The 144,179-nt window shown below is 44.9% G+C and overlaps 1 protein-coding gene across 1 annotated transcript; it reads right to left on the reverse strand.

Moving 5' to 3' along the window:
- Positions 1–31,540: 31,540 nt before the first annotated feature.
- Positions 31,541–100,017, reverse strand: LMBR1L (limb development membrane protein 1 like). The gene is made up of 17 exons (XM_069758351.1): positions 99,781–100,017; positions 66,319–66,403; positions 62,541–62,574; positions 48,767–48,906; positions 46,640–46,743; positions 46,340–46,466; positions 45,162–45,230; positions 44,902–44,966; positions 44,719–44,791; positions 44,542–44,625; positions 40,327–40,403; positions 39,618–39,695; positions 39,170–39,243; positions 38,910–39,000; positions 37,786–37,852; positions 34,388–34,549; positions 31,541–32,614 (listed from the first exon to the last, which is right to left on the reverse strand). The coding sequence occupies exons 1-17, from the start codon at positions 99,844–99,846 to the stop codon at positions 32,559–32,561; spliced, it is 1,452 nt and encodes a 483-aa protein (XP_069614452.1). The 5' UTR covers positions 99,847–100,017; the 3' UTR covers positions 31,541–32,558.
- Positions 100,018–144,179: the final 44,162 nt, after the last annotated feature.

Consider the following 144,179-nt stretch of genomic DNA (forward strand, 5'->3'; position numbering starts at 1 on the left):
CTATGCATCTAGATAAGTTCCTTGGGGGGTATAGTTTCGAAAATGGGGTCAATTGTGGGGGAGCTCCAATGTTTATGTACACAGGGGCTCTCCAAACGCGACAAGGTGTCCGCTAACGATTGGAGCTAATTTTTCATTCAAAAGTCAAATGGCGCTCCTTACCTTCCGAGCCTTGCCGTGTGCACAAACAGTGGTTTGTGACCACATATGAGGTGTCAGTGTACTCAGGAGAAATTGTCCAACACATTTTAGGATCCATTTTATCCTGTTGCCCATGTGAAAATGAAAAAATTGAGGCTAAATAAATTTTTTGTGAAAAAAAAAGTACTTTTTCATTTTTACGGATCAATTTGTGAAGCACCTGGGGGTCAAAGTGCTCACTATGCATCTAGATAAGCTCCTTGGGGGGTCTAGTTTCCAAAATGGGGTCACTTGTGGGGGAGCTCAAATGTTTAGGCATACATGGGCTCTCCAAACGCGACATGGTGTCCGCTAAAGATTGGAGCCAATTTTTCATTGAAAAAGTCAAATGGTGCTCCTTCCCTTCCGAGCCCTTTCGTGTGCCCAGACAGTGGTTTCCCCCCACATATGAGGTATCGACATACTTAGGACAAATTGTACAATGACTTTTGGGGTCCAGTTTCTCTTTTTACCCTTGGGAAAATAAAAAAATTGTTGCTAAAACAATGTGACTAAAAAGTAAAATGTTCATTTTTTCCTTCCATGTTGCTTCTACTGCTGTGAAGCACCTGAAGGGTGAATGTGGTGTTGAGTACATTGAGGGGTGCAGTTTTTAGAATGGTGTCACTTTTGGGTATTTTCAGCCATACAGACCCCTCAAACTAATTTCAAATGTGAGGTGGTCCCTAAAAAAAATGGTTTTGTAAATTTCGTTGTAAAAATGAGAAATCGTTGGTCAAATTTTAACCCTTATAACTTCGTAGCAAAAAAAAAATTTTGTTTCCAAAATTGTGCTGATGTAAAGTAGACATGTGGGAAATGTTATTTATTAACTATTTTGTGTCTCATAACTCTCTGGTTTAACAGAATAAAAATTCAAAATTTGAAAATTGCAAAATTTTCAAAATTTTAGCCAAATTTCCTTTTTTTTCACAAATAAATGCAAAAATTATTGACCTAAATTTACCACTATCTTGAAGCCCAATATGGCACGAAAAAACAATCCCAGAACCGTTAGGATTTGTTGAAGCGTTCCCGAGTTATTACCTTCTAAAGGGACACTGGTCAGAATTGCTAAAAACGGCCAGGTCATTAAGGTCAAAATAGGCTGGATCATGAAGGGGTTAATAACCAGCTAGGCTGCAACCCTCAGCTGCCGGCTTTAGCAAGGCTGGTTGTGAAGAATATGCAATGCCCCAGGGTCCTGGGTCCTGTTCCTAGCCAGAACACCGAGGGAGCAACAGTCTCTATGCCTTGCTCCAGAGACCGGCAGGACAGTTAATTCCACGTTACCTGCCCGACCTATCCCCAGGAGGCACGGTGGCAACTTGTGGGGGCTGGGACGTGCTAGAGTCCCTGTAAAAAGCCTCAGGCCACCCGTCATATGGGTTGTTCCTATTCATCTGGGGGACAGAGAGAAAGACATAACATCTAGAACACCAACAACAGTTGTGAGGACCTTATGAGAGGCTCAGCAGTAAGGTCCTACAACATCCAGGCACTAGAGAAAGGCTACTGATTTCCACCTGGATAAGGGGACTCTGGATTTGCCTCCAAACCGGCCAGACTCTGCCTGCCCTGTGATCTGGTGCTCTGGACTGTAGATGCTGAATCCTTCAGTAAAGGTAAAGAGACTGCAACCTTGTGTCCTCGTTCTTCACTGCACCTTTCACCATCCACCATCTTACACACTGGGAAGCCCTGGGGACACACTTCACCTGTGGGAAGGTATACCATCTAGCTACCATAACATCACCCCAGCGGACCCCTAAGTAGCGTCGGTCACCCTGACCGAATACCACAGGTGGCGTCACAAACATTCCCCCTTTAAGGACCTTTTCCCCTTTTACACGGACGTCCCTAGGCCCAGGGACCGGGTCAGCCACCGTGACATCCCCATTGAAAACCAAAGGACCCTGTACTGAGTTCCCCTAGCCCTTGGGGGCGCTCCAAATCGAGGTGTCCCAACAGTTTATTTGAATTATTTAAATAAATAATTTTAAAAAATGGTGTGGGGTCCTCCCAATTTTTGACAACCAGGCAAGCTAAATCTGACAGCTGAGTGCTTGTTTTCTCTGACTGGTAAGGGGCCATGGATATTTGCCCCCACCCAACCTAAAAATATCAGCCTGCAGCCACCCCAGGAAAGGTGCATCTATATTGCGTTTATTTACAATATAACTATAAGATTAGTAATGTCTAGGCATCTTATAGACAATCCTCCATTACTATGCCGTCACTGGACAATACAAAAGTGACATCAACCCCACAAATATGAATCCCATTTGCCACCGCCACAGGGCAAGTGGGAAGATCAGGGCAAAGCGCCAGACCAGGCACATCTAATAGATGCTGGGGGGAAATATCCATGGCCCCTTACCGGCCTGAGAATGCCATCCCCCACCTGCTCTCGCTGTTAACAGTTGAATACAACTCTCAACATGGTTCCGTGCTAATGCTGATCGTGGTCTGAGATGGTGACAGTGATGTGAGCAGTCTTCTTCAGCACCCTGCAGCGGGGAACAGCGTGAACAGTACCGTTGACTTCCAGGCGCCGATGCATGTCACACTGATGACACAGGGATGTCATCCGTGTGTCATCAGCGTGCACGTGTGCGGGACGTTTTGCGGTCCTTGCTGCTGCCGGAAACACTGATGTCTGAAAGAGCCCTTAGTGAACTCGGTCATTTACCAAACATTGGCTGACTTTTACTGATTCTTAGGAAAAAAGCTTGGGAAACTGAACATGAATCTGAATGTACTACATTTGTGCTGATTTGAGATTGGCAAACATTTTCCGAACAAGTTCGTTAATCTCTAGTGCGGAGCTGCAGCGGCTATGTGCCAGTACGACTTCCTCACTGATATGTTATCAAAGCCTACGGAATAATAACAGGGGATTTAACAGGTAAGACATCCGTGAGTTGCATGTGTTTTCTGTGGATAGAACATACTGTATACCCATTATAGTTTATGGGGCTGTTCACATGTCTGTGAAAATCACAAGAGGACAGCACATGGATGGCATCAGTCTGCAGTTGTAATTGCTGTAAGGCTATGTGCACACGTTGTGGATTGGTGTGCGGATTTTTCTGCATTTTTTTTGCAAATTCCGCAGGTAAACCGCACAGCGGATTACCCGCGGATTTGCTGTGGTTTTTGTGCGGATTCCACCTGCGGTTTTACTCCTGTGGATTTCTATTAAGGAGCAGGTATAAACCGCTGCGGAATCCGCACAAAGAATTGACATGCTGCGGAAAAAACACCGCTGCGTTTCCGCCGCATGTGCACTGTGGATTTTGTTTTCCATACGTTTACATGGTACTGTACAACGCATGCAAAACAAAACTGCTGCAGATCCGCAGCGTCAAATTCGCAAAATCCGCAACGTGTGCACATAGCCTAACACGGACGACAAAAACTGACGCTGACCAAACTGTGCTGAAATTAAAATCAGACCATGTTTTTACCTCCAAAAAAAAATTACAGATCTTTTCAGCCTTCCCATGGAAGCTTGTAGGCAAAAAAAAAAGCCCCCCAAAAAGCACAGCTCAGCAATATTTTTTAAACGCACATTTTCAGAACATTACATCCACTTTGCTTCAGCTACTAAACACAACATTTAATCGTACAAATTCCTCAAGAATTCACGTTGCTTTTTTCCATGCTGAAAACCCCCCACGATGTGCACTATTGTTGTGTATTCTCGCAGACTCAATAGTAACTAATTAACAAGTATTCAAAGAGACTGTCCATGTGCATTTTGGAAAGGAATCGGCTCAAAAATCCAGATTTCAAAAAAATGTGAACCTGCCCTTGATGGAAGGTGACGCTTAGCTGCTTTTTTTTTCTTTAGTAAGTTGCTCCAATGAACTGGATACGGACAATGGTCAAACACAGTGATACAAAGACCTTGTCCGTATGTCACTATGGCTGCGAGTCCCGGGTACGCAGGGACACACACATAGTAGAAAGTTCCGTATGTTTCCATTTATCCACTTCTGGCACCTCCCATGTATAGAGAAGGGCAATTGCAGGTCTGCTATTTCCTCACATATAACTTGGCTTCCTGCTTTTCATGATGACAGGAGGCTGCCTGGGAGTAAGGGGGTTTTATTAGTTTAGTGGGATGGAGCAGCCACAGTGAATAATCGAAGCATCAAACCCTAACGTTGTTTAACTCCTCTCTGACTTTCATTCTAACTTTTCCTGTAAGGAATCCAGGACATGTCCTCACTATCCCGGGTCACCTGCTCGTGTCTATCCACCTGCTGAAGCTCTAAGGCTATGTTCACACTTTGCAGATTCCACTGCGGATTTTTCCGCAGCAGAATTCCAAAATCCGCAGTGAAAACCCGTTGCGGTTTTTACTGCGGATTTATCGCGGTTTTTACTGCGGTTTCTTCTGCGGATTTTCATCTGCAGTTTTCTATTGGAGCAGGTGAAAATCCGCAGAAAAGAAGTGACATGCTGCGGAATGTAATCCGCAGCGTTTCCGTGCGTTTTTTTCCGCAGCATGTGCACTGCGTTTTTTGTTTCCCATAGGTTTACATTGTTCTGTAAACTCATGGGAAACTGCTGCAGATCCGCAGCGGTCAAATCCGCTGCGGATCCGCAGCAAAATCCGCAAAGTGTGAATATAGCCTAACTGTGACAGATCCCCTAAGACGATGAATCCAACTGGTCTACGATTGACAACTTCACTTTTCACTTGTAAAACACTGTAATTACAGTCACAATAATCTGCACAAGATCGGACAATGTAAAAAAAAACCATAGCTGTATATTTTTAACCTAGAAAAAAGTTTTCTATTTTTACAGCTATCCAGGAATAATAATAATAATAATTTTTATTTATATAGCGCCAACATATTCCGCAGCGCTTTACAAATTATAGACGGGAATTGTACAGACAATAGACATTACAGCATAACAGAAATATAGTTCAATACAGATACCAGGAGGAGTGAGGGCCCTGCTCGCAAGCTTACAAACTATGAGGAAAAGGGGAGACACGAGAGGTGGATGGTAACAATTGCTGTCGTTGTTCGGACCAGCTATAGTGTAAGGCTCAGGTGTTCATGTAAAGCTGCATGAACCAGTTATCTGCCTAAGTATGTAGCAGTACAGACACAGAGGGTTATTAACTGCATAAAGTGTTTGAGAACATGATGCGAGGAACCTTTTTTTTTTATAAATAGGCCACACAGGGATCGTTAGGTTAATGCATTGAGGCGGTAGGCCAGTCTGAACAAATGAGTTTTTAGGGTACGCTTAAAACTGTGGGGATTGGGGATTAATCGTATTAACCTAGGTAGTGAATTCCAAAGAATCGGCGCAGCACGTGTAAAGTCTTGGAGACGGGAGTGGAAGGTTCTGATTATTGAGGATGCTAACCTGAGGTCATTAGCGGAGCGGAGGGCACGGGTAGGGTGGTAGACTGATACCAGGGAGGAGATGTAGGGTGGTGCTGAGCCATGGAGTGCTTTGTGGATAAGGGTAGTAGTTTTGTACTGGATTCTGGAGTGGATGGATAGCCAGTGTAATGACTGGCACAGGGTAGAGGCATCGGTGTATCGGTTGGTGAGGAATATGATCCTGGCTGCAGCATTCAGGACAGATTGGAGTGGGGAGAGTTTGGTAAGAGGGAGGCCGATTAGTAGAGAGTTACAATAGTCCAGACGAGAATGAATAAGTGAAACAGTAAGAGTTTTTGCAGAGTCGAAAGTAAGAAAAGGGCGAATTCTAGAAATGTTTTTGAGATGCAGGTAAGAAGAGCGAGCCAATGATCGGATGTAGGGGGTGAATGAAAGGTCAGAATCAAGGATGACCCCAAGGCAGCGGGCATGTTGCTTTGGAGTAATGGTGGAACCGCACACGGAGATGGCAATGTCAGGCAAAGGTAGGTTAGTAGAGGGAGAGAACACGAGGAGTTCAGGAATGGTTATTAATAGAGATGAGCGAGTGTACTTGTTGATGCTCGAGTGGTCTCCGAGTATTTATGACTGCTCAGAGATTAAGTTTTCATCGCCACAGCTGCATGATTTACATCTGTTAGCCAGCTTAATTATATGTGGGGATTCCCTAGCAACCTGGCAACCCCCACATGCACTCAGCCTGGCTAAGGCTGCCGTCACACTAGCAGTATTTGGTCAGTATTTTACATCAGTATTTGTAAGCCAAAACCAGGAGTGGAACTAATATAGAGGAAAACTATAATAGAAACATATGCACCACTTCTGCATTTATCACCCACTCCTGGTTTTGGCTTACAAATACTGATGTAAAATACTGACCAAATACTGATAGTGTGATGGCAGCCTAAGGCTTCTTTCACACTAGCGTCGGTACATCGGCCCGTCGCAGTGCGTCGGGCCGACGTACGTACGCATGCTGTGAAGTAAAATCACAACGGGCGCAGCGGATGCAGTTTTACAACACATCCGCTGCCCCATTGTAAGGTCCGGGGAGGAGGGGGCGGAGTTCCGGCCACGCATGCGCGGTCGGAAAAAGCGGACCCGACGGACAAAAAAACGTTGCAAGCAACTTTTTTTGTCCCGACGGACTGCAAAAACACGTTGCATCCGTCGCAAGACGGATGCAACGTGTGGCAATCCGTCGCAATGCGTCGCTAATGAAAGTCTATGGCGAGAAAATGCATCCTGCAGGCAACTTTGCAGGATGCGTTTTTTCTTCAAAACGACGCATTGTGACGTGCGTCGAACGACGCTAGTGTGAAAGTAGCCTAATAGCTGTAAATCATTCAGCTGCCCTGATGAAAGCTAAATCTCTGAACACTAACAAATACTCGGAGGTCACCCGAGCAACGAGTACACTCGCTCATCACTAGAACTTATTAACTATAAAATCAACAGGCCCCATTGACCTTAATGCTGTCTGATAAGGTCCCATAGGGCTGATCACTAGTGATGGGTGAACATGTGATCCGAGCATGCTCGGGTGTTATCTGAGTATCTTGGGTGTGCTCGGATAATATATTCGTGTGCTCGGATAATATATTCGAGACCCTGCGGCCGCACGTTTTGGGGAGGTAGACAGCTGCAACAAATGCAGGGATGGCCTGTTTGTTAGGCCTACATGTTCCATTTTCATCTGAGTGTCGGATTAAAATTGACTATGCAAGTCTATGGGTCCATGAAAAGAAACTTCTATGTGTATCGAATTTCCCGGATAATTTCAAGTGATTTGCTGAATCTGCTCATCTCTAGTCCTAGTAGTGAAGTTCATAATGGCTAAAGGGACTAGTCTGGGACTTTTACATTGATGGCCCTCGATTAGGGGCAGATGCGCAGTACACGGCCACAACCATTATGCAGTTGACGGAGCTGTGTAGCGCCACTCGACAATTGAACAACTGATCGGCGGACTGTCGGGTGTCGCACCCCACAGATCAGATATGGAGAACCTATCCTAAGGATAGACCATTTACAGTGGGGCAAAAAAGTATTTAGTCAGTCAGCAATAGTGCAAGTTCCACCACTTAAAAAGATGAGAGGCGTCTGTAATTTACATCATAGGTAGACCTCAACTATGGGAGACAAACTGAGAAAAAAAAATCCAGAAAATCACATTGTCTGTTTTTTTAACATTTTATTTGCATATTATGGTGGAAAATAAGTATTTGGTCAGAAACAAAATTTCATCTCAATACTTTGCAATATATCCTTTGTTGGCAATGACAGAGGTCAAACGTTTTCTGTAAGTCTTCACAAGGTTGCCACACACTGTTGTTGGTATGTTGGCCCATTCCTCCATGCAGATCTCCTCTAGAGCAGTGATGTTTTTGGCTTTTCGCTTAGCAACACGGACTTTCAACTCCCTCCAAAGGTTTTCTATAGGGTTGAGATCTGGAGACTGGCTAGGCCACTCCAGGACCTTGAAATGCTTCTTACGAAGCCACTCCTTCGTTGCCCTGGTGGTGTGCTTTGGATCATTGTCATGTTGAAAGACCCAGCCACATTTCATCTTCAATGCCCTTGCTGATGGAAGGAGGTTTGCACTCAAAATCTCACGATACATGGCCCCATTCATTCTTTCATGTACCCGGATCAGTCGTCCTGGCCCCTTTGCAGAGAAACAGCCCCAAAACATGATGTTTCCACCACCATGCTTTACAGTAGGTATGGTGTTTGATGGATGCAACTCAGTATTCTTTTTCCTCCAAACACGACAAGTTGTGTTTCTACCAAACAATTCCAGTTTGGTTTCATCAGACCATAGGACATTCTCCCAAAACTCCTCTGGATCATCCAAATGCTCTCTAGCAAACTTCAGACGGGCCTGGACATGTACTGGCTTAAGCAGTGGGACACGTCTGGCACTGCAGGATCTGAGTCCATGGTGGCGTAGTGTGTTACTTATGGTAGGCCTTGTTACATTGGTCCCAGCTCTCTGCAGTTCATTCACTAGGTCCCCCCGCGTGGTTCTGGGATTTTTGCTCACCGTTCTTGTGATTATTCTGACCCCACGGGGTGGGATTTTGCCTGGAGCCCCAGATTGAGGGAGATTATCAGTGGTCTTGTATGTCTTCCATTTTCTAATTATTGCTCCTACTGTTGATTTCTTCACTCCAAGCTGGTTGGCTATTGCAGATTCAGTCTTCCCAGCCTGGTGCAGGGCTACAATTTTGTTTCTGGTGTCCTTTGACAGCTCTTTGGTCTTCACCATAGTGGAGTTTGGAGTCAGACTGTTTGAGGGTGTGCACAGGTGTCTTTTTATACTGATAACAAGTTTAAACAGGTGCCATTACTACAGGTAATGAGTGGAGGAAAGAGGAGACTCTTAAAGAAGAAGTTACAGGTCTGTGAGAGCCAGAAATCTTGATTGTTTGTTTCTGACCAAATACTTATTTTCCACCATAATATGCAAATAAAATGTTAAAAAAAACAGACAATGTGATTTTCTGGATTTTTTTTTCTCAGTTTGTCTCCCATAGTTGAGGTCTACCTATGATGTAAATTACAGACGCCTCTCATCTTTTTAAGTGGTGGAACTTGCACTATTGCTGACTGACTAAATACTTTTTTGCCCCACTGTATGTAAAAGTCCCAGACAGCCCCTTTAAGTATTGCAAAATTTGCAAAATGTGACACATAAGATTGAAGTAGGAAAGTAACCAGTTTCTTACGGTCAATTCGAAGGAGAAACTGCTGAAGGATTAGCTGGAAACTACAGAGGTGGCAGGTGGGGCAGATAAAATGGCGTAAGAAGATTGCAGGAAAAGACTACACGCTGGGTTTGTTTGTAGTCTGTAACTATAGTGACACATAGATCAGCTTAGGAGCTGCATACCCAAAACAGTAGGACATTATTAATGGCGACTAACTGAAACAATATTTATTTTCAATGAATTGGGACAATAAACTAAATTGGCAGCAAAGATGTATCTACTGTATTGATTATTTCATTTTGTACTTTTCTACCACCATTATGTACTGTATATGAGATGGCTTTATGAGTGATAAAGTCTTCTTCCCACACATGCTACATTTCCAGGCTGATGGTAGGGGTGCCAGTCAGATGCTGGAGGACAGCGGCAGAGGTGTAACACAGCTTTCAGGGTTTCCTGACTCGTGCCAGGGCCTGCCAGGCGGACGGACAAAGCTGTCAGTGCTGCTTACCGCACCCTCCCGAGACAATGTAATCAGTGGCAGGAAATACATGAGTACCCCCATCGCTGAGGCTGTGTGACATAAAGGACAAGGAAACAATCACTTATGGATTTCCACTTCAGAGTAACTTCAGTGGCATAAAGACACATGTACAAATGCCGAGCTTGAAATAAGGAATCTTAAAGGTAAAAATAAGAATAAATAGTTTAAGGCAAGGTTATTATCGTTTAGTAGATGACTTGCCGCGGGGCATCGCCCTCAGTCGCCTCACAATTGTATTTAGTGAGGTTCTCTAGAATTCTGCAGGAAATGCCTACATGACCGCACACTACCCATTTCATCTTCCATTTTAAAATGTGAAAATGAGATGTAAATCAGAAGTATAGAGCGGTACAGGATAGGTCCATAGTAAGCTGGAAGTGCAGCACTAGGGGTTTGTACAACGCCAGTGTGACCCTAAAGTTTGTATGCAGTTTGCACAGTGTTCCATAAAAGGGGAATCTGGCACTCGGTTTTTGTCACCTAATCTGAGAGCAGCATAATGCAGAGATCCTGATTCCAGCGATGTGTCACTTACAGGGCTGCTTGCTGTTTTCATAAAATCCCTGATTCATCAGCAGGAGATTATCACATCATAAAACCATAGGGTTGGAAGGGGCCTTCCGGGGTCAACGTGTCCAACCATCTGCTCAATGCAGGATTCACTAACTGATCTCAGATAGATGTCTGTCCAGCCTCTGTTTGAAGACTTCTATTGAAGGAGAACTCACACCTCTCGTGGCAAACTGTTCCACTTATTGATGAGCCTCACTATCAAAGTTTTTTTTTAATATCTAATCTGTATCTTCTCCCTTTCAGTTTCATTCCATTGCTTCTTGTGCTTCCATGTGCAAATGAGAATAAGTATGATCCCTCTTGAGGACTAATAAACCTGCTTCCATGTAGTCCTTCATGTTAATGAGCTCTTTATTACCTTGCTTACTGATTCACAGCTTTCTGCCTATGCACACCGTACACAGAAAGCTACCAGAGGTGTAGTTATGTAGAACTTGGCATTCAAAGAACTGAAAGATCTGCAGCAAAGAAAATTGTGATGTTGTAAAAAAAAAATACAACAAGCAGCCCATTAAAGCTTCGATAACATGGCAACTTTAAATGTCGAGCAACTACACTTTGCTAGGTGTTGTTGCATTGCGACCCTGAGGGTACTGCAGCAAGCAAGTGGTAAGAAGTCCAACATGGTATTTTTTGCTACTTGATGTCACAGTACCCTCAGGGTTACAATGCAATTTTATTCACTTGTATTGCACTGCAATGTAGCAGCGACACCTAGCACAATGAGGTCGTATGACAGCTTTTGGGGCCAAAGTAGCCGTAGTCCTAGTGATATATAGCTGGAATCAGGGTCTCTGCCGCTTGATTTCAGATCAGAAAAAACCTGATTGCAGATTCCCTTATTCTGCATTTCTTCTAAATAAACTGCTGAAACCTTCAGCATGACCTTAAGGTGTCCATACACTTTAGATAGCTGTCGGCCAATAGTAGAATACAACATAGTGGATGTGAACTACACCCGTAAAGGCTTCCAGGATATCATAATTTTGTGCATATTCTGTATATTTTGGGAAGACAACTCTTTGAGCTGATTAATCTAAGAAGGAAAGGGTTACACTGACTAGAGTAACTTTCTATACAAAAAGAATCCACTATCTTAATCCAGATCTAGAAAACAATTACAACAAGGTTATTATGACCACTGATCAAAGTCTTGTTAGATAAGTGTTGGTTCTGTGTCCTGACTGAAGAAAAAGCCCAGTTCTTTCTGAAGGCAAGCAGGTCACAATGCCACAGGTCACTAAAACCAGCTGCTATGTACAAAGAGGTCACTGAAGCTGCTGCTGTGTACAAAGAGGTCACTAAAGCTGCTGCTGTGTACTAGGAGGTCACTGAAGCTGCTGCTGTGTACAAAGAGGTCACTAAAGCTGCTGCTGTGTACAAAGAGGTCACTAAAGCTGCTACTGTGTACAAAGAGGTCACTAAAGCTGCTACTGTGTACAAAGAGGTCACTGAAGCTGCTGCTGTGTACAAAGAGGTCACTAAAGCTGCTGCTGTGTACAAAGAGGTCACTAAAGCTGCTGCTGTGTACTAGGAGGTCACTAAAGCTGCTGCTGTGTACAAGGAGGTCACTAAAGATGCTGCTGTCTACAAAGAGGTCACTGAAGCTGCTGCTGTGTACAAAGAGGTCACTAAAGCTGCTGCTGTGTACTAGGAGGTCACTGAAGCTGCAGCTGTGTACAAAGAGGTCACTGAAGCTGCTGCTGTGTACAAGGAGGTCACTAAAGATGCTGCTGTCTACAAAGAGGTCATTGAAGCTGCTGCTGTGTACAAAGAGGTCACTAAAGCTGCTGCTGTGTACTAGGAGGTCACTGAAGCTGCAGCTGTGTACAAAGAGGTCACTGAAGCTGCTGCTGTGTACAAAGAGGTCACTAAAGCTGCTGCTGTGAACAAAGAGGTCACTAAAGCTGCTGCTGTGTACAAAGAGGTCACAAGCTGCTGTGTACTAGGAGGTCACTAAAGCTGCTGCTGTGTACTAGGAGGTCACTAAAGCTGCTGCTGTGTACTAGGAGGTCACTAAAGCTGCTGCTGTGTACTAGGAGGTCACTAAAGCTGCTGCTGTGTACAAAGGGGTCACTAAAGCTGCTGCTGTGTACAAAGAGGTCACAAGCTGCTGCTGTGTACTAGGAGGTCACTAAAGCTGCTGCTGTGTACTAGGAGGTCACTGAAGCTGCTGCTGTGTACAAAGAGGTCACAAGCTGCTGCTGTGTACTAGGAGGTCACTAAAGCTGCTGCTGTGTACTAGGAGGTCACTGAAGCTGCAGCTGTGTACAAAGAGGTCACAAGCTGCTGCTGTGTACTAGGAGGTCACTAAAGCTGCTGCTGTGTACTAGGAGGTCACTAAAGCTGCTGCTGTGTACTAGGAGGTCACTGAAGCTGCTGCTGTGTACTAGGAGGTCACTGAAGCTGCTGCTGTGTACTAGGAGGTCACTGAAGCTGCTGCTGTGTACAAAGAGGTCACTAAAGCTGCTGCTGTGTACTAGGAGGTCACTAAAGCTGCTGCGGTGTACAAAGGGGTCACTAAAGCTGCTGCTGTGTACAAAGAGGTCACAAGCTGCTGCTGTGTACTAGGAGGTCACTAAAGCTGCTGCTGTGTACTAGGAGGTCACTGAAGCTGCTGCTGTGTACAAAGAGGTCACAAGCTGCTGCTGTGTACTAGGAGGTCACTAAAGCTGCTGCTGTGTACTAGGAGGTCACTGAAGCTGCAGCTGTGTACAAAGAGGTCACAAGCTGCTGCTGTGTACTAGGAGGTCACTACAGCTGCTGCTGTGTACTAGGAGGTCACTAAAGCTGCTGCTGTGTACTAGGAGGTCACTAAAGCTGCTGCTGTGTACTAGGAGGTCACTAAAGCTGCTGCTGTGTACAAAGGAGTCACTAAAGCTGCTGTGTACAAAGAGGTTACAAGCTGCTGCTGTGTACTAGGAGGTCACTAAAGCTGCTGCTGTGTACTAGGAGGTCACTGAAGCTGCTGCTGTGTACAAAGAGGTCACAAGCTGCTGCTGTGTACTAGGAGGTCACTAAAGCTGCTGCTGTGTACTAGGAGGTCACTGAAGCTGCAGCTGTGTACAAAGAGGTCACAAGCTGCTGCTGTGTACTAGGAGGTCACTAAAGCTGCTGCTGTGTACTAGGAGGTCACTAAAGCTGCTGCTGTGTACTATGAGGTCACTAAAGCTGCTGATGTGTACTAGGAGGTCGCTGAAGCTGCTGCTGTGTACTAGGAGGTCACTGAAGCTGCTGCTGTGTACAAAGAGGTCACTAAAGCTGCTGCTGTGTACTAGGAGGTCACTGAAGCTGCTGCTGTGTACTAGGAGGTCACTAAAGCTGCTGCTGTGTACAAAGGGGTCACTAAAGCTGCTGCTGTGTACAAAGAGGTCACAAGCTGCTGCTGTGTACTAGGAGGTCACTAAAGCTGCTGCTGTGTACTAGGAGGTCACTGAAGCTGCTGCTGTGTACAAAGAGGTCACAAGCTGCTGCTGTGTACTAGGAGGTCACTAAAGCTGCTGCTGTGTACTAGGAGGTCACTGAAGCTGCAGCTGTGTACAAAGAGGTCACAAGCTGCTGCTGTGTACTAGGAGGTCACTACAGCTGCTGCTGTGTACTAGGAGGTCACTAAAGCTGCTGCTGTGTACTAGGAGGTCACTGAAGCTGCTGCTGTGTACTAGGAGGTCACTGAAGCTGCTGCTGTGTACAAAGAGGTCACTAAAGCTGCTACTGTGTACTAGGAGGTCACTGAAGCTGCTGCTGTGTACTAGGAGGTCACTAAAGCTGCTGCTGTGTACTAGGTCACTAAAGCTGCTGCAAAGTACTAAGCGCTCTGCTCACTTATTCAGCTCATTATAAAGCGTGAACAATTATGAATATTATTTATTTATATAGCACCATTGATTTTATGGTGCTGTACATGAGAAGGGGTTACATACAAATTACAGATATCACTTACAGTAAGCAAACTAACAAATACAGACTGATACAGAGGGGCGAGGACCCTGCCCTTGCGGGCTTACATGCTACAGGATTATGGGGAAGGAGACAATAGGTTGAGGGTTGCTGGAGCTCCGGTGTTGGTGAGGCGGTAGCTCCAGTAGTGGTGAGGAGGCAGCAGGGTCAGTGCAAGCTGTAGGCTTTCCTGAAGAGGTGGGTTTTCAGGATCCGTCTGAAGGATCCGAATGTGGTTGATAGTCGGACGTGTTGGGGCAAAGAATTCCAGAGAATGGGGGATATTTGGGAGAAGTCCTGGAGGTGGTTGGGTGAGGACCGAATAAGTGTGGAGAAGGATAGAATAGAACATAGGGTATGGCAGAAAAAAAGAAAACTATTTGAAGTTACAATAAAAGCCACAAGTTGACGGATCAGAACTATGCTGATTATTTCCAGTTTCTCGTTGGCTGTACTGCTGCAGCCTAAATTTATCCAAGCAAGGATCTCGGTTACAGGAAAAGTGAACAAACGATGGTGCCAGTCAGTGAGGGGGATGCGGCTGGCATTTACAATTATTACGGCTGGTGAACAAACGAGGAGACCCTGCCAGGAGATTTCCACCAGAGGGAGGAATAAGACGCAAGGTCTGAGAGCGAGGCAAGATATTTTTCCCATTACATATGGTGTATACAGGAAGGGGTGTAAATGATGCAAAGTATAGCAGTATAATTCGCGGGGAGCCGGATAATTCACGTATTCTTTTGTCCTGAGCTCTGCCAAGTAACCAGTTATGTAATTTGGATTTCTCAAAAGCGAACACAGTAACTTATAAATGGGGAGGTCAAACTCGAATACACAGAGGGTCGAAATTAAAAACTTGGACAAAGTTGGGGGTAAACATTGATATTAAAAAATATATATCTTTACCATTAAGAACATTTTTCCCTTATCAAATATAACAATTAACTTTTTCATAAGGAAACAAACTTAAAGGTTTTGTCCCACAAACAAAGTACCGTATTTTTCAGACTATAACACCCAGTTTTTCCCCCCAAAAAATGTGAGGAAAATGGGGGGGTGCGTCTTATAGTCGTAATGCAGGATTTCCGGCAATAGTGTGGTGGTGGCGGCATAGGTGCGGGGATGATGATCGGTATGACGTGAGCAGGGTCCCTTCCACAGGTGAAGTGATGCAGCGGCCCGGTATCCAATGTGAGCAGCAGAGACGGGTTAATCACCGGTTTCTCGGTAGCGGCGGCCATCTTCCTGAGGCCGCGCGTGCGCAGATGGAGTGCTCTGCTTCCCGGGGCTTCAGGAAAATGGCCGTGAGAGGCCGCGTGTGTGCAGATGGAGATCGCGGCAGCCATTTTCCTGAAGCCGAGTTCACTTCCCGAGCATGCTCGGCTGGTCTCCAAGTATTTGTGACTGCTCGGAGATTTAGTTTTTGTTGACACAGCTGCATGATTTACAACAGCTAGCCAGTCTGAGTACATAGTTGCTAGGTAATCCCCACATGTAATCAAGCTGTCTAATAGCCGTAAATCATGCAGCTGTGGCAAGTAAAACTAAATCTCCGAGCAGTTACAAATACTCGGAGGTCACCCGAGTGTGCTCTGGAAAACCCGAGCAACGAGTATACTCGTTCATCACTACTGACAATGTCACTGAGGATTTTATCCTAATACCTAACAGCTGGCAGAGTACCGTGGGCCAACACTTGGAGATTTAATTGACCATCCAAGTATATGCTTCCCACCAAACTAGTCATGTTGGATGATTTTGCTGGCAGCATAAAGTGTACCATGGTGTTACCAGACTTTTTTTTCACATGTGCTCTCATCTGTGAAAAGAAGTAGGAAATCTGGAAAGCAAAAAAAGCGCAAACAGGGTCTTAACTGGTAACCTACAGACAGTGTCAGGTCGGCGCCGTTAGGCCGGCTTCACATTCAGCGTATGAAAATACGGTCCGTATATTACGGCTGTAATACGCTGAAAAGTCTCGAAAATAGTGGTCTGTAGCTCCTCCGTAGGCAGGGTGTTTCAGCGTTTTTTGCGCATGGCATCCTCCGTATGTAATCCGTATGGCATCCGTACTGCGTGTTTTTATCGCAGGCTTGCAAAACCGACATACGGCTATACAAGGGATCCATGTGTAAAAAAAACAAAAACACATATATACTGTCTATATATATATATATGTATATATATATATATATATATGTATATATATATATATATATATATATATAGTCAGTAGACACATATATGTATATAAAAACTAAATATAAAAGCGGCCAGGGGCGCTGCATATAATATATATTAATAATAGTGGTGCTATATTGATAATAGTGGTATTCCTGCTGCGAATATATGGACACAACTACCTGAATTGTCCAATGTAAAGTGCAAAAACACCAAATGCCATATATATATCTCTATATCCGCGCTGGAAATGCCACACAAAAAAATATATTTTTTTCTAGATGAAATATTATCCTTACTGAGATAAGCAATGACTTAATCAGGCACTGATATAGCATTCAAGATAAGATAAAAATGGTTACCGAATGATGACAAGCAATTTCCTCCTGGTCCGGATTCCCGAATGTGTGCCCGATAATGAAGGAATCTTTATGCGGTTTTGAAGGTAAGTATGTGAGGGGAGGGTGTAAAAAAGCCTGTCCCGGCCGGTGACAGACACCCTCTGCCTCACGAACGCGGTTACCTGGTCTTCAGCGCTGTACAGCGCTTCCACACGCTGATTGCCGGCGAGGCGCAGGAAGTTTGCAGGACCTCGCGTGACGTCACTCACACGTGATGCTTCACGTGAGCGGCTACGGAATACGCACTTTGCCAAAAAGGTTCTTGTCCTATCCAACGCGTTTCAGGGATGGGTCAGTGCCTGTCAATGATGCTATTTATATTTTATAGCGAGTGGAAGCGCTGGATTTGATTGGTAGAAAGAAAGGAGTTAATAAACTGCTATACACATGTGAAGAGTGAAAGCATTGGGTGCTAATTGTTAAAAGCGAAAAGTTCTATCTCGCTATTAAGTCCATTCGGGATTAATGTATTTAGTTCAAAAATCCATTTACTTTTTTCACGTGACATCTGGTAAATGAAGTTACCTCTCCGCCAGTTCTTTTTCACAATTTTAATTCCAATGATTGTCATGTCTTTTATAGAGCCCTCATGGTATTCTTCAAAGTGTTTAGATAGTGGATGACCCACAAATTTTTTATTGATGTTACGTAAATGTTCCGCTATGCGTATGCTCATGGGACGGATGGTACGCCCTATATACAATTTTCCACACGGGCATTTTATGCCGTAGATCACTCCTCGAGTTGAACAAGTTATAAAGTCCTTAATCTCTACCTCATGGTCTTTGTAGATAATACTCCGTTGTTTTTCCGTCTTCAATTTTCTGCACGGAAGACACTTTTTGCATGGGAAAAAGCCAGACACAGTTTGTGATATAGATGATGATATAGGAAACATAGGTTTACGCACTGATGGAGCTAATATGTTGCCCAAATTACTAGCCCTCCTATAGATAAATCGTGGGTACTCCGTTAGTATGTTACCGATTACCCTATCCTCCTTTAGTAAATTCCAATGTTTATTAACGGGAATGTTTATTAACTTTGCTAATGCAGCAGCTCATGTCTGCAAAACCCTGGAGAATGTAGGTAAAGTAGGTCATTGACCTATATTTACCTGCATTTGCGGTGAGGTGACCTCTGCTGGCTGTTCCTAGATCGTGGAAACTTTCCTAGAAAGCTCCCTGGCTCGAGTTCATATGAGGACAACCAGCAGAGGGCGCCCTCTTATGATCTCGAGCCTGGGAGCTTTCTAGGAAAGTTCCCACGATCTAGGAACAGCCAGCAGAGGGCGCCTCACCGCAAATGCAGGTAAATATAGGTCAATGACCTACTTTACCTACATTCTCCGGGGTTTTGCAGACATGAGCAACGTTGCATTAGCAAAGCTCATGGCTGCAAAATATTTTAACCCCTTCAGATGGATTTACATCGTTGGACTTTACAGATCTGCGGAAGGTAAGGATATTGTTGGTTTATTATGTTTTTTTTGTTACAGAACGAGGGTCTTCAGTCATTGGATTGGGCGTTCAATAAAATATTACAACAACCTTTGTTTTTATTTCATTAAAATAATTTTTAATAATGTGTTTGTGTATTTTTTTAACCCTTTACTAGTATTGGATTAATAATGGATAGGTGTCATAATTGACGCCTCTCCATTATTAATTTGGCTTAATGTCACCTTACAATAGCAAGGTGGCATTAACCCTTCATTACCCCATATCCCACCGCTACACGGGAATGGGAAGAGAGTGGCCAAGTGCCAGAATAGGCGCATCTTCCAGATGTGCCTTTTCTGGGGTGGCTGGGGGCAGATGTTGTTAGCCAGGGGGGGGCAATAACTGTGGACCCTCTCCAGGCTATTAATATCTGCCCTCAGTCACTGGCTTTACTACTCTGGCGGAGAAAATTGTGCGGGAGCCCACGCCAATTTTTTCCGCCATTTAACCCTTTAATTTAGTAGATAGAACGGCCAAATTTTGCATAGACACACTACTAACATTAGTAGTGTGGAATATGCAAAAAAAATGGTGATATGAGATGGTTTACTGTATGTAAACCAGGTCTCATATCATGTCGGGTTTTAGGAAGGAGAAAGCAAAAGCCGGTAATTGAATTACCGGCTTTAAAGCTGTCTAGCGCTGGAAGAAATATTAATATATATATATATATATATATATATATGTGTCTCACTGACATATATATATATACCTATTCTATGTGTACACATTTATTATACCTATTCTAATGTAAGCTGTCAGTGTGATTTTACTGTACACCGCAATGAATTACCGGCTTTACTCGCTAACACCACTGCGTATTTCTCGCAAGTCACACTGCTGGTCCGTGTGTGATCCGTATTTTTGGGGCTTCCATAGACTTTCATTGACGTTTTATTTGCGCAATACGGTGACAAACGCAGCATGCTGCGATTTTCTACGGCCGTAGAAAGCCGTATAATACTGATCAGTTTAATACGGCAGATAGGAGCAGGGGCATAGAGAATAATTGTGCCGTTTGTTTTGCGAGTTTTACGGACGTAGTTTATGCGCTCTTACGTCCGTAAAACTCGCAAGTGTGAAGCCGGCCTTATACTGATTACAATGATACCTTGGGTGATGAAATCCATCTTGTGGTGATTGTTTTATCTTTATTTTCAGTTTTGAGTTAATGATATGCTCGTGCCCTGGGGCGGCTCTGATTAGGTTTTCATCTGTATGGCTTCTCACAGGTCACTGATCCCTCACTGACCTGCCCCCTATTTTACACTAGCTTTTTCCAGCCAGCTAACACTCGGCACCCTCATTGCTATCTAATTAATGCTGCTGGTGATTAAAGTAAAGTAAATAATGACAACATTCAATAGCGCTTACGCAGGTGGTAAATTAACTTAAAATGAAGTTAATAACAGTGTGGGGATGGAGCCTCATGTGGTAATGTGTGGGGAGGGAGCCTCGTGTGGTAATGTGTGGGGACGGAGCCGCATGTGGTGATGTGTGGGGAGGGAGCCTCGTGTGGTAATGTGTGGGGATGGAGCCTCGTGTGGTAATGTGTGTGGGCGGAGCCTCGTGTGGTAATGTGTGGGGGGACGGAGCCTCGTGTGGTAATGTGTGGGGACGGAGCCCCGTGTGGTAATGTGTGGGGGGACGGAGCCTCGTGTGGTAATGTGTGGGGACGGAGCCCCGTGTGGTAATGTGTGGGGACGGAGCCTCGTGTGGTAATGTGGTGGGGGGTGGGATTATCTGTGGTAATGTGGTAGGGGGCGGGATTGTGTGTGGTGATGTGGTGGGGGGTGGGATTATGTGTGGCAGTGTGGTGGGGGGGCGGGATTGTGTGGTAATGTGGTGGGGGGTGGGATTAACTGTGGTGATGTGGTTGGGGGCGGGATTGTGTGGTGATGTGGTGGGGGGAGGGGTTGTGTGTGGTGATGTGGTGGGTGGGCAGGATTGTGTGTGTTAATGGGGTGGGGGGGCTGATTATGTGTGGTGATGTGTTGGGGGTGGGATTATGTGTGGTGATGTGGTGGGGGGTGGGATTGTGTGTGGTGATGTGGTGGGGGCGGGATTATATGTGGTGATGTGGTGGAGGGCGGGATTGTGTGTGGTAATGTGGTGGGGGGGCGGAATTATGTGTGGTAATGTGGGGGTGGGATTATGTGTGGTGTTGGGGGGGCGGGATGATGTGTGGTAATGTGGTGGGGGAGTATGTGTGGTAATGTAGTGGGGGCGGGATTATGTGTGGTGATATGGTGGGGGCGGGATTATGTGTGGTGATATGGTGGGGGTGAGATTATGTGTGGTAATGTGGTGGGGGATTATGTGTGGTAATGTAGTGGGGGCGAGATTATGTGTGGTCATATGGTGGGGGCGGGATTATGTGTGGTGATATGGTGGGGGTGAGCTTATGTGTGGTAATGTGGTGGGGGCAGGATTATGTGTGATAATGGGGGCGGGATTGTGTGGTGTTGGAGGGCAGGATTGTGTGTGGTAATGTGGGGGCGGGATTATGTGTGGTGTTGGAGGGCGGGATTGTGTGGTGATGGGGGCAGGATTATGTGTGGTGATGTGTTGTGGGGCGGGATTGTGTGTGATGTGTTGGGGGCGGGATTGTGTGTGATGTGTTGGGGGCGGGATTATGTGTGGTGATGTGGTGGGGGGTGGGATTGTGTGTGGTGATGTGGTGTGGGGGCGGAATTGTGTGCGGTAATGTGGGGGGGCGGAAGTATGTGTGGTAATGGGGGGGTGGGATTGTGTGGTGTTGGTGGGCGGGATTGTGTGTGGTGATGTGTTGGGGGGCGGGATTGTGTGTGGTAATGTGGTGGGGGATTATGTGTGGTAATGTGGTGGGGGGCGGGATTATGTGTGGTGATATGGTGGGGGCGGGATTATGTGTGGTAATGTGGGGGGGTGGGATTATGTGTGATAATGGGGGGCGGGATTGTGTGTGGTGTTGGGGGGCGGGATTGTGTGGTGGTGGGGGGCGGGATTATGTGTGATGATGTGTTGGGGGCGGAATTATGTGTGGTAATGGGGGGGCGGGATTATGTGTGGTGTTGGGGGCGAGATTATGTGCGGTGATGTGTTTGGTGGCGGGGTTGTGTGTGGTGATGTGGTGGGGGGCGGGATTTTGTGTGGTAATGCAGTGGGGGGGCTGGATTATGTGTGGTGATGTGTTGAGGGGCGGGATTATGTGTGATGTGTTGGGGGGGTGGGATTGTGTGTGGTGATGTGGTGTGGGGGCGGGATTGTGTGGTGATGTGGTGTGAGGGCGGGATTATGTGTGATAATGGGGGGCGGGATTGTGTGGTGATGGGGGGCGGGATTATGTGTGGTGATGTGTTGGGGGCGGGATTGTGTGTGGTAATGTGGTGGGGGGGCGGAATTATGTGTGGTAACGGGGGGGGCGGGATTGTGTGGTGATGTGTTGGGGGGCGTGATTAAGTGTGGTGGTGTGTTGGGGACGGGATTATGTGTGGTGATGTGGTGTAGGGGCGGGATTGTGTGGTAATATGGTGGGGGGGCGGGATTATGTGTGGTAATGTGGTGGGGGGGGCGGAATTATGTGTGGTAATGGGGGGCAGAATTATGTGTGATGAGGGGCGGGATTGTGTGGTGAGGGGCGGGATTATGTGTGGTGATGTGGTCGGCGGGTGTGATTGTGTGGTAATGGGGGGCGGAATTATGTGTCGTGATGTGTTGGGGGTGGGATTATGTGTGGTGATGTGGTGGGCGGGCGTGATTGTGTGTGGTAATGTGGGGGGCGGGATTGTGTGTGGTAATGTGGCGGGGGGCGGGATTGTGTGTTGTGATGTGGGGGCAGAGCTACGGTGCAGGGGGCGGGCTTAGCGAGTAATCACGATGCTATATATATATATATATATATATATATATATATATATATATATATATATATATATATATATATATATATATATATATATTGAACATCTGTACATAATGAAGAAAAAAAATAGGTAAATGATGCCCGCGGCTCCTGCACAGTAGCAGCTATCAGTGTACATAGGTGATCCGAGAGAGAGGTACGCTCACCTTGTTTAGTTGCAAGTAAGCAACATGTAAATAGCATGGATCAGCTGCTGCAGGACACAGGTCCAAAGACTGAGAATAATGGTGTAACCGGGTGTATGTGTCCAAATCTGGGCTGCTGATAATGATGGATGGCGGATGACATTCTTCAAAGCTTCATTTAAAATAAATTAATAGCAACGTGTTTCGAGGTTATGCAGGACCTTTTCCTGAGGACAAAACCTTACAAAAAAGTTTTGTAAGGTTTTGTCCTCAGGAAGAGGTTCTGCATGACCTCGAAACACATCGAGTATTAATGTTTGAAATAATGCTCTGAAGAATATTGTCCGCCATCCATCTTTATCAACAGCGCAGATTTAGACACATACACCCGGTTTCTCCCTCATCTGTGAAAAGAATAGGGAGCCAATGGCGGAGCTGACAATTCTGAGGTTATCTGGAAAATGCCCAGTGCGGGGCTGTGAGCACAGTTCGCAATACAGAACATTCGGCTCTCATGGTGGGTTTTTTTTAAACTAGTCAGAAACACGCACATAATAAGCCCACTGGTAGTCACTTTGTAGGAATTTGCCAGTGCTCAAAAGAACAAATAGCAATCTGTGGCTTTTCCTCATGTAACGGCTGAGTTCTGGTATCTGCTCCATGTTCTTGGGACTGTGCTGGGAGACACCGCAAACCTTGTGACGCCATGTGAGCCATCCTGGAGGGGCAGAGCTGCCCATGCAACCTGATGCTACCAAGAATGACAAGGACACCAGCAAAACTAGAGAAGAATCAGAAAGGATAAGGAGAATTAGTCTTTGGCTAGAATCTGCAAAACCATTCCATTGTGGGGATTGTCCTGCTGTTACCTCGCCATACACCTGTTGTCACTTTACATTGCACCAAACAGGTGACATGACATTGAATCACAATCGCTTATGTTTCCTAACTTGACAGACTGATATCCCTGAAGATTACTTGATGTAGGACAAATTCACACGTGTTTCATGGTCTGATACCCGACAGGCCACTGGTCTCCTGACCCAAACTCAACAACCTTATATATGCCTATAAGGCTGCTGAGGTCAAGTCAGGGGGCAGCAGGTGGTCTGTACTTGGCAGTGCCATTCCGACTTTCACATTAGTAACATAGTAACATAGTTAGTAAGGCCGAAAAAAGACATTTGTCCATCCAGTTCAGCCTATATTCCATCATAATAAATCCCCAGATCTACATCCTTCTACAGAACCTAATAATTGTATGATACAATATTGTTCTGCTCCAGGAAGACATCCAGGCCTCTCTTGAACCCCTCGACTGAGTTCGCCATCACCACCTCCTCAGGCAAGCAATTCCAGATTCTCTCTGCCCTAACAGTAAAGAATCCTCTTCTCATCACATTAAACTGTGATGTTTAAGTGTTCCCTTAAGTTAGAGCAGTATGTTTAGGGGCACGTCTTCTAACATCTCTATGTGCAACACAAGTAGTAGTAACCCAAAAGCAAACAAGCGCCAATACAGCGATGGCATAAATCACGGAAATTAGGATTTCACAGTCCAATTTTTGGAGAGAAGCTGTTGTCAGAATTCTCTGGAAGGCGAATACGGTATATTGTGTTGTTTTTTTCTTCCTTTAAACATGCTGTCCTGCAGCAGCAAATGTTTAAGAAAATCTGCATGATTTTGTACAGATTTGAAGTTGAAGAATTGACTAGCCGTTTCATTATTTGCGGCACAGATTTTCTGTGAATGTAGCCTAATGGTTTGGCACTAGTGCTTGCCTCGTGCATACACCATATTATGTCCAACCAAGTTATACAGAGCTGTAACATGGCGCTGATACAACTTTATCTCCATATGGCATAGATTTAATCTGTAGGTGTATGAAAGGTTTTATTACCAGCAGATCCCATTAAAAAGAAAATGGATTGTGCCTTAGACCTACTGGACTACGTCCATATGCGGCAATGCTTCTAGGTGAGACTACCGCTGTACATACAGCGGCACACAGAGGCCATCAGGCTTCATGCGGCCAGAACTGCTCTCATTAGATGGATCGGTCGAAGATTGTTTAGCACAAACTTCAGATCATCTTCTCATAATGACAGACTGGTATGATACAGGCTCATGAATAAAGTCTGTGACCGGACGACATAATTAACTGATGGCTTGGACGTATCCATGTTATCATTCCTTATTCATTATTTATCCAGACCACATTTCATTTCATCTATGGAATACTTATTTTAAGTAAGAGGTTTGGCAGCAGCTGGGGCATACTATATATTAGACTTAAACTTAATGAAAAGAAACTTGTGGACAGACAAGAGAAATCTAAATCAATTATTCATCATGTAATATCATCAGGGAGGCGTCTGATTAGCTCCAATGTTATTCTGCAGCAGGACGACCCTAAACATACAGCCAACGTCATTACGAACTATCTTCAATGTAAGAACAAAAGTCATGGACGTGACCATAAGGCCCCACAGAGCCCTGATCTCATCATAAAGTCTGCCTGGGATGACAGGAAGAACAGGAAGGATTTGCACAGATCTGTGGTTGGTTCTCCAAGATGTTTGGAGCAACCTCTGTGTTGAGTTCATTTGAAAAATTTGTGTAAGTGTGTGAGAAGAAGTGATGCTGTTCTGATAGCAAAGGGCGGTCCCACCAAATACTGACTGGAATTGGATTTTGCTTTTGTTCACTCGGTTTGCATTTTGTGAAATAAAAAAAAATTAAAACCATTTATTTTGATTTTTGTAAAGCATTCTTACTTTTTGCAGCATTTTTTCCCCCTCAAGTTTGCCCAGTATTGTACATCTCATTGACCACTTTGACACTTCAGACGTAAAAAAAAAAAATGAGCAACACCGCCATGTACAAAACAGGTGATTTAATTGGTTGAAAATAGTGTTTTATGCTTTTTACCAAAACAAAACATACATGAATGAATACACACCCATACTATTTGCAGTATTCACTACCTTAGGCATTTTCCAGCATGTTTAGCTCCTGGTGACTACAAATCCCAGCATGCTTTTCACATCACGTCTCTGTATAACAATTCTATCGGTGTTAACATGTTTTGCGTTTCAGTTGTCTTTAATGCAATTTATTGCATCATAAAGGGAATCCTCAATGACTTTGCTTCTGGCCGTGCACCGCCCTGCAAGGATTGGGTATCCTGAGGACATCTCTAACCCTGGATATGAAGTAGAGTAACGCGACTACAATATTCAGGTTTGGATATTAACCTGTGACTGATTTTGGGAAAACCCGATAGTACAGCATAGGTGCACAGCAGAAGGAAGTCCTAACAGAAACCCATTTAAGGTCTGGTACTATGCAATAAATACACTGCAGCTAAGAAAGGATAGACCCCAAGAGCCGGATAGTCTGCGGACAGAGCTTTGGATATATCCAGATGGCCAATCACCTATTTAAATATCCCATAGGCAGACATTGATACGTTGAGGACTACATACGCTTTTTTTTTTAAATCGGAAATTGGCGCATAAAGGATCTAAATCTGAATATATCCAAAGTCAGCAGAGGAGTCATTTCTCATACAGCAATTTACAAGCAAACATTCTTCACATTTCACTGTACAGGAATATACATTCACATTCATCGCTACCTTATATCATCCAGACCTAACAGACTGGTCACGGAAGATCGTTCAGAGAATGGTAATACCAAGTTCATCCTTTCTGATTTTAGATTCTTTCTATTAAAAATAACAATTCTGTATAACTAAAAGATTTTTAAAAAATAGTTAATATGATTGTTTGACAACTCTTATTGCCAAAGGTGAATACACAGCCCTGCAGTGTATGCCAGGCAGAAGTGAGGAATACACAGAGCACTGGTGGCAGGAAAACATTACATGGACAGAAGATAAGCCAGGAAATGGATAGAGTGGTCGACCACATATGATTGGTAGGTAGAAGGACAGTAATATGGAATTATGGGACGCTATTGGTAAGGGATAACATTTCTGACACGAATACAGGTGGAGCATTTAGTAACGTTTTGCACTCAAATCAAGATTTATCACAGTAGTGACGGGATCTGATAGTGAATTTTGTAGTTTACGCAAGAGATTGCAGTTAGCTAAAATCTCCACTAGAGGGCAGTAGGTAATCTTAAATTCCTGCTTGGATTCATGCAATATGATATACGGTATATATTTCCACTGCTAATCAGCGCTGTCCACTACTGGACAATCCCTTATTAAATCAGGATCCCAATTAAAATAATTGCCACTCGCCTCAGCTAGCAGCGCCATTCCAGTGTTGTGAGAGCCACTATTCTGGACAGGTGACGTGATATTGTTGTGTCATGTGGCCATTGTAGCCAATGAGCGGCCACTGATGGTCTGCAGCCTTTATTACTTTGCTGATGATGACGTCCGCCCTGATGGTATATTGATGAGCTGCGGCAAAAAGGCATCCGCTCACTGGCTGCAGTAGGCACAATGTCACGTCACCTGCCTGTTAAAGATTTACTCATTATATATATATATATATATATATATATATATATATATATATATATACGTATACATATATATATATACATATACACACACACATTATATATATATATATATATATATATATATATATATATATATATATATATATATATATATATATATATATATATATATATATATACATATACACACACACTTTTGTCCAGCATGGAAACATACTAAACTTTGCAAGACACTTTATTATGGAATCTTTTTTCACTTCTGTTAAAAAGAAAGACTGCGTAAGAGGCGTCCACACACCAGCTTCTCCCCGATCTCTCCGCCTTGGAGCTGCGATGATGCCAGAACGTGCTCATTTAGAGCACAGATTATGGAAGTGAAAGCGTCAGCTCAGCACGTGTCTCACTAACTCTGGAAGATTGCACTGATGAGGTCAAAGGTCCTGATCCTTTCACTGCCATCATCTGTACTCCAAATGAGTACGTTCTGTTATCACTACAGCTAAACACAGGACAATAGACGGAGGAAATGCAGCGGTTCTATACCACTTCTATGCAACATATTTTTTCCTTTTACAAGAAAAAAGAAATAAAAAATAAAAAATAAGCAAGAAATAAATGGATTCCGCATTGGATAGATAACAGTAAGATACATACAGGGGATGTAATCGGTTTTGTATATAGGAAGTAGTTTTTTTCTGCAGCACAATTTCCATGCGCCCCATTGTGATGAACGGAGCAAAGGCAAACTATTCGGCAATGATCAGTGTGTAAACCTGCGGAAGCAGGAGTCGGACTCCATAGATGCCGCTTACCAAATACAACATTGTAAAAAGGACTATAGCAATGTAAAAGATGCCCTGCTAAAGGGAAGCTAGTGGGTATCCCCGCACTAGTGCGTGGGCACAGCTGGTAGAGGGATCACACTGCTCCTCAGCAGTTAAAACCACTTCCCTTCCCCTCTACGGACAGGTTTTGTATTCGTTGAGAGATAATCTTGTTCCTGTTATTCCTCCTAGAAATGTATCTTCCCATTTGCAAAGAGGAGATAAATTGCTTAATAAAGTTATACTTGAAAAAAAAAAAAAATGATCGAATAGTGTGGTAAACTGCTTTGTAGCAAAAGAAAAGACTCAGTGGCTTGAAAGAATATTAAAAAAAGTTAAATATTAAACTCATCCTGACTTCTGCCACCTTGTGGTGGAATGTGCAATGGTCTGATGGAAATTTTTTTTTTCTTTTTACAGGGATTAGTTGAAAGGGGACCTGACAGCTGATACAGGCTGCCCAATCCATGGGGAAAAAAACAGTTTAAAATTAGTCTGTGACCAATCCGTACAGGATACTAATGGGACAGGCAGGTTCCCAAAGGCTTCTCCCCGCCCGCTGCCTTAGAGTGACAGTTCTCTCCCTGCGTGTGTGTGTAGCGAGTGATCTGCCACTCCAGGGCAGCGGGCAGGTAGAACACGGCTGTGGACCCGCCTGTCCGACTAGTATCCGTTGCGGATGGGTCCCCGGTGGGTTTTTTATGCGACACCGCAGTGTATCAGAATTAAATCTATATGGCTGAAATCATACAGCCAGTATCTGACACATGCTGCTCGTAGATCGGGCAGCATGTATCAGCTGCCAGGTTCCCTTTAAGCATTACCTTTCACTTCAACGTTCTGCTTGAAAAATTAATAGATGCAATAAGAAGAAAAAATACTACGTTGTTTGCGAAAAAAGTTGCTTTCTAACATTGTCTACATAGAAGTCTCATCTCATAATGGCTTTTAGTTTATACATCTCCTATCGTCCTAACACTTATGTTTTATGCATAGGGAAACTTTTATTTAAGCTTTGTTTTTCCAGTAAACATTCATATATTGTAAACTCAGAATCTGACCTGAAAAGACAGACTAAACTTATACAATAAAATGAGAACAGTGGATTTACTAGAGCCCATAAAGAACAAATATGGTGACAAGTGATGGCTACAGATGCCAGAGTGTGAACTACAGTCACAGACGGACTGCGACCCATGAAAACCTGTGTACGGCTACAGAAAGTGGACATCATGACCTCCAGAAGTAGGATCTTCTGTAGGGTGATCAACGGGCTGTCCGGTCTGAGAAGAAGAATCTGCAGTCACTTTGTGTGACACCGTGACAGTGTGCGATCGCATAGTGACACGATGCCCCTGTGTGCCCAGTGCGAGGGGCAGTCACGTGTCCACAGCATTTGTGCTGCTCTTAATTCTCTTTCTATTGGGGAAAGCTGGATAAGAGAAGTAAATACATGTCTGCAACTATACAAATCACATACATGAGGTCTGAGTGTAAAAGGAGACCTTATGCAGAAAATGAGGAATACAGTGGTTCAGAGTCCTCGCTGCCCAAGGTTCAAAGGTGTAGTCACACACAAGGTTAAAGAATTAATGCGGTTTTTTTATATCAATGCGTTTCAATAGTTGTTATCATTGTGGTTTGGTCCTGATGAAGAGGTTTGGAAACTTTGAAACGCGTGGACAAAAAAACCCAAAACGCATTGATGCTTTAACCTTGTGTGTGACTACGCCTTTAAACCTTTGCCAGCGTGGACTCAACCACCGAATTCCTTATTTTCAGCGTGGCATTGTATCGCTGGTCCGGCTGCTGCCTTTACATGCTTTTATAGGAGTTTAACAAACAGCCATTCCTGCATGTATTGTGGCTGTCGATCAGCGGTGAGACATGCAGCCGCGGGGACTTGAACATATTATTCAAGCACGCCCAAGACACCCGGTTAGCACCCGAGAGTGCCTGAATAACGCCTTATCAGAGCACGTTCGCCCATCACTATTTATCAGATGAGACTGTATTCGCGCTGTCTCTTCAGCTTTATTATTTGATTTAAAAGGGAATCTTGGCAGTGTGTGATCACAGTCAGGATTCAGCATTCTTGTCTTTTGACACCGGACAGCCCACATACAGTGGGGCAAAAAAGTATTTAGTCAGTCAGCAATAGTGCAAGTTCCACCACTTAAAAAGATGAGAGGCGTCTGTAATTTACATCATAGGTAGACCTCAACTATGGGAGACAAACTGAGAAAAAAAATCCAGAAAATCACATTGTATGTTTTTTTATCATTTTTTTTGCATTTTATGGTGGAAAATAAGTATTTGGTCAGAAACAAACAATCAAGATTTCTGGCTCTCACAGACCTGTAACTTCATCTTTAAGAGTCTCCTCTTTCCTCCACTCATTACCTGTAGTAATGGCACCTGTTTAAACTTGTTATCAGTATAAAAAGACACCTGTGCACACCCTCAAACAGTCTGACTCCAAACTCCACTATGGTGAAGACCAAAGAGCTGTCAAAGGACACCAGAAACAAAATTGTAGCCCTGCACCAGGCTGGGAAGACTGAATCTGCAATAGCCAACCAGCTTGGAGTGAAGAAATCAACAGTGGGAGCAATAATTAGAAAATGGAAGACATACAAGACCACTGATAATCTCCCTCGATCTGGGGCTCCACGCAAAATCCCACCCCGTGGGGTCAGAATGATCACAAGAACGGTGAGCAAAAATCCCAGAACCACGCGGGGGGACCTAGTGAATGAACTGCAGAGAGCTGGGACCAATGTAACAAGGCCTACCATAAGTAACACACTACGCCACCATGGACTCAGATCCTGCAGTGCCAGACGTGTCCCACTGCTTAAGCCAGTACATGTCCGGGCCCATCTGAAGTTTGCTAGAGAGCATTTGGATGATCCAGAGGAGTTTTGGGAGAATGTCCTATGGTCTGATGAAACCAAACTGGAACTGTTTGGTAGAAACACAACTTGTCGTGTTTGGAGGAAAAAGAATACTGAGTTGCATCCATCAAACACCATACCTACTGTAAAGCATGGTGGTGGAAACATCATGCTTTGGGGCTGTTTCTCTGCAAAGGGGCCAGGACGACTGATCCGGGTACATGAAAGAATGAATGGGGCCATGTATCGTGAGATTTTGAGTGCAAACCTCCTTCCATCAGCAAGGGCATTGAAGATGAAACGTGGCTGGGTCTTTCAACATGACAATGATCCAAAGCACACCGCCAGGGCAATGAAGAAGTGGCTTCGTAAGAAGCATTTCAAGGTCCTGGAGTGGCCTAGCCAGTCTCCAGATCTCAACCCTATAGAAAACCTTTGGAGGGAGTTGAAAGTCTGTGTTGCCAAGCGAAAAGCCAAAAACATCACTGCTCTAGAGGAGATCTGCATGGAGGAATGGGCCAACATACCAACAATAGTGTGTGGCAACCTTGTGAAGACTTACAGAAAACGTTTGACCTCTGTCATTGCCAACAAAGGATATATTACAAAGTATTGAGATGAAATTTTGTTTCTGACCAAATACTTATTTTCCACCATAATATGCAAATAAAATGTTAAAAAAACAGACAATGTGATTTTCTGGATTTTTTTTTCTCAGTTTGTCTCCCATAGTTGAGGTCTACCTATGATGTAAATTACAGACGCCTCTCATCTTTTTAAGTGGTGGAACTTGCACTATTGCTGACTGACTAAATACTTTTTTGCCCCACTGTAAGCATCTAAATGAGGGTAAGGGGTGGAAGGCAGCGATTTTAGGCATTTTTTATGATAGTTACTGTGCACCAAGTGTTTAATAGGTTCCTACTTAACAAACATGGAGCACAGCCAGAAAATACTGCAAGTCCTGAACATCCTAAGAGAGGGATTGTGGCGCTAATAAATAGAGAAGGACGCAGCATGGGAAACTTTCACAGGTTCACACTAACACAGCTATAGACAGAAGACGCGGGCTCCCTGGTATATTACACACATTCAGAACGGACGAGACCCAGGAACAAACACATAAAAATCTCAATGAAATGAGTAGAAAAGACACAGAAGACAATAAAGGAGCTGATCCCTCTTCACATGAGGGACAAGAGTTTCTTGGTTTATGGGCTTCATAAAAAGCTGGTGAACTCTTATTAGTGAGTGGCACCAGCATCTGATGAGATGGCAGGAGTGGCGTCCATGTAAACAAGCACAAGTAGAACGAAGGAGACTTCCGGAAGTTTCCTCCATCTGAGATGATATCATTGGTGTGCAAAACATTCCAGCGATTATTCATCTTACAGAATAAACCCTCCAAGTCTCTTATTACAACCAAACAGAGGGGGCCCATGGCGTAATGCTGGGGCTGCATGTATCTCATCAATGAACATACCCTGATAAGAACATTAGATCTGTAAAAAATAAAAAAAAAGGAAAACCAACACAAAGTCTATCTGTACTCCTTTCCTACTGTTTAGCAGCAGAAATCATATTCAAGCAACGTAAAGGGGCAGACTTCACCCCTGCAAGAACTGGCTCAGATTACTGTGGAACATTAGTTCCTCATCCTGATCAGGAGCCGGCGAGAAACTGCTAACAATCTCCTCCTGATAAATCCATTGCTCCTGTCCCATGAAGTCCATTCACGAGACGTCATCCATCAAAGCTAGAATCGCCATCTGAGCGGACTGTCCGACCATCCATGATGCAAGGACCTGGATACCAGGTGCTCGGCACACTGTAAGACAATTCCTTGGAGGTAAATCACGCCTTTCCTTGACTGCGAATTCTGGTCACAGGCAGAGATAATCTGTCTAGTCCTAAAAGGAGAACAAATAGGGGAATCAGACAAGAGCGTATATAGCAGAGCTATCTTCCATATTATATATAAATAAGTCAGGTATTTTTCCTACAGGTTTGCATATAATGTTAAATGGCTGCCGTTTACAAAGGGTCTTTATATCTGTGTGATCTCTGCTTTTATGGAAGGTGTATGTTAGTGGGAATCAGTCAGGCTGCACATGCGCTCCGATCTGTGGATAGCACGATATAGAGAAGCGGAGCAGGAGGATATACGGTAGGTTTGTGGGAAATGATTCAGTATTAGGCTACGTTCAGACTAGCGTTGTGCGCCGCTGCGTCGGCGACGCAACGCACGACGCACGCAAAAACGCAGCAAACGCATGCAAAAACGCTGCGTTTTGCGACGCGTGCGTCGTTTTTTGCAGAAAATCGGATGCAAGAAAAATGCAACTTGTTGCGTTTTCTTGGTCCGACGCTTGCGGCAAAAAAGACGCATGCGTCGCACAACGCAACAAACAAAAACGCATGCGTCCCCCATGTTAAACATAGGGGCGCATGACGCGTGCGTCGCCGCTGCGTCGCCCGACGCTAACCCGACGCACACTAGCACAACGCTAGTCTGAACGTAGCCTAACTTGCATTTCAGTCATTGAAATCCAGTGGCTGAGCTATATCTGCATGCAGGGAAGGCTGTCAATCACTGGACTCATACAAACACTGGGGACTTCACTGCACAAAATGCAAGGTCTATAGAAACTAAGCTGCTTGTAGAGACCTCTGGAGGAGGATCATCTGCCATGAGAACAAATAATAGGGCATATGCTCTCCTCCTGCGCTCCGATAGTGCTGCTATGGACAAGTCTGGAAGTCCTTATACACATCAGATGAAGGGCTCATCATGATAACATTTCAAATTTAACTTTATTGTGATTTGTCCAATTTGAGTTTCCCTGTGGTTGTTATTTAATTGCTAAAAACACAATGTATAATGATATAGTAGTTTATGATTGAAACAAGTGGCTACAAAATAATATTGGAGCAGTAAAGAACTTCAGCAGTTACATGGAGATTAGGCTGGACAAGGCACAAGGACAAGGCACATAATATACAGTTGCCCTTCAACTTATGAGGTAGCGCCAGAGATAAATACAATTAACAAAATGCCTTTAAGAAATGCCTGATATCCTTACAGAATATAAACGTTAATAAGCAATACTGACTAAAGGATTATTCGCATCTTCATAGCTGGACAATTTACTACACATTAGAATTTGCAGACGTTCTTGAGATAACTTATTTTATGTAAATAGACTTGCTGTCTATGAGAACGTTCACTGCTGATGTCTAGCTAGTAATCGTTGCGCTGCAGCTGGCCGGGATCTAGCGGTAACCGTGTGCTTCAGCGATCCTGGCCAGCTTCACAACGGTTACAAGCTCAATACAAAAGAGCATATTCCTTTGTCTCGTGGCAGTGGTCGGTCTCCAAGACAACAGGTGGTAAAACAAAAAAGGAAACTATTAATATCTCAACAACGGGTGAAAATTTTAATAAGCAGTAAACTGCAAAATTGCTTGTATTTACAAACCCTACGCAACATTCCCATCTATAAAGATGGGAATAACCCTTTTCAGGGAAAGGGCAGGCACAAAAAATAAATTCTGGGTAATTTCCCGATGTACGCAATTGGCCATAAAAATGCTAATGCTTACTCTAAGTTACTTTAAGCATTTCTAACGGCTATAAAATGGACATATTTGAAATCCAGTTCTTTTCCAGACATCACCCTTACCGAATGCACGGATAAGCTCAGCTTGCATGGCCCAGGTGAACTTCTTTACTAGGCAAAGTGTGGTGAGACCGGCAAACAAGATGTTGTACAGGAAGATCAGGTAAAAATTTCCCAGCCAGTTGGAACGCCCAAAGTCTCCCAGAAGGTCAAATCTAGTAATCCCTAAATGTTACATGGCACAAAAAAATCATAGACATAAATAATCTAGTAATAATGACAGAAGAATGTTACATATCAAACACTGATTAGCATCCAATATCCTCTATAATCTCTTCTCTCCAGCTAGATGTCCATGTTTGAGTTTTTCACCAGTGATTTTGACATCAGTTCCCATGAATAAAACACATCCCAGGTCAATCCGCAAAACATACAGTAATATGTGTATACGTATACATACACACATACATACATAATTATTAGGCAAGTTGTATTTTAGAGGATTATTTTTATTATTGATCAACAACTATATTCTCAATCAACCAAAAAGACTCAAATATCAAAGCTTAATATTTTTTGGAAGTTGGAGTGTTTTTTTTTTTTTTTTTTTAGATGTGGCCATCTTAGAAGGATATCTGTTTGTGCAGGTAACTATTACTGTGCAGATTTATTAGGCAACTTAATAAAAACCAAATATATTCCCATCTCACTTGTTTATTTTCACCACGTAAACCAATATCACTGCACAAAATTTAGAAAAACATTTCTGATATGCAAAAACAAAACCCCCAAAAATTAGTGACCAATATAGCCACCTTTCTTTATGATGACACTCAGCAGCCTTCCACCCATAGATTCTGTCAGTTGCTTGATCTGTTTACGACCAACATTGCGTGCAGCAGTCACCACAGCCTCCCAGACACTGTTCCGAGAGGTGGACTGTTTTCCCTCCCTGTAGATCTCACATTTTATGAGGGACCACAGGTTCTCTATGGGGTTCAGATCAGGTGAACAAGGGGGCCATGTCATTTTTTCTTCTTTGAGACTTTTACTGGCCATTGTTGAAAGTGGTCAGAAGAAGGGTACAAAAAAAAACCCCAAGCCATTATATAGACTATGGAACAGTGTCATCAAGTGGCCTAAATTTGGCACAAAAGTTACATTACCTAAAACTGAACATCCTCAAAAATTGATGAAAAGACCAGATGAAAGTACGTTCAGGAGCCTGTAAATAGGTCTACAGCAACATTAAAGGAGCTGCAGGAATTTTTGACAAGTACTGGTTGTGTGCTGCATGTGACAATCTCCCATGTTCTTCATATGTGTGGCCTGTGGGGTAGTGTGGCACCACAGAAGTCTTTTGTTACAAAGAAAAACATTCAAGTCCAGCTATGTTTTGTCAAAACCTACATCAAGTCTGCCAAAATCATGTAGAAGAAGATAACCATTTTGGAATAGTCTAGCCAGAGCCTAGACCTGCATCCAAGTGATAATTCATGGCCCTGATTCATCAAGACTGGCATTGTTCACGCTGGTCTTGACGAGGGAGCATGCTAGAGTCAGACGCTCCTGACTCATGAAGAGCGGTATGCCCCTTTGATGAATCAGGCCCTATGTGTGGACCTGGGGGGGGGGGGGGATGTACAGTACAGACCAAAAGTTTGGACACACCTTCTCTTTTTAAAGATTTTTCTTTATTTTCAGGACTATGAAAATTGTACATTCACACTGAAGGCATCAAAACAATGAATTAACACATGTGGAATTATATACTTAATAAAAAAGTGTGAAACAACTGAAATTATGGAATGGTCTTCCAACAATCTTGAAGGAGTTCCCAGAGATGCTTAGCACTTGTTGGCCCTTTTGCTTTCACTCTGTGTTCCAGCTCACACCAAACCATCTCAATTGGGTTCAGGTCTGGTGACTGTGGAGGCCAGGTCATCTGGCATAGCACCCCATCACTCTCCTTCTTGGTCAAATAGCCCTTACGCACCCTGGAGGTGTGTTTGGGGTCATTGTCCTGTTGAAAAATAAATGATGGTCCAACTAAAGGCAAACCGGAAGGAATAGCATGTCGCTGCAAAATGCTGTGGTAGCCATGCTGGTTCAGTATGCCTTCAATTTTGAATAAATCCCCAACAGTGTCACCAGCAAAACACCCCCACACCATCACACCTCCTCCTCCATGCTTCACGGTGGGAACCAGGCATGTAGAGTCCATCCGTTCACCTTTTCTGCGTCACACAAAAACACGGTTGGAACCAAAGATCTCAAATTTGGACTTATCAGACCAAAGCACAGATTTCCACTGTTCTAATGTCCATTCCTTGTGTTCTTTAGCCCAAACAAGTCTCTTCTGCTTGTTGCCTGTCCATAGCAGTGGTTTCCTAGCAGCTATTTTACCATGAAGGCCTGCTGCACAAAGTCTCCTCTTAACAGTTGTTGTAGAGATGTGTCTGCTGCTAGAACTCTGTGTGGCATTGACCTGGTCTCTAATCTGAGCTGCTGTTAACCTGCGATTTCTGAGGCTGGTGACTCGGATAAACTTATCCTCAGAAGCAGAGGTGATTCTTGGTCTTCCTTTCCTGGGGCGGTCCTCATGTGAGCCAGTTTCTTTGTAGCGATTGATGGTTTTTGCCACTGCACTTGGGGACACTTTCAAAGTTTTCCCAATTTTTCAGGCTGACTGACCTTCATTTCTTAAAGTAATGATGGCCACTCTGTTTTTTCTTCCCATAATACAAATTCTAACAGTCTATTCTGTAGGACAATCCGCTGTGTAGTATCCACCAGACTTCTGCACAACACAACTGCTGGTCCCAACCCCATTTATAAGGCAAGAAATCCCACTTAATAAACCTGACAGGACACACCTGTGAAGAGAAAACCATTCCCGGTGACTAAAATAGCAAAAGGTGGCTACTTTGAAGAACCTAGAATATAAGACATAATTTCAGCTGTTTCACACTTTTTTTGTTAAATATATATAATTCCACGTGTTAATTCATAGTTTTGATGCCTTCAGTGTGAATGTACAATTTTCATAGTCCTGAAAATACAGAAAAATCTTTAAATGAGAAGGTGTGGCCAAACTTTTGGTCTGTACCATACACTGGAGATGCCCTCGCAATCTGACAGATTTGGAGCACTACTGCAAGGAAGAGTGGGCAAAGAAAGGCAATTCTAGATGTGCCATGCTGATAGACTGCTACCCAAAATGACTGAATGCTGTCAAATGCAAAGGTTACCTCAAAAAAGTATTAGATGTAAGAGCGTGCATATTTATGCAACCACATTATTAAAACGACTTGTATCCTATTGAGGTAACCCTTTTATAGCAGAATTTATCTTCAATTGTTAAATTATAATTGTCTAATCTATGATTCTGTGAAAAAAAGATTGTCCTACAAGGTCGAACGATACTTTAGATAAAATCCATTTGCAGCTATAAGTCTTACCCAACGTTCTTGAGAAGACAGGGAGGGCAGAGCTGAGAACAAGCAAGGACACACAGTTTCCAATGATCTAGGAGAGAAAGCAAATGTCATTTGCGATGTAAATAATGGTCTCCCTTTTTCTGTTACAATGCTATATCAATTGTTAGCAATTATATCAGAGGTAACCATGAAATGTTAAATGATCCTATCGTGTCACAGCTGGAGGCAGAAAACATTACAAAAGTAATAAATCAATAAGATCGCCCTATGTAGGGGAAACCCTCCTCTGCCAACTCAAAAAAATGGTGTTTCTGGACTAATGAACCCTTTTAAGCACTAGATGAGTCCAGTACTATAATCAAGATTTTATCAGAACTTGAAAAAGCTGAACTTATTTTTTTAGTGGATGACATGATGTACACACAAAGGCCCCGATTCATCACCACCAGCGTTGTTCTCCACAGTCTTGATGAGGCGGAGGGATGTAGTGCGAGGCACATGCCTCTTAATGAATCAAGCTCGGCGTGAAGTGACGTGTGCCTCAGTGAACGTCTCACCACAATTCTTACTCCAGTCATGGACTGGCGCAAGGAACACAACCGCTCGCAATTAATTTGATGAGCAGGAATCACCATACCCCAACATGACCCCGTCCCACGCACTCAGAGAAGAGCGCAAATGGCAAAAAAAAGGCCAAGGCTCATGAAATATACTCAGCTTGACATAGTGCTAAAAATATGCAACCTACCAAAGCTTTCACCTAGTTTTATGGTGTAAAAGCTTGGATGAATCAGGGACTAAATGAAGGACAGCATTCATCCTTTCCCCCTCCGATGTCAACAAATATATTACCATCAACTAGGGACATGTTACACAACCCGAGCACCCATAGGTGATAAGAGAAAATGATCACTGTAAAACCTGGCAGACTAACTCTGCGTTCACAACATTTCTACCCCGCCAAGTAATAATCATCCTTTTTTGTATACAAAGGGCCCACACTGATCTCAGCTTGCATTGTGTGATGCTTTATTAACCCCAGTGCTAATAACGGCTGATCAGAATGGGTTTCCAGCTTTTGGCCAAGCCATTTTCTACAGACTGCAGTTACCGGAGGGATATGGCTACTTTATAAAACGTCATACTTTGGTCATGGTTGTGTTATGTTTCTGGGGCAGGAGGCGTATGAAGAACGGAGAGCTGTAAAACCCAACGACCGACGCGGCCATCAGGTAGCTGGTGAGAAGTTAAGGATTCATATCCATCAACATTGCAATTTTATACTAAAACCCCAGGAGCTGAGAATATTCATATTCAGCTTTTCCCTAGTTGGTATCTTACAATGTCACAGATACATGTAACCATCTATACATCTTCACATATTTTACTTTCAAGCAAAGGATACAATATGAGGACGACTTGCACGGCTGCGCCAAAGGGCCCGAAGACCGAGAAAGAAACCTTCCCAAGGCGCGAGTCCTGTGAAACAATGCCAATTACTTCAGTTAATAAGGGTATGTGCACACATAGAAATGGTCCACTGCTGATTTCTCCGCAGCGGATATGATAAATCCGCAGGGCAAAAACACTGCGTTCTTCCTGCGGATTTACCGCGGTTTTACACCTGCGGTTTTCTATTATGGAGCAGGTGTTAAAGCGCTGCGGATTCCGCACAAAGAATTGACATGCTGCGGAATGTAAACCGCAGCATGGGCACAGCGTTTTCGGTTTCCCATAGGTTTACATTGTACTGTAAACGCATGGAAAGCTGCTGCGGACCTGCATCGTGTGCACAGAGCCTAAGACCCAGGGAAAGAATAGTAACATTCTAGCTGGACTTTATATACTAGTACCTGCATTCCTTTTGGCATGGCGGCATCATCGATGAGAAGTTCCAAGATGTGGAAGCAGACGATCAGCACAGAGATGCCCTTGAAGAAAATGAATAGTCAATGTCACAGCAAGACGGCATTTGTGTTGATATGTATCTTACTGTAGTTGAAATAATGGCAATTTATTGTTCAGCTTTGACTTGTAAAAATAAAACTTGTACAATAGGAAAAAAAAAACCTTAACAAAATCTATTGTTCCAGGTACATCACCATCAACATTTAAGAGGGCTGTCCAGACCACTGCACATTGCTGCATCCTAACAATGCGTAATATTGCACTGGACAGGACAACCAACTTTATCCCCTTTCCTGCCAGGACAATTTGCAGACTTTTGACATATACCAGAAAAAAATCTGAATTTCACGTTAAAACAAAGTCATATTATATTCCCATAACCATATATTTTTTAGCACATTGTGAAAATGCCACCCCACAATTTATTGTCCTATATTTAACAGATATCTGAACTATATCTTCGCCCTAACCCTTATATATTATATTCTCATTGTTTTATAATTATGGTGTAATTTGCCAGTAAAACAACTTCAAGGTGACGGCACATTACAAGGGCATGCATTTTGCCAGTAACTAATATAAGCTAACCAGGTCAGTCATTTTACTGTATATAATGTCTGATTTGCAGTATCTTCCGATTTACCGGTCACCTACCGTGAGTGCGAGCAGCAGCAACATGGCCAGGGGGTAGACCAAATTACGCTGCCATGGTGAGGCTTTCCTTCTCATCTCTAAAAAAAAAAATAAAATTGAGATTTAAAGAAATAAAGTTATTTTAGTTAGTCTTGTGAAAAGCAGATTAAGAGATCATAACTACTTCGTAAAAAAAAGCTTATAGTAATTTCCTTAGCCATTTTTTACCACTTCAGACATATCAAGGCTTGCCACTAGATGGCGACGTTTCATTGTAACTCTTGGACTACTTGGCTTTATTCTTGTCTTTTGATGGGTTTCTGCTGGTTTTAGGAGTAAAATGATATTAATGAGGATGCGGTCATTAACCCCTTTACCCCCATGGGTGGTTCGCACATTAATGACCGGGCCAATTTTTACAATTCTGACCACTGTCTCTTCATGAGGTAATAACTCTAGAACGCTTCTATGGATCTATGGTTTTCTCATGACATATTCATGTTAGTGGTAAAATTTATTTGCTATGACTTGCGTTTATTTGTAAAAAAAACAAAACAAACAAACCGAAATTTGGTGAAAATTTTATTTTTATATGCCCTTAAACCACAGAGATATGTCACACAAAACACATAATAAATAACATTTCCCACATGTCTACTTTACATCAGCACAAGAAGATTATAATGTAGAGCCATCAAAATAAAAAATCATTTTTTTCACAAAAAAAATGATCTTTCGCCCCCAGTTTTATTATTTTTTTCACAAGGGTAACAGGAGAAAAAGGACAACAAAAATTGGACCCCAAAAGTTGTTGTCCAATTTGTCCCGAGTATGCCGATAACCTATATGTGGGGGTAAATCACTGTTTGGGCGCACAGCAGAGCTCGGGAGGGAGCACCATTTGACTTTTTGAACGTAAAATTGGCTGGAATGGAGATCGGACGCCATGTCGCATTTGCAGAGCCCCTGATGTGCCTAAACAGTGGAAACCCCCAATTCTAACTCCAGCCCCAACCCCAACATACCCCTAACCCTAATCCCAGCCCTAACCACAAACCTAACTCTAACACACTCCTAACCCTAATCCAAACCCTAACTTTAGCCCCAACCCTAACTTTAGTTATTGCGGGCTTTTTTTGCGGATCGCCGTTTTTCGGGTTTCCAATACTATGGAAGAAGTATTGGGAAAAAAAACCGGCGTTCCGCAAAACCGGAAGTCACGGTGCACCGCAAAAGCAAGCTTCCGTTTTTGCGGCCCCAATGATTTTCAACGGGGGTCGTGTCTGTAAGTCGTGAAAAAAAGATCGAGTAGCCGTAAATACAGCCCTCGCAGCCATACGGCGCACCATGGAATTATTGCGGCCCGTTTTTGCTGCCCCATAGAAATCTATTGGGGCCGCAAAAAATGTGGCCACAAAATTACGGTTCGTGTAAAAAAAAGCCTAGGGGGGTTTAATTTACTATTTATAGCGGGTTTTTAGGTTTGGCAGCTGTCACACGCTAAAAAACGCTTTTTATTGCAAAAGTTTTTGCGTCTCCACATTTTGAGAGCTATAATTTTTCCATATTTTGTCCCACAGAGTCATGTGAGGTCTTGTTTTTTGCGGGACGAGTTGACGTTTTATTGGCACCATTTTCGGGCACATGACATTTTTTGATCGCTTTTTATTACGACTTTTGGGAGGCAGAATAAACAAAAACCAGCAATTCATGAATTTCCTTTTTTTTTTGAGGGGGGGGGGGGGTTATACTGTTCTGCGTGTGGTAAAATTGATAAAGCAGTTTTATTGTTCGGGTCAGTACGGTTACAGCGATACCTCATTTATTTTTTTTATGTTTTTGCGCTTTTATACGATAAAAACTTTTATATAAAAAATTGTTATTTTTGCATCGCTTTATTCTGAGGGCTATAACTTATTTTTTTGCTGATGATGCTGTGTGGCGGCTCGTTTTTTTGCGGGACAAGATAACGTTTTCAGCAGTACCATGGTTATTTATATCCGTCTTTTTGATCACGTGTTATTCCACTTTTTGTTCAGCGGTATGATAATAAAACGTTTTTTTTTTTTGCCTCGCTTTTTATTTTTTTACGGTGTTCACTGAAGGGGTTAACTAGTGGGACAGTTTTATAGGTCGGGTCGTTACGGACGCAGCGACACTAAATATGTGTACTTTTATTGCTTTTTATTTACATAAAGAAATGTATTTATTGGAACAATATCTTTTTTTCTTAATTTAGGAATTTAAAAAAAAAAGTTTTTACACAGTATTTTTTTTTTTTTTTACATTGTCCCAGGATGGGACATCACTGTATAAAGTCAGATCGCTGATCTGACACTTTGCAGAGCACTGTGTCAGATCAGCGATCTGACAGGCAGTGCAGGAGGCTTGCGGGCGGCTGTTCTCAGCAGGCACTGAGAAGCCACCTCCCTGCAGGTTCCGTAAGGACCCCGCCGCCATCTCGGATCCAGGGGTCTGCAGGCAGGGAGAACCTCAGAACAACACGATCACATTGCCTTATTCTGAGGGTCTAAGGGAAGCAAACAGGGAGCCCTCTCCATGCACGATGCACCCTCTATGCCACCGAACTGCTGCGATCATGTTTGATCGCAGTGTTCCGGGGTTAAAGTGTCGGGAGCGGTCCGTGGCACTTAGTGCCGGGTGTCACCTGATTCTCACGGCTGACACCCGGCACTAGGTGCCACGGACCGGTCCGTGGCACTTAGTGCCGGGTGTCAGCCGTGAGAATCAGCTGACACCCGGCCGCACTTTCCCCATGAGCACGGCTGATTGCCTATGACATACTATTCCGTCCATGGGAATTAAGTCCCAGGTCACATGGATGGAACAGTACGTCGGATGGCAGAGAGGGGTTAATGAGTAATGTTTGTTTTTTTTTCTTGAGTCAACAGTACACATGAAAATAAACTTTGTAACATAGGTTAATCTGCTTTTCTCTCCTCCTTGGAGGACTTTCATTCACAAAATTGCCAATTCATGGGTAAAATCTGCATTCAGTGAAGACCGAATGTTACATTACTGAGATAGGAGATGACAGCTGCTGCCCATAGAGTTCTATGTAGAAGGGAAGGAGGAGGAGGCAGCAGCTCTATCTTATCAGTAGTAGCTGCCATCTCCTATGTCAGAAATGAAAATCTGTCATTGCTGAATACAGTGTTTACCCATAAAATGACAATTTTGAGACTGAAACATCAGTATGAGTAGAAAGAAGCAGATTTCCATGATAAGATATATTACAAGGTTGCTTATTTTCATCTGTACCATTTATGAAATAAAAATTAAAACAATGATTACGATTTAAGTGAACAAACCCCAGCTCACATCGCCTTTACAGGTAGTATAAATGCAATTCCCCTTATCCTTAATTTTGTGCCAATTACTACACAATGATACATGAAAATATTTACTCTAAAGAAAGTGCGTGCAGCCTTTCCAGTGATACAATAAAAATCTATTTTAGAAATTGCATCCTTAGGCTGTGTGCACACGATGCAGATTTGGTGCAGAAAAATCTGCTGCAGTTCTGCACTAAATCTGCATCTCCTGGCAGAATCTGCAGGTGCGTTTTTTATGCGTTTTTGATGCGTTTTTTTTGTGCACAAATCTGCACAAAAAACGCATCACAAACGCATCAAAAACGCACCTGCAGATTTCTATTATGGAGGGGTGCAGAAACGCTGCAGAACTGCACAAAAGAAGTGACATGCACTTCTTTAAAATCTGCAGCGTTTCTGCACAGATTTTTCTGCACCATGTGCACAGCTTTTTTTTTTCACATCGATTTACATTGTACTGTAAATCACAGTGCGGATCTGCAGCGTTTCTGCTGCAGAAAAATCTGCTGCAGTTCTGCACTAAATCTGCATCGTGTGCACATACCCTAAAGCTGAACATGTGAATGAGATAACTGTCAGACAAACTGTCAGCTAAACAGACCGCTAATCATCCAAACTTTCTCCATACACAGCCAGGTGTTCAAGTGTTTTCCTTGGCCAAGGTGGAGAAAGACGCTGCCAGACATATCTGGCAGTAACTTCGCGCCCCTAAAAGCACAAGAATCAGATGGAAAATTTTCAACTGCCTAATGTTTCTCTTTCCCGACCATCATCTGTCAGGGAAGAGTCAGGCGACCCCATTGAAATAGGTGGGTTTAAAGGACGTGCATATGTGAAGGAAGGTCTTTGGACAATTCATACAAACTTGGAAAAATCTCACCTAATGTAATCCTGTGGCTCTTTATAGCCAATAGTCTTTTCTGTAGAGCCTCCATGTTTAGGTTCAGCCAACAAGATGCCTTAGCTGTAAAGTAAAAGCACAAAAATAAGAGGAGACAAAAAAAAAACCCAAGTGTCTGTAAACCAGAAAACCTAACTTCACAGATCAGGAACCTACTTGAGATTTTACGGGATATAGCGGCTTCTTCAAATGCCGTACAGCTCAGGTGTTCCTCCAAGTTCTCCAAGAGCTGTGAAGACAAAAGACACGTGGCGTTAAGACAGATAAATTGTGAATGTGAATATAAACACACCCAAAAATGTACAAAAAAAATAACATATGATCTGGATTTAAACCCACCCGAGGTTTGACAAGCAGCTTTCCAGTAACTGAGAACATCCGTGACAGTCCTAATGGAGTGCAAACTGTATAGAAAAAAAAATTAGTGACCGAAACACAATAACGCCATTCAATAGATAACCGGGAGGAAGACCGTAAATACAGCACAATACAAAGTTTTCATGTGACACCGATCCAGCAATTATAAAAGGACATGGTTGTCCTGAACTATGGCTGCTATGGAGCTGAAAAGTACAACCAACTAGAGGAATCATACGTACATAATAGGAGCAGGACACCAAACAGAGAGATGCCAGAGTACAGGTACGGGAGGTAGTATTCCCACAGGTCTGAAAGAGAAGAGGAAACCTGTCACCTGTCCATTAGGTCAGAGCTTACATCAGGGTATTGGACAGCTGGGTCCAAACCACGGAAAAACCTTACAGCCGCCCGTGGCTTTCCCATCATTGCCGCGGTTTTGTGGTGCAGCTATTACCTCTGGGGTTTTACTGGTCACACAGTGATTACTAGAACTTAAGGCCAGCGTATAGAGGGTCTCTACCTGAAAAGGTTACGTTTCTGCTTAGCTGCAGGCGGGCTACCTCCAAAGGAGCCTTTTATCGGTTTGTCTGTGTAAAAGACAATACACGGACCACAGATGACCCAGGTGCTAGTTCACAGGATAACCCAGGTGCTAGTTCACAGGAACGCTTATTTCGCAAGGATCTAGTGATGAAATCAGCAGCTTGCATAAATCTCATTCGTTTTCCAACATAGATTCAGTGGTTAAATAATGCCGATATCATACTGACACCATTGCTATGGGATCGGTTTCGAATCGATACATTGAAAAAGTTTACAATGACAACCAATTGGGTCCTTTATAATCTTTATTTACATTAAAAAAAAAGCTACAAATGTCAAAAAACAAACAGACATGAAAAAAATAGACATGAAATACAATACAGATGAAAAATAGCCTATTTTTTATGGATAAAAAAAAAAAATTTCAGATGCTTGTCTGTACCCATCCTAAATTAGATATATTTCAAGCTTTGGTGATCATTCTAGCTTCTAATATACTATTTCAGACCAATTTAGTGTTATTTGTAGAAATGGAAATCCTCTATAGAGAAAGCCACAGTAATGTTATGCGGCACATTCACAGTCCGTGGTTTACAGATTAGCCGCGGGTCTCCCAACCAGGAGCCAACAGCCGCACGGCGGGTGTGTGGATATCTAATATTTACACCATATGACGAAACATGGAAAATAAGGCTGAGCCAAGAGAACAACCACAAAGCGACTGTTTGGCAACAAACTAACACTCATGTACAAGCATCTATTGTAGGGAGGGATGAAAGGTATAATCCCATTATCAGACTGGAATCATAGGTGTGGCCATAATAAAATCCTAACCGTCCAGCTACCATCTAACTAAAAAGACAAAAACACATACCATAGAGAGATTCCCTCCCAGCAGCGTCGTCGTCTACAATTGCAGATGCCACCCACAGAATGCCGAAGACCAGGAGGGTGAGAAGCAGAAGAACTACAGAGGTCTCATATACTCTGGACATCACTCCCTGGGAGCAAGAAAGAAAAACACTTATAAGAAAAAATTATCCCATATTGTGTAGAATTCCGAACAAAACGGCCGACATCCACATCACATTACTACATTTTATTAGATGACTACTCCTCACTGTTTCGCATTTATTGTAGGGGACGCAGATGACCAACAAAACTACAGTTTTACCTTTTTTGATCCCGCAAATCCTTCTGCCTCAGTGAAGAAATAAGCAAATGGCATCAGAAATATTAGAGAGAGATTTGAAAACAGAAACACCAAGTTCCAAAGGCCTGTAAGTAGAGAATAAAGAGTTAATCGGGGACGGACAGCGCACATGATTTATGAACAAACAACTCAGCATCTATTTCTTACAGGGGTGTTCGCTCACATATTTCTCAGTATATCTACAATCATGACATGTAGCCAGTTATGGGTTTATGTGCAATGACAGGAACGAGTTTCCTTGGAAGGCGACCTGTACCTGCAGACACAGGAATAACCTGCGACTGTGGGAGCAGACATGCAGGGCGAGGTGCATGATTTAGGCCAAACACAAGGGATCTCAACCTTGGCATTAATATTATTAATTAATAGTTAACACCCGCAGCACAGCAGTGAGGTTGTATAAAGGCTGGAGAAGAAAAATTCCTACAGTACTCTATTACACCCGGTATTAAAGGGGTCGTCTGGTCACAAGAGATCCTGATGACACATCCTTAAAGGGGATATCCACTACTAGAACAACCCCATCTCATTCCCCATGCTTGGCTCCAACAAACTATAACAAAGCTTATACACACCTCCCGTGCTGGCGCCATTCCTGCGGTGTCAGCACTCGCAGTCCCAGGGTTCTCATGAGGTTGTGATGACGTGAGTCCGGTGCCCAATCAGCTCTGGGGTCACTGTCTCCACCTTTGGGGAACGCCACTGGCACAGGAGTGGAGAATATATATATTTTTTTTTTTAATTTATTTTAAATCGAGGCCAAGTATGGGGAATAAGAAGGGGTTGTCCTAGTAGTGGAGAACTCCTTTAAAATAGGTCATAAAAATCAGCTTGGTGGGAGTCCAAAACCCTGTACCGCCCACCGATCAGCTGTTAGAAGCTCTGGCAATGGAATGATATAAACATTGAGCAGAATTTACATCCATCTGTGACCAGAATTGCCAGCAGCCCCGCTTGCTGTCGGACCCCCATTATTCTGATATTGATGATCTATCTTAACGATAAGTCATCAATATTATATCCAAAGAACCCTTGTAAGTGATTTCCACCTATAGAGGCATGTACTGTATCTAACCCAATTAGGCTGCATGACTTGTAGTAAATAAATAAAGGACTACAACATACATATACATGTTCATCCCAGGCAGCTAGCCAGGACCTGCAGCATTTGTGGAGCTTTAGAGAGGAGCAGATTTTGGTGGCCTTCTCACCTGCCCTACACTGCTCGGATACATCAGTGTCGGGCAACAGAAGAGAGCGCATTTCTCTCAGCGACCAATAAGGATGAATCGTCAGTGTGGTCCTTAAAGGAAACTGCCTCCAAACTGGTAGACACATACTTTTTAGCATGATTTTTTTTCTTGCTGATAAGTGCTTCCTATAGTTTACCAAAAGGGTGGCATGTACTTGCTCTTCCATTGTTAATATCTGATACATCAGTGTAGGTCATCACAACAAGGCTGCAAAACTGAAAGACTAGATATAAGAAGTGAAATTAATTTTTACCACAACTACCATTAAGGCTAGTGTACTATTACCACCCAAAAGTGCTCCTCCAACAACTCTGAACCAGTGATTAGAAGAAACAGTCATTACATAAGCTGGAAAATGGCTGGTCTCACATGGCCTTTCACTTGGAATCCTATGTCAGCCATTCATAAACACTGAATGGACGAGTCATGCGTACTTTCCATATTTTCTCTTATGACAAGGAAGTTTGGAATTTTTTTGGCTCGCTGACAGTTTTGTTGGTCCATATTTGCAGTTTACTTTAGAAGGGGCACTGTATAGACGCTCCAATCTACCAAGTGTCTGCATTGGTGACTGGTTGTCTTTAAAGGTTGTACATAATAAATGATACAAGAAAAATGGAACATTAAAACCAAGACCCATAGAACAGGTTGTGTTGTAGAAAGGTGCTGCTGGATATCTCATTACACACATTCCTAGGGGGATGGCATTCTGATTATTTCAGGTATGGAAATAGAGAAGAAGACTGCAAGCAACTCATTAAAGTATTTCGCTCCAAGCCATATGCGTCATTTACATTCCTCCGGCCAGAGTGTGGAAGTTGTTGCTTGTACTCACCATGGATGAGGGATCCATTCAGCCACTGGATGTAGTAGTTGTGTGGCAGAGAGAGTAGCACCTCATTACTGATGATGGAGAAGGGCAGCAGGAGGACGGCCCCCACAGACACCGCCAGCGTAAATGTGCACATCCATAGCCTGCACAGAAACACAGCAATATCCATTACTAAGGAGTACAGTTACTGTAGAAATGTGTGTTATTCAGAGGAAAATCCGCTATGAAACGTCCACACTTCAGCGGTGTCAGAGGTGGCGCCAAGTGCGATCCCGTCATCAGCGTTCTGTTCCAGGGACAAGAATTACAACCACAGTCTGGTGACAATAAATGTTCCTTTAAAGCTTTGAAAACTTTCCAACCAGTTGTGACGATCACTCATATAAAGTGCACGCTTGCTACCAATGGGCCAGCACGCGGCCATGTCTCCAGTCTCCGACATAAAACAGGGACAGACGGAGGTCGTGACAAACAAACATCTGAATGAGGCATCACCGAGTCTTCCGTTACCCATTATGTCTATGGGGCTATTTACAAGGCCGTGTTTCTGAGGACAGCGTGCCTGCAATGAAATCAACTCTGATCAGAGTCACAGAACAAAACCTCCCATACAAACGGACAGGTCTGGGAAAATCACAGACAGCCCCTGGATGGCAGCAGTCTGTGTGCTGACCGTCATTAACACTGGAATGGATAGGAGAAGCTTTGCAAATTAGTTTTGCCTATTTTTCATACAAGAAAAATCATAGATGAAATGGATTGTAAAAACGGGTATGCTGACCAAAGACAATCAGATTTGATCGAGGCTTAGAGATAATTTAAAAGTAAGACCTTAGATTCCATGTTTTTCTCTTTATCAGCACATATTACGCCACATTATTAGGATAGCTTTTCCCATGGGAGATTTACAGTATGCGGTGACTGCTCCATACACGTGAATGGGTCTTGCAGAAATTCAAGGACATAATGCAGAAACAACTGCAGTCACACATATGGAACAAAATGACTGCAACAAACCTGTTGTGTGTGAACATCACATACAGAAATGCCACTGTATACAGGTCTGCACCATGAACACGGCTCTTCATGTCTATAAAAAATACGGCGTTCATTCTCTACCAGTAAAGCAGGGATTGTGGATTAGAGGATGAGCGTCCGACTCAGATCTAATCCTTCTTTCAGCCTCTGACAATACAGGGTGCAGCCATTTTCAGATCACCATGGTCGTTTACCATAATTACTATTAAAGCCTTCACACCATTGTACAGACGATTAATATGGATAACACTGGAGTAAATCACAAACATTGGATACGCACCCAATAGGTGCCTTTCCTCCTCGCATAGCTCAGATTGGCTTTATAATAGGCGTATTCCTAGAATTGTGATAATCACTATAGAGCAAAACAAACAACTACAGTGACCAATACAATGTCTGACGTAAAGGCTGAGAACAAGGACGTGAGTAAAGGCGACAAGCACAGGCATGAGCATTCAGACAACTGGGAAACCAAATAGGTTATTAATTTCATGGGTAAACATCAAAATTGTGCTTGAACTAAACATAGGGCACAATAGTGCACGCGTCATGCCCACATCACATATCCAGCATCGCCACTGTGGGACGTAGTGTATTATGATTACATTTATGCTTGTGAAAATATCACTGTATAGTTATTACTTCATTCATTTGCCAGCCTTGTGGCCATTCCGAGAGGAATATTGGGCATCTCATGGAAAGACATCCTGGATATTACGGAGTATGGCTCATGGTATGTGACAAGGGAGCACGTGTCACATAGGAGAGTGATGATGTATGACCAATGCAGGCGCCAAACATAACCGGAAATGGCGCCACGCTGCAGGTTCACGCTGGGTGTCATCTGTGGCCCCGGGGACATCAGGAATCAGGATATTTTCAGTGTGACGTAGGCAGTGCAAGTTCAAGTTAAACTAGTAAAAGCAGTTCTGGCAATGTGTAATAACCCAACAAAATATTCAGAGAGAGCACACTCCTACATTTCTAACAATAAAGACCTGTTAAAACCTAAAATGCTAAAATGCTACCAGTTAGTCATGACTATATGCAATGTTTGGACTCCTATTTACTGGTCAGTGGGGAGGGCCCGACGCTGCTCTTCTGCAGTGGGATTAAAGGGGCTCGGTCAGCACTAACCAAGCACAGGCACTTAAGGCATCCTTGGCATGGCTGAGCAATTCAGTGCCCCTTCACACCTACTTTGTTCGTACCAATCTCTTCCCCCTATTTCTTGATTGACAGCCAAAACTTTAAAAGGAGCCAGAGGAGGGAAAGAACATAGGAAAAAAAGTAGGCGAATAGGTTCTCTGAACGGCTCGGTCTCATCAAGGGGGCACTGAGCGCCTGCGCTTTATTTAACAAGTCCACCACTTCACCTTCCAGATATCCGGTTCTACAAAGTTCAGGGACAATCTTCAGTACACTGTGGGGCTATGTGGTCAGCCTTGCATTAAAGACATTCTTATGTGTCATTCATTAGCAGCATTCCTTTGACTCCAAAAATAATTGTTTGAATTAAAAAAAACAAATACATTTCTTATATCCATCGGTTGTTCTTCAGTAGATATTACCTTTATTGGTGGCGTTTTACTTATGGTAATATTTCCATAAGGCACAGCTGTCACTAGAGTAGTCATTAAACTATGGCGGCTCCTTTACCAAAATTTCAGCGACAGCAGTTTTCAGGAAAACGGTGTGTAAATGTTGTGTTCAGCGACAATTTGGGGGACTTCCAGAGAATATGGGATTAGGAACATGATTCTTTTCAATGCAACTTCATGTTAACATGGACATAAGGTCACAGTCACATGAGTTGGATGAGCCACAGATATTGGTCTGGATTCTGCACAAAAATCCACATCAAATACAACAATAATCCGCAGCTTAAGCATGCGAATAGGGTTTCCGCAACCTCATCCACATATAGTGGAATATTTTTTGCCAACATAGGAACACCTACACCACTTCAGGTCACCACACATCCGCAGATCAACAATGGAAAAACACGGCGGCTTGTGGGTGAAAGTGGTCAGGTACATAAGATGTCATTAGGCAAAAATAGCCGATAATCAGTGGAAAAAAATAATTGGTTTGGAATTTTTTTAAAGCGCAATCAGACAAAAAAGTACAAGTGGAGGACATGAATGAGACCTGTGACACTGTGTGTTAAGTTGCCGTATCTATTCACACAACCAGTCAGTACTTGAGACTTTAAATGCCCCCAATATGCAACATAACTTTTTTCTTTTTTTTTTAATTACTCATTTGGCACTCTGAGCGCTCTCTCCCTACGCCATACTGTGACTTTATGTCATAAGTGCTGCTGATGCGTGGCAGCCTCCACAGCTCAGTCACAGGTGACCCAGTGACCTAATAGTTAGCCCTTATTTGACAGATAGGGAATAACTTATATAATCAGTATAACCTCATTAAAATGAGCAGGACTATAGCTGCACTCATAATATGCTCATTTTAATATCAGGTTGGAAAATTTTCGAAAAAGTATTATAAGCCTGTCAAGGAATTTCATTGCAAGTACTCTAGTCTTATCAGGTCCAAGATCTATTTATTAAACTATGCGGTTTATATTGTGAAATCTAGGGACAGATCTGCTTTAAATTGGTGGCCATTTACCTCCCAGACGGTCGCAGCTCCTCCACCGAGCCCTGTATCCCCCCAGTGTTCACGTGACATTATGTCACAATGCCACCAATTGCTGGAGGCCACAGAGCACAGTGTGGAGGAGCGGTGTTCACACAGTGTATGTACCACATCAGGGACACTCAAAAGCGGTTTTGGACAACCCAATAGTAGACAATTCCTTTAACATTAGCTTGGCAACGAGACAAAATACAAAGGGAAAGGCCAGGTAAATTTAAGGGTATGTGAACACATTGCGGATTTGGCTGCGGATCCGCAGCAGTTTTTCATGTGTTGTACAGTACCATGTAAACCTATGGAGAACCAAATCCGCAGTGCAGAAAATTTGGCGCGGAAACGCTGTGGTTTATTTTCCGTAGCATGTCAATTCTTTGTGCGAATTCCGTAGCATTTTACACCTATTCCATAATAGGAATCTGGAGGTGTAAAAACGCAGGCGAAATCCGCACAAAAACTGCACCAAATCCGCAGGTAAAATGCAGGGCAGAATCCGCGAAGAAAAATCCGCAATGGAATCGGCAACGTGTGCACATAGCCTAAGGGTCTTCTATGGAAGACTTGTGTTGCAGTTACAGGCATGTTAATTGATAGCATTATAAGCGAAACGGAGGACACCGGGTAGATTTACTGTGTATTGCCCAACTTACATGGAATGTGGCAAACAGGTAATAGAAATGTAACACTAGTCCTGCCGGTATGCATCATATTAGCGGTCTTGTTGTTGATCATGGAGAAACGATCCAGAGACGGGTTTGAACGAATGATCGTTCACGCAATTGTTTGTTCCCAATCCTTCCATACAATTTACATTTTTAGCAGCAGGACAACCTGATTACATGAGGGGATGTGCTGCTGGTGAACAACGTCACAGAGGAGATCAAGAGTCGGCAAGTGTTTGCCATTTGATTGCTGGGCATGTATACTCTACAAACTGATCAAAACAAGTGTGCATACTGATGATCATTGCATCTGGTAGATTGTGAGCCTTCGCGGGCAGGGCCCTCTCTCTTCCTGTACCAGTCGTGACTTATATTGTTTAATATTATTGTTCTTGTTTTTATTACGTGTACCCCTTTTCACATGTAACGCTCCATGGAATAAATGGCGCTATAATAGTAAATAATAATCATCATGTAGAAAGTAATGTCTCTCATTACGCTCATTACTTTGAGTAACCAACAAATCAACACAACACGACTGTGACATATGGCAGTCAATAGCCGCATATGGCCGCCTTGTGGCTTGTACACAACAGATGTCTGGCTTAATGGCGTCACAGAAATATTTTTTTGGAGTCCTCAGCTCTGCCAAATGTTCAATAAGACAATTTTGTAAGCGTCCTCCACAGAGACACACCGGCCTCCTCCGTGCAGCTATTACTGCAGAGTGGGTGACCGGGCAGCTGTCGCATTTCATCACAGTCTTGTACATACTAAGGAAATGTACCAACACAATTATGCCACTTTTCTGGTGTAATTCGATAGTAATAGACATAAAAAATATGCATATAATATAAAATATACATACATAATCTAAAATATATTATGGGGATCCATCACTGTCAATCACCTAAGAGGTTCAAGTAAGAGGATGCCAGAAATATGTGAACCTATAACCTATCCGGCCCATTAACTTTGCCATTTCTCTACTCCCAGACCTTTGTTCCTTGCAGGGTGAAGTGAAGAAGATGCAGGAACAGATCACATTTCAAAGGCATCATAAAAAGCCGAGAGCCAGTGAAAAGGATTCATACATAGGAGGATCAGGACAATGACAACTCAAGAAAGGGTCACGGATCACAATGAAAGGGAACAAAGAAGAGGTGCCCTTTATATAAGCTACTAACAAATCCAGAAATAAATAGTTGTCTAGTGCTGGTGATGGAGAAGGCCATAGGAATTATAGAAAGCACACAAAAAAGCCAGAATTTCATAAGGGCGCATGTACAATACAGCCTTGCTGTGGGCAATATCGAAGCGTGATTCTTTAACACATGCCGTACCATGACGTATTTCTACATATCAGCATTGTTTCTAGAGAGAAAAGGGTCTCACATGTTGTTAGCGTTGACCACTAAGGTATGTTCACCCGTGACAGAAAAAAACCTGGAGTTTGTTACAGATCCAAAAAAGTAAAGTATGTAAGTAACGTATGTGCCTTTCACCTTATGTACCTCCACAGTAAAATTCGGCAGATTTTATGAGGACCTGCCACCAGCCAGTTTCTGCTCTTTCATTATGATACTCCACCCAGCATGCAGCTTTTTAAATATGGTTTTAAAGGTATGGGCTTTTTCCCCCTTTTTTAATTACTGCTGCTTTTGATTGTCTTTACTAAGGGGCCATTGCTCATAGTGTAATAATGCAGAGCTGCCAAAAGAGACATCCCCAGAGAACCCTGTAAGCAGCACCCCACAGGTCTCAAAAATTACCGCTAAATAAAGAGTCCCAGATTTCTGGCAGCGCACTGCAGATTCTAAAATAACAAAACACTGAACACTCGGAAGCAGCTTGAATATAGTAAGAGCAAAAACGGCCCACTTTTGTCCTGGCGACAGGTCCTCTGTGAGGAGCCACAATGCAGGTCAGTTTCTGTAAGTGAGATCTTTTTAAAATCTTGTTCCCTGTTGGTATTGTAGCCCCCTGCATCTGCTATGCCCCTAAATGTTGGAAGAAAATCTACAAAATATGAGCAAACCTTAGGGTGAGGCCGCAGGACTGGCTGAAGTCCTGACACCAGTGGTGTACACCTCAGCAACATGAAGGTTTAGAACAGATAGGCAACATTTCTGATTTATTGATGAACTGCTTCTGCAAAGTCTAAAGGTACCTTCACAATGAACGATATCGCTAGCGATCCGTGGCGTTGCAGCGTCCTGGATAGCGATATCGTTGTGTTTGACAGGCAGCAGCGATCGGGATCCTGCTGTGACATCGTTGGTCGGAGCAGAAAGGCCAGAACTTTATTTTGTTGCTGGACTCCCGCAGACATCGCTGAATCGGCGTGTGTGACGCCGATTCAGCGATGTCTTCACTGGTAGCAAGGGTAAACATCGGGTTACTAAGCGCAGGGCCGCGCTTAGTAACCCGATGTTTACCCTGGTTACCAGCGTAAACGTAAAAAAAAACAAAAAAAAAAACCACTACATACTTACATTCCGGTGTCTGTCCTCCGGCGCTCTGCTTCTCTGCACTGTGAGCACCGGCCGGAAAGCAGAGGACAGCGGTGACGTCACCGCTGTGCTTTCCGGCCGGCACTTACACAGTGCAGAGAAGCAGAGCGCCAGAGGACAGACACCGGAATGTAAGTATGTAGTGTTTGGTTTTTTTTACGTTTACGCTGGTAACCAGGGTAAACATCGGGTTACTAAGCGCGGCCCTGCGCTTAGTAACCCGATGTTTACCCTGGTTACCCGGGGACCGGCATCGTTGGTCGCTGGAGAGCTGTCTGTGTGACAGCTCTCCAGCGACCACACAACGACGCTGCAGCGATTGGGATCGTTGTCTAGATCGCTGCAGCGTCGCTAAATGTGACGGTACCTTTAGGGTAAGTTCAAGTTCACACAGGGCGTTTTTGCTGCTTTTTTTATGTTAATTTTCAGCTGCTTTTTACAATACCAGCAAAGCCTATGAAATTTCAGAAATCTCATGCACACACATTGAATTTTTGTTTGATCAGTATTTTTTATATTTGCTGCGTTTTTTGGACAAAGAGCATGTCACTTCTTTCAGCGTTTTTTCACCCATTGACTTGAATGGGTGTTGAAAAAAAAAATGTAGCAAAAACGCAGGTATCATTATTTGCTGCGTTTTTGCTGCTGAAAATCCAAGGACATTAGCATGGACGAAGAGAAAAAAAAACGCAACAAATACGCACCAAAAAAACACACCTAAACCTGCATTTTTGACGTAGCTTCTATCCTGCCAAGAAGATCAAATTTTGCTGCAGAAAAAAAAAGCTGCAAAAACGCCCTGTGTGAACTTACCCTTCGGCTTATGTTCACACACAGCATTTTTACAGCTTTTGTTTCGCTTTTATATTCAGAAAAGCTGCTTTCTACAGTACCAGAAAAAGGTAAGAGACTTCAGAAATCTCATGTACTCGCAGAATGTGAGAACTGCAGCGATATTTAAATCTGCAGCAAGTCAATTCTTTCAGCATTTTTGCACCCAAAGAAAGCAATGAGAAAGTGCAAAAACGCTGCAAAAAAAAAAAAGAAACTTTTTTGCTGCAGTTTTGGTGACTAAAGCTAACTTTATTAAACCTATAGTGTAGAGAGATTACATGTAATCTGCACCAAAAGACAGCTAAAAAACTACAAATGCTTAGAGATATAGTCAATAACTCCTGTTTCATTCATTTCTCTACAACATCAACATGTCAAATAGCAAGTCAAGCAGTACGGTACCCACAGAGGAACATATATTATTGGGCAACCTGTGCAGCTGCCCAGTTCTAAGAAGTGAAGGGGCCCAATTATACCTCCAGAGCAGGTATCTTGTTATTCTGCAGAGGGCCCACACAATGTTTTTGCACAGGTCTCTCTACATGCAGCAAAGCATAGCTACTGTGTGTTAGAAGAGCAAAAACTGGATATTTATAGAGGTACATTCAGGGTTAATGTAACATCAGCTGGCTAAGGAGTGAAAAGAGAAGCCAAGCACAGCACAGCAGCCAGTGGAAAGTCTAATCTAATCCCCTAGCACATAAGGGTTGTGCCTGGGTCCTAGGACAGCGTGGCAGAGCAAAGGCCAGTCACACAGGATGGCAATACATAGTAATCTTTTGGATTTAACCCCTTAATGACCACCAATACGTTTTTTAACTGACCTGAGATATAGGAGAATAGCCTCCCCATACAGGTGACAATCCAGCAGCTGTCGGCCGTACACTATAGCTGACAACTTGCTGCATCAGCCATGATCGGGGTTTTCGCCGTCCATATCTGTTTAACCCCTTAGGTGCTGCTGTCAATAGTGACTACATCATATAACTGGTTAACACAGTGTGGCTTCTTCCTCTTTATCCCAATTGGTGCCCTCAGATCATGATTGTGTGGTCCTGATGTTTGCCATGGCAATTCATGACCAAATAGCGGCCTTAAGGTACCGTCACACTAAACGATATCGCTAGCGATCCGTGACGTTGCAGCGTCCTGGCTAGCGATATCGTTCAGTTTGACAGGCTGCAGCGATCAGAATCCTGCTGTGATGTCGTTGGTCGCTGCAGAAAGTCCAGCATTTTATTTCGTCGCTGGACTTCCTGCTGACATCGCTGAATCGGCGTGTGTGACGCCGATTCAGCGATGTCTTCGCTGGTAACCAGGGTAAACATCGGGTTACTAAGCGCAGCCCTGCGCTTAGTAACCCGATGTTTACCCTGGTTACCAGCGTAAAAGTAAAAAAACAAAAACAAACACTACATACTTACCTTCCGCTGTCTGTCCCTCGGCGCTCTGCTTCTCTGCCCTGTGTAAGCACAGCGGCCGGAAAGCACAGCGGTGACGTCAAAATAGGGTCTCAAAATCACTGGGATTTGTTGAAGCGTTCAAGCGCTATTACCACATAAAGTGACACTGGTCACATTTTTTAAAAAATTGGCTCCGTCACTAAGGGGTTAAATTTGCTGTATTTTTGAGCGGAGTCAAATAAAAAAAATAAAAAAAGATTTACGGTAAGTGAGTGCAGTATACCTCTTCTTCCCAATCCTTACAGAAACATTAAAAACCAAATACTGTAGCTATTGAATGAGGCAACATCATGACAAGTGCGGTGATAAAGATGAGTCATCCTCCTCCTCACACTTAGATTCACATTCTTCTTGTGTTGTGCAGATTTATTCCACTCCAAACAATCAGAAACATATTGTCTAACTTCTTGGACTTGGCACTGAAGGGGTTGATTCTGTATTCATAGGTTTGTAGAACAATAGGATTAAGGTCTTTTTCTCAACTCTGTTCATGTTGTAACATTTTTGCCGTGAAGAAGAGGCTGGGACCTCTGCGGAGTCAAATTCAGTTAGGTAGAAACTTTGATTTAAATCACTGATTTAAATCAAGCCTTACTGACTAGTGATTTAAATCGTGATTTAACCCCTTAGTGACCGAGCCAAATTTTTGAAATCTGACCAGTGTCACTTTATGTGGTAATAACTCTGCAACACTTCAACAAATCCCAGTGATTTTGAGATTGTTTTTTCGTGACACATTATACTTTATGATAATGGTAAATTTTGTTCAACATTTTTTGTGTTTATTTATAAAAAATATCAAAAATTTTAGAAAAATGTTAAAAAATTAGCAATTTTCTAAATTTGAATGATTATCCCTTTAATCCAGATAGTCATACAACAGCAAACCATTAATAAATAACATTTCACACATGTCTGCTTTACATCAGCACCATTTGTAAAATGTTATTTTATTTTGTTAGCATTTTAGGAGGTTTAAAAATGTAGCAACAATTTTTCATTTTTTCAAAGAAATTTACAAAATTTATTTTTTTAGGGACTTATCCATGTTTGAAGTGACTTTAGGGGTCCCATATATTGGGAAACCCACAAACGTGATACCATTTTAAAAACAGCACCCCTAAACATATTGAAAACTGCTGTCAGGTAGTTTATTAACCCTTCAGGTGCTTTACAGGAATTAATGCAAAGTGGTATGACAGAAATGAAAATGTGTATTTTTACCACCTAAATGTTGCTAACTTCTAAACAGATTACTACAGCCGTCAGACTCTAAGGCCACTATTTGGTCATGAATTGCCATGGCAAACATCAAGACAACAAAATCATGATCTGAGGGCACAAATTGTGACAAAGAAGAAGCCCCCACACACTGTTAACCATTTATAATGATGTAGTCACTATTGACAGCAGCATCTAAGGGGTTAAACAGATTTAGATGGTGCAAATACTGATCGTGGCTGGTACAGCAAGTTGTCAGCTATAGTGTACAGCCGACAGCTGCTGGATTGTCATCTGTATGGGGAGGCTATTCTCTTATATCTCAGGTCAGTTAAAAGACGTATTGGCGGTCATTAAGGGGTTAAATCAGTTAGATTTAAATCAAATCCACCCTGACTATACCCATATAAATTAGATCTTTAGAAAAAGTGTTTCTAAAGTCCTTTCATGATATGTAAGTGACGGCTTTGACTAGTTTGGGGGAGTTAGTGTCCTCAGACTAGTCGGCCCAATAAACATGTTATCAGGCCCCTGTGGGCATATTTTACTAGCGTCGGTGTCATCGCTAGCGCCATACTTACATAGAGCATGCATGCGACCTCTTCCCCTCTCATCATTGATCCTCTGAAGACGGATGGACGCGTGCTGGCTTCATAGAGGCGCATAAGCACATGATCAGAAGAGAGACATCCAATCATGTGCCTCTCTGAAGCCGGCATACCTACACCCAGCTTCAGAGGGCAAATGATGAGAGGGGAAGAAGCCACACGCATACGTGATGCAAGTATAGTGATAACGATGATGCCAGCGTTTGTAAGTTAGGGTACCGTCACACAGTGGCACTTTGGTCGCTAGGACGGCACGATCCGTGACGTTCCAGCGATATCCTTACGATCTTGCTGTGTCTGACACGCTACTGCGATCAGGGACCCCGCTGAGAATCGTACGTCGTAGCAGATCGTTTGAAACTTTATTTCGTCGCTGGATCTCCCGCTGACATCGCTGAATTGGCGTGTGTGACTCAGCGATGTCTTCACTGGTAACCAGGGTAAACATCGGGTTACTAAGCGCAGGGCCGCGCTTAGTAACCCGATATTTACCCTGGTTACCAGTGCAAATGTAAAAAAAAAAAAAAAAAAACACTACATACTTACATTCCCGGTGTCTGGTCATGTCCCTCGCCTTCAGCTTCCCGCACTGACTGGTGAGCGCCGGCCAGCTGTAAAGCACAGCGGTGACGTCACTGCTCCGCTTTCCGGCTGTCCGGCGCTCACTGTCAGTGCAGAGAAGGACAGCGCCGAGGGACGCGACAGGAATGTAAGTATGTAGTGTTTGTTTTTTTTTACGTTTACGCTGGTAACCAGGGTAAACATCAGGTTACTAAGCGCGGCCCTGCGCTTAGTAACCCGATGTTTACCCTGGTTACCGGGGACTTCGGGATCGTTGGTCGCTGGAGAGCTGTCTGTGTGACAGCTCTCCAGCGACCAAACAGCGACGCTGCAGCGATCGGCATCGTTGTCGTATCGCTGCAGCGTCGTTTTAGTGTGACGGTACCCTTATGTTATCATGCTAACTGAGGCGTGATAACATGCTTAGTGGGCTGACCAGCCTGGAGAAACCATTGCCTCCTCGACTAGTCAAAGCCCTCATTTACATATCATAAACCAACTTTAAAAATGTTTTTTCTAAAGATCTATTTGTGTGTGTAATGTAACAGAAGGAATGTTAGGCAGGGTGTTATATATGCGGACAACTGCTGGTGGTTCTGGGGGCACAGGGGACCTGAAAGGTTCCCTTTAAATCCTCATGGATTCTCACATTTATGACATCCTTATAGCTGCAGGTGAGAATAGGACATTGTGAAGGAGGACAGCCACTTCACTCCGTACAGTCATTTATGAGATACATTGTGCTCAAAAGTTTACATACCCCGGCAGAATTTTTGCTTTCTTGGCCTTTTTTCAGAGAATATGAATGATAACACCAAAACTTTTTCTGCATTCACGGTTAATGGTTGGGTGAAGCCATTTATTGTCAAACTATTGTGCTTTTCTCTTCTAGCAGTGGCCGGGCAGTCATGCATACCCATTACTTAGGAGAAATGAATATTCACCTCTCTCTACTCGCATAGGCGTGGAGAGAGGTGAATATTCATTGCCTTAAGTAGCGGGGACACGTGACCGCACAGCGGCTGCGACTGACACTGTGCGCGCTACTTAAAAGCAATGGATACTCACTGGCCTCCACGCACATAGTCCTGGCGTGGAGAGCAGGGAGTATTCTGGCAGCTCTGCTCTGACATCACTGCCATGCGCTGCTTACAAGCATAAATCAGCTGCATCAGAACAAGACTCAGACGCTGCAAGGGAGCGCAGGAAGTGTAAGTAGGATGGGGTTTTTTTGGCAATGATTTTTGATGGGAGCCGTGCATACCAGGACGGGGATGAGAAGGCCGTGCATACCAGGACGGGGATGAGAAGGCCGTGCATACCAGGACGGGGATGAGGAGGCCGTGCATACCAGGACGGGGATGAGGAGGCCGTGCATACCAGGACGGGGATGAGGAGGCCGTGCATACCAGGACGGGGATGAGGAGACCGTGCATACCAGGACGGGGATGAGGAGGCCGTGCATACCAGGACGGGGATGAGGAGGCCGTGCATACAAGGAAAGGAATGAGGAGTCATGCATACCAGGAAAGGGATGAGGGGACAATGCATACCCGACTTATACTCGAGTCAATACGTTTTCCCAGTTTTTCCTGGCAAAATTAGGTGCCTCGGCTTATACTCGAGTATATATAGAGTACTCGATTTTATATAAGTGAATAAAAATATATTTTTGATATATATCTATCTGTACAGAGTGAAACAGCCATCATCCTTCCCAAGGTCCTGTTCTCACCTGCAGCTGTAGGATGTCATAAATGTGAAAATCCACAAATAGATATTCTTGGTGATCACTTCTATCTGGCATTTGTAAGAAAAGGATTATCTATATTTTATTATGTTTAGTACTAGTCCAGGTTGCCGTGCTGGCAGCGCGCTAGCCTTAGCAGTTTAGTATATTTGTTTGGTGACTCAAGTTTCTGATAACTGCCCTCCAACACACAGGTCATTCTTTCTTATGGTCTGAAAAATGAAATATATATTATATACACGCACAGATATGCCTCCAGCATTAGAATAACGCTGCGCCAAATAGGTTATTGAGAGTCATGCTAAAACAAACAAAAAAACTTGTCACGCACACTTCTCTAGAAAGGGCAGACATTCTTTAAACAACAGAAGACACTTTGGTAAATATTTGATCAGAGCAAACATTACATATTAAGCATTATTGTAAAACTCTTCATTAAAGAGTAAAAAAAAAAAAAAAAACCACTTACGCAATTCTGTTAACGGCAGCATCTTCGAGATCAACTGTAAGAGAGCAAAAAGCACTGATTAACCATAACGAAGCACTGATAGTCATAGGCACAGCTGAAGGTTACTTTCGAAAGGTCGGTGCTCTCCATGAGGCAGATGTTTCCTGGTGAGGCTGAAACAACATTGTGAAATACAGTATGTCTCTGGTAATGGGATGGATTTTTTTTAATTTCAGTCCACTTTAGTGCATCTATTTAGAGTGAAACCCACTTCCATAAACATGTTAATAATGTAGAGCAGTCCAAGTGACTAACAGAGCACAGACATAACGGCAACTACTGTAAATACTGTCCGTTTGACCAATTACAAAAAAATGGAAAATGTTTCACATCCAGTACATTGACATTACGGATTAAATGCAATTGTGAAGGAGGATCTATAAAGGGCTAGATTTCTGTACATTGTCATGTCGATAATGCAGATGTTATTGTGTCTACATGTAATATACCGTACTCTATAGTTACATGACATTCGCGCTGTAAGATCTGACTCACTGCTGATCTATAATAAGAAATGCTGAGCAAAACAATATCCAGCTCCAAGTGGAGCTCCGCATTACAACTGAAGGTAGAAGAGTCTCAGATTGAAGAACACAACTAATATTACTGGACTGCAATAAGTCAAACTCAAATACACAGAGGGACAAAATTAAAAACTTGGGATAAAAAGTCGCGTGCCAACCTTGATATTTATTTAAAAAAAAAAGTCTACAATTGAGGACATTTTTCTATATCATCAAATATAACAATGAACCTTTTCAAATGAAAACAAACTTTTCAAAAACAGATTGTCCCACAAACAAAGTACCGTATATACTCGAGAATAAGCCGTCCCGAAAATAAGCCAAGACCACTAATTTTGCCACAAAAAACTAAAATAAAAATAGATACCAATAAAAGTAAAATTAATAGAGACATCAGTAGGTTAAGTGTTTTTGAATATCCATATTGAATCAGGAGCCCCATATAATGCTCCATACAGTTCATGATGGGCCCCATATAATGCTCTATACAAAATACGCCCCATATAATGCTCCATACAGTTCATGATGGGCCCATAAGGCGCCCCATACAAAATACGCCCCATATAATGCTGCACAAAGGTTAATAATGGCTCCATAGAATAATATGCCCCTTATAATGCTGCACAAAGGTTAATGATGGCCCCATAAGATGTTCCATAGCATAATATGCCCCATATGCTGTTCCATAAAGGTTGATGGCTCCATAAGATGCTCCATGGGCGCCGAGTGCCGATGTCCTGACCAAGCGGGGACACCGGCGCGCAATGGGGGCCAGGTGCAGGTGTCGCCGCTGGCTCAGGCCCCCAGCACTTGCGATATCCACCTGTCCCCGTTCCACTGCGGCTGTGTCTTCCGGCTCTCTGCAGTGACTGTTCAGGCAGAGGGCGCGCACTAAACACGTCATCACGCCCTCTGACCTGAACGTCACAGTCAGAGGACGCGGAAGGCATAGCGCGGCGGTGGAACAGGGACAGGTAAATATCACATGGCTCACACTCCCCCGTCATACTCACCCCCTCCTGACGTATCTCTGCAAGTCCCTGCTTCACCGGCGCACGCCAGCAGCTTGTTCCGGTGTTCAGCGGTCACATGGTACCGCTAATGAAAGTAAGGAATATGCGCGCCATGCCTATGGGAGTGGAGGCGTGTCCATATTCATTACTTTAATGAGCGGTATAACGTGACCGCTGAACACAGGAAGAGCTGCAGGCGCCAGAGACCATCAGAAAAGCAGGGACGTGCAGAGACCGCACTGGGAGCAGGCGAGTATGATGTGACAGCTGCCACTCCTGCCGCTCCCCCGCCGACCCCTGGGACAATGACTCGAGTATAAGCCGAGAGGGGCACTTTTAGCATAAAAAAAGGGGCTGAAAATCTTGATTTATACGGTATGTTCTATTTTTATAGATCTTAGAATAAAATAAACACCGAATCACAATAGGGCATACTGGAATAATATAATGTTATGCAAGAGTAAAAGCATACAGCCTAATGGTTTAATTTAAATATGTAATACAGAACAAAAACCTTGAATAATACATTTAAAGTATGATGCCAATAAAAGTGCCCACCAAACACCGTAGATACCCCCACGTTACCCTCCACATGCATAGTATGATGACTCTATTGTAACCCCTCTCAGCAAAGTATGGTGACCCCCATCTCAGTAGGATTCCCCAACCTTGATCACCAAAGTATAATGAGCCCCACAGAGTATAATATGTCCTCATAGTCCTCCATACAGTATAAAAGCTCAACATTAAAAAAAAAAAAAAACTCACCTCTCCCATTGTGGGCAAATACACTCACCCTGCGGGCCAGAGTTTCAAATGTGTGTAACAAATGAATACAATTTTTACCTAGCTCATCCAGGATGGCACACCAGTGCAAGCTGTGGCAAGGTGGTTTGCTGTGTCTGTCCGCGTAGTGCCCAGAGGCTGGGGGCGCTACCAGGAGACAGGCCAGTACACCAGGAGACGTGGAGGGGGCTGTAGGAGGGAAACAACCCAGCAGGAGGACCGCTACCTCAGCCTTTTTGCAAGGAGGAACAGGAGGAGCACTGCCAGAGCCCAGAAAAAGGACCTCCAGCAGGCCACAAATGTGCATGTGTCTGCACAATTGGTTAGAAACCGACTCCATGAGGATGGTCTGAGTGCCCGATGTCCAAAGATGGGGGTTGCTCACAGCCCAACACCGTGCAGGACGCTTGGCATTTGCCACAGAACACCAGGATAGGCAAATTTGCCACTGGCGCCCTGTGCTCTTCACAGATGAAAGCAGGTTCACACTGAGCACATGTGACAGACGTGACAGAGTGGAGAGCGATCTGCTGCCTGCAACATCCTTCAGCGTGATCGGCATGGCAGTGGGTGAGTAATGGTGTGGGGTGGCATTTCTTTGGAGGGCGGCACAGCCCTCCATGTGCTTGCCAGAGGTAGCCTGACTGCCATTAGGTACCGAGATGAGATCCTCAGACCCCTTGTGAGACCATATGCTGGTGCGGTTGGCCCTGGGTTCCTCCTACTGCAGGACAATGCTAGACCTCATGTGGCTGGAGTATGTCAGCAGTTCCTGCAAGATGAAGGCATTGAATCTATGGACTGGCCCGCCCGTTCCCCAGACCTGAATCCGATTGAACACATCTGGGACATCATGTCTCGCACCATCCACAAACGTCACGTTGCACCACAGACTGTCCAGGAGTTGGCGGATGCTTTACTCCAGGTCTGGGAGGAGATCCCTCAGGAGACCATCTGTCTTATCAGGAGCATGCCCAGGCGTTGTAGGGAGGTCATACAGGCACATGGAGGCCACACACACTACTGAGCATCATTTCCTTGTCTTGAGGCATTTCCACTGAATTGGATCAGACTGTAACTTAATTTTCCACTTTGATTTTTAGCATCATTCCAACTCCAGACCTCCGTGGGATATTAGTTGTGATTTACGTTGATCATTTTCAGGTTTTATTGTACTCAACACATTCCACTATGTAATGAATAAAGATCTACAACTGGAATATTTCATTCAGTGATACCTAGGATGTGGGATTTTACTGTTCCATGTATTTTTTTGAGCAGTGTATGTACTTTGAAGACTGTATTATATTAGACCCGAACATGTTAATAGATAATATGTATTGTCAGCCTTATTTCTCTGCACAGGTACAGCAACTAGACTCAGTTTTGCACTGATACCATGAGACTGTCACTCACCAGTGGTGAAATCAGCATGTTTCTTGAACTTGGTGATAATCATGTAGGAGATGAGGTAGAGGGCAGAGAAAAGCAGGGTGCAGATCTGAAAAAGAACAGGAACAGGATGTTAAACCGTTTTCCTATTAGAGCGGGTAACTAAACACCATTCAAGCAAAACAGGATGCAAACGACCATACAGAACTGTAAAAGATATTCATCAGGAAGGCAGTCGTAGTTATTTATTTAGTATGCCCACTCGCACAGCATCCACATACCCTGCAGCACCATACAGATATTGTAATCACTGTCCCCATTGGGGCTCACAATCTAAATTCTCTATAAGGTGGTCTTTGAAGTGTGTAAGGAAACCCACGGAAACACAAGGACAACATATAAACTGCACGCAGCCATCGTGCTGGTTGAGAAGGCAGTAATTTGTGCTATTAGGATGTTGTGCACAGGAACAACGACACATATAACCAAATCATTCAACAGGATTGCAAACATACATATCCAGGAGTGCTGTGTTTCAAAGGAGAAGACGGTCCTTAGCTGTTTGTAGGATGCTAAAAGGAAAATACAGAATCATATTTTCTCGTAGTAGTGGGTGGCAAGGAAAGCTTGGGGAGCGAAAAACAATGGAAAGCAAACACCAAGCCTTGTTCCAACTTGATCTGTCCTTCCATATGATGATGTACTTTAGCCTGGTTTGTTTCTTACAGAGAAAATAAAGTCTGAGATATAGTTTTACTACATTTTAAGTTATCTTTTCAACCTAAAATTGGCTACATATCTTAAAAAAGCCAAAAGCCTGTTTATCTGACCGCTATTCCTCCCAACCCCCCCAAAAAACATGCGGTCTCTGCCGAGCCTACCTGTGTCTGTAACAACAGCCCGGAACACCGTGTCTGCGAATTGAGAAACTGATTTGGCTTTTATCCTAAGTCATATTGCACGACTAGTTAAAGAGTTGATTGTGACTTGTAGGATCGCTACTTCCAACAGGTGGCGCTATAGAGTTTAAGTCCTCTTTTTCTCTGAAGAGGCAATTTGCATGTGTCTGTAATAGGGAGAGAGGAGAAAGCCAAAGCCAGACAAATTTTGTTGCTTGTCTGGCTACTTTCACACATCAGGTTTTTTGCATCAGGCACAATCCGGCGAATGTTGGAAAAACCGGATCCGGCGCAGATTGTGAAAAACTGATGCGACGGATCCGTTTTTTCGACGGATCCGGCTAGCCTATCTAGATTATTGAATTAAAAAAAATTTGGAGCATGCTCAGTTTAAAAATCCGGAATCCGGCGCCGGAATCCGTCAATTTTTGGATCCGGCACCTTTCAGCTCCCATAGGCTTTCATTCAAGCAAACAGCCGGAAGCACCGTAAAAACGTTGCTATGGACGTTTTTTCCAGAAACTGGAAACGGCAGATTTTCCGGATCCGGCGAAAAACAGACGAAACGCAAGGTTATCGGCACTAATACAAGTCTATGGGGAAAAAAACTGGATCCGGTTTTTTGAAATTAACCAGATTGAGCCCGACAGCGACAACCTGATGTGGGAAAGTAGCCTAAGGCCTCTTTCACACATCAGTTTTTTGCCATCAGTCGCAATCCATCGAGTTTTGAAAAAAACTGATCCAGTGACTGATGCAGCTGGATCTGTTTTTTTTTCTCACAGACTTGTATTAGCAACGGATGGCCTCACGTTTCATCAGCCGCTTGCCGGATCTGTCGAAAATTGTTTGTCTGGCGGCCAGAGACAATGGATAAAGTAATTTTTTAGTCTCTGTCGACAAAAAAAGGACAACGACGGATCAGTCGCCATCCGTCGTTTGCTAGAATGGAAGCCTATGGGCGCTGGATCCGTCAAATGACGGATGGCGGAGACGCATGCTGCAATTTTTTTAGGATCCTTTAGCCAGCCCCGCTAGTCAGATCCGTCGAAAAAACGGAACCGTCGCAGCAGTTTTTCACAATCTGTGATGGATCCGTCGCATCAGTTTTTTTCACAATCTGTGACGGATTCATCGAGCCAACGGATAGTGACTGATGGCAAAAAACTGATGTGTGAAAGGGGCCTAAAAACATGTCTGACCCTCCTTTCTTCTGACACCACTGGTTGGCAGAGAATCAGGAGGCCACAATACGCATAAGGTGCTCTGCGTGTATGTATATAGTGTGTATCGCATCCCGTACAATGTAATACTGCAGCTACGTGCATCACAAAGTATCAGCTAAGTTCCACAAGACGTTTCCCTTTTCCTGGTACAGATGTGGAAACAGGTTTTCCTATGGGAACAAGGCTTTTGTCTCATTGTTTTTACAAAAGACTCCAGCACCGTGTTATTGTCAGGAACAACATCAAAGAAAACTGACAGAAAATGAAATCCTAAATCAGATTATAATTGGAATTCTGCAGTAAGAGAACTTCCTCTTGCATGTTAGAAGATTGAATTGCAATACATCCACTCCACAGTAACTAAGGCGTTTATATGGATTTATCTTTTTTTATTTATAGATTTCCCCTTTCATGCGTAAATACTGACTTTGTGAAAATATATGGTATCCTCTACAATATTCTAACCGGACAGTTGTTGGGAATCAATATTTTACTTTTCAGTTCCATGAATAATATTGACATATAGCTTTGTAAAGATTATATTAACCCAAACTATTGTAAAGATTGTTATCTGTATAAAAAAAATAATAATCCAAACTTGTAAAAATCAAAACATTGTGGACCTGCACTTTTTATGCAATTTCACCGCATTTGGAATTTCTTTCCTGTTTTCTAGTACAAAATATGGTGAAACCATTGGTGTTGTTCAAAAGTACAACATATTGACAGAAAAATATAAAAAAGCTATGACTCTGGGAAGCAAAAAACAAAACGCAAAAACAAAAATGGTCTGCAGTATGAAGGGGTTAATCTAGATAGTCATACCACACAAACATTAATAAATAACATTTCCTTCGTGTCTGCTTTACATCAGCGCCATTTGTAAAATGTTCTTTTATTTTGTTAGCATTTTAGAAAGTTTAAAAATGTTGCAGCAATTTCTTTTTTTTTTTTCCAAGGAAACTTACAAATTTTATTTTGTTTGAGGCTACGTGCACACGTTGCAGATTCTCTGCGGATCCGCAGCGTTTTTTTGCAGTGCAGAAACGCTGCAGATCCGCAACGGATTTACAGTACAATGTAAATCAATGAGAAAAAAAATGCTGTGCACACTTCGCGGAAAATCCGCTGCGGAAACGTTGCAGTTTAAAAGAAGTAGCATATCACTCCTTTTTTGTGAATCTGCAGCGTTTTTGTACCCATTCCATTATAGAAAACCGCAGGGGTAAAAAACACAGCAAATCCGCAAGAAAACCATAGCAAAAACGCACAAAAAACACTGCGGAACCACACAAAAAACGCGACAAATCCACAGGTGCGTTTTCTGCCAGGAGAGACAGAATCCGCACCAGAAATTCCTAAGCCTAATCCGCAATGTGTGCACATAGCCAAAGAGACCTGTTCAGTTTTGAAGTGACCTTAGGAGTCCTACATATTGGAAACCCCCAAAAGTGAAACAATTTTAAAAACCGCACCCCTCATCGTATTCAGGCTATGTGCACACATTGCGGATTAGGCATAGGAATTTCTGGTGCGGATTCTGCATCTCTTGGCAGAAAACGCAGGTGCGGATTTGTCGTGTTTTTTGTGCGGATTTGCTGCGTTTTTTACCCCTGTGGATTTCTATAATGGAATGGGTACAAAAACGCTGCAGATCCGCAAAAAAGAAGTGACATGCTCCTTCTTTTAATCTGCAGCGTTTCTGCACTGAATTTTCCGCACCGTTAGCACAGCGGGTTTTTTCCACATTGATTTACATTATACTGTAAATCACTTGCGGATCTGCAGCGTTTCTGCACCACAAAAAACGCTGCGGATCCGCAGGAAATCTGCAACGTGTGCACATACCCTCAAAATTGCTTTCGGGTAATTAGTTAACCCTTCAGGTACTTTTCAGGAATTAATGCAAAGTGGCATGACTTGAATGAAAGTTTCCTTTTACCACCTAAATTTTGATTTGCATTTATTTTTTATTAATAAACATGCCACTACAGCTGGTAAACTTTAAAGGTACCTTCACACATAACGATATCGTTAAGGATATCGTTGCAACGTCACGCTTTTTGTGACGTAGCAACGATCCCGCTAACGATCTCGTTATGTGTGACAGCGACCAATGATCAGGCCCCTGCTGGGAGATCGTTGGTCGCTGGGGAATGATCAAGACCTTTTTTTGGTCGCTCCAGTGATGTGTTCACTTGTAACCAGGGTAAATATTGGGTTACTAAGCGCAGGGCCGCGCTTAGTAACCCGATATTTACCCTGGTTACCATTGTAAAAGTTAAAAAAAAACAAAAAAAAACACTACATACTCACATTCTGATGTCTGTCACGTCCCCCGGCATCCACAGGGTTAAAACGGCTTTTGGCAGGAGCGCTGCTAATGCACGCGCTGCTGCCGAGAGCTTCCCTCCACTGACTGTCAGCGCCGGCAGTAACAGCGGTGACGTCACCGCTGTGCTCTGCTTTACGGCCGGCACTGACAGTCAGTGGAGGGGAGCTCTCGGCAGCAGTGCGTGCATTAGCAGCGCTCCTGCCGAAAGCAGTTTTAACCCTGTGGACACTGGGGGACGTGACAGACATCAGAATGTGAGTATGTAGTTTGTTTGTTTTTTTAACTTTTACAATGGTAACTAGGTTAAATATCAGGTTACTAAGCGCGGCCCTGCACGTAGTAACCCGATGTTTACCCTGGTTACCCGGGGACTTCGGCATCATTGAAGACAGTTTCAACGATGCCGAAGTCGTTCTCCGGATCGTTGGTCGCTGGAGAGAGCGGTCTGTGTGACAGCTCCCCAGCGACCACACAACGACTTACCAACGATCACGGCCAGGTCGTATCGCTGGTCGTGATCGTTGGTAAATCGTTTAGTGTAACGGTACCTTAAAGCCATTATTTGCCTGTGAATTGCCATGGCAAACATCAGGACCACACGATCAAGATATCAAAGTGCCAATGAGATTAAAGGTACCTTCACACTCAGCGACGCTGCAGCAATACCGACAACGATGTCGATCGCTGCAGCATTGCTGTTTGGTCGCTGGAGAGCTGTCACACAGACAGCTCTCCAGCGACCAACGATGCCGGTAACCAGGGTAAACATCGGGTTCCTAAGCGCAGGGCCGCGTTTAATAACCCGATGTTTACCCTGGTTACCATCGTAAAAGTAAAAAAAAAAAAAAACACTACATACTTACCTTCCGGTGTCTGTCCCCCGGCGCTGTGCTTTCCTGCACTGACTGAGCACAGCGGCCGGAAAGCAGAGCGGTGACGTCACCGCTGTGCTTTCCGGCTGGCCGGCGCTCACAGCCAGTGCAGAGAAGCACAGCGCCGGGGACAGACAGCGGAAGGTAAGTATGTAGTGTTTGTTTTTTTACTTTTACGATGGTAACCAGGGTAAACATCGGGTTACTAAGCGCGGCCCTGCGCTTAGTAACCCGATGTTTACCCTGGTTACCAGTGAAGACATCGCTGAATCGGCATCACACACGCCGATTCAGTGATGTCTGCAGGGAGTCCAGCGACGAAATAAAGTGCTGGACTTTCTGCAGCGACCAACGACATCACAGCAGGATCCTGATCGCTGCTGCGTGTCAAACTCAACGATATTGCTAGCCAGGATGCTGCAACGTCACAAATCGCTAGCGATATCGTTCAGTGTGACGGTACCTTAAGGAGGAAGCCCACACACTCTGCTAACCATCTAGATAAAGTCAATCTTGACAGCAGTATTTAAGGCTACTTTCACACTAGCGTCGTGCATTGCACGTCGCAATGCGTCGTTTTGGAGAAAAAACGCATCCTGCAAAATTGCTTGCAGGATGCGTTTTTTCTCCATTGACTAACATTAGCGACGCTTTGCCACACGTCGCAACCGTCGTGCGACGGTTGCGTCATGTTGTGGCGGACTGTCGCCACCAAAAAACGTTGCATGTAAAGTTTTTTGGTGCGTCGTTACCGTCTTTTCCGACCGCGCATGCGCGGCCGGAACTCCGCCCCCACCTCCCCGCACCTCACAATGGGGCAGCGGATGCGTTGAAAAACAGCATCCGCTGTCCCGTTGTGCGGCGCTTCCACAGTATGCGTCGGTGCGCCGCAACGTCGCATTGCGACGTGCAGTGCACGACGCTTGTGTGAAAGTAGCCTAAGGGGTTTAAGTCTTTGCCAACACTGATCGTGGCTCATGCAGTACGTTGTCAGCTATAGTGTACAGCTGACAGCTACAGGATTGTCACCAGTCGGGGTATGCTAGTCTATTACATTGCAGGTCAGTAAAAAGAAGTATTGGTGGTGTTAATCAGCAATCTGACATCAGTATATGTAAGCCAAAACCAGCAGTGGAACAAAGAGGAAAAGTGTAATAGAAACACCACTTCTGTATTTATCACACGCTTCTGATTTTGGCTTACACATACCGATATAAAACACTGATCAAATATGGAATCTGTGAACGTGGCATATACACAGGGTTTGGGAGGTAGGGAATCAGGGCTGCTCATCTGTTGTGGAGAATCCCAGAAATCAGACATTTATCTCATATCCTGCATATAGATCATGAATCTCCAATATGATGCAAATCCTTTAAAATAGCTTTTATAGTATTGATATTGATGACCTATATCTAGTGTGGTGTAGTGACCAATGGTACAGCCAGGGGGTGCTGTGTGTGCGCTGCAAGATGCGCTTGGAGGCATAATTCCGATGAGACAAAGTCCGGCAGTGTTGTGAATGGCCGATATGTGTCGCAGAGGGAGTCTGCATGGTAAGTCTGATGCAATATTGTTGTTCTGGGACCTGTAGTCCCTCAATAGTGTGTTTATGTATGGTGTAGTTGTAAGGGAGACTTACTAGGCTAGTTTTGTGAGATGGGCGGGACAAACTAGCCACATATCCACACACTCCCATCCAGGGGAGTGGTTAAGGGTATATAATGTGACCAGGGTGTGGGTCACATGTTCATGTTTTGGTCTTGGAGTGTGGACCTGAATGGTCTATGCTGGAAGGTCCTGGAAGCCTGTGTTGGAAGTCCTGGAGTATAGGATTCGTGAAGAGCACATGGCAGGGCTCTGGACCTAGCAGACGCCAGTGTGTGGAACGGATTGAGATCCGTGTTGAACTGACCGGGGTCAGAGTGAGAAACGTCTGAAGGATACCTCTGTGGAGGAGAGGTATCTGAGAAACCTGAGAATCTGAGAAACCTGTGCGGCACCAACAGGTAACGGAAAGGTGACCCGTGTTATGCTAACCGGGCTTAGAAGGGAGAGACATTGTGTATGGGGCACCTCTGAGGCCAAGAGGTGTCCAGGAACCTGTGAAGGTCGCCAGCAGGTAACGGACGAGGTCCGTGTCTTATGCTGACCGGGGTCAGAGACAAACTGTGGTGAAGTTGAATATGTACAGACGGTGTTCAAGCGGTTACCAAGTTCTGAGGATGTGGTTTATGCTGATGTGAAATAAACATAGAGACTGTGTTTTATAAGAAAACCGTGCCTGAGTGCGTTAACCCCGTGCCAAGCGAGTGTCCCCCAAGACACGTAGTAGGCGCTATGCTACACTAGAATAGGTTAATAATATTAATAAAATTAAACACACCAGTAGCGCTTCAGTAACTCTGAATCCTGCAGCGGATACAAATACAGTGCCACCCTTCTGTATTAGTAGCTATAAACAAATATATATATAAACAATCCGTGCTGGGTTCTGTAGTTTTATGACCCCTATGTCCCTCCAAAAAAAAAAAAAAAAAGGCTATGAGTGTTTGCACTTTTTATATGGCTTTAAAACTATTTAAAAATAAATTTGTGTAAGTTTAAAATAGCTCCGCCATGGAGCACAACATTGTCCAAATAACAAAAGAGGTTCTGAGCGATGTAAACTGTCCGTTAGAAGAACTTTAGATTTTTACCTGGTGCAGTATAAACGGTAAGGTCCTCAGTTCCCTTTAGTCAATCTTAATACAAGTCCAAATGTGGAAGAATGCAGCTAGTGGAGTTTATTTCTTCTTCCGCTTTCCCATGAGCGGGCTCCAGGCAGTGCCCCGGCCGGCGGCAACCAGCCCTGTGCTCACCCACTACTAACAGCGACTAAGCGCTGTTGTATAGCTCTCGGTTCTCTGCCTCTGCAGGACCTTGCGTGACGTCATGGTCATGTGATTGCTCACGTAACTTGCTATGGATAGCGGTAACCTCTTGTTATTTGGACAATGTTGTGCTCCATGGCGGAGCTATTTTAAACGTACACAAATTTATTTTTAAATAGTTTTTAAAGCCACATAAAAGGTGCAAACACTCATAGCCTTTTTTTGGGGGGGAGGGACTTAGGGGTCATAAAACTACAGAACTCAGCGCGGATTGTTTATATATATTTGTTTATAGGTTAATAATATTACATAAGTAGAATCCAACATCCAGCAACATCCAACAGTTACATGGTCCACAGCTCGGTACCTGTGTACTAGCCGCTCCTGGGTCCTGCAGATCAGCTCCTAGTGAAAAAAATAGGTGCTGGACTAAGTGGAGTTATGCTGTTTCACTCCATATACTAACGGATATTGTAGCATTGTGTATGTATATATACGGTATATAATTATTTATATACATACACACATACATATTCTGGGACACAATATACTGCATACTGGAGAATTGTGGAAACATTGCTCAATCCGATGAAATTAAATTCTTGTCAGTTCACACTGATGCCAGGATTACAACAGAGAAAAAGACATATGTCAGCTCTTCTCATTAAGACAACGAGAGAGACATGGAAACACATGTATTTACAAATCTGAGAAATGGTGTCAGACAAGATGTATAATAACCACCACTTGTCAATAAAGCTGATGGGAACGTATCAGTGGTTTGTGAATGATCTCTCTGCAAAAGAATACAGCATATACTACACTGTGAAAGGGGTTAAGAAGGTGAGGGAAAAAATGCTGCTAAGTAAAAGTGCTTGTCAGGGAGGTTGTCCCAAACATCTTGGAGAAGTAAACCACAAGTCTGTGGATGTAGGCTCACACAAATCCTTCTGTCTTCATGTTATCCCAGACAAACTCAATGATGCTAAGATTTGGGCTCTGTGGGGTCATATACTCACTTCCAGAAAGTAACCACAACATGTCTATCATCTGCTGTAACAAGGTTACTTAGACAAGCACTGTGTCTACGGTCTTGAACATTGTTAATTCCTGGATACTTCTTCACATCAGCTTAAACAGAATATCTGGAAAACCTTGTCTGCTTTGAAATCCTTGCCTGGGAGAGACCTTGATGATGCAGTATAACTACCTTGTGTCTTTTTGCTGTGCTCAGTCTTGCCATGGTATACATGACTATGACCTTCGATATGAAACGGCCTTCCACAACCTCCCCTTTGCAGCATGGAGTATGGCTGTTCCTCACCCATTTTTAACGCTCTTACACAGTAGTTTCTGATAATGACTGCTTACACCTACATATGACAATGATGATCATTATCACCTGGTTGGTAGATTTGGTATATTTAGCTACTCGTACACATGACTATAATCCTACAAAATCCCTAACTGTGCAAGAGTACTTATACGAATGGATGATAATTTGAAAGCAAAGGGCAGTAACACCAAATATTGATTACATAAACCACTATATTACATTAAATTGACATCTATACATAAACTGTGCACAATAGTCAGAATTCAATCAGCCAGCAAATGTTAGGTTGCACACCGACTGAGCATTATTTCTCAGATGGAGAGGTGATATAGTCATTGAAATTCAGGTCCATCACAGGCTGTCTTGGACTGTGAACACATCAGAGGATTACAGCCAGGGAAGGAAAGTAGCAGATATGTGATGACCTCCAGCTGCCTGACAAGGGACACAGCAATGCAGCAAGGTAAAGACCAATGGGAAAACATACAGCTCCTTAACTGTATGTCTCCCTTCCCTATTCCGCCTACACATCATTCAGAAGGTTTTATAAAAGGATTAATATTACTTAAAGGGGTATTCCCATCTCCAAGATCCTACCCCAATATGTAGTAGGTGTCATAATAATAACAATAATATTAGCAAATACCTCCAATTAGAAACGTATAGTGCGTCTGATTCACTATGCCCATGTGCAGGGCATTGCTGTAGGATAGGTATTCATGGTTATGACCACTAACAGCTAACTGTCATTATATAAGTGGTGGTAACCATAGATACCTAAGCTACTGCAATGACCGGCACATAGGGTAAGCTCATAGTGAAACAGAAGAACTGGAGGTATTTGCTATTACAGCTACTACATATGTGGCTGTTCACATGTCCACAAAATAAAATCACAGAGACATGTCAGTTTTTGATCCTAGTCATGGATCACAAATCAACCATACCAGTCTATGGTGCCATGAAAAACAGACAGCCCACTGATCCATTAGTGTGCATGCCATGTGCGGTCCTATTTTTAACACTATGATGAGGAGAAACTTTGCCAAGTTGTTTTCCCGGCATATGAGAAATTGACTTTAGAGTAAAAGACACATTGACCATACAAAGATGAAAATTGGTCTAATTTTTTTTTACATATGAGAACTATAAACAAACGGGTGTTTGGATAAGACTTAAAGGGAACCTGTCACCCCCTCAGGCGTTTGTAACTAAAAGAGCCACCTTGTGCAGGACTAATGCTGCATTCTGACAAGGTCGCTCTTTTAGTTATGATGCCTGCACACGCTGAAATAAGAGGTTATAAAATGTGCCCCCTAATACCGTGAAATGTTCCCGAAGGCGGGTCTTTCCCTCCTAATCATACATTTCAAAAACCTGACCTGCACATCCAAACATAGACTCAGTGTGAACAGGTGCTGAACCTAGAGTCGCCAAATTGTATATAGTTAAATAAATAAGGCAGCACACTGCAGCGCTAAAACATGCAAACTTGAAAACACGAAATTTGAACTGCATTACTGCACTAGAAATATGAAAATATGCCGGTAACCAGGGTAAACATCGGGTTACTAAGGGCAGGGCCGTGCTTAGTAACCCGATGTTTACCCTGGTAACCATCGTAAAAGTAAAAAAAATAAACACTACATACTTACCTTCTGCTGTCTGTCCCCGGCGCTGTGCTTTCCTGCACTGACTGTGAGCACAGCGGCCGGAAAGCAGAGCGGTGACGTCACCGCTGTGCTTTCCGGCTGGCCGGCGCTCACAGCCAGTGCAGAGAAGCACAGCGCCGGGGACAGACAGCGGAAGGGAAGTATGTAGTGTGTTTTTTTTTTACTTTTACGCTGGTAACCAGGGTAAACATCGGGTTACTAAGTGCGGCCCTGCGCTTAGTAACCCGATGTTTACCCTGGTTACCAGTGAAGACATCGCTGAATCGGCGTCACACACGCCGATTCAGCGATGTCTGCAGGGAGTCCAGCGACGAAATAAAGTGCTGGACTTTCTGCAGCGACCAACGACATCACAGCAGGATCCTGATCGCTGCTGCGTGTCAAACTGAACGATATCGCTAGCCAGGACCCTGCAACATCACGGATCGCTAGCGATATCGTTCAGTGTGAAGGTACCTTTAGGCTTCGTTCTGATGCCAGTGATGGCAATGTGTGCCACCAGTGATTTTGACGGACCCAAAGACTTGTGTGGGTAATATTGATCCATGTCTCAGAAAAACAAGGACATGTCTCCTTGTTTTTTTGGGTACTGATTGTCAGGAAAAATAGGGACTCATGAAGATCCTCATACAGTATATCGGCTACCTGTGATATGTGAGAAAACACAGATAGAAAACTTATGTGAAAAATGGACGTCTGAATGAGGCCCAAGTGCTACACAAAATGACCAAGATCAGAATATCTTTTTCACAGTACAAGCAGGTTTCAAAGGTCAAGCGAATAGAGCACCCTGACCAGTGAAGGATTTCTTTGAATATCATTACTCAGTTTGCCAATAGATTATAATAAGCTGATGCTAGTGGGCAAAAGTTCAATCTAATAAACCACACGGCAGCCACCAAGAATGGGAGGTCAAGGTGCAGAACACTGAGGACACGGTGTTGTGCAACCTCCCCTCCTCCTATATATAGAACTGCATGTAAACACAAGTATTGCCGTATCCTGAGCCGAACATTCAGGGATAATTTGGCTGCAATTTACAAAAATGCTATAGATTTTACATTTTGTTTGTTGAAACTAACAAAAAAATTACCTTCCGGTACATTTGTGCACACACATGTATCATAAAAAGCTGGTCACTGTACAGTACAACTAGGGTGAACGCATCACCGAGAACTGAGCTTTCTGGGGTAAGAGGCTCCATAAACAAGAATATGGCCAGTATGCATCGTACTGTATGTGTAAGGCCATGTTCACACCATCCTTTTTTTAATGCGGAATCGCCGAGATTTTCCCGCTGCGGGTCCGCAGCTGTTTTCCATGCAGGGTACATTACAATGTACCCTATGGAAAACAGGAACTGCTGTGCCCACATTGTGGAAAATCGCGAAAAAAGCCGCGCTGAATAGCCGCGGTAAAAAAGAAGTACCATGTCACTTCTTTTTGCGGAACTGCAGCGGTTCTGCACCCATAGACCTCCATTGTGAGGTCAAACCCGCAGTAAAACCCGCAGATGAAAAAAATATCTGTGGGTTTTCTGCGGTTTGTGGTGCAGAACCGCTGCAGTGTGGCTGCCCCCCCGTGCCCCAATCCCACCCCCCCCATGCTCCGATGCCGCCCCCCGTGCCCTCATCTCCCCTCCCCCCCCCGTGCCCTCATCTCCCCCCCTTATACTTACCCGGCCTCCCGGTGTCCGTCTGGCCGTCTTCTCCCTGGGCGCCGCCATCTTGCAAAATGGCGGGCGCATGCGCAGTGCGCCCGCCGAATCTGCCGGCCGGCAGATTCGTTCCAAAGTGCATTTTGATCACTGAGATATAACCTATCTCAGTGATCAAAATAAAAAAAAATAGTAAATGACCCCCCCCCCCCTTTGTCACCCCCATAGGTAGGGACAATAAAAAAATTAAGAATTTTTTTTTTTCCACTAAGGTTAGAATAGGGGTAGGGGTAGGGTTAGGGGTAGGGTATTTTCAGCCATTTTAACCCTAAAAACTTCCTAGAAAACACACAGACTCTGCATAGAAAACTGCATTAAAAAACGCATCAAAAAACGCACCAAAAACGCACCAAAAAAAGGACCTGCGTTTTCTGCCAAGAGCTGCGGTTTTTAGTCCTGAAAAAAAAGGAGGGAAATCAGGAACGTGTGAACATAGCCTAAGACTGGTTTCACACTAGCGTTCGGCAGAGCTGCGGACGGCAGCCTTTTTCCTCCGTTAAGCCCCGCCCACTGCCGCACCTCTTCCTTCAGCTCCGCCTACGTCTGCATGCATCCTGCGTACCCTATCTTTAACATCGGGAATGCAGGCCATGCGGATGTATGAGAATGCCTCCGCATGCATCGCTTTGACGCTGCGCTGAGCTGCGTCGAACGCAACATGTTGCATTTTGCTGCTATCGGCGCAGCGTCAAAACAAAGCATAGGGAGGCATCCGCTTACGTCCGCATGGCCAGCGTACCCAATGTTAAAGATAGGGTACGCAGGACGCATGCAGATATAGGCGGAGCTGAAGGAAGAGGTGCGACAGTGCGCGGGGCTTAACGGACAAAGGCGGCTTTCATCCGCAGCCCTGCCGAACGCAAGTCTGAAACCAGCCTAAATCAGTAAAAATAAGGCCAGGTTCCGACAGCTGTATTTCACAGTCTGTACATGGACCACAAAACGCCAGACCCAAACTTAGAATCTTGTATATACAGTTACATCCATATATACTGTAGTTGGACAGAGACAACATTTTTCTCATTTTGGTTATAGACATTACCACAATGAATTTTAAACAAAACAATTCAGATGCAGTTGAAGTTCAGACTTTTAGCTTTCATTTGAGGGTATCCACATTAAAATTGGATGAAGGGTTTAGGAGTTTCAGCTCCTTAACATATGCCACCCTGTTTTTAAAGGGACCAAAAGTAATAGGACAATTGACTCCAAGGCTATTTCATGGACAGGTGTGGGCAATCCCTTCGTTATGTCATTCTCAATTAAGCAGATAAAAGGCCTGGAGTTGATTTGAGGTGCGGTGCTTGCATTTCGAAGGTTGTGCTGTGAAGTAAACATGCGGTCAAAGGAGCTCTCCATGCAGGTTAAACAAGCCATCCTTAAGCTGCGAAAACAGAAAAAACCCATCCAAAAAATTGCTACAATATTAGGAGTGGCAAAATCTACAGTTTGGTACATCCTGAGAAAGAAAGAAAGCACTGGTGAACTCATCAATGCAAAAAGACCTGGGCGCCCACGAAAGACAACAGTGGTGGATGATCGCAGAATAATCTCCATGGTGAAGAGAAACCCCATTCACAACAGCCAACCAAGTGAACAACACTCTCCAGGAGGTAGGCGTATCAATATCCAAATCTACCATAAAGAGAAGACTGCATGAAAGTAAATACAGAGGGTTCACTGCACGGTGTAAGCCACTCATAAGCATCAAGAATAAAAAGGCTAGACTGGACTTTGCTAAAAAAAAACATCTAAAAAGCCAGCACAGTTCTGGAAGAACATTCTTTGGACAGATGAAACCAAGATCAACCTCTACCAGAATGATGGAAAGAGAAAAGTATGGCAAAGGCGTGGTACAGCTCATGATCCAAAGCATACAACATCATCTGTAAAACACAGCTGAGGCAGTGTGATGGCTTGAGCATGCATGGCTGCCAGTGGCACTGGGTCACTTGTGTTTATTGATGATGTGACCCTGGACAGAAGCAGCCGAATGAATTCTGAGTTATTCAGAGCCATACTGTGTGCTCAGATCCAGCCAAACTGATTGGTTGTCGTTTCATACTACAGATGGACAATGACCCAAAAAATAAAGCCAAAGCAACCCAGGAGTTTATTAAAGCAAAGAAGTGGAATATTCTTGAGTGGCCAAGTCAGTCACCTGATCTCAACCCATTTGAGCATGCATTTCACTTGTTAAAGACTAAACGTCAGACAGAAAGGCCCACAAACAAACAGCAACTGAAAACCACCACAGTGAAGGCCTGGCAGAGCATCAAAAAGGAGGAAAAACAGCGTCTGGTGATGTCCATGAGTTCAAGACTTCAGGCAGTCATTGCCAACAAAGGGTTTTCAACCAAGTACTAGAAATGATCATTTTATTATTTATTTTATTTAAAATTATTTAATCTGTCCAATTACTTTTGGTCCATTTAAAAACAGGGTGGCACATGTTAAGGAGCTGCAACACCTGAACCCTTCATCCAATTTTAATGTGGATACCCTCAAATGAAAGCTGAAAGTCTGAACTTCAACTGCATCTGAATTGTTTTGTTTAAAATTCATTGTGGTAATGTCTATAACCAAAATTAGAAAAATGTTGTCTCTGTCCAAATATATATGGATGTAACTGTACTTATGAGGCTGTAAGTTTGGGTCATGAGAATTGTGTGTCAAACCGTGCTTAGCAGTCTAGTGAAACACGGCTGTTTGAACCCGGCCTTAAAGAAGACCTGTCATCAGGTCAAAGTAGCCAGTTCTTGCTCTCATTTTATTCCCATTGCTCTTACAATTATTCAATCTTTAAAAATAAAGTTGTTCCACAGATATGGGCCATCTTATAGAATGCGAATTGTTATGGTCTTTACCAAAAGAGAATTGCTCACAGGATTCTCAGTGGGCATATGTCTAGGCTCCTCTGCATTATTACCCTTTGAGCCAAGCACCATTCATCAGTAAGGACTCTTTCACACATCCTGTTATTTCTGGCACTGGAAAAACCAGTAGCAGAGAGATATCCATGTCTGTATGACTGGGTGTTTAATACATGTGTCACACGTGTGCCGCATAGGTATCACACATACCAGCGCCTGGGAATCAGCGGTACAGTTCACATTGTTCCCTGGCATTGGTTGATGAAGACAACTTACATCACTGTCCCCTGCTCGAACTGTGATCAGCGCTTAGCAGGGGAGAATGTAGAGAGATGTATTCAGCTGATAACAATGAGAGAAGATGGCGGCTGATGGTAGTATTCATCAGCCCCAACTATCTGTGGGGTTGAGGTCACCTTTCTATTGTCTGGTGACATATCAAGTCTACAGGTTTGTAATGGAGACACCTACCCATAACTAATCCTTTAGTTGTATTGTAAATAAACACACAAGTATAAAGGACTGTCATTTTTAGGCTTGGGGGCCCAATATCTATGGCCCCTTACCAGCCTGAGAATACCAGCCCCCAGCTGACTGCTGTAACTTGGCTGGTTGTCAAAAATAGGGGGGGACCCCATGCTGCTTTTTTTTTTAAATTATTTACCGTAATTTTAATAATTTAAAAATACTTAACCAGCCTTGCTAAAGCTGTCAGCTGAGGGTTGCAGCCCACAACTAAGTTTTGCCTGGCTGGTTATAAAAAAAATATAGGGGACTAACACGTCATTTTTTTTTTAAATGTAATTTATTTATAGCGCAAGCGGCCGCTGATGAACACTCATCAGCCGCCATCTGCTCTCGCTGTTGAATACAATTCTCAACATTCTCCTGTGCCAACGCTGATCGCTGCGCGAGCAGGAGACAATGATGTGAGCTGTCTTCAACACCCGGCTACAGAGAACAGTGCGAACTGTACCGCCGATTCCCAGGCGCCGATACGTGTCACACTGATGACTCACATATGTCATCAGTGTGCACATGTGCGGGAAGATTGGCAGCCTGTGCTGCGGTTAAAAAAAAATGACATCTCAGCGTGCCCTGTTGACGGACACACGGTCCGTGGAAACACACTGCCATGTGCACACACCCATTCACTTCAATGGGTCTACATGTGTAAGTGTCTCCGGTACGTGTGAAAGCGGTGAACACACGTACCAGACTCACTGAACTCTGAAAGAGCCCCATTAGCACTCAAACTGTCTGAGTATAGTCATTAGAATTTATATAATTGATCTAACAAAAATAAAAAAGTATCCTCAGAGGAGCAGCAGGAGTAAGGCTGCCGTCACACTAGCAGTATTTGGTCAGTATTTTACATCAGTATTTGTAACCAAAACCAGGAGTGGGTGATAAATGCAGAAGTGGAGCATATGTTTCTATTATACTTTTCCTCTATTTGTTCCACTCCTGGTTTTGGCTTATAAATACTGATGTAAAATACTGACTAAATACTGCTAGTGTGACGGCAGCCTAAAGCTGAAGCAAAATCTGGCCATTTTTTGGGTTGATCACAGATCCCATTACGCCATTTAAAAAACGAAAAACGATTTGTGTGCACATACAATATGACACTTTATTGATCCTGAGGGAAATTGTAGTATCACAGTAGCACAACATAAACAAGAACATCTCAAAGCAGTTGTTCGTCCCTCTCCAATGACAAGATACAAGGGCTTTGTAACCTTTCATTTTCCACAATGGCAAAGTTAGATAGTTGGCACTGGAAAGTCAGGTTTCCACTATCTACTATGCAAGAAAATTTAGAAGGAATTTAGTTAGTAGGTTCCCATACAAAAGGTCTGGGGTGTTCATGGTGTTAAAATCAAGGGATGCCCATCCCATCAATTATTACAGCGTCATTTATTCCATGGAGCTTTACATGTGAAAAGGGATATACATAAAAAAACAAATACAGTTATCTTAACCCCTTAGTGACCGAGCCAAATTTTTGAAATCTGACCAGTGTCACTTTATGTGGTAATAACTCTGGAATGCTTCAACAAATCCCATTGATTTTGAGATTGTTTTTTCGTGACACATTATACTTTATGATAATGGTAAATTTAGGTTGATATGCTTTATGTTTATTTATAAAAAATATCAGAAATTTGAAAAAAATGTTAAAAAATTAGTAATTTGCAAACTTTGAATGATTATCTCTTTAATCCCGATAGTCATACCACAGCAAAACATTAATAAATAACATTTCCCACATGTCGGCTTTACAACAGCACCATTTGCAAAATGTTATTTTATTTTGTTAGCATTTTAGGAGGATTAAAAATGTAGCAACAGTTTAAATTTTTTTCAAGGAAATTTACAAAATGTATTTTTTTAGGGACCTATCCATGTTTGAAGTGAATTTGGGGGTCCTATATATAGGGAAATCCCCACAATTGATACCATTTTAAAAACAGCACCCCCTGATATATTGAAAACTGCAGTCAGGTCGTTTGTTAACCCTTCGGGTGATTTTCAGGAATTAATGCGAAGTGGCATGAGAAAAATGAAAATGTGTATTTTTATCATCTAAATGTCTCTAACTTCTGAGCAGATTACTACAGACGACAGACTCTAAGGCCGCTATTTGGTCATGAATTGCCATGGCAAACATCAGGACCACACAATTATGATCTGAGACCACCAATTGGGATAAAGAGGAAGCCCCCACACTCTGTTAACCGTTTATAATGATGTAGTCACTATTGACAGCAGCATCTAAGGGGTTAAATAGATTTGGACAGTGCAAACCTCTGATCATGGCTAATGCAGCAAGTTGTCAGCTATAGTGTACAGCTGACAGCTACTGGATTGTCACCTGTATGGGGAGGCTATTCTCTTATATCTCAGGTCAGTTAAAAGGCGTATTGGCGGTCACTAAGGGGTTAAACAATACAAGTCACAGACTGGTACAGGAAGAGAGAGGACCCTGCCCACGAGGGCCAATTGCCTGCATCCTGGAATATGGGAGAGCTGCTGACTGATTACGCTTTCTGATTACTGATCTTTTCAGTCACCCCTCCAATTCATTCGGATGGCAGTTAGTGTTAATCTCTTAGAACCCTATAAGTAGCTTATAAATTATTCCTCATTCTAATCTAAATGCAAATACTTTTATGCCCAAAAATGACAAAAGTATTCTTAGGCTATGTGCACACGCTGCGGATTTTGCTGCGGATTTTGCTGCGGATCCGCAGCTGTTTCCCATGCGTTTACAGTACAATGTTAACCTATGGGAAACGCAATCCACAGTGCACATGCTGTGGGAAAAAAACACGCGGAAACGCAGCGGATTACATTCCTCAGCATGTCAATTCTTTGTGTGGAATCCCCAGCGGTTTACACCTGCTCCTTAATAGAAAACCGCAGGTGTAAAACCGCAGTGGAATCCGCACAAAAACTGCGGTAAATCCGCAGGAAGAACACACAATTTTTGCCCTGCAGATTTATCAAATCCGCTGCAGAAAAATCCGCAGAGCTTTCTACGTCTGCACATACCCTAAGAGTCATACTTTTATTGGCTAGCCAGAAGATTTACCGTATATACTCGAGTATAAGCCGACCCGAGTATAAGCCGACCCCCTAATTTTGCCACGAAAAACTGGGAAAACTTATTGACTCGAGTATAAGCCTAGGGTAGAAAATGCAGCAGCTACCGGTGAATTTCAAAAATAAAAATAGATGCTCCATACCGTTCATTATTGCCCCATAGATGCTCCATATACAACTGTGCTATATAGAATGCTCTGCACCTTTGATTATGGCCCCATAAATGCTCCTTATAATGTTGTGCCATATATGCTCTGCACCTTTATGGCCCCATAGATGCTCCTTATAATGCTGTGCCCCATATATGCTCTGCACCTTTATGGCCCCATAGATGCTCCTTATAATGCTGTGCCCCATATATGCTCTGCACCTTTATGGCCCCATAGATGCTCCTTATAATGCTGTGCCCCATATATGCTCTGCACCTTTATGGCCCCATAGGTGCTCCTTATAATGCTGTGCCCCATATATGCTCTGCACCTTTATGGCCCCATAGGTGCTCCTTATAATGCTGTGCCCCATATATGCTCTGCACCTTTATGGCCCCATAGGTGCTCCTTATAATGCTGTGCCCCTTATATGCTCTGCACCTTTATGGCCCCATAGGTGCTCCTTATAATGCTGTGCCCCATATATGCTCTGCACCTTTGATTATGGCCCCATAGATGCTCCTTAGAATGCTGTGCAGCTTTGATTATGGCCCCATAGATGCTCCTTATACTGGTGTGCCATATATGCTCTGCACCTTTGATTATGGCCCCATAGGTGCTCCTTATAATGCTGTGCCCCATATATGCTCTGCACCTTTATGGCCCCATAGGTGCTCCTTATAATGCTGTGCCCCATTTATGCTCTGCACCTTTATGGCCCCATAGGTGCTCCTTATAATGCTGTGCCCCATATATGCTCTGCACCTTTATGGCCCCATAGGTGCTCCTTATAATGCTGTGCCCCTTATATGCTCTGCACCTTTATGGCCCCATAGGTGCTCCTTATAATGCTGTGCCCCATATATGCTCTGCACCTTTATGGCCCCATAGGTGCTCCTTATAATGCTGTGCCCCTTATATGCTCTGCACCTTTATGGCCCCATAGGTGCTCCTTATAATGCTGTGCCCCTTATATGCTCTGCACCTTTATGGCCCCATAGGTGCTCCTTATAATGCTGTGCCCCATTTATGCTCTGCACCTTTATGGCCCCATAGGTGCTCCTTATAATGCTGTGCCCCTTATATGCTCTGCACCTTTATGGCCCCATAGGTGCTCCTTATAATGCTGTGCCCCTTATATGCTCTGCACCTTTATGGCCCCATAGGTGCTCTTTATAATGCTGTGCCCCATATATGCTCTGCACCTTTATGGCCCCATAGGTGCTCCTTATAATGCTGTGCCCCATATATGCTCTGCACCTTTATGGCCCCATAGGTGCTCCTTATAATGCTGTGCCCCTTATATGCTCTGCACCTTTATGGCCCCATAGGTGCTCCTTATAATGCTGTGCCCCTTATATGCTCTGCACCTTTCATTATGGCCCCATAGGTGTTCCTTAGAATGCTGTGCCCCATATATGCTCTGCACCTTTATGGCCCCATAGGTGCTCTTTATAATGCTGTGCCCCATATATGCTCTGCACCTTTATGGCCCCATAGGTGCTCCTTATAATGCTGTGCCCCTTATATGCTATGCACCTTTCATTATGGCCCCATAGGTGCTCCTTAGAATGCTGTGCCCCATATATGCTCTGCACCTTTATGGCCCCATAGGTGCTCCTTATAATGCTGTGCAATATATGCTCTGCACCTTTATGGCCCCATAGGTGCTCCTTATAATGCTGTGCCCCATATATGCTCTGCACCTTTATGGCCCCATAGGTGCTCCTTATAATGCTGTGCCCCATTTATGCTCTGCACCTTTATGGCCCCATAGGTGCTCTTTATAATGCTGTGCCCCATATATGCTCTGCACCTTTATGGCCCCATAGGTGCTCCTTATAATGCTGTGCCCCTTATATGCTCTGCACCTTTCATTATGGCCCCATAGGTGCTCCTTAGAATGCTGCTGGTGCTGCCATAAAAAAAAAAAAAAAAAATCACATACTCACCTCTCTTCTCAGGACGCCGGCGCTTTCAATAATTACCTGCTCCTCTGCGGCTCCGTCTCCAGCACTGACGCTCAGCAGAGGGCGCGCACTGACTACGTCACAGCGCCCTCTAACCTGAGCGTCATTGCTAGAGGACGCTGCAGACGGAGCCGGAGCGAGGAGCAGGTAATTATAGCGCTGCGCTCCCCTTACCTGCTGCGGCGCGGTCCCTGCAGTCCCTGGCTTCTCCGGCGCTGCAGCTTCTTCCTGTAATTGAGCGGTCACATGGCACCGATCATTACAGAAATGAATATGCGGCTCCTCCCCTATGGGGGTGGAGCCGCCTATTCATTTCTGTAATGAGCGGTGCCATGTGACCGCTCAGTGCAGGAAGAATCTGCAGCGCCGGAGAAGCCAGGGACTGCAGGGACCGCGCTGGGAGCAGGTAAGTATGATTACACAGCCCCCGCTCCCCCTCCCCTGCTGACACCCGGGTATATGACTCGAGTATAAGCCGAGAGGGGGACTTTCAGCCCAAAAAAATGGGCTGAAAATCTCGGCCTATACTCGAGTATATACGGTATGTTTGCAAACTTTTGGGCAGAGGCTTCTTCTTCAGGCAAGTTTACAAATGAATTACTGAGACAAGAGCACAACATTTCAGAGATATTACAATTTGGCATTTGTGCATAAGGTGGATGCTTAAAATTAAAATTTTTGTTACAAATGCAGGATGTTCAACTCTTTGACAATGGAACTTACCACATATATTCATGTATAAGCCGAGTTTTTCAGTACATTTTTTTGTGTTGAATTCGCCCCCGGCTTATACATGAGTCAATTGTCCCACAGGGCCGGCAAGGGAGGGGGGGCAGCGGGTCACAGGAGGCAGCGGGTGTCACTGTGCCCACAGTGACACCCACAGCCGCCGGCTTCCTGAAGACATCTTACTCACCCTTCTGCGCACCCTCGTGGAGTCCCTGCATCTCGTTGACCGGTCACGTGGCTCCGCTCATTAATGAATATGCACGCCTCTCCGTTCCCATAGGCGTGCATATTCACTACCTTAATGAGCAGGGCCACGTGATCGCTCGGCAGGAAGAGCTGATGGCGCCGTAACGCACAGGAAGGTGAGTAGGTAGGATGTTTAGTTTTTTTAAATATGAAACATGCATACAAGGACAGGGTGCCATACATACAACTGCAGGGACCGGGGAGCCATGCATACAACGACAGCGATGGGGGATAAGGAGCCATGCATACCAGGACAGGGTTTGGGGATAAGGAGCATGCAGACAAGGATATGGACGGGGGAGCCATGCAAACCAAGACAGGGATGAGGGGACAATGCATACACAGCTTATACTCGAGACAATACGTTTACCCAGTATTTTGTGGCAAAACTAGGTGCCTCGGCTTATACTCGAGTATATATGGTAATATAACACCTGGATTTAGGACTCACTACAAGGACACAGTGAACACCTCCACCAGACCTCTTCCACATCACTCAGCTGTCACTACCATCACCTGTCCATTTGCAATAAAAAACCTTAATTTACTTGGCTTATCTTTAGGAAGCATCACCCCATCCACCCTATGGACAAATGGCCTGTTTAATTTCTCTTGAATGTTGTTGTCTTGTTTCAGTAATTCATAAGTAAACCTGACTGAGGAAGGAGCATCTGTGCTCTGAAAGATTGCAAAACTAGGTATCACTCCTAGGTTACTTTTGTCATTTCTGGGCATAAAAGTATGATGAGCGAATGTGTTCGGATAATGTGTTATCGGCGCATGCTCAGATGTTATCCAAGTATCTAACCAACAGGCAACTGTTTAACAGCCGCAAATCATGCAGCCGCAGGGACTCCATATATTATCCGAGCACGCCCAAGATAACACGTTCTCCGAACACGTTCGCTCATCACTAATTTACGGAGATTTTTCTGGCTAACACGGTGCCACAATATAATTTTTTATTGTACATCCTTCTAATGTAAAGTAATTAAACGATTATTTTCAGGTCTACTATATAAACTTGCTACAGAGATCCCTTGTGATGCAGATGGTGTTAAGATTGATAAGGTGTTAAGCCCCCGTCACACATAGCGAGATCGCTAGCGAGATCGCTGCTGAGTCACAAGTTTTGTGACGCAACAGCGACCTCAGTAGCGATCTCGCTATGTGTGACACGTAGCAGCGACCAGGCTCCTGCTGTGAGATCGATGGTCGTGTCGGAATGGCCTGGACCGTTTTTTGATCGTTGAGGTCCCGCTGGGTAGCACACATCGCTGTGTTTGACACCTTACCAACGACCTCGTTGACAGAACGTCCCATTGAATCGTCATGAAATAGCATCGTTGTACAGGTCGGCGCATCGCTGCTGCGTCGTTGGGGAGATCTCACTGTTTGACATCTCACCAGCGACCACATAGCGACGCAGCAACGATCCCTGACAGGTCGTATCGTTGTCGGGATCGCTTAAGCGTCGCAATGTGTGACGGGGCATTTATACCTCTACTACTGCTAAAAATAAAATAATTTATCCCTGTATTTACATAGACAAGATAATAAACTGAAGACTGCAGGCTAACAACCCCATCCTGAAGTTATGAGGCGGAGTGACGTCTGTGGAACATTCCCAGCTGACTGACGGCAGACTCCTAAGTGCAGAAAGAGTATAAGCATCCCACCAGCACAGAGCACTCAGATAAGATCCAGGAGGATACACAAGATTCAAACAACACACATATATATATATATATATATACACACATACAGTGGGGCAAAAAAGTATTTAGTCAGTCAGCAATAGTGCAAGTTCCAGCACTTAAAAAGATGAGAGGCGTCTGTAATTTATATCATAGGTAGACCTCAACTATGGGAGACAAACTGAGAAAAAAAAATCCAGAAAATCACATTGTCTGTTTTTTTAACATTTTATTTGCATATTATGGTGGAAAATAAGTATTTGGTCAGAAACAAAATTTAATCACAATACTTTGTAATATATCCTTTGTTGGCAATGACAGAGGTCAAACGTTTTCTGTAAGTCTTCACAAGGTTGCCACACACTGTTGTTGGTATGTTGGCCCATTCCTCCATGCAGATCTCCTCTAGAGCAGTGATGTTTTTGGCTTTTCGCTTGGCAACACGGACTTTCAACTCCCTCCAAAGGTTTTCTATAGGGTTGAGATCTGGAGACTGGCTATGCCACTCCAGGACCTTGAAATGCTTCTTACGAAGCCACTCCTTCGTTGCCCTGGCGGTGTGCTTTGGATCATTGTCATGTTGAAAGACCCAGCCACGTTTCATCTTCAATGCCCTTGCTGATGGAAGGAGGTTTGCACTCAAAATCTCACGATACATGGCCCCATTCATTCTTTCATGTACCCGGATCAGTCGTCCTGGCCCCTTTGCAGAGAAACAGCCCCAAAGCATGATGTTTCCACCACCATGCTTTACAGTAGGTATGGTGTTTGATGGATGCAACTCAGTATTCTTTTTCCTCCAAACACGACAAGTTGTGTTTCTACCAAACAGTTCCAGTTTGGTTTCATCAGACCATAAGACATTCTCCCAAAACTCCTCTGGATCATCCAAATGCTCTCTAGCAAACTTCAGACGGGCCCGGACATGTACTGGCTTAAGCAGTGGGACACGTCTGGCACTGCAGGATCTGAGTCCATGGTGGCGTAGTGTGTTACTTATGGTAGGCCTTGTTATATTGGTCCCAGCTCTCTGCAGTTCATTCACTAGGTCCCCCCGCGTGGTTCTGGGATTTTTGCTCACCGTTCTTGTGATCATTCTGACCCCACGGGGTGGGATTTTGCGTGGAGCCCCAGATCGAGGGAGATTATCAGTGGTCTTGTATGTCTTCCATTTTCTAATTATTGCTCCCACTGTTGATTTCTTCACTCCAAGCTGGTTGGCTATTGCAGATTCAGTCTTCCCAGCCTGGTGCAGGGCTACAATTTTGTTTCTGGTGTCCTTTGACAGCTCTTTGGTCTTCACCATAGTGGAGTTTGGAGTCAGACTGTTTGAGGGTGTGCACAGGTGTCTTTTTATACTGATAACAAGTTTAAACAGGTGCCATCTGCTTTGAATATTACGTTATTTTTATGCATCTTCGTTACAGATTTCACAGAAGTTAAACACGTTTTAATGCAGTAACGCCTAGATTGTACATTTTAGCTTATATTCTCATGAAAATATTTTTTGATTAGAGAGAAGGGCATGTAAAAAAATCTGACATCACAAAGACAACTCACTGGGATCAATATGGGCTGTCCAGATGAATGTCTGTTTGCTTGTTTACACAGAAAAAAGACGCACTATGCATTAGGCCGGTTTCACACGTCAGTGGCTCCGGTACGTGAGGTGACAGTTTCCTCACGTACCGGAGACACTGACACATTGATTTTAATGTGTCTACATGAGTCTCTGCACATGTCAGCGTGTTTTCACGGACCGTGTGTCCGTTTGAAAAACACGGAGACATGTAAGTGTTTGTGGGAACGCACGGACCCATTAAAGTCAATGGGTCCGTGTAAAACACGTACCGCACCCGGATGCTGTCCGTGTGCCGTGCAGGAGACAGCGCTACTGTGAGCGCTGTCCCCCCCGCGTATGGTGCTGAAGCCGGAATTCATCACTTCTTCCCAGCAGCGTTCGCTGGAAAGAAGGAATGAATAATTTTTTTTTTTTCCCCGTAAAAATAAAGTTTGTGTGTCCCCTCCCGCCTCCCATCCCCTGTGTGCCCATATGCGCATATTCCTCACTGTAATGAGCGGGACCACATGACCGCTCACACAGGGCCTGTTGCCGGTGCTGGGGCGCACAGGGGATGGGAGGCGGGAGGGGACGCACAAACTTTATTTTTAAGGGGAAAGAAAAAAAATTATTCATTCCTTCTTTCCAGCAAACGCTGCTGGGAAGAAGGGATGAATGCCGGCTTCAGCACCGCACGCAGGGGACAGCGCTTAACTGTAGCGCTGTCTCCTGCACGGTCCGTGTGGTCCTCAGTCGGCACACGGCTGCCGCACGTGTGCCACACTGATGTGCTACATAAGCACACGGACACAGATAATTCCGGTACCGATTTTTCCGGTACCGGAATTGTCTGGACGTGTGGGACAGGCCTTAGTCTCTTCCCAATTTCAGATACAGATAGGATCCCATGCCGATCAAAGGTAAAGCATCTGGTTTTAACAGATACATTGCCATTAGTAAGAGAGGAAACTATTTTTTTTTTTTGGTCTTGTAAATTATATTCACGGCTGATGTATGAAAATAAAAGCCAAGGGATTTGGATATGGATGGCACATGAATTATGACAAAGGTGAAAGTCATCTGATATTTCTGGATGAAAATCATATGTTATGTGCTCATGTGAGCTTAGTTTTAAAAAGGGAATTGTGTTCCTTCTGCTATGTATTTTTTTGTTGGGGGTGGGATGGGGGATTCAGCTGCTTAAGGCTATGTGCACAAGTTAAGTAAATGGATGCCGAAATTTCTGCATCTCTGGGCAGGAAAAATGTGTGGTTTTTTACTGATTTGAGTGAGGTCAATGGTGAAAAATGCAAAGAAATGACATGCTGTAGATTATTTTCTGTACCAAATCTGCAAGTCAAAAATACTAATAAACATATTGGGGTATGTGCACACGTTGCGGATTTGGCCCTGTGGATCCGTAGCAGTTATCCATGTGTTGTACAGTACCATGTAAACCTATGTAAAACCAAATCAGCAGTGCACATGCTGCGGAAAACTCTGCACTGAAACGCAGCGGGTTTTTTTCAGCAGCTTGTCAATTCTTTATGCAGATTCCGCAGCGCTTTTAACCTATTCCATTATAGGAATCCGCAGGTGTAAAAACCGCAAAAAATCCGCAGAAAACCTGCAGGTAAAACGCAGGTCATTTTACCTGCGGATTCTGCGGAAAAATCTGCAATGGAATCCGCAACGTATGCACATAGCCTAAAAAGAAAAATAAGCATAAACCCTGCGGTAACTAAATAAGTAAAAAACAAAAGTGCATCTAAATAATACAGGGTTCTTAGTAATACTGTTTTTCATCAAAAAATAGCATTAAAGCCATCCCACTGTCGATAAGGTCAAAAATACTCAACATGTGCATGACACTCCAGGTTTCTCATTCACTTTGCTGGCATCAGGATTGCATCAGGTTTTGCTAGCAAATCTGCAACGAGTGCACAAGCCCTCACAGTTCAAGCAAAGAGTATATGATGTCATAAAAACTCATGCTCACTGTGCAATTTAGAGGACTTGTCACCAGATTTTGCTCATTTTATTCTCACTGCTCCTGAAAATTCATTTTTTTGTATTTTTTTACCTGGATCTTTTAAGTTAACGCAAGTTTTTACCAAGGAAGCATTACTCACAGGGTAGCAATATACAGTAGCCTAATGACATTTCCGCAGAGAATCTTGCGGATTATTTTTTCATGCCACATTATACTTAATGATAATGGTCAATTTAGGTAGATATGTTTTGTGCTTATTTTCAAAAGAAAAAATTGACAAAAATGTAAAAAAAAAAAAATTAGCAATTTTCAAACTTCGAATGATTATCCCTTTAAGGCCGGGATCACACATGTGAGGAGTATGGGCGAGTCTCACATGTTAATACCCGGTATTGCCGCCGTCACTCAGGAGCGGAGCGTGCAGCCGCATAGCAATACATGGAGCCGCACGCTCCGCTCCTGAGTGCCGGCGGCAATGCCGGGTATTAACATGCGAGACTTGGCTGTATTTCTCGCATGTGTGATCCCGGCCTAATCCAGATGGTCATACCACACAAAAACATTAATAAATAACATTTCCCTCATACCTGTTTTAAATCTGCACCATTTGTAAAATGTTATTTTATTAGCATTTTAGGAGGTTTAAAAAAGTAGCGCCAATTTTTCATGGAAATTTATTTAAAAAAAAAAAAACGTTTAGAGCCCTAACCAGGTTTGAAGAGACCTTACGGGTCCTATATATTGGAAAACCACCAAAAGCGATACCATTTAAAAAAAAAAACTGCACCCCCTGACATACTGAAAACTACTGTCAGGTAGTTTATTAACCCTTTAGGTGCTTTTCCGGAATACAAAGTGGCATGACAGGAATGAAAAAAATATGTATTTTTACCACCTAAATGTCGGTAACTTCTGAACAGGCCATTGTAGCCGGCAGACTAAAGGTACCTTCACACATAACGATATCGTTAACGATATCGTTGCAACGTCACGCTTTTTTGTGACGTAGCAATGATCTCGCTAACGATCTCCTTATGTGTGACAGCGACCAACGATCAGGCCCCTGCTGGGAGATCGTTGGTCGCTGGGGAATGAACAGGACCTTTTTTTAGTCGCTGATCACCCACTGTCATCGCTGGATCGGCGTGTGTGACGCCGATCCAGCGATGTCTTCACTTGTAACCAGGGTAAACATCGGGTTACTAAGTGCAGGGCCGCGCTTAGTAACCCGATATTTACCCTGGTTACCATTGTAAAAGTTAAAAAAACACTACATACTTACATTCCGATGTCTGTCACGTCCCCCGCCGTCAGCTTCCCTGCACTGACTGTCAGCGCCGCCGCCGTAAAGCAGAGCGCAGCGGTGACGTCACCGCTGTGCTCTGCTTTCCGGCCGGTGCTGACAGTCAGTGCGGGAAGCTGACGGCGGGGGACGTGACAGACATCGGAATGTGAGTATGTAGTGTTTTGGTTTTTTTTAACTTTTACAATGGTAACCAGGGTAAATATCGGGTTACTAAGCGCGGCCCTGCACTTAGTAACCCGATGTTTACCCTGGTTACCCGGGGACTTCGGCAGCGTTGAAACTGTCTTCAATGATGCCGAAGTCTTTCCCCGGATCGTTGGTCGCTGGAGAGAGCCGTCTGTGTGACAGCTCCCCAGCGACCACACAACGACTTACCAACGATCACGGCCAGGTCGTATCGCTGGTCGTGATCGTTGGTAAGTCGTTTAGTGTAACGGTACCTTAAGGCCGCTATTTGGCCGTGAATTGCCATGACAAACATTAGGGCCACACAATCATGATCTCAAAGTGCCCATGGGGAGAAAGAGGGAGCCCCCACACTCTGTTAACCATTTATAAGATGTAGTCACTATTGACAGTAGCATCTAAGGGGTTAAACAGATGTGGACGGTGCCGACACTGATTGTGGCTGATGCAGAAAGTTGTCAGCTATAGTGTACAGCTGACGGCTCCTGGACTGTCACATGTATGGGGATGCTATTCTCCTATATCTCAGGTCATAAAGATGCTGATGTAAATACAAAACCCGGCACTCAACTTTGTGGTGAGAAGAAAACTGATAATTTATTGTATTCCAAGCAAAACGTTTCGGTCACACAGAGGACCTTCGTCAGTAACTGAAAAGTACATACATCAAAACAGTTCAAATAATCGGGGTAACAAAATCATAAGTAACTAATAAACAAAGTATATACACAACATACACATGGACAACCGTACATGCACATGGCAATAAGAGTATTTCTACAGTGCGCGTTTGATAACGGAGAGTCATAAATATATAGTGGCAAAGTGAGTGAGAAACATGGAGTGTATGCCTCTCCCATCATGGCGACGGATCTATCCACACTGATGCCCGGCACCCCACTTTCGGTGCATCATATCCGGTCTAAGCTCCTTCTCCCCATACCACCCTGTGGAGTCTCCACTTTACCCCTACACCCAGCGGTCATGCGCAGTTCAGCCTGCCTCATCCATTATGGCGACGGGACCTCTCCCTTTGACGCCCGGTGCCCCACTTCCGGTTCATCATATCCGGTCTCCGTCCCTTCCTCCCATACCACCTTATGGTGGTACGCAGTGTATTCGTCCCCTGCACTGTCCGTCACAGCGCGTCACTTCCGCCTTTACTCAGGGCGATGACGCGCCGCAGCACACATTGTGCAGCAATCACCGGCATATTCTCCCGCCCTCTGGCATTTAAAATGGCCCATCCTCCTATACTCCTCACTGATACAGCGGTGGACACCACGTAACCAGCCATCTGCAAGGTAAATCATTTTAGATTTTGCATACTCTCTCGGCCTCATATCTCTATACTGGTACCTACAACACTGCCCTATCCCCTTCAGGCTGCATAAGGACACTCTCTCGCCATTGGAACTAGCGCTGTAATCTGGATATTGTCGGTAGGCTTGCATTGAAATACCTCCTGTGTCTATTATATCCCTACACTTCCGGATCTCACCAGTCTTGCCATGATTTCTATCTTATAGGCAGCGTGTATAGCCACTAGTACCCATCCTCTATCCCAGTATATGGTACGTACCCTTCCACTCCCTCTTTCTCACTGTGCCACTATATATTTATTACTCTCCGTTATCAAACGCGCACTGTAGAAATACTCTTATTGTCGTGTACATGTACGGTTGTCCATGTGTATGTTGTGTATATACTTTGTTTATTAGTTACTTATGATTTTGTTACCCCGATTATATGAACTGTTTTGATGTATGTACTTTTTAGTTACTGACAAAGGTCCTCTGTGTGACCGAAACGTTTTGCTTGGGATACAATAAATTATCAGTTTTCTTCTCACCACAAAGTTGAGTGCTGGGTTTTGCATTTACTTGGTATAACGGTTTGGGAACCTACCCATGCACCTCCATAGGTTGTGCACACGTTGATCTATTATAAAGATGCTGATGAACTGAGTTTTCCGTGTGCAGTTTTTCCATATAGGCTTCTATAGGGAGCCTGGATAAATGCATGTAATAAAAAAGCAATTGTGTTTTGTTAATGAACGATACCAGTATTTCTAAACACAAAATAAACAAAAAAACCTGCACCAAAAATGAATTGAAAAAAAGGGGGGGGGGGGAATGCATAAATAGCTGTAAAAAGGCAAGAATTAGAGCAGATTGCTATTGTATATTTTAGTGAGACACCACCAAAAAAAAAGTGTTTATGCACGTGGGAACATGGGCTAAAATTCAGTTGATTTTCTGCATTAGATAAAATGCATTTTTTACATTATGTGGGAACCCGGCCTTAGGATATGTTACACATATGTGTCAAACTGACAGCAGATCCAGATTTTGAAAACAGTGAATACAAATCCTACAAAGAAATAAAATTGCAGATGATCATTGAGCAATAATTACGGTACATATCATGCACATAAAGCCAGAAAACTGAGTGAACGTGAACCTATATACACAGAACTTATTTCTGGACAAAAAAAAAAAATGTACGGTATATTCTGTTCTGAGTAAGCGAGGAGCTAAAAAGCCTGAAAATGGGAAAAAATGCCATCGAGTCCAGACACAGAGTGATCTGACCTAGTTTAACATCTCTCCCGACCAATCGTAGCAGGTCAATGTAATCAGTGGAGAATTCTCCATACGTGGCGTCTTTCCGGGGTTAAAAGGACAGATGATTTTGTGCAACCTTCATTTCGATAATATCTCTACATGTAAAAGTGACAGCTCTGACCATGAATAAAGCCATAGAATAAGAAGCTCATGGGCTTCTGTCTCCTTGCCCTCTCTGCGTACCCCAAGGTGGCCTGCAGCCTAGCCTTCCTCAGCGTCAGAGATATTTGCCCAAGTCGGATTACATCTACAGGAGAACCGAGCTGTCAAAGTAACTTGTCACACGTAATAGTGGCGTGGCACAACACTGACGGCTGGTAATTAGCCGGCAACAAGTGGAAGTAACCAGGATGTCAGAAGAAAGCCGTGTAGACATAGATGTGACTGCAGGCTGTAGGTGCAGGGTATATCCATCCCTGGATTTGGCTTACAAATACTGACCAAATACTGAACGTGTGAACGTAGCTTTACACTCTCTGCTCCGGCAGGATCATCAGTGGCTAAGGTGAAGGTCACTGTGTTAGTAAACACCCTACTAACCACCTATAGGGTGGGATAGATGTCTCTGCTGCATAATATTTGTTCTGTAGCTTTACATGAACACCTGAGCCTTACACTATAGCTGGTCCGAATAACTAAAGCAATTGTTACCATCCACCTCTCGTGTCTCCCCTTTTCCCCATAGTTTGTAAGCTTGCGAGCAGGGCCCTCATTCCTCCTGGTATCTGTTTTGAACTGTATTTCTGTTATGCTGTAATGTCTATTGTCTGTACAAGTCCCCTCTATAATTTGTAAAGCGCTGCGGAATATGTTGGCGCTATATAAATAAAATTATTATTATTATTATTATTATTATTATTAATATTACCAATAACAGAAGGCCAGGACATTATTTGGGGGAGACAAGTATTTCGTCATTTGCAAGCAGTCATTCCATGTATATCAGATGAACTTCCTGATCGCAGAGGACCCACCAGCAATCATCAGCCCAGAAGGACCCACCAGCAATCATCAGCCCAGTAGGACCCACCAGCCCAGTAGGACCCACCAGCCCAGTAGGACCCACCAGCCCAGTAGGACCCACCAGCCCAGTAGGACCCACCAGCCCAGAAGGACCCACCAGCCCAGTAGGACCCACCAGCCCAGTAGGACCCACCAGCCCAGTAGGACCCACCAGCCCAGTAGGACCCACCAGCCCAGTAGGACCCACCAGCCCAGTAGGACCCACCAGCCCAGTAGGACCCACCAGCCCAGAAGGACCCACCAGCCCAGTAGGACCCACCAGCCCAGTAGGACCCACCAGCCCAGTAGGACCCAGATTTTCAATCCCAAATTGCCCAATCTGCAGAAAATCAATAGGGCAGACCCTTCAGAGACTCATCAGTCACTGGCAGACACAGACCCTACCTGCTTACACCTAGACAGTAGAATAATACTATCGAGGACTACAAGTCCCAGCATGCACTGGGTCTGAGGCTCCATGGAAGGGCAGCCACAGGTTTTGACCTGTTAAGGTGACAAAGCGTCAGTGACCCCTCTCACAAACTGGGAGCTGAATGGGTTAACATAAACCCCTCCCCCCGTTTAACCGTTTACAGCCCGCACTTACGATGCATTGCCGGACCCACTCGTGGAAAAGCTGCTCTCTAAGCGACACATCTTGATCAGCTTCCATCCTCCGGCAGCATGGCGCCCACCCAAGCTGGTTCCACACCCTACGGAGAATGACTAGCGGGAGGCCGGTGCTCCCCGTCCGCTGGCCGCACTTTGCCTCAGCGCGTCCGTGTCGCTGTGCTCGCAGCTGAGGGCCAGTATCTGGTTACATTGGATCTCCTGGAGGCTTCACACGCCCCGCCCATTTCTCCACCTATGGGATTACCCTGAGACTGTGAACTTCACCGTGATTGGTTGAGAAGTGCAGTGACGCAGTTAGTAACGGCTGAAACGCGAACATTCAGACCGCCTCCGCCCTCCAAAACCTGACAGGAATTTCAGTGGTTGTGTCTGTGGTGGCTGCGCTGTGCAGGCAGAAGTGACCTGCGGGCGGCGAGCATGGCGGAACCTGACAGAAACGGCCTCCAAATGTGTCCATTACCTTCCACTTCTTCCAGGGCTTCTGTCAGGGCTATGAGGACATGAATAGTCACTGAAATCAATAAGTGGGCGAGTGACTGTAATGGGTCACTACTACAGCAGTGTCCTGGTCCCAGAAAGGGACACTGTGGCCTCCAATTATCATTGCAGGATTATTTTATGACACCTGTGGTATTCATTGCTGGTTTTTTGCCAAATTCTTGAGAAATCTGCATGCGTTTTAAGACATTTTAACAAATTCTAAGGCCATGTTCACACTATGCGGTTTTTACTGCGGAACCACGGCGATTTTGCCGCTGCGGGTCCGCAGCTGTTTTCCATGCAGGGTACAGTACAATGTTACCCTATGGAAAACAGAAACCGCAGTGCGCATGATGCGGAAAAACCCGAAAAAAACCACGCAGAATTGCGGAAAAAAAGAAGGACCGTGTCACTTCTTTGTGCAGAATCGCAGCGATTCTGCACCCATAGAAGTTAATTGATCCGCTTACTTCCCGCATGGGGCTGTGCCCACCTTGCGGGAAGTAAGCGGATAATGTGCGGGTTATACCCGGGGTGGAGGAGAGGAGACTCTCCTCCAGGCCCCGGGAACCATATTTGTATTAAAAAAAAAAGAAAAAAAATCATGTTATACTCACCTCTGAAGTCTCAGCGCTGCACGCGGCCGTCCGGTCTCAGGTTTGCTATGCGACCAGGACCTTCGGTGACGTCGCGGTCACATGACCGTGACGTCACCGAAGGTCCTGGTCGCACAGCATCTTTGGAACCGGACCGCCGCCTGCAGAGCCCAGGAGATCGGGACGTCAGAGGGTGAGTATATCATCATGATTTTATTATTTTTAACATTACTATTGATGCTGCATATGCAGCATCAATAGTAGGGGTAAATCCCGCAGCGGAACCCGCAGGACAAACCGCGATAAATCTGCAGGGATAACCGCAGCGGGTTTGCCCTGCAGATTTATCAAATCCCCTGCGGGAGAACCCGCAGAATAAAAAGCAACGTGTGAATGTGGCCTTACATGCATGGCCGCCTCTAGACCGCTGAGGATTTTTAGAGGATGATATTAAAGGGAACCTGTCACCCCGTTTTTTCACTATGAGATAAAAATAGGGCCTGAGCTGTGCGTTACAATAGTGCCTTTATTGTCCCCAGAATCCCCATCTTTGCTGCCAAAATACCTTAGTAAAGTCGCCATTTTCGGCTGTCAATCACGCTGGTCTGATCAAATGGGCGTTGTGAAATCACTGTTTCTCCCCCCCCCCCCCCACTCCTCGGCGTGTCTGACGTAAGTCAATCTGTGAATCGCACAGATCGCGCTCTTTTTTTGAAGTTACGCAGTGCATTCGGCTCTTGCGCCTGCGCAGTATGCTTTGCCCAACTGCGGGCAAAGCCGAAAACCATTAGTGCGCATGCGCCGGCGCACTATGTCCCGGAACACAGCAAAATACTTCCGGGACATAGTGCACCAAGATGGCGCCTGCGCAGTAGCATCTATCGACGATCCAATAGATGTTACTGCGCAGGCACCGCCGGCGCCATTTTGCTAGGGTAAAAAAAATTGTCTCCATAAAGATCTTCTTTTCTCCCTCTTTGACCTCTTACATTCTGTTTTTCGATAGCACCATTCCACTGAAAGTGCCCTGACTAAAGTCACCAACGACCTGCTAATCGTCACATACAAGCAATACTGCCTTGCCCTTCTGGAGGACCTATCATCTGCCTTTGATATAGTAGACCATTCCCTCTTACTACAGACTCTCTTATATCTTGGCATCACAGACTTGGCCCAATCTTGGATCTCCTCATACCTATCAGACAGGACATTCAATGTCTCCACTCACACACCACCCCCTAGCCACCTATCTGTCGGTGTCCCGCAAGGTTCAGTTCTAGGAACCTTTCTCTTCTCCATCTACACTTTCGGCCTGGGACAGCTCATGGAGTCTCACAGCATCACATCTGTGCTGATGACACACAGATCTATTTCTCTAGACATATTACCTCCTTACTAACCAGAAGCCCACAATGTCTGTCCTTATTTCATTTTTATTCTCTGCTAGATTTCTAAAACTTAACATAGATAAAATCATCTTTCCACCATCTGATTTAACCACCCCAACTGACTTATCCATCAAGGTCATTGGCTGCCCATTTTCCCCAATCTTTACTCTGATCTCTCCTTTGAATCTGACATCCAAGCCCTTTCCACTTCTTCCCAACTCCAACTCAAACATACCGTATATACTCGAGTATAAGCCGAGATTTTCAGCCCCAAAAAATGTGCTGAAAGTGCCCCTGTCAGCTTATACTCGAGTCATGGAGGGCGGGGGAGTCGGCGGGTTAGGGGGAGTGACGACGGTCACATACTCACCTGCTCCTGGCGTTCCTGACGCGGTCCCTGTATGTCCCATGGTCTCTGGCGCCGGCACCTTCTTCCTCTGTTCAGCGGTCACGTGGTACCGCTCATTAAAGTAATGAATATGGACTCCACTCCCATAGGGGTGGAGCCGCATATTCATTCCTGTAATGAGCAGTACCTGTGACCGCTGACAGGAAGAAGCTGCTGGCGCCGGAGACCATCTGTCCGGGAAAAGCAGGGACCGCGCCGGGAGCAGGTGAGTATTTCATATTCACCTGTCCCTTGTTCCAGTGTCGGCGCCGCTCCGTCTTCTGCGTCCTCTGCAGTGACTGTTCAGGTCAAAGGGCGCGATGACATATTAGTGTGTGCGCCGCCCTCTGCCTGAACAGTCAGTGCCAAGAGACGGGACGCTGAGGAGCAGCGACGAGAGGTGAGTATGTCATTTTTTTTTTATTGCAGCAGCAGCAGCATTATGTGTGGCACATTGTTATATGGAGCATCTATGGGGCCATACTGAACTGTATGGAGCATTATATGGGACATATTTGTATATGGAGCATCTATGGGACCATAATGAACTGCATGGAGCATTATATGGGGCATATTTGTATATGGAGCGTCTATGGGGCCATAATGAACTGCATGGATTATTATATGGGGCATATTTGTATATGGAGCATTATATGGGGCATATTTGTATATGGAGCATCTATGGTGCCATAATGAACTGCATGGAGCATTATATGGGGCATATTAGTATATGGAACATCTATGGGGCCATACTGAACTGTATGGAGCATTATATGGAGCATATTTGTATATGGAGCATCTATTGTGCCATACTGAACTGTATGGAGCATTATATGGGGCATATTTGTATATGGAGCGTCTATGGGGCCATAATGATCTGCATGGAGCATTATATGGGGCATATTTGTATATGGAGCATCTATGGGGCCATAATGAACTGCATGGAGCATTATATGGGGCACATTTGTATATGGAGCATTATATGGGGGTGTATTTTAATATGGAGCATCTTATGAGGCCTATCATGAACTGTATGGAGCATTATATGGGGCTCCTGATTCAATATGGATATTCAAAAACACTTAACCTACTGATGTCTCAATTAATTTTACTTTTATTGGTATCTATTTTTATTTTTGAAATTTACCAGTAGCTGCTGCATTTCCCACCCTAGGCTTATACTCGAGTAATTAAGTTTTCCCAGTTTTTTGTGGCAAAATTAGGGGGGTCGGCTTATACTCGGGTCAGCTTATATTCGAGTATATACTGTAATTTCTGTCAAGTCTACAAACTGCACTAACCATTGCTCCACAGTACCGCTGCACAAGCAGCTCTACCCTTACCTGTGGTATCCTCACTAGTGATGAGCGAGCATACTTATTGCTTGTCCACATGCAAGAAAAAATGAGGGCACTCACCACTCTTCACAGGATTCGAAACTTTATTGTAGTAATCTTCACATAAAAATCATGGCCGGAGCTTGCAGCGCCGCAGCTCGTGTGAGCAGGGGAGAGCTTGGACGACGGCCGTTTCGCGCTGTACTTGCGCTTCTACGGCCCGAATTGATTTCTAGTTGAGAGGTGCACCCGAGTCAGGACTTCGATAGCTGCGGTTCTCAGTGCCAGATCAGCACGTAGTCTATATCGGTGGAAACTCTTTACCGCTGACAAGCTGTGCCACCCGTAATTTTTCTTTCTATATTTGGACTTGATACTTATTGCTTGGGTTTTCCTGAGCATGCTCGCGTGGTCTCCGAGCATTTCAGCATCCTCGGAGAGTTAGTTTTTGTCGACGCAGCTGCATGATTTGCGGCTGCTAGACAGCTTGAATACATGTGGGGATTGCCTAACAACCAGGCAATCCCCACATGTATTCAAGCTGTCTAGCAGCCGAAAATCATGCAGCTGCATCGACAAAAACAAAATCTCTGAGCTCGCCGAAATACTCAGAGACCACCCGAGCATGCTTGGGAAAACCTGAGCAATGAGTATACTCGCTCATCATTAATCCTCACCCATCCCTTCCAGACTGTAAGCCATCACGAGCAGGCTCTTCTCTCCTAAAGTACCAGTCGGTAATTTGTATTGTTTGAGATTATTGTCCTTGTTTTTATTTTATGTATCCCTTTTTACATGTAAAGCGCCATGGAATATATTGTGCTATAGCAATAAATAACAATAATAATATGCACAATTATTCTATTTCTACTCTGGGGAAATTGATGACACTTTATTGGTGTGTGGCAATAATTTTGGGAAATGTTTGCACTCCAAGTTGGGTCTACTTCATGTGTGTTGCCTGAATTTGGCAGGGCTCCCAGCACAGCAGGCCTACACATGTCCTTCAACTACCTCTTAATTTCAAAGTTGTAAATGCTGGCCCAGACCCTGATACCCCATGCATGACCCATGGCTGACTGCTTCTGTTCCATTATAAAATGTTCTACTGTGGGTCAATTGATCAGTCAACTACCTTTGTTACTATCGTAACATTTTTCAAACATTGGTGGTCTACCAAGATGATAGTTGTGCCATCTGAGTGTGGCAGAGCAAAAAAGCAGTTTGAGTTGTTACATGAGATATCAGGGCTCCCAGCACAGCAGGCTTTCACCGGTCCATCACGCACCTCACCTAAATATAAACTTTAAAAGCTGTAAATGCTGCCCAGACCCTGATACCTTATGCATGGCCCATGTTTGACTGCTGCTGTGCCATTATCAAATTTCTACTGTTGGTCAATTGATGCCACTTTTCCTGGTGTCTTCCCCTAATTTGAGTTGTTTTGGCAGCTTTTTGGCCCTCCCTGAAGGTGTTGTCTATGCATTTGGTTTTGCCTCCCCTTGAATTTAATGGGGTTCGGGTACGTTCAGCGAACATCTAAACCAGTGTTTCCCAAACTCCAGTCCTCACGGACCCCAGCAGGTCATGTTTACAGGATTTCCTTAGTATTGCACAGGTGATGGAACCATCAGGAGTTCTCTCACTTGTGCAGCACTATGGAAATCCTGAAAACATGACCTGTTGGGTTCCGTGAGGACTGGAGTTTGGGAAACACTGATCTAAATGCTTGGGGAACCGAATCTTGGAAGGTTTGCTCATCTCTACTCCTGAGTATGCCGATACCCAATGTCAGGATTCGAACCCAGCAACTCTTGTGCACCAGACGTCAGCTCTTCCCTCTGGGCTATACAGTTCACTGGACAGTTCCTTGCTAAATCAGATACTAGTACCTGTGTTGTTCCTCATGTCTCCAACCTGAGTTCCTGATGTCTCCACCCCAAGTTCCTGATTGGCTCACCCTGTAATCTCCTGATTGTGCACACTACTTAAACCTGCCACTGCACTTCCTTCATTGCAAGATTATTGAGCTCCCAGCCTTTAGTCTAGCTTCTTCCCACCTGCTGCTTATCCTCCCAACTACACTGCTGCTCCGTGTACCGACCTCTGGCCATATCATGACTACGATTCCTGCTTTTCCTGCCAACTACACTTATTCTCCTTGTACCGATATCTGGCTATATCCTGACGAAGCTACCTGCCGGTGCTGCGCCTAGTGGTTGCAATATCACTACTCCAACTCCGGTCAGTCCTTAACAGAATAATCTTGCACACAAAATTGAGTCTGTTGCAGCCCAATTGAGGTAACAAGTCGCTAAACTTCAGAATTTTGGTGCCACATACCAAGAAAAATTTTCTAAGTTGCAAACACAGGTGTTGGGTCAGCAAAAGGAAATTATTGAGTTGCAGAGGCAACTTCTGAATTTGCGCAACTCAGGCTCGAACACACACGCATGCCGCTGCCCACAAAATTCAGTGGGGATCGTTATCATTATCATGGATTCCTTAATCAATGTCGTGTCTATTTCCAGATGCAACCTTCTCCGTTTACCAATGATAGGAAAAAGGTTCTTTTCATCATTAAACTCCTGACTGGTGAGGCTCTTGCATGGGCTCACCTTATGTGGAAAATAGCTCTGACCTCCTAAATGACTTAGTTTCCTTCATCACTGCTACTGATCAAGTGTTTGATGACCCAAATCGTTGTGCTACAGCTGAAACCAAATTGCATAACGTACATCAATGGCGGCACTCTGTAGCTGAATGTACCTCAAAATTCCACTGCTGGTGGCAGACACCACATCGCATTTAGCTGCCAAGAGGACTCACTTTTTCAATGAGGATTATCAGACCTAATTAAGGATGAATTTGCAAGGGTTGAGACCCCTGATAATTTAGAGGATGAAGAAAGGAAGACTGCAAGGATTTGGAAACATCCCTAACTAGGGATGAGCGAGTATAATCGTGGATATTCGGTACTCTGCAAGTAATGAAGTACTCGCGGTACTCGGAACATAACAAGGACTTCACTACTCGCCTCGCATTATTCGCATCTCCCGCCCAGCATATGGCAATCACAGTAATGCCGCAGCCTTCTTGGTTGTGGGCGGCATTACTATGATTGACTGGCCGCGCAGCATCATACATAGCCTGGCTCTATATAAGCCCTGCTGCCACCCTTTTCTGCACATTGCATGCAGAACACAGCTACTGTAGGGAGAGTGTGAGCAGCTGCTAGGGAGAGTTGTGTATTTTTGTGCAAATCGTCCAGAAATCCTCTGTAAAACCCAAAAGCTCTTTTCAGAGCTGAAAGTATAATGTCAGGGACTGAGCAGTGACAGTTTTCCCAGCTATTTTGGGGGTCACATTTACCCCTGCAGGGCACTTTTTTGTGCTGTTGCGGTGCTGTGTTCACAGCGAATAGGATGCACGGTACTGCACAACTGACACGCAGCCAGCACCGCTGTCTTGTGTGGTGACTGGGGTGCGTAATCTCACCTTAAACCTCAGGGCAATTTTTTAGTGGCAGCACCGCTGTCTTGTGTGGTTACTGGGGTGCGTAATCTTGCTAATCTCCCCAACATCTGCATCTGAACATCTGCAACTATGGAAGAAAAATCCAAAATGCCTAAAAAGGCTGTTGTGAAGGGACATGGACGAGGGGTTGTCATTGGTGCCCAACAAGGCACAGAGTCTGGGAGACCAAAGAAGGTTGATGCATCTAGGTTCCTGGTTCAATTTGCCGGTGTGGAACGTAAACAGGTCTGGAAGCCAGAAGAACAAGAGCAGATACTGTCTTGGATGGCTGATAAGGCCTCAACAAAATTTTCTAGCAGCACCCACGTCCATGACAAAACAGTCTCCTGTCCATACAGAGAACGCTGGGTCATCCTATTCTCAACCATTTCCAAGTTCATCACCCCATCAGGAGTCACAGGAAACATTTGACCCCAACCTTGGCCACTCTGAAGATCTGTTTCGCCCATTTCCTTTTGTTGCCTCTGGCCTCTCACCGCGCGACGTTGAAGAGGAACGTGAGGAGGTATCGTCTGTTGATGATGGTCAAATATTTGCAACCCCACGGCCAGAAGAAAAACACTTTCATCCACGTGATATACCGGGTGAAGAGGTGGAGGCTGATGGTCATGACACACAGTTGCCATTTGACCAGTCGACAATATCAACACGGAAGGAGGATGACATGGACGACAAGGTGGTCGATGATGAGACCACCTTTCTGACCTGGACCATTGGCACACATAGCCAGCACAGGAGCACAGACGAAGAAGGTGGATATGTAGCACCAACAAAGGCACCAAGGGCTACTGGTTTGAGCAGAGTGCAAAGTGTGTCAACTGTTGCCAAGAGCAATCCCTCTGTGCCCCAAGGCAAGGGTGCATTGAGCCGCTGTCTGGAATTTTTTTTTCCGATAGTCCTTCTGAACCAAATGTTGTTATCTGTAGCAGCTGCCATACGAAGCTGAGCATAGGCCGGGGCCAAGTCAACCAAAGCACCACCAGTATGCGGAAACACATGGCAGTCAAGGCAAGTTTCCAGTCAGCTGATGTCTGAAATTTTTTTTCTGATAGTCCTTCTGAACCAAATGTTGTCATCTGTAGCATCTGCCATACGAAGCTGAGCAGAGGCCGGGGCCAAGTCAACCAAAGCACCACCAGTATGTGGAAACACATGGCAGCCAAGCACCCTAGTCGGTGGCCGGAACAACAGGGTACCAAATCGGAGTGTGCGGGTCAAACCACTGCCATGTCGCCTGTGATCCGTCCTTCCCAATCTGCAGGGCAGGAAGCAGGTGATCATACCTCTTGCTCACAAGCTGCGGTTGCACAGACACAGGACACAACAAGCTCATCCACTTGTTTGTCCCAGCCAAGCGTCCAATTATCCGTGCCCTAGATGTACAAAAGGAGGTGTAAATACCAAGCCACGCACCCACAAGCACAAATACTGAATGCGCATTGCCAATTTGCTAGCTGTGGAGATGTTGCCGTTTAGGCTTATGGGGACACAGTCTTTCTGTGATCTGTTGGCTGTGGCTGCCCCACGATACTCGGTTCCCAGCCCGCACTATTTTACCCGATGTGCCGTCCCCGCGTTACACCAGCACATCTTAAATCTAAAGCGTGCTCTTACCAACGCCGTAACTGGGAAGGTCCACCTTACAACAGACACGTGGACAAGTACTTGTGGCCAGGGCTCACTAGCTCAGCCTGGTGGAGGGTGGAACAAGGTCTGAAACTGGACCATCACATATCCTACCAACGCCGCGAATAGCGGGCCCAACCTCAATTAGGGTTTCCGCCTCATCATATATGTCCTGTCTCCTCTCTTCCTCCTCCTCCTCCACCTCGTCATCCTCTTCTGAATTACCCTCTACATCACTCCCAAGTTGGGAGCTGTGCAGCAGCGCATCGGCAAAGCGGCAACATGCTCTGCTGAAACTCATCTGTTTAGGTCAAACACCACACACTGCAGCAGAGCTGTGGCAAGGAATAAACCAACAGACAGATCAGTGGCTCTCCCCACTGCAACTCCAACCCGGTCTGGTTGTCTGCGACAATGGGCGTAACCTGGTGGCGGCTTTAAAGCTCCAGAAGCTGGTACACGTGCCATGCATGGTTCACGTGCTGAACCTAGTGGTGCAGAAGTTTATAAAAACATACCCTGACTTGCCGTACCTACTTGAGACGGTGCACCATATTTGCGCCCATTTCCGCCATTCCTCAACCGCTGTTGCTGATGATTATATATTTATTGTTTGTTATATATTTTCTTATTTAGAATGCACCCTTGATAAAGGCTAATTAAGCTGAAACATTGGGATGTTCGCTTCTGCTAAGAAATTCTCCTATGTTTATCTTTGGCTGTGACATCCCGGATTTAAATTTGATTAAATAAACTTTTTTTCAACTGCAACCTGACTTCTCTACTTAATGTGTGCCCGAGGTTACTATATGAACATTACTCAGTTTTTTTTCCTCGGTGGCACCAACTATTTTTATTGAGTGCAAATCTAGATCCTTACTTCCAGTGATCATCCCTATGCTATGTCTGCTGAAAAAAATCGCTGCACAATCTAAAAATGGAATCTGCGTGCCCAGCAGCTGGGTATGGAGCAAGATTTCACAATGGGTGATCCTACCCAGCCCAGCCAATATCATCAGGCAAGATTGGGGGATGAAGATGATGACGAAAGCGAGGAGGGAGAGAACTTCTTTTTCAGTGGTACTGAGGGGACACCTCATGCTATAGAGGGGAATCCCAACCCCGGCTTCATGTCTGTCCAGCATGGGTGGGCTGGAGAGGAGGAGGTGGAGGAGGAGAGTCAGTGTGAGGAGACAATGGGTATTGTTCCTCCTTCTGGGGACACAGAAGATTTGCAGCTTTGCACACATGGCACACTTCATATCTGACTGTCTGTGCCAAGACTCTCGCGTAATCCACATTTTCAATAGCAACCTATACTTGTTAGACACCTTCCTAGACCCACTGTACAAGGAGAAATCTCCTTCGCTACTGTTGCAGTCACTGAGGGGTTTCACAATTGAGTCCTTCAAGAGGGCCGTTGTCGATCATATGATGGCAACAGCACCCTCAGACACCGCTGCTAACAAAGGTACCAGCTCTGTGCAACAGCATGCAGTACTGGGGAGAGACACGCCAAGCAGGTCCAAAAGAGGTGGTGGTAAAATGTCCATGTGACGCCCCAGGGTCCTGGTCATCACAGTGACATTGCTTTCCTCATGGAGAGAGTGATGTTACGCTTGGAGGCAAGGAAGGATAACTCTCGCCAGGTAAACAAACATGCAACATGTTCACACTCCAGGCCACAAGGGGGAGCTTTTGTTCCTATTCCTAGGTAACTCCCCTATATATATTGTGGTTTGGAGGGAAAGTGAGTCAGTTCCTGTCAGAGAGAGGGAAAAGAAGGAGAGGGGCCTTGCAGCCACAAGAAAGTGCTGCAGCTCCTGAACAGAGATAATACCGAAAGCAGAACAGATTACAGCGAGCGTGTAGGAGAGCGAAGCACAGGAGAGTGACATCAGGGGAGGACTGCTGCGAATGAGTGATCCCCCTCTGAAGCGCAGGTAACCGGTATCCAGAACACCGAGGTTGTAATTGACTCTAAGACTTACAGCAGAGACCGGCAGGACAGCTGAACTGCAAGTTACCTGTCCGCCTCAATACCCAGGAGGAACAGTGATAGAGACCCTGTAAAAAGGCTCGAGTCACCTGTCAAACGGGTTTGTGTCCTATCCTACATGGAGCACAGAGAACTGTGAGGACCTTATCAGAAGCCATAGGCAGTAAGGCACTACAACACCACCGTGCTAGAGGAAGGCTTTTAACTCCACTTGGAAAAGGGGACTCCCAACTTGCCTCCATGCTGGCCAGGCTCTGCCTATCCTGTGATCTGGTACCCTGGACAGTGGCTGCCTGAAGTCTTCAGTAAACCAGGTAAAGAGACTGCAAACCTGTGTCCTCGTTCTTTACTGCGCCATTCACCATCTTCCATCTACACATCGGGAGCCTTGGGTTGTTGAGAATTCTGCTTTTGGGCTCCCTCCGGTGGTTGTAGGTGGTAATGCAGTTGTCCCTGGGCTGCAGTCCTGGACAGGTGTATCTGCTGATTGCAATTCTGACTCGGGTATTTAGGTTTGCAGGACTCATTAGTCCTTGCCAGTTGTCAATGTTTCTTGGGAAGTGTTGGATCTCTGTCTGGCTTCTCCTGCTTAGCAGCCAATTCTGCAAAGATAAGTGTCTGTTTCTTTTTCTATGGCACACAAGCTGTGTGCTTGTTTCTTGATTGTATTCCTGCTCTGAGTGTAGGAGTCTCTGGAGTTGCAGATATACGTTCCACGTCTTTAGTTAGATGGAGGAATTTTTTGTATAATCTGCTGTGGATATTTTTGGAAGGGTTTTAATACTGACCGCACAGTACTCTGTCCTTTCCTTTCCTTTCCTATTTTAGCTAGAGTGGCCTCTTGTGCTAAATCCTGTTTTCTGCCTGTGTTTGTCTTTCCTCTCCTACTCACAGCCAATATTTGTGGGGGGCTGCCTATCCTTTGGGGTTCTGCTCTGAGGCAAGGTAGTATTCATATTTCCATCTATAGGGGTATTTAGTCCTCCGGCTGTGACGAGGTGTCTAGGGTTTGTTAGGTACACCCCACGGCTACTTCTAGTTGCGCTGTTAAGATCAGGATTTGCGGTCAGTATAGTTACCACCTACTTCAGTGAAAGTTTTCATGCTGTTCCAAGGTCACCAGATCTGTTGTGAATTCTGCTCTTGGGTTCCCTCCAGTGGTTGTAGGTGGGAATGCAGTTGTCTCTGACTCGCAGTCCTGGCCAGGTGTATCGGATGATTACAATTCTGACTGGGATATTTAGGTGTGCAGGATCCTTTAGTCCTTGCCAGTTGTCAATGTTCCTTGTGAAGTGTTGGATCACTTTCTGGCTTCTCCTGCTTGCTGCCAAATTCAGCAAAGATAAGTGTTTGTTTTTTTGTATCTGTGGCACACTGCTGTGTGCTTGTTTCAGTTTTATTCCTGCTCTGATTGTAGGATTCACTGGAGTTGCAGATTTACGCTCCTACATCTTTTAGTTAGATGTAGGAAGTGTTTTTGTATATTCTGCTGTGGATGATTTTGAAGGGTTTTAATACTGACTGCACAGAACTCTGTCCTAACCTGTCCTATCTAGCTAGAGTGGCCTCCTGTGCTAAATCCTGTTTTTCTGCCTGTGTATGTTTTTTCCTCTCCGACTCACCGCCAATATTTGTGGGGGGCTGTCTATCCTTTGTGGATTTTCTCTGAGGCAAGATAGTATTCCAGTTTCCATCTTTAGGGGTATTTAGTCTTCCGGCTGTGACGAGGTGTCTAGGTGTGTTAGGTACACTCCACGGCTACTTCTAGTTGCGGTGTTAAGTTCAGGATTGCAGTCAGTATAGTGGCCACCTTCTCCAGTGAAAGTTCTCATGCAGCTCCAAGGTCACCGGATCATAACAGTACAACTGGCCAACAATGAGTTAAATGCATCTCAGAAGAAGGGAAGGAAGCTCTTGAGCCATTTTTTTTTCTCCAGTCTGTTTTGTGTTCTCTTCCCTCTTAATATCTGGGTGGCTGAGGAGCCTGGTGCAAGCATGAATGTTCAGGAATTAGCTTCTCGTGTAGACCAGCTTGCTGCTAGGGTGCAAGGTATTTCTGATTATATTGTTTAGACTCCTGCTTTAGAGCCGAAGATTCCTACTCCTGATTTGTTTTCTGGTGACAAGTCTAAATTATTGAGTTTTAAAAACAACTGTAAACTGTTTTTTGACCTGAGACCTCGATCCTCTGGTGATTCCATTCAGTGGGTAAAAATCGTAATCTCCCTGCTGCGTGGCGACCTGCAGGATTGGGCGTTTTCCCGGGAATCTGGGAATCCGGCTTTGCTTAATATTGACTCCTTTTTTCAGGCTTTAGGACTATTATATGATGAACCTAATTCTGTGGATCAAGCTAAGAAGACCTTGTTGGCCCTGTCTCAGGGTCAAGAGGTGGCAGAATTGTATTGTCAGAAATTCAGAAAATGGTCTGCGTTGACTAAATGGAATAATGATGCTTTGGCGGCAATTTTCAGAAGGGGGCTTTCTGAATCCGTTAAAGATGTTATGGTGGGGTTTCCCACGCCTTCCGGTCTGAGTGATTCTATGTCTCTGGCCATTCAGATTGACCGACGCCTGCAGGAGCGCAGAACTGTGCGCGCTGTGGCGTTATCCTCAGAGCAAATTTCTGAGCCTATGCAATGTGATAGAATTCTGTCTAGAACGGAACGACAAGGTTTTCAGACGTCAAAATAGGTTGTGTTATTATTGTGGCGACGCTTCTCATGTCATTTCTGTCTGCCCTAAGCGGACAAAGAGGATCGCCAGTTCAATTACCATCAGTACTGTACAACCTAAATTTCTGTTATCTGTGTCCTTGATCTGCTCATTGTCATCATTTTCTGTTATGGCATTTGTGGATTCAGGCGCCGCCTTGAATTTAATGGATTTTGAGATTGCCAAGCGTTGTGGTTTTCCCTTGCAGCCTTTGCAGAACCCTATTCCTTTAACCCCTTCCCGACCTTTGACGCATACGCTGCGTCATGAAAGTCGGTGCCATTCCGACCCATGACGCAGCATATGCGTCATGGTTTGATCGCGTTCCTGCGGGTCGGGTGACCGGGGTCAATGAAATGTCACCCGACCCGCAGGTACGTGAGGACCTCTAGTTGACGCCAGGGGGGGTGGCTTTGCCCCCCCGTGGCCACGATCGCTCCTGTGCCCTCTGTTTCACCCCCCTCCAGCTCTGATTGGAGAAAGCGTCCATGTGACGCTTTTACTCCAATCAGATGTGGAGGGGCGGAGTGAAACATGTCTGACATCACTCTCCAGCTTCATCCCTTCCGTGGAAGCTGGAGAGTGAGGTCCCTGCGTGCTGCACCTGCCGCCCCCACTGCCTGATCGCTGCCGCTGCCGCTGCCTGATCGCCGGCACCGCCGCTGCCTGACCGCCGCTGCCGCCGCTTGATCGCCCCTGCTGCCTGATCGCCGCTGCTGCCGCCTTCCGGTACAAACCCCCTTTGCCTCCCTCTCCCCCCACCGTCCGATCCCCCCCACCGTCCGTTAACCCCTGCACTCCCTCCCACGCCCCAGAAATCAGCCCCCTGCCCAGTGATCACCCAGGCTCCTACATCTCCCCTGCCCCCTCCTTCCCCCCCGCTCCTGACAGACACCTTCTGACCCCCCCGCCCCCCCACTGATCACCCACCCCAGTGATCACTCTGATCACCCCCCCTGCTGCTGCTGGCTCCTGCATTACCTCAGGCCCCTTCGCTTGACAGCTCCCCCGTGCCCCACTGATCGCCACCTGTCCGCCTTCTGGTACTCCCCCCTCTGCCTCCCACTCCCCCCAACCGTCCGATCCCCCCCTGCCATCCGTTAACCCCTCCACTCCCTCCCACGCCCCAGAAATCAGCCCCCTGCCCAGTGATCACCCTTCCTTGCTGCAGGCTCCTACATCTCCCCTGCCCCCTCCTTCCCCCCGCTCCTGACATCCACCTTCTGCCCCCCGTGATCACCCGCCCCAGTGATCACTCTGATTACCCTGTGCCCCGCTGATCGTCGCCTGTCCGCCTTCCAGTCCGCTGATCGCCGCCTGTCCGCCTTCCGGTACTCCCCCCCTCTGCCTCCCGCTCCCCCCGCCGTCCGATCCCCCCTCCAGACCTCCACTCCCTCCCACGCCCCGGAAATCACCCCCCTGCCCAGTGATCACCCTTCCCTGCTGCAGGCTCCTACATCTCCCCTGCCCCCACATTTCCTCCGCACCTGACAGCTACCTCCTACCCCCCGGTGATCACCCGCCCCAGTGATCACCCTGATCACCCCCCCGATCACCCCCCCCCCCCCCCCCGCGCTGCTGCTGCCGGCTCCTGCATCTCCTCAGGCCCCTTCGCCTGACAGCTCCCCCGTGCCCCGCTGTTCGCTTTCGCATGATCGCTCCCGCACCCCGCTGATCGCTCCCGCGCCCCACTTATCGCTCCTGCGTGATCGCTCCCGCGCCCTGCTGATTGCTCCCGCGTGATCGCTCCCCCGCCCTGCTGATCGCTCCCGCGTGATCGCTCCCGCGTCCTGCTGATCGCTCCCGCGTGATCACTCCCGCGCCCTGCTGATCGCTCCCGCGTGATCGCTCCCGCACCCTGCTGATCCCTCCCGCTCCCTGCTGATCGCTCCCGCGGGATCGCTCACGCTCCCTGCTGATCGCTCCCGCGGGATCGCTCCCGCGCCCTGCTGATTGCTCCCCGGCTGCTACCGGATTGCTACTGCTGCTACCGGCTCCTGCATCTCCTCAGCCCCCCACGCCTGAAAGCCCCCTCCTGCAGTAGAAAGTTTCACTAAACACTCATACATACACACATGCACACTATAATAAAGCTTAGTTTTTTTACACGCACACACACACAATGTCCCGCTCGTCCCAGTCACAAAGGCTGTACTCGGCAGAGGAGGCATATTCTTTTATTGCCTCCGAAGCTGATAGTGAGGGAGAGGACCCTACCTTTCTCTATTCCTCCCACTCTTCCTCCTCCAGTGACACGGGCTCACCACCACCAAGAAGTCGCAGGACGAGAAATCGTCCGGAGCCCAGGGAAGAAGAGCCGGAGCCCAGGGAAGAAGAGTCGGGGGCCGGGGGAGAAGACCCACAACCAAGTGTGAGTAACCCCCAACCTAGTGCTAGTCACGCCCAACCTACCACTAGTACCCCCACCTGGACCCCCGTCCCTGAAAACTTTGCTCCACGGATTCCTGATTTCATTCCCCAATCAGGAATCCAATTTGAGACTGCCAACCTCAGGGAAATAGACTTTTTCAAAGTCTATTTCTCGGAGTCAATCGTCAGTCTCATGGTGGAGCAAACAAACTTATATGCCCTGCAATTTTTTGCCCAAAACCCAGTTTCATCATTTTCTGCTTGGAGTCCCGTTGACTCTGCAGAAATGTTGAAATATTGGGGACTGGTCCTTCACATGGGGATTGTGAAGAAACCAGAACTTCGCCAATACTGGAGTACTGATATTTTATATCAAACTCCAATATATGGCATGGTTATGATTCGCAAACGTTTTGAGGCGATTCATAAATTTCTCCACTTTAGGGACAATACGGACATCCTTCCCCGCGATGACCCGAATTTTAACAGACTGTTCAAAATTCGGCTGGTCATCGAACACTTCAGCAATAAGTTTGCTGAAGTGTACATTCCCCAAAGGGAAATTTGTGTGGATGAATCCCTCATCCACTTCAAAGGGAGGCTTCAGTTCCGTCAGTACCTGCCCAGCAAGAGGGCGAGGTACGGGATTAAGCTCTATAAGATCTGCGAGAGTACCTCAGGGTACACTCTCAGCTTTAGAGTTTATCAAGGAAAGGACACCAGGATCCAGCCCCCAGAATGTCCACCTGCTCTGGGGGTGAGTGGGAAAATAGTGTGGGATTTGGTCCACCCACTGCTTGATAAAGGTTACTGTTGTGAATTCTGTGGCAGAGCTCCCTCCTGTGGTCACAAGTGGTTCTTCGGCTGATTCTCTCTGTGAGCTTCTGTTGGTGGAGGGAAGTGGTACTGCGGCTTCTGAGTTTCCTCCCTCAGGTGATCAAGTGAGGTCGTTAGGTGCTTCTCTACTTAACTCCACCTAATGCTTTGATCCTGGCTTCCTGTCAATGTTCCAGTGTTGGACTTGCTTTTCCCTGGATCATTCCTGTGGCCTGCTGCTCTGCATAGCTAAGTTCTTCTTTGCTATTTGTTTGCTATTTTTTCTGTCCAGCTTGTCTAATTTGTTGCTGGAAGCTCTGGGACGCAAAGGGTGTACCTCCATGCCGTTAGTTCGGTACGGAGGGTCTTTTTACCCCCTTTGCGTGGTTTTCTTTAGGGTTTTGTGTAGACCGCAAAGTTACCTTTTCTATCCTCGATCTGTTAAGAAAGTCGGGCCTCACTTTGCTGAATCTATTTCATCTCTACGTTTGTCTTTTCATCTTAACTCACAGTCATTATATGTGGGGGGCTGCCTTTTCCTTTGGGGTATTTCTCTGAGGCAAGGTAGGCTTATTTTCTATCTTCAGGCTAGTTAGTTTCTCAGGCTGTGCCGAGTTGCATAGGCAGAGTTAGGCGCAATCCACGGCTGCCTCTAGTGTTGTTTGGAGAGGATTAGGGATTGCGGTCTGCAGAGTTCCCACGTCTCAGAGCTCGTTCTATGATTTTGGGTTATTGTCAGATCACTGTATGTGCTCTGACCGCTATGTCCATTGTAGTACTGAATTGCCTTTCATAACAGTACAGGAAGCCAAAAGTACTAATGATTCTCAATAGAGGGAAAAAAGAAGTTCTGAGACCATTTTTTTTTCTTTGCACTGTGTTTTGCCTTTTTTTCCCCTAGACATTTGGGTGGTTCAGTACACAGGTGTAGCGATGGACATTAGAAGTCTGTCTTCATTTGTGGATCAGCTCTCGGCAAGAGTACAAAAGATTCAAGACACTATTGATCAGAAAGCTATGTTGGAACCAAGAATTCCTATTCCTGATTTGTTTTTTGGAGATAGAACTAAGTTTCTGAGTTTCAAAAATAATTGTAAATTATTTCTGGCCTTGAAACCTCGCTCCTCTGGTGATCCAGTTCAACAAGTTTTGATTGTTATTTCTTTTTTGCGCGGCGACCCTCAGGACTGGGCATTTTCTCTTGCGCCAGGAGATCCTGCATTGAGTAATATCGATGCGTTTCTCCTGGCGCTCGGATTGCTGTACGATGAACCTAATTCAGTGGATCAGGCAGAGAAAAATTTGCTGGCTCTTTGTCAGGGTCAGGATGAGATAGAGGTATATTGTCAGAAATTTAGAAAGTGGTCCGTGCTCACTCAATGGAATGAATCTGCGCTGGCAGCTATGTTCAGAAAGGGTCTCTCTGAAGCCCTTAAGGATGTCATGGTGGGATTTCCTATGCCTGCTGGTTTGAATGAGTCTATGTCTTTGGCCATTCAGATCGGTCGACGCTTGCGTGAGCGTAAATCTGTGCACCATTTGGCGGTATTACCTGAGCTTAAACCTGAGCCTATGCAGTGCGATAGGACTTTGACCAGAGTTGAACGGCAAGAACACAGACGTCTGAATGGGCTGTGTTTCTACTGTGGTGATTCCACTCATGCTATCTCTGATTGTCCTAAGCGCACTAAGCGGTTCGCTAGGTCTGCCACCATTGGTACGGTACAGTCAAAATTTCTTCTGTCCGTTACCTTGATCTGCTCTTTGTCATCGTATTCTGTCATGGCATTTGTGGATTCAGGCGCTGCCCTGAATTTGATGGACTTGGAGTATGCTAAGCGTTGTGGGTTTCTCTTAGAGCCCTTGCAGTGTCCTATTCCATTGAGAGGAATTGATGCCACGCCTTTGGCCAAGAATAAGCCTCAATACTGGATCCAGCTGACCATGTGCATGGCTCCTGCACATCAGGAGGTTATTCGCTTTCTGGTGTTGCATAATCTGCATGATGTGGTCGGGTTGGGGATCTGGTTTGGTTATCTTCTCGTCATATTCCTATGAAGGTTTCCTCTCCTAAGTTTAAACCTCGTTTCATTGGTCCGTATAGGATTTCTGAGGTTCTTAATCCTGTGTCTTTTCGTCTGACCCTTCCAGATTCTTTTTCCATACATAATGTATTCCATAGGTCATTGTTGCGGAGATACGTGGCACCTATGGTTCCATCTGTTGATCCTCCTGCCCCGATTTTGGTGGAGGGGGAATTGGAGTATATTGTGGAGAAGATTTTGGATTCTCGTGTTTCTAGACGGAAACTCCAGTATCTGGTTAAATGGAAGGGTTATGCTCAGGAAGATAATTCCTGGGTTTTTGCCTCTGATGTCCATGCTCCCGATCTTGTTCGTGCCTTTCATGTGGCTCATCCTGGTCGGCCTGGGGGCTCTGGTGAGGGTTCGGTGACCCCTCCTCAAGGGGGGGGCACTGTTGTGAATTCTGTGGCAGAGCTCCCTCCTGTGGTCACAAGTGGTACTTCGGCTGATTCTCTCTGTGAGCTTCTGTTGGTGGAGGGAAGTGGTACTGCGGCTTCTGAATTTCCTCCCTCAGGTGATCTGGTGAGGTCGTTAGGTGCTTCTCTACTTAACTCCACCTAATGCTTTGATCCTGGCTTCCTGTCAATGTTCCAGTGTTGGACTTGCTTTTCCCTGGATCATTCCTGTGGCCTGCTGCTCTGCATAGCTAAGTTCTTCTTTGCTATTTGTTTGCTATTTTTTCTGTCCAGCTTGTCTAATTTGTTGCTGGAAGCTCTGGGACGCAAAGGGTGTACCTCCGTGCCGTTAGTTCGGTACGGAGGGTCTTTTTACCCCCTTTGCGTGGTTTTCTTTAGGGTTTTGTGTAGACCGCAAAGTTACCTTTTCTATCCTCGATCTGTTAAGAAAGTCGGGCCTCACTTTGCTGAATCTATTTCATCTCTACGTTTGTCTTTTCATCTTAACTCACAGTCATTATATGTGGGGGGCTGCCTTTTCCTTTGGGGTATTTCTCTGAGGCAAGGTAGGCTTATTTTCTATCTTCAGGCTAGTTAGTTTCTCAGGCTGTGCCGAGTTGCATAGGCAGAGTTAGGCGCAATCCACGGCTGCCTCTAGTGTTGTTTGGAGAGGATTAGGGATTGCGGTCTGCAGAGTTCCCACGTCTCAGAGCTCGTTCTATGATTTTGGGTTATTGTCAGATCACTGTATGTGCTCTGACCGCTATGTCCATTGTAGTACTGAATTGCCTTTCATAACAGGTTACCATCTGTACGTTGATAACTTTTATATAAGCATCCCACTCTTTCAATCCCTCTCTGCCAGAGCTACCGTTGCTTGCGGTACCGTGCGCAGAAACCAGAGGGGTCTCCCTTTGTCACTAATTGAGCAGGTTCTCCCAAAGGGTGAGAGCCGGGCCCAATGTAGTGGCAACATGCTTGTGGTCAAGTTCAAAGACAAAAGGGACGTCTTTTTCTTGACAACAATCCATGGTCCCGGCACCACGGCCAGCACTGTTCGAGGTACCACAGCACAGGTCCACAAAGCGGACTGTGCGCTGGGGTACAACAAACACATTGGGGGAATTGATCTTTCTGATCAAGTCCTCCAGCCCTATAGTGCCATGCGGAAGACGAAGGTGTGGTATAAAAAAACTGGCTGTGCACATCGTACAAATGGCATTGTATAACGCATGCGTGCTATCACAATGTGCAGGTCAGACCAACAACACCTTCCTTCAGTTCCAGGAGGCGGTGATAAAGGCCCTGATGTTTGGAGACGAGGAAGGAGCGGGCCCCAGCACTGCTGGAACTCAAGGTTCCCGTATGGTACCAGGGCAACATTTTCCCGGTGAGGGGCGAAAAAGAAAAAGGTGCCGCGTATGTTATAAAAGGGGGATAAGAAGGGAAACTCGTTTCCAATGTGAAACGTGTCCCGACAAACCTGGACTGTGTTTGAATGAATGCTTCAGAATTCATCACACGTCCGTGGACTAGCCACATCCTGATATTCGACTACAGCACTCACCCACACCAGCCTGATATACACCACACACACCAACCTGACGTACACTACACCACACACCAACCTGACGTACACTACACCACACACACCAACCTGACCCTACGTCAGGTTGGTATGTGTGGTGTAGTGTATGTCAGGTTGGTGTGTGGTGTGGTGTACGTCAGGTTGGTGTGTGTGGTGTAATATACACCACACACACACCAACCGGACGTACACTACACCACATGTACACTACCCACCAACCTGATGTGCACTACTCCACACTCGCCAACCTGACCCTACGTCAGGTTGGTGTGTGTGTTATAGTGTATGTCAGGTTGGTGTGTGTGGTGTAGTGCACATCAGGTTGGTGGGTAGTGTACATGTGGTGTAGTGTACGTCCGGTTGGTGTGTGTGTGGTGTATATTACACCACACACACCAACCTGACGTACACCACACCACACACCAACCTGACATACACTACACCACACATACCAACCTGACGTAGGGTCAGGTTGGTGTGTGTGGTGTAGTGTACATCAGGTTGGTGTGTGGTGTAGTGTACGTCAGGTTGGTGTGTGTGGTGTATTGTGTATATCAGGCTGGTGTGGGTGAGTGCTGTAGTCGAATATCAGGATGTGGCTAGTCCACGGACGTGTGATGAATTCTGAAGCATTCATTCAAACACAGTCCAGGTTTGTCGGGACACGTTTCACATTGGAAACGAGTTTCCCTTCTTATCCCCCTTTTATAACCCTACGTCAGGTTGGTGTGTGTGTGTGTTGTAGTGTATGTCAGATTGGTGTGTGGTGTGGTGTACGTCAGGTTGGTGTGTGTGGTGTAGTATACACCACACACACACCAACCTGACGTACACTACACCACATGTACACTACAACCTGATGTACACTGCTCCACACTCGCCAACCTAACCCTACGTCAGGTTGGTGTGTGTGTTGTAATGTATGTCAGGTTAGTGCGTGATGTAGTGTACGTCAGGTTGGTGTGTGTGGTGTAGTATACACCACACACACACCAACCTGACGTACACTACACACCAACCTGATGTACACTACTCCACACTCGCCAACCTGACCCTACGTCAGGTTGGTGTGTGTGTTGTAGTGCATGTGAGGTTGGTGTGTGGTGTGGTGTACGTCAGGTTGGTGTGTGTGGTGTAGCATTCACCACACACACCAACCTGACGTACACTACAACACACACACACCAACCTGATGTACACTATGTATGTCAAAAAGTCAAATGGCGCTCCTTCCCTTTTGAGCTCTGCCGTGCGCCCAAACAGTGGTTTACCCCCACATATGAGGTATCAGTGTACTCAGGAGAAATTGCTCAACACATTTTAGGATCCACTTTATCCTGTTGCCCATGTGAAAATGAAAAAAATTGAGGCTAAAAGAAAATTTTTGTGAAAAAAAAGTACTTTTTCATTTTTACAGATCAATTTGTGAAGCACCTGGGGGTACAAAATGCTCACTATGCATCTAGCTAAGTTCCTTGGGGGATCTAGTTTCCAAAATGGGGTCACTTGTGGGGGTGCTCCAATGCTTAGGCACACAGAGGCTCTCCAAACGTGACATGGTGTCCACTAAAGATTGGAGCTAATTTTTCATTCAAAAAGTCAAATGGTGCTCCTTCCCTTCTGAGCTCTGCCGTGCGCCCAAACAGTGGTTTACCCCCACATATGAGGTATCAGTGTACTCAGGAGAAATTGCTCAACACATCTTAGGATCCACTTTATCCTGTTGCCCATGTGAAAATGAAAAAAATTGAGGCTAAAAGAAAATTTTTGTGAAAAAAAAGTACTTTTTTATTTTTACAGATCAATTTGTGAAGCACCTGGGGATACAAAATGCTCACTATGCATCTAGATAAGTTCCTTGGGGGGTCTAGTTTCCAAAATGGGGTCACTTGTGGGGGTGCTCCAATGTTTAGGCACACAGAGGCTCTCCAAACACGACATGGTGTCCACTAAAGATTGGAGCTAATTTTTCATTCAAAAAGTCAAATGGTGCTCCTTCCCTTCTGAGCTCTGCCGTGCGCCCAAACAGTGGTTTACCCCCACATATGAGGTATCAGTGTACTCAGGAGAAATTGCTCAACACATTTTAGGATGCACTTTATCCTGTTGCCCATGTGAAAATGAAAAAAATTGAGGCTAAAAGAAAATTTTTGTTAAAAAAAGTACTTTTTCATTTTTACAGATCAATTTGTGAAGCACCTGGGGGTACAAAATGCTCACTATGCATCTAGATAAGTTCCTTGGGGGGTCTAGTTTCCAAAATGGGGTCACTTGTGGGGGTGCTCCAATGTTTAGGCACACAGAGGCTCTCCAGACGCGACATGGTGCCCACTAAAGATTGGAGCTAATTTTTCATTCAAAAAGTCAAATGGCGCTCCTTCCCTTCCGAGCCCTGCCATGCACCCAAACAGTGGTTCCCCCCCACATATGGGGTATCAGCGTACTCAGGACAAATTGGACAACAAGATTTGTGGTCCAGTTTCTCCTTTTATCCTTGGGAAAATAAAAAAATTGTTGCTAAAATATCATTTTTGTGACTAAAAAGTGAAATGTTCATTTTTTCCTTCTATGTTGCTTCTGCTGCTGTGAAACACCTGAAGGGTTAATAAACTTCTTGAATGTGGTTTTGAGCACCTTGAGGGGTGCAGTTTTTAGAATGGTGTCACTTTTGGGTATATTCAGCCATATAGACCCCTCAAACTGACTTCAAATGTGAGGTGGTCCCTAAAAAAATGGTTTTGTAAATTTTGTTGTAAAAATGAGATATCGCTGATCAAATTTAACCCTTATAACTTCCTAGCAAAAAAAAAATTTGTTTCCAAAATTGTGCTGATGTAAAGTAGACATGTGGGAAATGTTATTTATTAACTATTTTGTGTCACATATCTCTCTGGTTTAACAGAATAAAAATTCAAAATTAGAAAATTGCGAAATTTTCCAAATTTTCGCCAAATTTCCTATTTTTTCACACATAAACGCAAAAATTATCGACCTAAATTTACCACTAACATGAAGCCCAGTATGTCACGAGAAAACATTCTCAGAAACGCTAAGATCCGTTGAAGCGTTCCCAAGTTATTACCTCATAAAGGGACACTGGTCAGAATTGCAAAAAATGGCAAGGTCTTTAAGGTCAAAATAGGCTGGGTCATGAAGGGGTTAAGGGGCATTGATGCTACACCCTTGGCTAAAAATAAGCCCCAGTTTTGGACACAGGTGACCATGCGCATGGCGCCAGCCCATCAGGAAGATTGTCGATTTCTGGTGTTGCATAACTTGCATGATGTTATCGTGCTGGGTTTTCCATGGTTGCAGGTACATAATCCTGTGTTGGACTGGAAGTCCATGTCTGTGACTAGTTGGGGCTGTCAGGGGGTTCATAATGATGTTCCTTTGATGTCAATCTCCTCTTCTTCACCTTCTGAAATTCCAGAGTTTTTGTCTGATTTTCAGGATGTATTCGATGAGCCCAAGTCCAGTTTCCTTCCACCGCACAGGGACTGCGATTGTGCTATTGACTTGATTCCAGGCTGTAAGTTTCCTAAGGGTTGACTTTTTAATCTATCTGTGCCTGAACATACCGCCATGCGGAGCTATATTAAGGAGTCTTTGGAGAAAGGGCATATTCGGCCATCTTCTTCACCGTTAGGAGCGGGGTTCTTTTTTGTTGATAAAAAAGATGGTTCCTTGAGACCCTGTATAGATTATCGCCTCTTGAATAAAATCACGGTCAAGTTTCAATACCCTTTACCTTTGCTTTCCGATTTGTTTGCTAGGATTAAGAGAGCTAGTTATGATATCTTCCGGACTTATCTTGATAAATTCTTGATTGTATATTCGGACGATATTTTGATTTTTTCCGAAGATTGGGAGTCTCATGTGCAACAGGTCAGGATGGTATTTCAGATCCTTCGTGACAATGCCCTGTTTGTGAAAGGGTCTAAGTGTCTCTTTGGGGTGCAGAAAGTCTCTTTTTTGGGCTTAATTTTTTCTCCTTCGTCTATAGAGATGGATCCGGTTAAGGTTCAGGCCATTCATGATTGGATTCAGCCCACATCCGTGAAGAGCCTTCAGAAATTTTTGGGTTTTGCAAATTTTTATCGCCGTTTCATTGCTAATTTTTCCAGCGTGGTTAAACCCTTGACCGATTTGACGAAGAAAGGCGCTGATGTGGCGAATTGGTCCTCTGCGGCTGTCTCTGCCTTTCAGGAGCTTAAACGTCGATTTACTTCTGCTCCAGTGTTGCGCCAACCGGATGTTTCTCTTCCGTTTCAGGTTGAGGTTGACGCTTCTGAGATTGGGGCAGGGGCCGTTTTGTCTCAGAGGGATCCTGTTGGTTCCGTAATGAAACCGTGTGCCTTCTTTTCCCATAAGTTTTCGCCTGCTGAACGCAATTATGATGTCGGCATTCGGAAGTTGTTGGCTATGAAGTGGGCGTTTGAGGAGTGGCGACATTGGCTTGAGGGAGCTAAGCACTGTATTGTGGTCTTGACCGATCATAAGAATTTGATTTACCTCGAGTCTGCTAAACAGCTGAATCCTAAACAGGCTCGATGGTCCTTGTTTTTTCCCGTTTTGATTTCGTGGTCTCGTACCTTCCGGGTTCTAAGAATATTAAGGCTGATGCCTTCTCTAGGAGTTTTTTGCTTGATTCTACTGAGGTCTTAGAGCCGGTCGGTATTCTGAAAGAGTTGGCGGTCCTTTCTGCCATTTCCCCTGATTTACGACGGGTTCTACAGGAATTTCAGGCTGACAAACCTGACCGCTGTGCTGTGGGGAAATTGTTTGTTCCTGACAGATGGACTAGTAGAGTGATTTCTGAGGTTCACTGTTCCGTGTTGGCCGGTCATCCTGGTATTTTTGGTACCAGAGATTTGGTTGGTAGGTCCTTTTGGTGGCCTTCATTGTCACGTGATGTGAGTTCTTTTGTGCAGTCCTGTGGGACTTGTGCGCGGGCCAAGCCTTGTTGTTCCCGTGCTAGTGGGTTGCTTTTGCCATTGCCCGTCCCTGAGAGGCCCTGGACGCATATTTCGATGGATTTTATTTCTGATCTTCGGGTCTCCCAGAAGATGTCTGTTATCTGGGTTGTTTGTGACCGGTTCTCTAAGATGGTTCATTTGGTGCCCTTACCTAAATTGCCTTCCTCTTCAGATTTGGTTCCGTTGTTCTTTCAGCATGTGGTTCGTTTGCATGGTATTCCGGAGAATATTGTGTCCGACAGAGGTTCCCAGTTTGTTTCTAGGTTTTGGCGGGCCTTTTGTGCTAGGCTGGGCATTGATTTGTCTTTTTCTTCTGCGTTTCATCCTCAGACAAATGGCCAGACCGAGCGAACTAATCAGACCTTGGAGACTTATTTGAGATGCTTTGTGTCTGCTGATCAGGATGATTGGGTGGCCTTCTTGCCATTGGCCGAGTTTGCCCTTAATAATCGGGCTAGTTCTGCTACCTTGGTTTCGCCTTTCTTTTGTAATTTTGGTTTTCATCCTCATTTTTCTTCTGGGCAGGTTGAGCCTTCTGACTGTCCTGGTGTGGATTCTGTGGTGGACAGGTTGCAGTAGATTTGGGCTCATGTGGGGGACAAGTTGGTGTTGTCTCAAGAGGAGGCTCAACGTTTTGCTAATCGTCGTCGGTGTGTTGGTTCCCGGCTTTGGGTTGGGGATCTGGTCTGGTTGTCTTCCCGTCATGTTCCTATGAAGGTTTCTTCTCCTAAATTTAAGCCTCGGTTTATTGGTCCTTATAGGATTTCTGAGATTATTAATCCGGTGTCTTTTCGACTGGCGCTTCCGGCCTCTTTTGCTATCCATAATGTCTTCCATAGATCTTTGTTGCGGAAATATGTGGAGCCCGTTGTTCCCTCTGTTGATCCTCCTCCGGCCCCTGTGTTGGTTGATGGGGAGTTGGAATATGTTGTTGAGAAGATCTTGGATTCCCGTTTTTCGAGGCGGAAGCTTCAGTACCTGGTCAAATGGAAAGGTTATGGCCAGGAGGATAATTCTTGGGTTTTTGCCTCTGATGTCCATGCTGCTGATTTGGTCCGTGCCTTTCATCTGGCTCGTCCTGATCGTCCTGGGGGCCCTGGTGAGGGTTTGGTGACCCCTCCTCAAGGGGGGGTACTGTTGTGAATTCTGCTCTTGAGTTCCCTCCAGTGGTTGTAGGTGGGAATGCAGTTGTCTCTGACTCGCAGTCCTGGCCAGGTGTATCGGATGATTACAATTCTGACTGGGATATTTAGGTGTGCAGGATCCTTTAGCCCTTGCCAGTTGTCAATGTTCCTTGTGAAGTGTTGGATCACTTTCTGGCTTCTCCTGCTTGCTGCCAAATTCAGCAAAGATAAGTGTTTGGTTTTTTGTATCTGTGGCACACTGCTGTGTGCTTGTTTCAGTTTTATTCCTGCTCTGATTGTAGGATTCACTGGAGTTGCAGATTTACGCTCCTACATCTTTTAGTTAGATGTAGGAAGTTTTTTTTGTATATTGTGCTGTGGATGATTTTGAAGGGTTTTAATACTGACTGCACAGAACTCTGTCCTATCCTGTCCTATCTAGCTAGAGTGGCCTCCTGTGCAAAATCCTGTTTTTCTGCCTGTGTATGTTTTTTTCCTCTCCGACTCACCGCCAATAATTGTGGGGGGCTGTCTATCCTTTGGGGATTTTCTCTGAGACAAGATAGTATTCCAATTTCCATCTTTAGGGGTATTTAGTCCTCCGGCTGTGACGAGGTGTCAAGGTGTGTTAGGTACACTCCACGGCTACTTCTAGTTGCGGTGTTAAGTTCAGGATTGCGGTCAGTATAGTGGCCACCTTCTCCAGTGAAAGTTCTCATGCAGCTCCAAGGTCACCGGATCATAACACAGATCATAACATTACAACTGGCCGATAATGAGTTAAATGCATCTCAGAAGAAGGGAAGAAAGGTGTTGAGCCATTTTTTTTCAGTCTGCTTTATCTTCTCTTCCCTCTTTATTTCTTTGTGGCTGAGGAGCCTTGTGCTAGCATGAATGTTCAGGAATTAGCTTCTCGTGTAGACCAGCTTGCTGCTAGGGTACAGGGTATTTCTGATTATATTGTTCAGACTCCTGTTTTAGAACCGAAGATTCCTATTCCTGATTTGTTTTTTGGTGACAGGTTCAAATTTTTGAGTTTTAAAAACAACTGTAAACTGTTTTTTGCTTTGAGACCTCGATCCTCCGGTGATTCCATTCAGCGGGTTAAAATCGTCATCTCCCTGCTGCGTGGCGACCCGCAGGATTGGGCGTTTTCCCTGGAATCTGGGAATCCGGCTTTGCTTAATGTAGACTCCTTTTTTCAGGCTTTAGGATTATTATATGATGAACCTAATTCTGTGGATCAAGCTGAGAAGACCTTGTTGGCCCTGTCTCAGGGTCAAGAGGTGGCAGAATTGTATTGTCAGAAATTCAGAAAATGGTCTGTGTTGACTAAATGGAATAATGATGCTTTGGCGGCAATTTTCAGAAAGGGTCTTTCTGAATCCGTTAAAGATGTTATGGTGGGGTTTCCCACGCCTTCTGGTCTGAGTGATTCTATGTCTCTGGCCATTCAGATTGACCGGCGCTTGCGGGAGCGCAGAACTGTGCGCGCTGTGGCGTTGTCCTCAGAGCAGATTCCCGAGCCAATGCAGTGTGATAGGATTCTGTCTAGAACGGAACGACAAGGATTCAGACGTCAGAATAGGTTGTGTTATTATTGTGGCGATGCTTCTCATGTCATTTCAGTCTGCCCTAAGCGGACAAAGAGGATCGCTAGTTCATTTACCATCAGTACTGTACAACCTAAATTTCTGTTATCTGTGTCCTTGATCTGCTCATTGTCATCATTTTCTGTCATGGCGTTTGTGGATTCAGGCGCCGCCTTGAACTTATTGGACTTTGAGTTTGCCAGGCATTGTGGTTTTCCCTTGCACCCTTTGCAGAACCCTATTCTTTTAAGGGGCATTGATACTACACCTTTAGCTAAAAATAAGCCCCAGTTTTGGACACAGGTGACCATGCGCATGGCGCCAGCCCATCAGGAAGATTGTCGATTTCTGGTATTGCATAATTTGCATGATGCTATCGTGCTGGGTTTTCCGTGGTTGCAGGTACATAATCCTGTGTTGGATTGGAAGTCCATGTCTGTGACTAGTTGGGGTTGTCATAATGATGTTCCTTTGATGTCAATCTCCTCTTTTTCCTCTTCTGAAATTCCAGAGTTTTTGTCTGATTTTCAGGATGTATTCGATGAGCCCAAGTCCAGTTTCCTTCCACCACACAGGGACTGCGATTGTGCTATTGACTTGATTCCAGGCTGTAAGTTTCCTAAGGGTCGACTTTTCAACCTGTCTGTGCCTGAACATACGCCATGCAGAGCTATATTAAGGAGTCTTTGGAGAAAGGGCATATTCGGCCATCTTCTTCACCGTTGGGAGCGGGGTTCTTTTTTGTTGCTAAAAGAGATGGTTCCTTGAGACCCTGTATTGATTATCGCCTCTTGAATAAAATCACGGTCAAGTTTCAATATCCTTTACCTTTGCTTACCGATTTGTTTGCTAGGATTAAGTTAGCTAGTTGGTTTATGAAGATTGACCTTCGGGGGGCATATAATCTTGTTCGTATTAAGCAGGGTGATGAATGGAAAACTGCGTTTAACACGCCCGAAGGCCATTTTGAATACCTTGTGATGCCATTCGGGCTCACTAATGCTCCATCTGTTTTTCAGTCCTTCATGCATGATATTTTCCGGACTTATATTGATAAGTTCTTGATTGTATATTTGGACGATATTTTGATTTTTTCCAATGATTGGGAGTCTCATGTGGAACACGTCAGGATGGTATTTCAGATCCTTCGTGACAATGCCCTGTTTGTGAAAGGGTCTAAGTGTCTCTTTGGGGTGCAGAAGGTTTCTTTTTTGGGCTTTATTTTTTTCCCTCATCTATAGAGATGGATCCGGTTAAGGTTCAGGCCATTCATGATTGGATTCAGCCCACATCCGTGAAGAGCCTAAGGCCGGGATCACACATGCGAGGAACACGTCCGAGTCTCGCATGTGAAACCCAAGCTCTGGCGCCGGCACTGTGGAGCGGAGCGTGCGGCCGCATAGCAACACATGGAGCTGCCCGCTCCGCTCCGGAGTGCCGGCGCCAGAGCTTGGGTTTCACATGCGAGACTCGGACGTGTTCCTCGCATGTGTGATCCCGGCCTTAAGAAAGTTTTGGGTTTTGCAAATTTTTATCGCCGTTTCATTGCTAATTTTTCCAGCATGGTTAAACCCTTGACCGATTTGACGAAGAAAGGCGCTGATGTGGCGAATTGGTCCTCTGCGGCTGTCTCTGCCTTTCAGGAGCTTAAACGTCGATTTACTTCTGCTCCGGTGTTGCGCCAACCGGATGTTTCTCTTCCGTTTCAGGTTGAGGTTGACGCTTCTGAGATTGGGGCAGGGGCCGTTTTGTCTCAGAGGGATCCTGTTGGTTCCGTAATGAAACCGTGTGCCTTCTTTTCCCGTAAGTTTTCGCCTGCTGAACGCAATTATGATGTCGGCAATCGGAAGTTGTTGGCTATGAAGTGGGCGTTTGAGGAGTGGCGACATTGGCTTGAGGGAGCTAAGCACCGTATTGTGGTCTTGACCGATCATAAGAATTTGATTTACCTCGAGTCTGCCAAACGGCTGAATCCTAGACAGGCTCGATGGTCCTTGTTTTTTTCCCGTTTTGATTTCGTGGTCTCGTACCTTCCGGGTTCTAAGAACATTAAGGCTGATGCCCTCTCTAGGAGTTTTTTGACTGATTCTCCGGAGGTCTTAGAACCGGTCGGTATTCTGAAAGAAGGAGTGGTCCTTTCTGCCATTTCCCCTGATTTACGACGGGTTCTTCAGGAATTTCAGACTGACAAACCTGACCGCTGTCCTGTGGGGAAACTGTTTGTTCCTGACAGATGGACTAGTAAAGTGATTTCTGAGGTTCACTGTTCCGTGTTGGCTAGTCATCCTGGCATTTTTGGTACCAGAGACTTGGTTGGTAGGTCCTTTTGGTGGCCTTCTTTGTCGTGTGATGTGCGTTCTTTTGTGCAGTCCTGTGGGACTTGTGCGCGGGCCAAGCCTTGTTGTTCCCGTGCTAGTGGGTTGCTTTTGCCATTGCCGGTCCCTGAGAGGCCCTGGACGTATATTTCTATGGATTTTATTTCCGATCTTCCGGTTTCCCAGAGGATGTCGGTTATCTGGGTTGGTTGTGACCGGTTCTCTAAGATGGATCATTTGGTGCCTTTGCCTAAATTGCCTTCCTCTTCGGATTTGGTTCTGTTGTTTTTTCAGCATGTGGTCCGTTTGCATGGTATTCCGGAGAATATTGTGTCCGACAGAGGTTCCCAGTTTGTTTCTAGATTTTGGCGGGCCGTTTGTGCTAGGCTGGGCATTGATTTGTCTTTTTCTTCTGCATTTCATCCTCAGACAAATGGTCAGACCGAGCGAACTAATCAGACTTTGGAGACTTATTTGAGATGCATTGTGTCTGCTGATCAGGATGATTGGGTGGCTTTCTTGCCATTGGCCGAGTTTGCCCTTAATAATCGGGTTAGTTCGGCTACTTTGGTTTCGCCTTTCTTTTGTAATTTTGGTTTTCATCCTCGTTTTTCTTCTGGGCAGGTTGAGCCTTCTGACTGTCCTGGTGTGGATTCTATGGTTGACAGGTTGCAGCAGATTTGGGCTCATGTGGTGGACAATTTGGTGTTGTCTCAGGAGGAGGCTTAACGTTTTGCTAACCGTCGTCGGTGTGTTGGTTCCCGGCTTCGGGTTGGGGATCTGGTCTGGTTGTCTTCCCGTCATGTTCCTATAAAGGTTTTTTCTCCTAAGTTTAAGCCTCGGTTTATTGGTCCTTATAGGATTTCTGAGATTATTAATCCGATGTCTCTTCGACTGCCGCTTCCGGCCTCTTTTGCGATCCATAATGTCTTCCATAGATCTTTATTGCTGAAATATGTGGAGCCCGTTGTTCCCTCTGTTGATCCTCTGGCCCCTGTGCTGGTTGATGGGGAGTTGGAATATGTTGTTGAGAAGATTTTGGATTCCCGTTTTTCGAGGCGGAAGCTTCAGTACCTTGTCAAATGGAAGGGTTATGGCCAGGAGGATAATTCTTGGGTTTTTGCCAACCATGTCCATGCCGCTGATTTGGTTCGTGCCTTTCATCTGGCTCTTCCTGATCGGCCTGGGGGCTCTGGTGAGGGTTCGATGACCCCTCCTCAAGGGGGGGGCGTACTGTTGTGAATTCTGCTTTTGGGCTCCCTCCGGTGGTTGTAGGTGGTAATGCAGTTGTCCCTGGGCTGCAGTCCTGGACAGGTGTATCTGCTGATTGCAATTCTGACTGGGGTATTTATGTTTTCAGGACTCATTAGTCCTTGCCACTTGTCAATGTTTCTTGGGAAGTGTTGGATCTCTGTCTGGCTTCTCCTGCTTAGCTGCCAATTCAGCAAAGATAAGTGTCTATTTCTTTTTCTATGGCACACAAGCTGTGTGCTTGTTTTTTTATTGTATTCCTGCTCTGAGTGTAGGAGTCTCTGGAGTTGCAGATATACGTTCCACGTCTTTAGTTAGATGGAGGAATTTTTTGTATAATCTGCTGTGGATATTTTTGGAAGGGTTTTAATACTGACCGCACAGTACTCTGTCCTTTCCTTTCCTATTTTAGCTAGAGTGGCCTCTTGTGCTAAATCCTGTTTTCTGCCTGTGTTTGTCTTTCCTCTCCTACTCACAGCCAATATTTGTGGGGGGCTGCCTATCCTTTGGGGTTCTGCTCTGAGGCAAGGTAGTATTCCTATTTCCATCTATAGGGGTATTTAGTCCTCCGGCTGTGACGAGGTGTCTAGGGTTTGTTAGGTTCACCCCACGGCTACTTCTAGTTGCGGTGTTAAGATCAGGATTTGCGGTCAGTATAGTTACCACCTACTCCAGTGAAAGTTTTCATGCTGCTCCAAGGTCACCAGATCATAACACTTGGGGATATACTTCACCTGTGGGAAGCTATACCATCTAGCTGCCATAACATCACCCCAGAGGACCCCTTAAAGCAGTGTCAGTCCCCACTGACGGAATACCACAGGTGGCATAACGAACATAAACTTTAATCAATTTCCTTTTTACATGGGCACCCAGGGCCACGGCCCCCTGTTCACACCGGACCCGGTACTGGGTACCCCAAGGCCCTGGCGGGCGACTCATCCACAAACTGGGCTGTTATGACCTGGTGGTAAGGACAATAATGGACCTGGTGGTTAAGAGCACACGGAATGACCTGATAGTTACTAAAGTTACTAATAATATAGGACGAGCTCTGAGACGTGGGAACTCTGCTGACCGCAATCCCTAATCCTATCACACACACTAGAAATAGCCGTGGATTGCTCCTAACGCTCCCTATGCAACTCGACACAGCCTAAGAAACTAGCTAGCCCTAGAGATAGAAAAATAAAGCCTACCTTGCCTCAGAGAAATTCCCCAAAGGTAAAGGCAGCCCCCACATATAATGACTGTGAGTAAAGATGAAAATTACAAACACAGAGATGAAATAGATTAAGCAAAGTGAGGCCCGACTTACTGAACAGACAGAGGATAGGAAAGGTAACTTTGCGGTCAGCACAAAAAACTACAAAAAGACCACGCAGAGGGTGCAAAAAGACCCTCCGCACCGACTCACGGTGCGGAGGCGCTCCCTCTACGTCCCAGAGCTTCCAGCAAGCAACACAAAAATCAAAATAGCAAGCTGGACAGAAAAATAGAAAACCAGAGAAAAACAAGCAGGAACTTACAGTGCCTACAAGTAGTATTCAACCCCCTGCAGATTTAGCAGGTTTACACATTTGGAATTAACTTGGCATTGTGACATTTGGACTGTAGATCAGCCTGGAAGTGTGAAATGCACTGCAGCAAAAAAGAATGTTATTTCTTTGTTTATTTTTTTTAAAATTGTGAAAAGTCTTTTCAGAGGGTCATTTATTATTCAACCCCTCAACCCACCAGAATTCTGTTTGGTTCCCCTAAAGTATTAAGAAGTAATTCAGGCACAAAGAACAATGAGGTTCACATGTTTGGATTAATTATCTTTTTTTCCAGCCTTTTCTGACTATTTAAGACCCTCCCCAAACTTGTGAACAGCACTCATACATGGTCAACATGGGAAAGACAAAGGAGCATTCCAAGGCCATCAGAAACAAGATCGTGGAGGGTCACAAGGCTGGCAAGGGGTACAAAACCCTTTCCAAGGAGTTGGGCCTACCTGTCTCCACTGTTGGGAGCATCATCCGGAAGTGGAAGGCTTATGGAACTACTGTTAGCCTTCCACGGCCTGGACAGCCTTTGAAAGTTTCCTCCCGTGCCGAGGCCAAGCTTGTCCGAAGAGTCAAGGCTAACCCAAGGACAACAAGGAAGGAGCTCCGGGAAGATCTCATGGCCGTGGGGACATTGGTTTCAGTCAATACCATAAGTAACGTACTCCACCGCAATGGTCTCCGTTCCAGACGAGCCCGTAAGGTACCTTTACTTTCAAAGCGTCATGTCAAGGCTCGTCTACAGTTTGCTCATGATCACTTGGAGGACTCTGAGACTGACTGGTTCAAGGTTCTCTGGTCTGATGAGACCAAGATCGAGATCTTTGGTGCCAACCACACACGTGACGTTTGGAGACTGGATGGCACTGCATACGACCCCAAGAATACCATCCCTACAGTCAAGCATGGTGGTGGCAGCATCATGCTGTGGGGCTGTTTCTCAGCCAAGGGGCCTGGCCATCTGGTCCGCATCCATAGGAAGATGGATAGCACGGCCTACCTGGAGATTTTGGCCAAGAACCTCTGCTCCTCCATCAAGGATCTTAAGATGGGTCGTCATTTCATCTTCCAACAAGACAACGACCCAAAGCACACAGCCAAGAAAACCAAGGCCTGGTTCAAGAGGCAAAAAATCAAGGTGTTACAGTGGCCTAGTCAGTCTCCTGACCTTAACCCAATTGAAAACTTGTGGAAGGAGCTCAAGATTGAAGTCCACATGAGACACCCAAAGAACCTAGATAACTTGGAGAAGATCTGCATGGAGGAGTGGGCCAAGATAACTCCAGAGACCTGTGCCGGCCTGATCAGGTCTTATAAAAGACGATTATTAGCTGTAATTGCAAACAAAGGTTATTCCACAAAATATTAAACCTAGGGGTTGAATAATAATTGACCCACACTTTTAAGTTTAAAATTTATAAAAATTTAACTGAGCAACAAAACTTTTTGGTTTGTAAGATTTATACATCTGTTAATAAATCATGCTCTTGTTTGAAGTTTGAAGGCTCTAACTTATTTGCATCTTATTAAACCTGCTAAATCTGCAGGGGGTTGAATACTACTTGTAGGCACTGTAGCTTCTGCTGGGAAGACAGGTCACAAGAACGATCCAGGAGAGAACTAGACCAATACTGGAACATTGACAGGTGGCATGGAGCAATGATCTAAGTGGAGTTAAATAGAGCAGCCAGCTAACGAATTAACCTCGTCACCTGTGGAAGGAAACTCAGAAGCCGCAGCTCCACTCACAACCACCAGAGGAAGCCCATGGACAGAACCAGCCGAAGTACCATTCATGACCACAGGAGGGAGCTTGACAACAGAATTCACAACAGTACCCCCCCTTGAGGAGGGGTCACCGAACCCTCACCAGAGCCCCCCGGCCGACCAGGATGAGCCAAATGAAAGGCACGAACCAGATCGGCAGCATGAACATCAGAGGCAAAGACCCAGGAATTATCTTCCAGACCATAACCCTTCCACTTGACCAGGTACTGGAGTTTCCGTCTCGAAATACGAGAATCCAAAATCTTCTCCACCACATACTCCAACTCCCCCTCAACCAACACTGGGGCAGGAGGATCAACGGATGGAACCACAGGCGCCACATATCTCCGCAACAATGACCTATGGAATACATTATGGATGGCAAAAGAAGCTGGAAGGGTCAAACGAAACGACACAGGATTGAGAACCTCAGAAATCCTATATGGACCAATGAAACGAGGCTTAAACTTAGGAGAGTAAACCTTCATAGGAACATAACGAGACGACAACCAAACCAAATCCCCAACACGAAGTCGGGGACCCACACAGCGCCGGCGGTTAGCGAAACGTTGAGCCTTCTCCTGGGACAATGTCAAATTGTCCACCACATGAGTCCAAATCTGCTGCAACCTATCCACCACAGTATCTACACCAGGACAGTCCGAAGACTCAACCTGCCCTGAAGAGAAACGAGGATGGAAACCAGAATTACAGAAAAACGGCGAAACCAAAGTAGCTGAGCTGGCCCGATTATTAAGGGCGAACTCAGCCAAAGGCAAAAAGGACACCCAATCATCCTGATCAGCAGAAACAAAGCATCTCAGATATGTTTCCAAAGTCTGATTAGTTTGTTCGGTTTGGCCATTTGTCTGAGGATGGAAAGCAGAGGAAAAAGACAAATCAATGCCCATCCTAGCACAAAAGACTCGCCAAAACCTCGAAACAAACTGGGAACCTCTGTCCGAGACGATGTTCTCCGGAATGCCATGTAAATGAGCCACATGCTGGAAAAACAATGGCACCAAATCAGAGGAGGAAGGCAATTTAGACAAGGCTACCAAATGGACCATCTTAGAGAAGCGATCACAAACCACCCAAATGACCGACATCTTTTGAGAGACAGGGAGATGCGAAATAAAATCCATAGAGATATGCGTCCAGGGCCTCTTCGGGACCGGCAAGGGCAAAAGCAACCCACTGGCACGAGAACAGCAGGGCTTAGCCTGAGCACAAGTCCCACAGGACTGCACAAAAGAACGCACATCCCGCGACAAAGATGGCCACCAAAAGGATCTAGCCACCAAATCTCTAGTACCAAAGATTCCAGGATGACCAGCCAACACCGAACAATGAACCTCAGAGATAACTCTACTAGTCCATTTATCAGGGACAAACAGTTTCTCCGCTGGGCAACGGTCAGGTCTATCAGCCTGAAATTTTTGCAGCACCCGCCGCAAATCAGGGGAGATGGCAGACAAAATTACCCCCTCTTTGAGAATACCCGTCGGCTCAGGAACACCTGGAGAGTCGGGCACAAAACTCCTTGACAGGGCATCAGCCTTCACATTCTTAGAGCCTGGAAGGTACGAAACCACAAAATCAAAACGGGAGAAAAATAGCGACCAACGAGCCTGTCTAGGATTCAACCGTTTGGCAGACTCGAGATAAGTCAAATTCTTGTGATCCGTAAAGACCACCGCGCGATGCTTGGCTCCTTCAAGCCAATGACGCCACTCCTCGAATGCCCACTTCATGGCCAACAACTCTCGATTGCCAACATCATAATTGCGCTCAGCAGGCGAAAACTTTCTAGAAAAGAAGGCACATGGTTTCATCACCGAGCCATCAGAACTTATTTGCGAAAAAACAGCCCCTGCTCCAATCTCAGAAGCATCAACCTCGACCTGAAATGGAAGCGAAACATCTGGCTGGCACAACACAGGGGCAGAAGAAAAACGACGCTTCAACTCCTCAAAAGCTTCCACAGCCGCAGAAGACCAATTGACCACATCAGCACCCTTCTTGGTCAAATCAGTCAACGGTTTAGCAACACTAGAAAAATTACTGATGAAGCGACGATAAAAATTAGCAAAGCCCAGGAACTTTTGCAGACTCTTCACAGATGTCGGCTGAGCCCAATCATAAATGGCCTGGACTTTAACAGGGTCCATCTCGATAGTAGAAGGGGAAAAAATGAAACCCAAAAATGAAACCTACTGAACTCCAAAGAGACACTTTGACCCCTTCACAAACAAAGAATTCGCACGAAGGACCTGGAACACCATTCTGACCTGCTTCACGTGAGACTCCCAATCATCCGAGAAGACCAAAATATCATCCAAATATACAATCAGGAATTTATCCAGGTACTCTCGGAAGATGTCATGCATAAAGGACTGAAATACTGATGGAGCATTGGAAAGCCCGAATGGCATAACCAGGTACTCAAAATGGCCCTCGAGCGTATTAAATGCTGTTTTCTATTCATCGCCCTGTTTAATACGCACAAGATTATACGCACCACGAAGATCTATCTTGGTGAACCAACTAGCCCCCTTAATCCGAGCAAATAAATCCGACAGCAGCAGCAAAGGGTACTGAAATTTGACTGTGATCTTAAAGGGAACCTGTCACCCCGTTTTTTGAGATTGAGCTATAAATACTGTTAAATAGGGCCTGCGCTGTGTGTTCCTATAGTGTATGTAGTGTACCCCGATTCCCTATGTATGCTGAGAAATAACTTACCAAAGTCGCCGTTTTCGCCTGTCAATCAGGCTGGTCAGGTCGGGAGGGCGTGGTGACATCGCTGGTTCTTCCTCAGCTTTACGTTGGTGGCGTAGTGGCGTAGTGGTGAACAAGCAGCGCGCGATCTGCGCTGTAATCCCTTGCATCGGTGGGGGCGGCCATCTTCCTGGGGCCGCGCGTGGGAAGATCGAGTGCTCTGCTGCACGGGGCTTCAGGAAAATGGCCGCGGGATGCCGCGCGTGCGCATTAGAGATCGCGGCGGCCATTTTCCCAAAGCCGAGTTTGCATCTCGGCTTTGGGAAAATGGCCGCCGCGATCTCTAATGCGCACGCGCGGCATCCCGCGGCCATTTTCCTGAAGCCCCGTGCAGCAGAGCACTCGATCTGCGCACGCGCGGCCCCAGGAAGATGGCCGCCCCCACCGATGCAAGGGATTACAGCGCAGATCGCGCGCTGCTTGTTCACCACTACGCCACTACGCCACCAACGTAAAGCTGAGGTAGAACCACCGATGTCACCACGCCCTCCCGACCTGACCAGCCTGATTGACAGGCGAAAACGGCGACTTTGGTAAGTTATTTCTCAGCATACATGGGGAATTGGGGTACACTACATACACTATAGGAACACACAGCGCAGGCCCTATTTAACAGTATTTATAGCTCAATCTCAAAAAACGGGGTGACAGGTTCCGTTTAAGAAGGCGGTAATCAATACAAGGTCTCAAAGAACCATCCTTCTTGGCCACAAAAAAGAACCCTGCTCCCAATGGTGACGACGACGGGCGAATATGACCCTTCTCCAAGGATTCCTTTACATAACTCCGCATAGCGGCGTGCTCTGGCACAGATAAATTGAACAGTCGGCCCTTAGGAAACTTACTACCAGGAATCAAATTGATAGCACAATCGCAATCCCTATGAGGAGGTAGGGCACTGGATTTGGGCTCATCAAATACATCCCGGTAATCCGACAAAAACTCCGGGACTTCAGAAGGGGTGGATGATGAAATAGACAAAAATGGAACATCACCATGTACCCCCTGACAACCCCAGCTGGACACAGACATAGATTTCCAATCCAATACTGGATTATGGACCTGCAGCCATGGCAACCCCAACATGACCACATCATGCAGATTATGCAACACCAAAAAGCGAATATCCTCCTGATGTGCAGGAGCCATGCACATGGTCAATTGGGTCCAGTACTGAGGCTTATTCTTGGCCAAAGGCGTAGCATCAATTCCTCTCAATGGAATAGGATACTGCAAGGGCTCCAAGAAAAAACCACAGCGCCTAGCAAACTCCAAGTCCATCAAATTCAGGGCAGCACCTGAATCCACAAATGCCATAACAGAATAGGATGACAAAGAGCAAATCAGAGTAACGGACAAAAGAAATTTCGACTGTACCGTACCAATGGTAGCAGACCTAGCGAAACGCTTAGTGCGCTTAGGACAATCGGAAATAGCATGAGTGGAATCACCACAGTAAAAACACAGCCCATTCCGACGTCTGTGTTCTTGCCGTTCAGCTCTGGTCAAAGTCCTATCACATTGCATAGGCTCAGGTCTATGCTCAGATAATACCGCCAAATGGTGCACAGCTTTACGCTCACGCAAGCGTCGATCGATCTGAATGGCCAAAGACATAGACTCATTCAGACCAGGAGGCATGGTAAATCCCACCATGACATCCTTAAGGGCTTCAGAGAGACCCTTTCTGAAAATTGCTGCCAGGGCACATTCATTCCACTGAGTGAGTACAGACCACTTCCTAAACTTCTGACAATATATTTCTACCTCATCCTGACCCTGACACAGAGCCAGCAAAATTTTCTCTGCCTGATCCACTGAATTAGGTTCATCATAAAGCAATCCGAGTGCCAGAAAAAACGCATCAACATCCCGCAATGCCGGATCTCCTGGCGCAAGGGAAAATGCCCAGTCTTGAGGGTCGCCACGTAACAAAGAAATAATGATTTTCACTTGTTGAACAGGGTCACCTGAGGAGCGAGGTTTCAAAGCAAGAAACAATTTACAATTATTTTTGAAATTCAGAAACTTAGATCTATCCCCAAAATACAAATCAGGAATTGGAATCCTAGGCTCTAACATCGGATTCTGAACCACAAAATCTTGAATGTTTTGTACCCTTGCAGTGAGATTTTCCATACAAGAGAACAGACCTTGAATGCCCATATCTACACCTGTATCCTGAACCACCCAGAGGTAAAGGGGAAAAGAGAGACAAAACACACTGCAAAGAAAAAAAAAAGGTCTCAGAACTTCTCTTATCCCTCTATTGAGATGCATTAATACTTTGGGCCACCTGTACTGTTATGACCTGGTGGTAAGGACAATAATGGACCTGGTGGTTAAGAGCACACGGAATGACCTGATAGTTACTAATAATATAGGACGAGCTCTGAGACGTGGGAACTCTGCTGACCGCAATCCCTAATCCTATCACACACACTAGAAATAGCTGTGGATTGCTCCTAACGCTCCCTATGCAACTCGACACAGCCCAAGAAACTAGCTAGCCCTAGAGATAGAAAAATAAATCCTACCTTGCCTCAGAGAAATTCCCCAAAGGTAAAGGCAGCCCCCACATATAATGACTGTGAGTAAAGATGAAAATTACAAACACAGAGATGAAATAGATTAAGCAAAGTGAGGCCCGACTTACTGAACAGACAGAGGATAGGAAAGGTAACTTTGAGGTCAGCACAAAAAACTACAAAAAGACCACGCAGAGGGCGCAAAAAGACCCTCCGAACCGACTCACGGTGCGGAGGCGCTCCCTCTGCGTCCCAGAGCTTCCAACAAGCAAGACAAAAATCAAAATAGCAAGCTGGACAGAAAAATATCAAACCAGAGAAAAACAAGCAGGAACTTAGCTTCTGCTGGGAAGACAGGTCACAAGAACGATCCAGGAGAGAACTAGACCAATACTGGAACATTGACAGGTGGCATGGAGCAATGATCTAAGTGGAGTTAAATAGAGCAGCCAGCTAACGAATTAACCTCGTCACCTGTGGAAGGAAACTCAGAAGCCGCAGCTCCACTCACAACCACCAGAGGAAGCCCATGGACAGAACCAGCCGAAGTACCATTCAAGACCACAGGAGGGAGCTTGACAACAGAATTCACAACACTGGGCCATCTTCAATAAACCGGCTCATCACCAAGGACTAGCTGGAACAGTAACAATGTCAAGAAGGGAGAAGTTGAACTAGATGGTCAACGACTATCTAAGTGACTATACCTGCGTCCTTCCTGACACTTCTGTTCCGTTTAATTACTGGGTATCCAAGCTGCATAGTTGGCCAGACCTCTCCTTATATGCTTTGGAGGTGCTGGCCTGCCCTGCTGCTAGTGTGATGTCAGAGCGTGTTTTCAGTACCTCTGGGGCAATCATCACAGATACACGCACACGGTTGATTACAGAGAATGCAGATAGGCTGACTCTGATAACATTTAACAAGGATTGGATATCGCAACAGTATTTAATCCTTCCCGATGACAGTATCCCAACCTAAAGTCACCCAAAACGTTATTTTTTTGCAACTGGTGATCACGTCCATCCCTTCCCATACAAACCCCTTTTCTTCTTCTTACACATGTTTTCAAATCCTGCTTCTGCCACATGTACCTCATGGTCAATAAGCTAAAAACAATGTTCCGTTAATTAATATTTCCCATCGGAGGCACTTGTGATGAGACCCTTCTTCCTTCATCAGCCATGGTATCATGCCCCTTGGGCTAATTTTTGGAGACACTATGGCTATGCCTGGACACTGGGCACTGCAACTACTGTGCTAATAGTTCTACCTTCATAATTGTTTGGCCCTTCAGACCTGCCCTGCTTCCTTCATCAACTATGATACAGCCCCTTTGGCTAATTTTTGGAGACACTATGGCTATGCCTGGACACTGGGCACTGCAACTACTGTGCTAGTAGTCCTACCTTCATAATTGTTTGGCCCTTCAGACCTACCCTGCTTCCTTCATCAACTATGATACAGCCCCTTGGGCTAATTTTTGGAGACACTATGGCTATGCCTGGTCAATGAGCACTGCAACTACTGTGCTAGTAGTCCGACTCCTTGCTTCATAATTGTTTGGCCCTTCAGACCTGCCTTGCTTCCTTGATCAACTATGATACAGCCCCTTGGGCTAATTTTTGGAGACACTATGGCTATGCCTAGACACTAGGCACTGCAACTACTGTGCTAGTAGTCCTACCTTCATACTTGTTTGGCCCTTCAGACCTGCCCTGCTTCCTTGATCAACTATGATACAGCCCCTTGGGCTAATTTTTGGAGACACTATGGCTATGCCTGGTCACTGGGCACTGAAACTACTGTGCTAGTAGTCCGACTCCTAGCTTCATAATTGTTTGGACCTTCAGACCTTCCTTGCTTCCTTCATCAACTATGATACAGCCCCTTGGGCTAATGTTTTGAAGACACTATGTCTATGCCTGCACATTGGGCACTGGAACTACCGTGGTAGTAGTCTACTTTCATAATTGTCTGGCTCTTGAGGCCTCCTTCCTGCGTCAACTATGATACAGCCCCTAGGGCTAATTTTTTGAAGACACTATGTCTATGACTGCACATTGGGCACTGGAACTACCGTGCTAGTGGTCTGCTTTCATAATTCTCTGACTCTTGAGGCCTCCTTCCTGTGTCAACCATGATACAGCCCCTAGGGCTAATGTTTTGAAGACACTATGTCTATGCCTGCACATTGAGCACTGGAACTACCATGGTAGTAGTCAACTTTCATACTTGTCAGGCTCTTGAGGCCTCCTTCCTGCGTCAACCATGATACAACCCCTAGGGCTAATATTTGAAGACACTATGTCTATGCCTGCTCATTGGGCACTGGAAATACCGAGCTGGGTAGCAGAATAGCCGATAATTCAATTGTCGGGTTCTGTAAAATTATTGCAGAACCCGACATGATATGAGACATGGTTTACATACAGTAAACCATTGCAGAACAGTCAGATTTTTAAATGTCCCTCAGTAATAATGCTAGTAGTGTGTGTGTGTAAAATTTGGGAGCTGTAGGGGTTAAATTGGGCTCCTGCGCAATTTTCTCTGCCAGATAGGGAAAGCCAGTGATTGAGGGCAGATATTAATGACCTAGAGAGGGACCATGGTTATTGCCCCCCCCCCTTCCCCGGCTAAAAACATCTGTCCCCAGCCACCCCAGAAAAGGAGCATCTGTAAGATGCGCCTATTCCGGCACTTAGTCCCTCTCTTCCCACTGCCCTGTAGCATTGGCATATGGGGTAATAAGGGATTTATGTCACCTTGCTATTGTAAGGTGATATTAAGCCTGGTTAATAATGGAGAGGTGTCAATAAGACACCTATCCATTATTAATCCAATAGTATGATTGGGTTAAAAATACACACACACATTAAGAATAAAGTATTTTAATGAAAGTATGAAACACACAGGTTTTAATATGTTTATTGCACACTCAATCCAAGCGAAGCCCTCATTGTCCTGTGAAAATTCCAAAATAAAAAAGCAACAATATCCCATACCTGTCCACCATACAGTCAAGTCCCATGCAGTAATCCTTATCTGGGGGAATTTACATTTACAACCGGGAGCGCTGCTAATGCTAATGCTAATGTCCAGCGCTTTATAGGATTTGCAAATTTCTGCAGAAGATTGGTTAAAAACTTTTCAAAAATTATTTTGCCGAT

This window comes from Ranitomeya imitator, chromosome 3 (assembly GCF_032444005.1).
Source record: "Ranitomeya imitator isolate aRanImi1 chromosome 3, aRanImi1.pri, whole genome shotgun sequence".
In the NCBI taxonomy this organism is placed as follows: domain Eukaryota; kingdom Metazoa; phylum Chordata; class Amphibia; order Anura; family Dendrobatidae; genus Ranitomeya; species Ranitomeya imitator.

Bases quoted from the DNA above. Each gene is read 5' to 3' on its own strand.
- LMBR1L (XM_069758351.1), bottom strand. From the start codon at position 99,846: ATGGAAGCTGATCAAGATGTGTCGCTTAGAGAGCAGCTTTTCCACGAG. The intron at 48,907-62,540 runs GTAAGTGGTTTT...GTTTCTGTGCAG, and splicing joins GCTGCCGTTAACAGAATTGC to GCTATGGATGTGCACATTTA. The intron at 45,231-46,339 runs GTATGTGTTTTT...CTTCTCTTTCAG, and splicing joins TGGGAGGGAATCTCTCTATG to ACCTGTGGGAATACTACCTC.